Source organism: Mixophyes fleayi, chromosome 4 (assembly GCF_038048845.1).
Source record: "Mixophyes fleayi isolate aMixFle1 chromosome 4, aMixFle1.hap1, whole genome shotgun sequence".
Taxonomy (NCBI): domain Eukaryota; kingdom Metazoa; phylum Chordata; class Amphibia; order Anura; family Limnodynastidae; genus Mixophyes; species Mixophyes fleayi.
Window position 1 is genome coordinate 226,549,325 of NC_134405.1, and position 144,179 is coordinate 226,693,503.

Consider the following 144,179-nt stretch of genomic DNA (forward strand, 5'->3'; position numbering starts at 1 on the left):
GGTGAGAATCGGATAAAAACAACACTCAATAGACATTGGGGTATTTTATTAAGAGATCTGTTTTTGTCCCAAATCCTTCCAGCTAAACCATCTTTAATATTTCGAAAAAATCGCAACTTAAAGGATTTAATTGCTCCTAGTCTGCTTCTTAAGGATATCCCTCCATCAAAACCTTCAGGCTTGTTAATGAATAATATAGGTTCTGTGAAATGTACCCATTGCAATATTTGTCGATACATGAATACAACGAAAACTGTTTTTTCTAATCTTGACAATAGTAGACAATTTAGTGTGAAACAAAGAATTGACTGTTTAACAACATCAGTCATCTATATGTTAGAGTGTTCATGTAACCTAAAGTATGTGGGCAAAACAAAACGCCCACTAAAACTTAGGATTCAGGAACACATACGAAATATTAAGAATGGTGTGCAGAGTCATTCGGTGTCCAGGCATTTTGTATCTAAACATAATAGTGATCCAAAATATCTTAAATTTATGGCCCTGGAGAAAGTATCACTTAAGTCAAGAGGAGGTGACTTACAATGAAAACTTTCCCAGCGGGAAATGTTTTGGATTTTCCAATTGGGGACTCTAATACCCACTGGTTTAAATGAGATGTACGAAATAGCCCCTTTTCTTTAATAATCATCCCCTTGAATTTTATTATTTTATCATTTTAAGTCCTTACCAAATTTCAGCATAATGATTTGTATTAGATTTACATGAATTTTTGCTATTAGGCCATATGACCTTAGGGAATATAATTGGTCCACATACTTGGCTAACCTGTTTTATGTATACTTTGTATACTAATGCATATATATTATTGTTTGAGTTTACTGTATATTGGAAGGGAGACATTACAGTTGTTCTATATCCTTTAATAGTAATTTAGTCTATGGATATTGAATTTGTTTATTAATTGGATATGCTGCTATATTTATATGTATGAAGTTAGTATATCACTATGTATTTTTTATATATTATTGTTTTAATTTCTTTGTACTACTCCGTGTTTTCGGAGCTAATATGTCTAGATTGTGGGTTGATGATTGTGTTTTAAGTTAATTTCCCATATGGGATTCCAATAGAGCTTGTATTTTAAAAGTATAGAGCAAACTCTTTACTCCGTTTTTGCCCACTAGTGTGTTTGTTAATAAAGTTATTCTCGCGCTTGCGCGATACACGCTGGTTCTGCGCATGCACCAATATGGCGCGTCCGTCCGGTTAAAAAGCCGGTGCTTTTGACTGATTTAGTCATTATACATTTGCTCCTGAGGAAGTCCCACGGTGTTGGGACGAAACATGTTGAGCTATTGATTCTACTGGCATTCTACTGGCATCATTTCTGTACTTCATGTGAGTTTATACTACTCTTTTTATTAAATCGTTATTTTTTACTCTGACATGGCAAGTTTGTTTTTTGTCTGTATGCCTATGACATCTGTCTGATCGATTTTACTATGATGGACTGTTGATTTTGAGCATACTTACGTCGCTTACATAACAGGATTTCTGGTACGCAGACTGTTTGTTTCCATTTGGAGGTGTATACCTAATATTAAGTCATTTGGTTTTGGGCTTCCACTATTGATAGTGGTGGAGGATTCATCACAATTGGTGTTATGTTATACAACCATACCACACTATATGTGTTTTTTATATATCCACATTGTTGTCATCCTGTGGGCGAGGGGGAGGTATTACCTCTGAAGAGGAACTTCTACCATACTACATGATCCTGGAATCCTTACGGTACGCAGTTTATTGCATCGTCCCCATTTCTATCTGATATTACACATTGGGCGCCCTACTTGTTTTTTCTATCAACATATATATATATATATATATATATATATATATATATATATATAAATATGCAGATGAGAATTAGCCACGGCGGAGCGTGACAAGGTGATAAACACAATAGCAGTCTATTCACAGCACAGATGATAATATGCAGGTGTCTAATAGCCACGGCGGACCGTGACAAGGTGATAACCACAATAGCAGTCTAATAACAGCACTGGGGTCATGAGTTCAATTCCCGACCATGGCTTATCTGTGTGGAGTTTGTATGTTCTCCCCGTGTTTGCGTTGGTTTCCTCCGGGTGCTCCGGTTTCCTCCCACACTCCCAAAAACATACTGGTAGGTTTATTGGCTGCTAAGAAATTGACCCTAGTCTGTGTCTGTCTGTGTGTGTGTGTGTTAGAGAATTTAGACTGTAAGCCCCAATGGGGCAGTGACTGATGTGTGTGAGTTCTCTGTACAGTGCTGCGGAATTAGTGGCGCTATATAAATAAATGATGATGATAGATGATAATATGCAGGTGTCCAATAGCCATGGCGGAGCGTGACAAGGATAAACACAATAGCAGTCTATTCACAGCACAGATGATAATATGCAGGTGTCCAATAGCCACGGCGGAGCATGACAAGGATAAATACAATAACAGTCTTGTTATATTATTATTATTTTTTTTTTTATAAATTATTAATTTTTATTTATAGGGCGCCACTAGGTGCCCGCGGCGCCGTACAGGGACAGACGAGATTACAATACAAGGAGAGACAGCACAGAACAGTAAACAATAGTCACAGTAACTCAGTAAGCTCAAGGCACAGCTAGAGGGGCGGGGGAGGGGAGAGGGGAAGGTCAGCCAACAACGGCACCTAGGAGGGAGGACACGGATGAGAGGGAGACCCCCAGGAGGAAGAGGAGGGAGCGAGAGGGGGCAGGGGAAGAGGGTCCTTGAGGAGGAAGGCTGGGTAGCTGGCAAACAGAGTTAAAAATGGTGAAGACAGGAGGAGAGAAAGCCCTAATCAAAGAAGCGTACAATCTAAGGGGTGGGGTAGACTGACAGAGAGACATAGGGGAGAGAGGGAGAGACGGAGGAGCGGAGGATAAGGATAGGGGAAGGGGAGTGAAGGGGAAGAGTCCAAAGTAAAGGTAGGAAGTTAAGTGGGAGACTGGAAGGCTTTAAGAAAAAGGTGGGTTTTTAAACACCGTTTGAAACTGGACAGATTAGGGGAAGTTCTAATGGAGGGAGGGAGCTTGTTCCAGTGGAGGGGGCAGCGCGGGCGAAGTCTTGGATACGCGCGTGGGAGGAGGTGATCAGGGGGGAAGAGAGGTGACGGTCATTGGCCGATCGGAGAGGGCGGGATGGAGCATGAATAGAGAGGAGGGAGGAGATTTAGGGTGCAGTGGAGTTGGCGAGGGCCTTGTATGTGAGAGTAAGGAGCTTGAACAGGAATCTGTAGGGTAGGGGGAGCCAGTGAAGGGATTGGTAGAGGGGGCAGACAGAAGAGGAGCGGCGAGAAAGGAAGATAAGTCTAGCGGCAGCGTTAAGTATAGATCGAAGGGGAGCAAGTTGAGAGTGGGGGAGACCAGTAAGGAGGTTGCAGTAGTCCAAGCGGGAGATGATCAGAGAGTGAATAAGACATTTAGTGGCATCTTGGGAGAGGAAGGGCCGGATGCGAGAGATGTTGCGCAGCTGGAAGCGGCAGGATTTAGCAAGAGAGAGAATGTGGGGGCCAAAGGAGAGAGAGGAGTCGAGGATGACCCCGAGGCAGCGAAGTTGGGGGACGGGGAGATAGAGGTGTTGTCAACAGTGATAGAGAGGTCAGAAGGGGGCGAGGTGCGAGGGGGAGGGAAGACTATGAGTTCAGTTTTGGCGAGGTTAAGCTTGAGGAATCGAGAGGACATCCAGGAGAAGATGGCAGAGAGGCAGGCGGACACCCTAGAGAGGAGGGAGGGAGAGAGATCAGGAGAGGAGAGGTACAGTTGGGTGTTGTCAGCGTAGAGATGATAGTTAAGGCCGTAGGAGCCTTAACTATCTGTTCATATATGCACATGAACAGACTTGCAGCAGGCTGTGAATCAGTAGAGGCACAATAGAGAGAAAACAAAGTCTTTGTAATATGCACAAGATGATACTTGCAGCAGGGGAGTCACACTAGAAATACTCCAGCACTGGGTAGAGAACTGAAACTCATACACAGGAAAGACACAGGGTCAGGATACACAGGAGTCCAATGAATCAGGCTAGCAACAAGTTGCACTGACAGTGAGCAGATGTCAGTGCTGAGTTTAAATAGAGCAGGTTAGAGTGACCCGCCCTGAGGGTGAGTCATGTGATGCACAGAAAAACAGAGCAGACAGGGAAAGTAACAAAACCTGGTCAGGATTGTTACAAGTTCATTTTTAAAAGGATGAACTTAGCCATCTGCTCTGTATTCTACCTTGAGACAGACTGGCCAAATCTTACAGCTCCTGTTTTACTGGTCCAGGTTCCTACCCACCTTGCATACTAGTGAGCAATGTGACTTGGTGACAGAGATGGAACTCCTTAGTTTCAGGAACCTCACTTCGGGGAACTTGGTAACTATAGGTCCTTTAAGGTAGGATTAGCTAGATAGCTGCCCTGTGCCGTGAACTTTGTTAATTGTATATACCCTTATGGGATCTGTGAATATATCTGTTTTTTATGTAAAATAAAGTACACTTATACATTACCAGTGATCTGTCTAAGTGATTCTGAACCCAGAAGGTCACCAAGTGTTCTCAATTAGCACAAAAGGCTACCTATGGGCAAAACAGCTAGCCGAGCGGCAAAAGGACCTAAACTTAAGCAGGGTATTCTCACACATGTGATGTGTGATGGTTTCTAAAATCCCAATTTGCATGCTGAATGTAAACTCACAAAAGAAAGCACAGAAAAAAATTATTAAATTAATGTCACCTTTTAATAATATAGGCATTATTGAAAAAACATGAAAAAATAAAAAAAAAGTTCCTTCTAAAAATATTTTTTTTTCATGAACTACATTTATTGTTATGAATGTCTACTGTACATAAAATACATTTCCACAGTTGCTCCTAATTGCAAATATATGTTCTAGCATACATACACAGCCGTCATCACGAGTATTCAGAACTGAGAGAGGAGGTTGAGAGAGAACTGTCCAGAGGTTGAATTGGACGCTGCTGCATGTGCTTGAGTTTGGCACGACCCTTGCTGAACATTGCTACGCGCATCAGCCTCTTCCCTGCCCTGTTCTTTCCCTGAAATTTATGCTGTATTAAATGTCCTTTGCGTTTGATGATGAATTGTGGCATATTATTTGTTCTGGGCATGCACAGAGTAATTTTGCGTATGATACAAAATCGTCATCTACGTGCATTAATTAATCAGACCTAAAATTTCCAAAACAAAGTGCAGTTTGGCAAAACCTAAATTTCCTAAATAGTGTTTTAGCAGAGACGTTTTTATGAAAACTGTCAATCTTTTCACTGCCATTAGGGTTTTACATTTAGTATGAAATAATAAATAAAATTCATCTAGAAATATATATTCACATTCATATATACCCAGCAACATATCAATATAAGTCTAATGGGTTTATACTTGTATTATTTATAATCTCCCATGTGTTGTTGCAATCTTTTATTGTTAATGTCATTCTTAATGCCATTGGATGTAGTGTTATGTCAGTGATCAGTGATGTTTGAAATGTTCTATGAGATTTCATCAGCAACATCATTAAAATATGTCCTTTGTCATGTGATTTTATTAATTATGTCATTATCAAATCTTTGGTGATGGATTAATTACCTTGCACTCAAGGTTAAGCTTTGTTTGTAGGTTTGTCATGAACTTAAGAGTGCTTTCAACAAAGTTTGTATTTTCTTCAAATAACTTTTTTTTCCCCTCCAATTAAAACTAGAAAAATATAACAATATTATTTTATTTCCAACTTTTCTCATCTAAATCACACTGTATCAAACCCATATCATTGGTAATGTCAGCACTCTGGTTCCAGTCCGATTCGGCACTCTGGTTACAGTCCAATCCAACAATCTGGTCCAAGTCTGGTCTCTCCTGCTAAATCTGATCACCATCTTGCTATTCTTGACTTCTTCCCAGTCTCCAGAGCCATTCATATTCAGTAATCTCCTGAACTCAGCAACCACCACTTGCTCCAGTTCTTTCCCTCTCATGCAAAGGCGCCTAATCAAGCCACTCAGCTTTGTGAATCATTTCAGTAGGGTTAATAGCACAATTGTGAAAACATCATTATAATGGATTGGCACATTAATCTCAAAGCATTGTACATACATAAAAGTTTTTCCTTTCTTTTCCACTTGTTTGGACTTATCACAAGTGTCTGAAGCCAATGGAAATATCTTTGGTGGTTTTCAAGTACATTTTACTAAAACATTTTTCCCTAGATTTAGCTGTTCTATAAATATGAAAAATTTCAGTCATCTTACAATTTCTGGTAATTTCTTATTGGAAATTTTCAAAATGTTGATCTATAGGTTAATTTTCCTTTGTCACGGAAACTGGTGAATATTTAGTGAATCCCATGCAACTGCCAACTAGTGAGGCTCATTGAGGGGCGGGAGTCTAACGGTAGGTGGTGTTCACCAGTGACCCCCGCAAGAGGGTATGGAAATTGCTGCACCTATTCCGGAGGTCACGGTTCCCAGAAGGAGTAGTGGCAGAGCAATTGGCAAAGCCTGATACTGAGGAAGAATAACGGTAAATCATGGAAATACTGAAGGTATAAGCAGGAAGCAGGTCTAATCGTAATGCTGAGCTGAAGTGAGTAGCAGAGTAGAATAAAGAAAAACTGGGAACTACATGGATGGAAACTCAGGACATCACACGTGAATACTGGTACAGAGGTAGTACAATAGAGTCAATAGTAGAGTGGAAATACAGCTTATCCATAGATGGTAAGCAGATGAATACACTGTTACAGTGGCAGTTCAAGTAGGAGCAGTAGCAGTGTGGAACTTAGTTGATCAGTAGATGGTAACTCAGAGTAACCACAGGTGAATTCCTGGTACAGAGGCAGTTCAAGTAGGAGCAGTAGCGATGTGGAACTTAGCTGATCCCTAGATGGTAACTCAGAGTAACAGCAGGTGATTTACTGGTACAGCGGCAGTTCAAGTAGAATTAGTAGCTTTGAGGAACTTAGCTGATCCGTAGATGGTAACCAGGGCCGCCCAGAGGGGGGGTGCGGGTACTAATTACCCGGGCCCTCACTCTGGGTTTTTTTTTTTAGTATAGAAATACTCACATGATCGCGGCGCCGGCATCCCTCTTCCCCTCTCTGTTGAATGTCGGCCGTGACGTCATCACATCACGCCTGACATTCAGTGAAGAGCTGAGCACAGAAGAAGGCAGAAGACAGAAGAGAGAAGAAAAGAAAATAAAGATGAAAGAAAGCATTACAGAGGTGAAAGAGGAGAAACGCAGAGAGGCACAGGGGGTTAAAGAAAAGAGGGACAAAAGCAGCATGGCACAGGGGGTTAAAGAAAGGAGGGACAAAAGCAGCATGGCACAGGGGGTTAAAGAAAAGAGGAACAAAAGCAGCATGGCACAGGGGGTTAAAGAAAAGAGGAACAAAGGCAGCATGGCACAAGGGGATAAAGAAAAGAGGGACAAAAGCAGCATGGCACAAGGGGATAAAGAAAAGAGGGACAAAGGCAGCATGGCACAGGGGGATAAAGAAAAGAGGGACAAAGGCAGCTTGGCACAGGGGGATAAAGAAAAGAGGGACAAAGGCAGCATGGCACAGGGGAATGATGAAAGGAGGGGACAAAGGCAGCATGGCACAGAGGGATGAAGAAAGGGGCAAAGGCAGCATGGAGGGCGCAGTGTGATCATAAGGGGGCATAGCGTGGTGATGATGAAGGGGCACAGTAATGTGTGTGTGATGGCACAAGAAGCTTTAGGCAATGTAGTGTGTGTGAGGTAGATGGTGGCTAATTAACGGTTGCTATTTTGTTTGCGTGGTAATGGGAATACTATTTTAATGTTGGGGCTGGAGGAAGGCCTAATTATTAATCATGGGTGCTATTGATTTAATGGTGGGGTTGGTTGTAATTTTCTAAATGTAGCCATTTTTTTCAACATAGGGTCCCCCAATATTCCAGGACCCAGAGAAGCCGCAACTAAAGAAACCTGCGGCCACATGGGGTGAAAGTGAGAAGAACAGGTAGGAGAGAGCAGAAGAGTGTGTGAACTGTTGTGATTCTAGTGGGACAATGTCAATTATTGGTGAGTGTTGTGCCCAATGTAAGGTGCAGGCCAAGACTGAACTCTTTCTGTACACACTGCATTCTTTATGTACTACACTGTGGTGCTAGATGTGTTGAAAGTCAGGAGTGCTTGGACATATGTCACGCTCTGGCGAATGCAGGGCCTAGGCGCTTTTCAGCATGCCCCAATGATGCATAGCCATGCCCACAATTGTATGACCACACCTACCCACAACTTTGGGCCGCAGCGCAAAATTTTTCAACATGCGCACCTATAAGTGGGCCCCATGAAGTTGTTGTACCGGGGCCCTAAATTTCTCTTGGCAGCCCTAATGGTAACTCAGAGCGATAGCAGGTGAATTACTGTTACAACGGCAGTTCAGATAGAAACAGTAATGGTGTGGAACTTAACTGATCCGTAGATGGTAACTCAGAGCAATAGCAGGTGAATTACTGGCACAGCGGCAGTTCAAGTAGAAACAGTAGCGGTGTGGAACTTAGCTGATCCGTAGATGGTAACTCAGAGCAATAGCAGGTGAATTACTGGTACAACGGCAGTTCAGGTAGAGACAACGGAAAGAAGCTACAGCTGGTCCAAGAGTGGTAATGCAAAGCAACAGCAGGAGCATCAAACCGAAGGAAGTAAAATCCTTAGTGAGAGTGAGTAACTCGAAGAACAGGCATCGGATAGCAGGAAATGGGAGGTTTAAATAGCGCTCCAAAGTGCCATCACCAATGGGAACAGGTAGGAGGTCATAAGAGAGAGTGGTAGGTAACACATGTGCAGAACAGGAGACCAGATAGTGGCTGTTGAACCAAGACTGCCAATTCAGGATACCGTGATCACCGCTTATAGGAGAGAGGTAACAACGCCGGTGCCCGTCCACGGGGCCAGCTTGTGACAGCCTTTAATAGACTAGTTGTAAATTACTAAAAAAAAAACACTAAAAACTTTTATCAATACTCATACAAAATTACTTTTACTTGATCCTACCTAAATTATTTGAAATTTGATCTGATAGCGTAGCATAAAAAAGTTTATTATTGGCTACATTTTTGTCAGTGTCATTTAAATAATACAGCTTATGCTTTATATTTTTCTGGCACTGCAAACATGTTAAATGCCCTTTTCAGTCAAATAAATAGCTTAATAGGAGGTGCGAATTGTAAATGGAATATGACTTACATATTTACAGCAATTGCAACTGAAAATTGTTACGTCTCTTAACCAACTCTTAAAAGCACATTTTTTTAATATGTTATGCTAATTATTATAATATGCTGTATATCATCTATGACAGAAACATGTCTGTCTGTTAACAAAGTCTAAAAAAAATATCATATATATATATATATATATATATATATATATATATATATATATATATATATATATATATATATATATTGTATACCATTTTTAGTACATGTTCATATGCATAAAGGCATCAGAAATTACTGGTTCCCAATCTACAATTAATTCCAGAGGACCCCAGAGCTAAATCACTTTCAAAATGCTGCTATCTCCCATTCCCCACAGTATAGGAAAAAGTAGTTCCTAATACTACTTAAATATCATAAATAAAAGTCCAAATTGCATATAATATTTTTGTATTATTATTAATATTATTTATAAGGTGCCACAGGATTCTGCAGCGCTATACAGTGGGGATGTATAGCATAATTAACACAGGAAACATAGCACAAGATACATAACAAAGGTTAGAAAAATAGCTCAGGTATACATAACTCAAGTTGCATAACAGGGTGTAGACAACGAAAGCATAAAAGCTAGGGTGGATGAGATGGGAGGGGACTAAGAAACAGAGTCCTGCTCATGGGTCCTTACAATCTATAGGGGAGGGGCTGACACATGGATGGGGATATAGGGTAAGGGTTTGCAGTGAAAATGGAGGACCAGTGGAGGATGGTTAGGAGGAAGCCTGATAAGCTATTATAAATGGGTGAGTTTTTAGGGAATATTTAAAGCATTGGAGACTGATGGAGAGTCTGATTTGGCAAGAGAGTGCATTCCATGGGTGAGCAGAAGCACAGGAGAATTTTTAGAGGTGGCAATAAGACTTGGTTATAAGTGAGTAGGAGAGATGGCATTTATTAACACAACCAGGGGAGGAGCAGGGAGTTTAATTTGGAGATTTATGGGTTAGGGAGAGGGAGAGGGCTTTGAAGGTGTAAATTCTAAATTTACACCTAAATTCCCTAACATACACACATAGATAGACAGAGAAAGACTAGGGTCAATTTTGATAGCAGCCAATAAACCTATCAGTATGTTTATGGAGTGTGGGAGGAAACCGGAGGACCCGGAGGAAACACACGCAAACACGGGGAAAACATACAAACTCCACACAGATAAGGCCATGTGCGGGAATTGAACTCACGACCCCAGCGCTGTGAGGCAGAAGTGATAACCACTTAGTCACCGTGCTGCCCTAAAAGCAGAGTGATGAGACAGGAAGATTGGTCTTGCAGTGTTATTAAGCATGTACTGGTGATAGGTGCAGTTCTGCTTATATGGATATGTTACTTATTGGTTACTATGTATACTTGAAGGTTTGAAGACTAGAGGAAAGTCTTGTGGTGTGAGGGAGTGAATTTCATAAAGTGGGTGCAGCCCAAAATAAAGTCCTGCATCTAAGAATAGGAGTGATGAGATTGGAAGAGAGACGCAGATTTTGTCCAGAAAGGAGATGTCGAGTTGGGAGAAATTTTGAGACAAGTGAGGAGATGTATGTCAGTGCAATTTTGGTGATGGCCTTGTATGTTATTAGAATAATTTTATATTGGATTCTTTGAAAAACAGGCAACCAATATAGAGACTGACAGAGTGACTCAGCAGATGAAAAACAATTTGCATGGAAAATCAATCTAGTCATTGCGTGCAAAATAGAGGGACTCCAGTCTGATTTTGGGAAGACCAGTAAGGAGGGAATCACAATAATCGATACAGGAGATGATGATTGCATGAATTAAAGTTTTTGCAGTGTCTTGTGTCAGATATGTGCGTATTCTGGAAATGTTTTTTAGATGTATGCAGCATGATGTAATGATGTAAATATAGAGTTGATGTGGGGAACAAAGGATAGCTGCGAGTCAAGGATTACACTTAGGCAGCGAGCTTGCGGGGTGGGATTTATAGTCATGTTGTCCACAGAAATAGAAATGTCAGACAGGAAGCTTCTATTGTTGGTGGGAATATTATTAATTCTGTTATGAAAGATTGAGTTTGAGTTGGCAAGAGGACATCCAAGATGAAATGGCAGAAAGACAGTCAGTAACGCAAGACAAAACAGATGGTGAGAGATCAAGAGAGGATAGACAAATTTGTGTATCATCCACATAGAGTTGATACTGAATTCCAAAGCAGCTTATTAGTATTCCAAGAGAAGTGGTGTAGATAGAGAATATCAGGGGACCTAGGAATGAGCCTTGTTGTACTTCAACTGATAAAGGAAGTGGACTTGAAGTTGTTCCATAGAAATTAACACTGAAAGAGCTATTAGATAGATAGGATGAGAACCAAGATATGACAGTGTATTAAGACCAAAGGATTGTAGCGTTTGTATGAGGAGAGAGTGTCAACAGTGTCAAATGCAGCAGAGAGATCCAAGAGAATCAGAAAAGAGTAATCACCTTTAGTTTTAGCTGGGATCAGATCATTGACAACCTTGGTCAGCGCAATCTCTTTGGTGTGTTGAGAGCAAAAGCCTGATGGAAGAGGATCCAATAAATTGTTTGCAGAAAGGAAACGTATGAGACGAGTGTAGGCAGTGAAGTTTGGAGGGGCATGGGATCTGAAAGATGGGACGGTAATTTGAGAGAGAGTTTGGGTCAGAATTTTGTTTTTTTAGAATAGGAGTAATCACTGCATGCTTGTATATTGATGGAAACATTCCAATATAGAGAGATAGATTACAGATTTTAGTTATTTGTGGAATGAGCACACGAGACAAGGACCTACCAATTGGTGAGGGTATGGGATCAAGAGGACAGGAGGTAGAGTAGGAAGATAAGAAGAGAGTAGAAACTTCCTCTTCATTTATGGGACCAAATGAAGTGAGGCTGTCAGAGGATGCTGGGAAGGAATTGAGCTAATTGCTAGTCAAGTTAGATGATACCATTTCAAGTCGGATCAATATTGTCCTTGAAATAGGAGCCAAGATCTTGGACACTGATGGTAATCGGAGGGTTTGGGGCGGGAGGATTGAGAAGAGATTTAAATGTGTTAAAAAGGTGTTTGGGGTTAGAAGCCTGAGCATAAATGAGAGATTGGAAGGATGCTTGTCTAGCAGTGTCCAGAACATTTCAATAGTAGTGGTAGATAGCAGTATATGCACTGAAATAATTAGAGGTTTACACCAGTGATTTACACCAGTGACGTTCAGCTTTACAAGAACGTTTTTGTAGATTTCTTGTTACTTTAGTGTGCCAAGGTTGACAATGAAGTCTACGCGGAGTATGAAGAGTCTCTGGAGTCACTTGAGCAAGGGCAGTTGCTAGGGTATGGTGAAAATGAGGAACTGCCATACCAGGGGAAGAGAATGTAGAAATTGGAGAGAGAAGGTGTTGGAGAGAGGTGGATTCTTATACAGTAAAAAATAATTTGTAGGACAGTCCAAGGCACTATATTATTATTATTATTATTATTATTTCTTACTATTATTATTATTGGTTCAACATGTGCAAAATAAGTAAATATACTGTAATTCAATTTTCCAATTTGTGAGTTGGTATGTTATTTCATTAATGTTTGAGGCTTTAGAAAAGCAAGAAAGGGAAGCACTGACCATAATATATTTTTCATGGAATGTAAATCTGATTTAATTTTTTATTGTAATACATAATTTACTGTTTCCTGTTCAATGCTAACAAACACCCTCCCTAAGTCTTATCCACATGAGAAACACTAGAGAGACCAAAGTGGCTCTATGGATGAAGTAACCTAGAGAAAGTTTTAACCAATGGATCATCAAATTGATACACAGGCAAACAAATTTTGAGCAATTGACTGAATGTAGATACCTTCTCTATTGTGTTGTGTATTAATTAGGTATATATTAATTTGCAAAGTCATCTAATCTTAGCAATAATTCATATATTTTCATTGTTTGTTTTAGGAATATTCTGGAAAATATATTAATGGATAAGTCATTTCATACCTGTACACTTTACTTGTTTTAGAGAAATGAAAAAGTTAACATCACCAAAATCTTCAAATGTGTTCAACCGGTGGTTCAAAAAATGCGCCCTGCATAAAATATCCTTCATTAAGCTACTATTACATTGCATACCTTTCCAAAATTTATACATACAAAATTGTGACAAATTAAACCTCACTCCCATCTGCCTGAACCCTGTCCTGTATGTCAAAGCTCCGCACACTTTTGTGTAGGCTCAGTCCTTTCATGTAGCTAGTCTGGGAGAGTTGCTAAAAATGATCTGTGCATCCAAGATACTTGTTCTTGAAAACGTGGAATAGCTGCAGGAGTCACTGAAGCATTTAATAGAGCATACCTGCTCCAGCATACAGGATGAGTAGAAGCAATGGTGTTATAGGGGCTTCTGAGCTACAGAATTAGCAGTGACAGCAAATAATGCTGCTAGATGTCATTAGGAAGAACAAATTACAGGCTTGGGCAGTTGGGAAGGGCCTTTTAAGGTGGTTCAGAGACATGTAGTCTCTGAATTTGCTTTATACAGTCATGGGATCAAGAACATTAATCATGTGATGGCATTCCTGGAATGTGAGGTAGAACCATGGTAGTCTTTTAGACACCCATAAACAAGCCAGTGGCAGATCCCTTTTACCTGACCTGCTAGCTGAAGCTATGTAAGACATAGAGGAAGATTCAGGCCAGATAGAGACACAGCTATCTGATATACAGACCAGGCAGATGCATATAGTTGCCCACCATGTTCACACAGGGGAAACTAAGCCCAGTTAGCACCCAGCATACCGGATCATAGTGACTGATGCATTTCCCATGTCCCTCAGTGTTACTATCCAAGAAGTAATGTAACTGGACCAACCAGTTCTACTTGGAGTAGTATCCACTGCACTAGGTATTCACAATTCCAATTTTAATTATAACTGCAACAAATGGAGCAGTTCCCAAAATCAGGTGGTGCACCTTATACATGTATAATTAGTATAGATACTAAAGAAGAAAGAGAAAAGAACATGTCTTAAAGAGGCACTCTTTGATCTGTGTTAAGTCACATTTTATTAAAAGATTATCTTTATTATATCGATTAAAATGACTAGAGAAAGAGTGTTCCCAATATTATCCTGATTATTACTAGTAGCGAAATAATAAAAACAAAGTGGTGAAAATGTTGGACATTGTTAAAAAGTAGGTCATAAAATGGCAGCTCTGGCACCAGGCATTGCTGCATATATTTATTAAACAGTATTGTGGTTTATATAGGCACCAATGTGTAACTTATTAGTACCAATCTAATAACATCCTTAGGCTGTCTTCAACTTATTTCTCAAAAAAATAGTAACCACCTCAGTAGTCTCATGTCATTTATTTATTCAATTCACTAATTATAATAGGAGAACATCAAAATAAATGCTCCATATGCATATTTAGTCAGAAACATTCTCCTAAAAAGAAGGGGATGTTTGTGAACTGATTAATATCTCATAAGTAAACTTATATCTTAAGATCCTTTGGTGAACAAATTCCCACCTAGGCAGACATCAGTGGTGGTTATACAAAGGGTATTAGTACTGACTTATGTTCACTGAGAAGTTATAGGAACCGACTTTCATCATCTAATCCTGCCTGTAATAGAGATAAGTTACATAAGATAGTGACAGGCTCTCTAACTATGGTAGCTAACTATAGAAGGCAGTATTAAGCAATTGTTGCAAGGCATCGGATCCAATAAAAAAAATTCTAACCTCCTCTTATATATTATTAGTCAGACCCCCCATATTGTTGATAAATTAAATAATCTAAGGAGCAGCATAAATACGGGATTTCTATTACTAGACAGCGAGGCAAACGCCGACGCGCGTTTCGCTTACTCGCTTTATCCAGGCAAGTGTCTGCTGTACAATGTAGAATGGTTTGTAAAAAATAAAACAACAAGCCAGTGCCTCCTTAAATGAGCACCTTAACACCAGCAACCATAGTGTTGCTCTCAAAAATTATGTCATTTGGCCCAGACGGAATGTTCATTCAACGCATTTCTGTGAAGTGTGTTTTTCAAGAAGTTGACGTCAACATAATGTCGATAAGCAGATTATCACTGTTCTCATGTTGTGGAAATTCTTGTCGGGTTTTCTGTATTACCACAGATTATAACCCTGTTAGTTTAGGGTTGTGTGTAAGGCTTGGTCTGGTGAAATCACTCTGGCACTTGTTCATGTAAATTGAATTAATTGCTGTAGTGTGCTCTGGTATACAATAAAAGTAACCAGTTACTTACCTAGATGATTTCTATTTATCGAGCTACCGGGTCTGCCATAAGGTTGTCTTTGGCAACCGTAAATGTTAGAGTGAAGTCATTGTTGCTTAAGGGGGTCACACCAGATACTGAAATCAAATTCTAAAGGGTTTACAAACTTTCTAGCACTTCTGTATATTGTAGCTTTATAAAGTTTCTGGGGGTTTTTTTGACTAAATATGTGGAGGTCAGTTTTGCCACCATTTCTGCTTTTTAAAATCAGCTACCAATCATTCTTCCACCAAATTGTGGTAAACAAATTAAATGTACTCTGACACTTCTAAGCAGAAGAAGGAAAAATACAGATTAAACAACAATTCAACAAGACAACCAGCCTATTACTATGTTTAAAAAACTACCCCAGCTCAGGCCAGCTGCCAAATTCTTTGTGATTGTCTGACAAAATGTAAATGCATTATTAACTCTTGCAGGGCCCCCAACTTCATTTTTATTTTACCACAACCTGGGCACTTATATGACTATGGGCCAATTACCTGCCCTCTGTTATCCTAAACTGCTTAGCAGTTGATCTCACATGTGTTTGATGCAGCCAGGACCACTGCATCTATAAGTTGGACTAACCGATTACCATTACTGGGGTGCCTCTTATCCTCAACCAGTCTAGCCGCTTACGGCTTTGCTGACCATAAAATTATTAGTGACATCAGTGCTGCCTTGTAAATACCTGCCAATGGTCTAATCTTAGAGGCCTTGGACCTTCTTGAATAAAACTCATCACAGAGAAAGGATACAATTCACTGTTCATGTGTTTACCTAGGCGGCAACTCAAATTACTGAGCAACTCCCACTCTTGCCTGCCCTACCTATAACTCTTCAAAGTAGTGGGGACCAAAGCTTTCACGACCAAACCTTTATTATTGGCTTCATAATCTGTCAAACATAATTAAGGTTTCACAAATCAACATATTACGCTACCAGCGCCACTTTAATAAATCTAACCCAATCAAAGTACGATAAAGCATTAGCTATATAGTCATGCACCCCTGGAACACTTTGAACTCTTGCCTCTCAAACAATCCCCCCATAACTCTACCACCACAATTATTGGAAACAATTCTAATAGGAGCAATTTCTTTGTGAGCCCCTCCTCATGACAGTCAAGGAGCCAAGGCTTGGCGCACCAATCACCATCAAGGTGAGCCTTGAAGCCAGCAGACCCAGCATCGTCAGTAAATAGCTGGAGGTCACTGCTAGATGTGGGAGGAGGAACCCACAAATGAAAGCTAAATAAATGTTAAATGAAAATTCACCACATTTTCAAATCTTATTTTATTTCCCAGACAGCCTGATAAAATGATGACCCATGAAAACTCGTGGCCCTCTCAAGCTTCCTAATAAATATTCTGCTGATCGGTTTCAAGGGACATGAAAAATTCAGCAGGGAAGTAACTGTGGCCATATTGATTGATGGACTCAAAGAAGCCCTTAAGTTCAGAATCCAGACATCTTTTTCTAACTGAAAAGGAATCACTGTGGATTCCCTTAAAGAATCTGCACTTATTCATGACCAAAATATTATTAAGAGAAAATAGCAACAGAGTGCAAAACATATGGGGCCTAATTCATCAAGGCATGTATCTGATGTTTTTGAGCATATCGTACACAAAGCCACTCTACGCATGCCCAGAATCATCAGAAACATCCGTGAATGTATTGCTTTTCTGTGTACCTGTGACCGCAAAGGGCACTTACTACAGCCTATAATTTAGGGGAGTGGGCATTTTGCCATAGTGAATTTACAGTAGCAGTGTGCCAAACTCAAGTGCGCAGCCAAGTCTGAATCAAGCTTTAAGTGTCCGAAAGTTACTTAGTTTTCTGCCGTATCTCTTGCTCCAGCTAAAGGGCTAGTCTAAGCAGGGCACTCTTAACAACATTATGGGTCCCCGGGCAAAGCAGTGCACCGGGGCCTCTATATATATATAGATATACAAGTAAAGAAAAAAAAAAAGTAATTATATATATATATATATATATATATATATATATATATATCACTTGTTTTATGCACTGGTCAGCCGTCAGCATCCCTTGAAATAATTTAAAAGAAAAAAAAAACCTTAACTTACCTTATTCTCCGATGCGATCCTCTTCACTTTTTTTCCAAGTCACTGCTGCTGCCTGCTGATTTAAATTGTTTTCGCGCTGCAAAAAAAAAGAAGAAACTACTTACCTTGCGTCAGCTGGCGATCCGGCTCCCTCCCTGGTCTCCTCCTCCGTGCTGCGCTCTGCAATGGATGTCAGGCGTGACGTCATCACGTCCCAGGGAGTGAGCCGGATCACCAGCTGACCGCAAGGTAAGTGTTTTCTTTTTTTTTTTTGCAGGATTTTTTTTTTGCGCTGCCTCTGACGGGCCCCCTGGGCTGCAAGGCCCCTGGGCACCTGCCCATTGTGCCCTATGGGAGAGACGGCCCTGAGTCTAAGTCCTGATCAATTGCGATGATATGTTTGCAATCACAAGAAACTGTAAAAATGTATTTTATGCTCAGTAGACATTAACAACATTCTAATAAATGTATTATATGGAAAGAAAAAATAACAATAAACAAGCTTTTATTTTAACATTAAAGCATTTATTATTATTATAAGGCAACAATAATGCAAGATTTTTTTCTATTTTTTGGGGTATTCTTTTGCAAATTTATAATGCATATAGATATTTGACGCATTCTGCTGCTCCCGGAGTAGTAGAGCACAGCTGATCTGTCCCCAATTTCAAAAGCATGCACATTTTGAGATCCTTGCCTTGCTGAATTTGGGCACTTTCCGTTGGGTAACGCACCTCATAGCGCACATCTGCATGCACCCATAGGTGTATGCTACAAATGAAGAAAACTTGGACACAAAGCCATACAATCTGAGTATAATTGGACATCATATAGTCCAGATTTAGATGCATTTTGCGTACGTGAGCCAGCGACGTTGCACATGTACACGCAAATGACGCAGTTGAACAAGTGTGAGAGCACACTATGACTTATGGACACGCAGGATCAAGTGAGGTTTGTAGATACAGTTGTGGCCAGGCCTGTATTTAACGCTGCCTCGAACTTGTCTCTTACCAGGAACACTAATTAGGCTGTGGGGTTAACAGGCAAGGTAAATCATTACCCTTTGACTGCACCGACAAAAGTTACCATTGGGACACTCCAGACTAAACACTCTTTTCTCCTTGCAGCAGCATCTCCTACTAACCTACTAGTCTGGGATTTGCTGTGGAAATTGGAATACATTATATACTGGAGTGTTTTTATATATTCCAGAAAATAATGCTCAGGAAGTGCAAGACGTATTGATGATCCCAAAAGACTAATGGTACATCTCCCTGTTACAGACTCAGTTCCATCTAGGGTAGAACAAATGCTATCACAAATACTTCATTCCCTATAGACTAAGAATGGACAAGACACTGGATTAAGGGTATATGTAGCTTCCACAGTGGCACAATTAAAAGAAGGAAGGCAAGCGCCAAAATTACTGCAACATCCATTGAAACCTGAAGTCGAACTTGGGCCTTTTCCAGTTATTGAAAGGCTGTTACAACAAGGTATTTTAATACATACTACCAGTACTGCATATAGTCCCATTTTACCTGTCAACAAGAGTGGGTGGAGGGGCTATAGACTAATACAGAGTTTAAGGGGGTTTAACAAAGTAGTTGAGAGCCAATTCCTCATAGTACACAATCCAGCTGTCTTTCTGATGTAAATACTTCCTTCTGCTATCCATTTCACTGTAATTGACCTCTGTTCTGCTTTCATTTCTTTTCATCTACACCCTGACTGCCATTATCTTGTTGCTTTTAACTATTGGGGGGGGTACAATGTATTTAAATATGGTTAACTGAAGGGTTCACAGTCATCCCTAGTATATTTTCTAAAGCCTTGCATGACTGTTTTCAGCCTACCTGCGGTTCCGTTCTGTTACAGTATGTTGATGATTTATTTTTGTGTTCATACTCATTTGAATCTTCCCTATCCGACACTAATCTTCAGGTATTGCATCTTTCAGAAACAAGTCATAAGGTTGCTAAGGACAAATTACAGTCATGCCAGACGAGAGTGAAATACTTAGCACACTAACCCAGGAACTACAACACCTAACACCCAACAGAGTACAGACCATACTAAACATGACCCAGACACAAAAAGCAGCAAGTGCGAATATTTCTGGGGCTGTATTGGTTTTGTAGGCAATGGATTCCAGGTTTCGCAATTCTGGTGCCACCATTGCAGGAGCTAGTGTCCTCTACTAAGAATGATCGAGTGCAACACACTGAGGAAATAGAACAGGCTTTCCTAGCAAGTAAGGAAAGTCTTACACAATCTCCTGCTTTGGGAAAACCAGACTATGGAAAGCCATTTGACCTATTTTGAATGGAAAGGGCTGCTTGTGCTGCAGGAGGCCTCACACAGCAACATGGTGACGGTAACAGAACTGTAGTATTCTAAAGTGCACAATTAAATACTGTAGCTTGTTCCCTCTTTACCTATTTAAGGACAGTAGCAGCAGCTGCTCTTCTAGTAGAAAAATAACGAGATTGTAGTATTGAGTCATGATTTTACGCTCCACACACCTCATGCATTGTCTGCACTCTTAAATTTAGCTCAACAATGCATGTCTCATCTGCTAGATACATCAAGTGGGAACTTGCTCTTATGGCCCCACCAAACATCAAACATCACTATCAAAATGTAAGATGCTGAATCCCGCAAATTTACTACATATTTGCTTTGTAAAGCACAGAAGGTAGAGGGTGAGAAAGGAAATTTAGAAGAAATTAATTTTGACATTTGTACAGATATGCATGGTTGTATGGAAAATATTAATCAGACTTTCACAGGGAGACCTGACATCAATGGCATCCTTTTAGTTGACACAGACTTAACATTCTACACTGATGGGAGCTGTCACAGACAGACAGATACAGGAGATTTGTGCACTGAATATGCTGTAGTAGATTAAAGGGGCACCATAGAGGTCAATCCATTAGGACCGCCACATTCGGCACAAATCACAGAACTTTCAGCACTTAAAAGTGAGTTAGCGGAAGGGAAATCTGTAAACATCTACACTGATTCCAGGTAAGCCTTTGGGGTGGTTCATGACTTTAGGACTCTGTGGCACCCGAGAAACAGGCGCACCCATAGCACTTGCACAACACATACAAGGCAGCCATACAGTTACCACTGGCGGTAGCTGCCAACAACTGCCAGTCACACACAACAACATTGACCCTGTCTCTATGAGCAACAGAAGAGAAAATGACGCTTCAAAGAGAGCGGTACTTCACCTGTGATTCAAAACATAGAGGCTAACAATGACAGCGATTCAAATAAATTGCTGGAATTTCTCAGCACAAATAAAATGATCAGAATGCAAGGAATTTGTTTCTAAAAGGAAACGGTCCTCTGGAAGTTGAATGGATGTGGACAGGATGCGACAGACTTATGGAAAGGTAGAACGAGTTGGCCGGTAGCTGGGAAAGCATACTTTCCGAGCTTAACAAAAGCGACGCACAGGTTAACATATTTGGGTAAAGAAGGTATGTGTAGATTTGTTAATGTGTACAGGTATGCTCCTGGGTTTTCCTGCTATGCAGTTAAGAAAGCTGCTTCATGGCTTATATCTCTGAGAAAAGCACATGGAAAGCTATACCAACCGAACTGGCACACATCCCTCCCACAAATAGCCCTTTCCATGTAATTCAGATTTATTTCATACAGTTCATAGCTAAGAATGTAATGTATGTTTTTGTATGCATTGATGTGTTTTCTTGACTGGATAGAGGCCCATCTGGCCACAAGTAATACCGCTGTGTTTACTGCTAAGAAAATTGTGCAGTCATTTTTGTGCAGGTTTGGTAATCCCAGAGTTATTGAGAGTGATCAAGGTTCCCATTTCTTGGGTGATGTTTTTCAGATCATGTGTAAACTTAATGCTAGGAACAGCAAGTAATTGCTGTTTTCATTTTGCTGCTGCATTGTTGATGTCAGCCTGGGTGTGATCACATGAACTACACTCACCTGCCGCTCAATATAACACCTGCCCTGATTAGCTATCACTGCACTAAATACTTGCCAGACTGACTGAATCTTTGCCGGTCATAACGTTCACGTGCTGGCCTCTCTGTGCTCCTGTTCCTGAGAAAATTCTGCTCCTGTCTAATACTCGGTTTTGACCTTTGTCTGTGACCTGACTACTCCTGATTGCTGCCTAGATTAATCTTATTGCTTTTAACCAATGACTATGTTTATTGCTGCCTGGACTGACTCTTTGCCTGGAATTTGACTCTCCCAACTGTCTGTGACATCTCATCGCAGCCACAGAATTGTAGTGCCCGCTATCTGCTCCATTGAACCTTCCTATGTTAGCTGTGTTTTACTATACAGACTTACAGCAAGATCTTGCTTCTGCAAATTCCCTTGCACTGTGTGTTGCTCTCCAGCGCCATCCCCACACAGGCCACAACTTGCATTATATCCATCATCTACTCAACACTGCCAAGTTGTTATTCTGGTGGAGGTTGGTACTACACCTTTCTGCAACCCAGTATATCTGCTTATTCTTGTCCAGGTGCATCCTGTATTCCCATATCTCGGCTCAGAATCCCACTAATAAATCCAGTGTGTTGTGCTCATAAGTTACAACTACTCAAGATTAAGTCCTGGGGACAACCTAGTACCCTCAGCAACACAGTTTGGTGTCAAGTGTTGCACTTACATTACTAACAGTACTGATGACCCTAAGGAAATCATTGACTATGAATTGGATAAGTTCTTACAACTAAAATGGGAGTTTCGTAGAGCTCAAAATGCTTTTATGTCTGCAGTGGGGGAAAAGTTAGTAGGCTGGATCTCAGGGTCAAATCCGGAGACCCAACACGGCTGTGCCGTCACTTGTGATATAGATGAGCAGGATTTAAAAAGCCTGATTTTTAAGTTTGATCATTAGATCTGACTGTAACACCTCCCTCTGCAATGATTAGAGATCTAGAGACTTGATTGGAGGATTGACACACACTTAACTCCTATTGGTGCTTTATACTTTAAAATCACACCTCAGCGAGGGGCTTGTCACACTGCAAATCCCAAGAGAGATTAAGTGCTGGAGCTCCTGTGTATCTTTGCTCTCAGCTTGAGCTGGAATCTGTGTTTTATGAACACATATATTTGTCTTATCAAGTATGCACTTTGGGACTAATACAGAATAAATACTATACCAATTTGTGTAGAATATTTTGCATGAAATTGCTCTGCGGCATGGCCAGAAAGTGTCCACATAGAATCTTGAATGATTCTGGCACTTACACCAGTTTGCACCTGGAGAGCTGGGACAAGGGAGAGAAGGGGCGAAGGCTAAGAGGTGTAATGGTGTGAACACATGCAGACCAGAACACCAATGCAGATATATCTGTCCAAACAGTATTATTAGTGGGTGGTCAATAGCCTGTGCAAATAACAGATGATAATGATGATGGACGCAAACAGTATCGAATTGCTTCTGATTGGCTGTTTGTAAGTGCTCCTCTGATGCTCCTCATTGCATATATGATGCTTTTGTGTGTGTTTAAATGTAGTTTATTTCACATATGTGAATCGAGGAGTGGTTTTACCATTAATAGAGATGTTTTGGATGTTTTATTGTTGCCTAGTAGCAAATGCAAATTTTGCAGATAGAACAAATAGTTATAAACGTGGGCGTTGGTATGTGTAATGTATGCCTAGTGTAAACCAGACACATATGCAGTTAATGCAGACCTGTATACATCTAGTATGACGAAAGAGGCCCTATAGCCCCGCTTAAACGCAATATGCTTGTGTATGTTACAATGCACTTACCTATTAAGGGTTAAAGCTCTTGTTAATCTATTCGGCTTCATCCAATAGATTCTGTAGGTGAGGTCCCTAGGGGTTTCTATATAGGATTCCACATTGGTTAACCTGTTTCTTTTGTGGCACAATTCCAACCCCTTTTGCAATGTTAATGTGTGATTTGTTATATGCTTGTGATTAATGTTTTCATCTCCCTCATTTACAGACAAGGCACAGTTGGCAGGAAAGCATTGGGTTCAGCAGCTAGCACAAGGTGCTTTCGCTGACTGACTGCAGGTTACTCTCCCCTTCGTTGTACATATTGACTCTTGGTTGTTTTGTATGGGGGACCCCTTGACACGTTTTGTGTGGACACATCATTGTGAATCCAGATGGGGCGTTTATTTCTTTGACGCCAGACTAAGCACTGGCCATTCAATAAGGAATGATATCCTTGTTTTAGTGGATGCCGGGCCAGTTGGCCATCCACTCGTTTGGTTTCGTATTAGTCTGTTTAACTGAACTCACATTTTGCTTTCCGCCATTTCAATTAAAACAAATTTACATTGGTGTCCGTGTCTTTATTTCATATTAGAGTAATAAGCTAATTGGGTAAAATAGGTTAATTGTGCTGTGAAAAGAAACATCAACATTATGCAGTTTAATAGTTGCAGCTTTACATATGCCCATAATTGTTGCATTTCTGTAGATATGTGATCAGACACATTTTAAAAAGCACTGGTAAACAACAATAACTAATTCAAGTGATAGGGTATAACAGTCATGTATTCCTTTTGTAACAGATTTGGAATGCATAGGACTATGTGTGCATATATATATATATATATATATATAGAGAGAGAGAGAGAGAGAGAGAGAGAGAGAGAGAGAGAGATAGAGTGACAGAGACAGAGACACACAGACAGACAGATAGATATCCCCAGTTAGAGCTGAAACAACCTATTATATTTTTATTTGTTTTAATTATTTTTGTATACTGGAAGCTAATCTGGACCTTTATGACCCAAAAGTACTCTCTACTGCAAGAGGAAGTACCACACCCTGCAAACGCTACTGTTCTAGTCAATCCTGTGCAAACATGATCAAGTGGTTGGGAACTGTTCATAGCGGTTTCTGATCATCTCTCTGGAGACCTGGGCATTGATGGTGGAGATTTAGGCTTTCCTTTTACATTGTGTGCCGCTATTCCTATGTGCATGTAAAAACAAGGTGTGTAGGTTTAAGGATTATATCTGCTCACTGTAATAAAGCTAACTGTAAGGGACTGATGCTAATTGTAAGCAAATACAGCAATTTATTTATAAAAAAAAAAGCTCTAAATAGCTGCATGTAAAAATAATATATTTGCGCCCATATGCGGAGTAGGCATCTCACGATGCATCCAGTTGTGCACCAGTAGCATATGTACGAGGTTTACATCAGGCATACTTATATTGAGATTCACTCACAGTGCTGCCAAGAGGAATTTGGGGCTCAGGTACAGCAACATCCTTAATTTACACTTGTAAATTCAGGTTTGTGAATCACTAATGGATTCAGGTTCTGGCTGATCTAAATTCACTGTGCCCTAATAAGTATGTTGTAAGTGTCAATTATGACCAAATATTATGGATGTAGGTATTCTCCTCACAGTTAGTAAAATATGTGAGATTAGAACTTAAAAGTGGAAAATACTGTAGATGCATAAAAGGAGGGTGTAACTTTGTTCAGTGTCACTTATCTATCCGGCTGGCTGGGATCTCTACCAATGGCCTTAGTTGTCCCAATGTTCCGATGTGGAGTGGTATCCTGGATGTCTCATCCTGGAACTCCATCTGTTCCCTGGGATCTAGTTATCTAGTTGATGTCATAGCATATCTCTCTCTCTTTTCATTTGACCATTGTTGCAGTCTCCATTCTTTCTGTCTCTACTCTGATCTTTTGTTATACTAACTTTTCCTCTAAGATCTCCCTAATGGCCCATATATTATCCCAAGCACCCGTGGCTCCCTACTTCAGTGAGCCCCACTTATTTTGACCTCAGACTTCCCTCACTGCCGCTAACCCTCTTCATCATCATTAACATCATCATCAACATTTATTTATATAGCGCCAGCAGATTCCGTAGCGCTTTACATTTGGGAACAAACAGTAATAAGACAATACTGGGTAATACATACAGAGAGGTAAGAGGGCCCTGCTCGCAAGCTTGCAAGCATACATTTTCTCTGTATTATTCCCCCTTTTCTCCAAGTTTTCTTTTATCCTTATCTATCTCTATAAAGCATTATTAGCTTTTCTCAAAATAGTGGCTGCATGCTTAATGCTCCCCTTTTTAAGCTGTGTCCCCTCACACTTTACTTCTTACCTATCCTCCTCCACCATCTTCTCCCCTCTTATTCTTACCTATCTTATGCAGCATCTTCTCTCCTCTCCCTCTTTCCTAGCATACTTTTGTTTTCTTCCCATCACTCATTTATTTTCCTCCTTTTTTCCACTTCCCCGCTTAGGATAGTCAAACTAAAAATCACGTCTCTGCTGCTCTTCCTTTTCTCCATTCACTGTTCCTATATTCCTGTGTGCCTTACTCGGTGAGAGCGAGTGTAAGGCATGTGGAACGCACAGTTCCACTTTCCACTTCTGCTTCAGGTAGAGGAGCTGCAATGGTCAAAACAGTGCCAATGAAAGGTATTGGTAATGTGAATGTGCCGAATAGGAACATCTATGTAATGTGCGGTATTGCTAATGGAACTGGGAGCAACGAGATGAAAAAAAATTACTTAATAAAATTAAGAAAAAAAAGAATAAAGAAAAAAATTACAACAAAGAAAAAAATTACAGCACGCTTTGGAGGCCGGGGCCCCAGTGCTTTTTAACCCCATCCACTCCCTCGGATACCCCTGTACACTCACAACAAATCAGGTCATATGCACAAGAAAAAATTGTTAACATTTGTTTGGATAGCGAAAAACACATTTGCTATTAGGTTTTATTTACATAAAAAAGCCTTTGCAAAAGCAGATATAATATTCCTTAGAAGTGATCTGCTAGTGCTGGCGACTGTCATCATCAGCAGCATGTATTTGTGTATCCATGTGATTCTGCCTCAGTTCACAATTACACAAACACACTCTTACTGCACTCGTTACACGTCCCTTCCCTCTCCCATCCCCTCTTCAAGAGTAAAGCTAGGTACACACTGCAAAAACTTTCAACCAATTTGTTATCACTAACGATTTTACAAATGTCTGAAGTTACAATCAGTCTGATGATTCATGTGTACACACTACACATGATTTACCTTCAGAACTGTGCTTTTCATCTGGTCCAATAGCAGTGTAGTCGGTCATTCCTGTCACACAGATTATAACACACAAAAAAACCTTTGACTTTTCCACAATGTCATTATAAATACGAACAGACAAATTCATTAAACTACAGCACTGTCTACATTTAACAACACAGACACAGTGACAGGTTCCTACTCTGTCTCTTGGCCGACAGTCGTGTGAGTGCATACACACTGCAGGATCGGAAGGCGGTTGGATTTTTAAACAGAACTAGCAATTAAATGAAATGACTATTGGCACTTTGGAACGACTCTCGATCAGCATCCACGTTTACCCACTAATGCAATATCAGGCTAAATGGTAATTTCTCGGCTGTTTGGCCTGATAATTGGCTGAAAAACCTCTACCGTCTACCTAGCCTAAGGAAGCACAAGTCAGTGGCGCACGCAGGGGGGGTTTCTGGGTCTCCAGAAACCCCTCCCCTACGCTAACGAAGTGCCCCACATAGCGGCACTGTACTATACAGCAGCCGCGGCGCTGTCAAAGAAGCGTCCGCGGCGGTGCTGTATTGCATACAGCACCGCCGCGGACGCTTCTTTGACAGCGCCGCTGCTGCTGTATAGTACAATGCTGCCGAAACGGAGCTGCTGCGCATGCGCCCCTGCAAGTACCAAATCTGCATACGAATGTAGGCATACACTTATTTTTGCTTATTGTACGATAAGCAAATGGGTTTATGTTCACCTCAGTATAAGCCCCAAGGGGCTTAAATTAATTATAGCTTGTTTGTTTTTTAATTTGATTTAGGTTCATATTTAAAAGAAGGTGCTGTCCTCTAAAAAAAAATAAATTCTTTAAGATTTCTACTCCCAGAGATCTAATGGTGATTGTGAGCCCAGAGGGTACTTTTGCTCCTTTCCTGGCTGTGATTTCTATGGACAAAACAGAACTTGCATTTAACCATATAGAAATGCTGGTCAAACTCCTTAACCAGTTATACCTCACCCCGGACTGGCTCCACACCATTTGGCCAATCCAATCGAAATTTTGCTGGCGCCAATGTACCCAGGTGGTAGACGTTTTTCACGTCTTTTGGAAGTTACCGCTGCTTTAGCCACACTGGGGTGAAGTTTTTGCCTTGATCTACAGTGTTCTGGAAACCACAGTCACTCCAGATCCTGAATTAGCTCTTCTCCATGTATACCCGACTTCCATTCCTAAACATGACCGTTATCTTCTAGGTCATATGCTGATAGCTGCTATGGCAGCGATAGCCCAAAACTGGAAGTACCCTGCCCCCCAACCGTCACCTGAACTGTCTCAATGATTCAATATAGATTTCAAATGGAAACAATAGACATGCCCTGCTCCACATCTGCATCAGCACCCATCATGAAATGGTTTAGATGGCACGAATATGTCACAGACGGTCCTGGCGTGCCGCAAGGTGACTCCCTCCCCTTTTGATTTCTCCTGTTTTGACCCTTCCTTTTTTAATTTCTGTAGCCCTATATATTCTTGAAAATTTTCAATAAAAGCTATTGACATTAAAAACAGAACTTGCATGAACACAAGACACAATTTGTATGAACACAGTACTAACCAATGCATATTACATTTGTTTAATGCTGCAAAAACAAGCTTACAAGAGTGAATTCAAACAAAAGACTCAAAAAATACATACACTAATAATATCTTTGAAGAATTCCATTCTCTTTTACAATTTTAGAAATGTACAGAGCAACAATCTCACAAGTGTCACTGGCACCACAAAAGCATATTGAGGACTATGTGCCATTTTAATAGTTCTGCACATGGATTTTCACTATAAAATGTAAAGTGTGCAACTTTTGCACAGGATGTTGCCTGAGACTAGGTGGATAGGAAGGCATTCCCTCCAGTGTGGGATAGGCACCATGATGTGTTAGATTAAATTCTTAATCTGAAATAAATAAATATAATTTTACAGGACAAGATATTTGGGAGATCAGGAAGCAGTGGAGATTGTGCATATTGAAGGTTTTGCTCTTTTTTGTGAGATAATGCAGATTTTTTGCTGTGAAAATGAATTTACAACAACTCAGAGGTGGTAGAAAATAGTATTCTTTTCCAATAATTCAGCTAAGTCCCTTGCTCTCTTTACATCCAAGTACACTGCAAACAAACTTAATGGGCCTGAGTCATTAATGAGAGCAAAGCCCAAAAAAGTTGACTTTACTTTCATTAATTAATTGGCTGCTTAGTTAATGGCTGCTGTTGTCCAATCTTTATTCATAGACTATAAATTCAGCAAAATATAAAAATTAAAAATACAGGGCTTGATTCATTAAAGAAAGAAAACCAAAATTAAGGAGCAACTTTGCACTTTGGCAAAACCATGCTGCATTGAAGGTAGAGGTAAATTTAAAATGTGGGGACCAAACTATTGTTGGAGTAGGACATGTCCTAGATCAACTTTAAATTTCAGTGTAAAAATAAAGTTATCAAGTATTTGTGGCCTACATGACAAAAAATACAGTATTTTCATTATGTGCAAAATAATAAACTAATTTGCACCCCGAGTATTGTAACATGGTTTGTCCATGATCACATTTACTCCTTTTTTTAAATACTCTCCTAAATGACTCATGCCCAATGTGCTTAATTGTAGGCAAGCAAAGCAATTTATTTAAAATACTTGAATTTATGAAAGCCATAATGTCCTTTTAATTTCAATGGTTATATAAAATAAAATAAAATGAAAGTCAAATAGACAGTGTAGCACTGTCATCATTGGCAAAAGGTTTTGGGGAGACTTTGGTTAATGATAAGTTTGCTGAGTGTTTCTTAATAAACAGGGGTCTGTATCTTATCTCACCCAGGATAACACTGTATGTTATGATGATGACATAATGGAAATGTCATGCAAGCAGCTGTCATACATAGTTCAAAGGCATAGGAAACACTTGGCTGCAACATTTATCAAGATTATGTGACTCTCCCAAAAAATCCTGGGATGCTCTCTTAAGTCAAGTAAGCCTGGCTGCTGCCAAGGCCTCCTGCCAATCAAAACAAATATTACAATGCTGCTGAGGTTTCCCTCCTCTTTACAGCTTATACATTTAGCATTTTTAATCATACTTGCCAACTCTCCCGGAATGTCCGGGAGACTCCGGAAATTTGGGTAGGTCCCCCGGACTCCCGGGAGAGCAGGCAAATATCCCCCGCGGCAAAAACGTAATTTTGTTGCAGGGCCAAAATGACGCAATTTACACGTCCTGCCCCCTCCCGCCCTCCAACCACACCCCCTGCCCAGGATCTCCCGGAATTCACTTTTTAAAGGTTGGCAAGTATGTTTTTAATTAGGATTATTTATACTCGCTTCTATATTCCCGTTTCATTTTGTATATTCACTGAGAAAAATGGATGATGCTGATTAGTAATCTTTTCATTATTCTATGACTCAAAACCTCATCTTGAACCTGTGAAAAATATTCTTAGAGTAGAGTATTTCAATCTAGTTTGATATTTTAATATATAATAAGCTTTCAGTCAGCAATTAAACATGTGATAACAGCAAGGACACTTGCAGGCTAGAAGAAGAACATAACATAATGAGGAATATAAGTAGCTTAACAAAACAATAAATATAACAACATCTATGCAATTAATCAAAAAACTAATTTAAAAAAAAATAATTAATGGCTATGTTCAATTATTCATTTGACACACAATATGAAAAATAGATTTTTAGGCTCTCATATCAAGCGTTTTCACCTATATAGTACACATGCAGGGTAGTAAATTGTTACGCTGTCTTGCAGCCAAAAAATAATGTTCTAATGATATCATAGAATATGAATAACACCTAGCGAAAATAGCTTGTAAGGATACAATATTTTTTATTATAATGCTTTTATTTGTTTAATGATACTTCAAAAATTACAGTAGGGTATGTAAAAAATGTGTGTGCACATATGCTGAAACTAAAAGACTCCCTCCGACCACCACTCTTCTTTTTACATTTAATAAGCCAACTTTCTAGCTCGTGACTACATATCACGATCACATATGGACATAATAGGATTGGATGCCAGAGTCTCATTGATCTCTGTGGTTCGAGGTAAAGTTGTACGATAGCTTACATGCTTAGGAACATTGACTCAGTCCACAAAATAACAGCTTCAGCTTTTTGTAGGTAAAAATAGTGTCCAATTATTGGAGATTTGGAAAGTAGATACGGCCATGTCATCTCTAATAAGGGAATGTCACAGTGCCATACTGGGGGTGTGGTTGTGCCAAGTTTATTATTATTACGGTTCTCGTTAGAAATTTTACCAATTGTTTGTCATTATGTATTGGTGCATTTACCTTTTATTTCCCTCTATTATATATGACTAATGAAAACACTTATAAGAAATGCATGACGTTTTTACTCACGTTTTTTTACTGGCGCTATTAAATGCAAGTGTCATTGGGTACCTGGAATTAGTGAGTTAGTAGAGATGCAAAACCAAGTGTATATATTTACTAAGCTGCGGGTTTGAAAAAGTGGAGATGTTGCCTTTTGCAACCAATTAGATTCTAGCTGTCATTTTGTAGAATGTACTCAATAAATGATAACTAGAGTCTGATAGGTTGCTATAAGCAACATCTCCACTTTTTCAAACCCGCAGTTGAGTAAATATACACCCAAATGTTGAAGGTTAGTGTCATTTATTTATTTCTAAGATTTTACTAATTCTTCTGAATTTAAGATATATTGTTTAAGATATATTGTTATGTATTGAGCAAACTACATGTAATGTTACCCTTGATTTATGAATAAAAAGAATGTTTAGAAATACATATACCCAAATAAGAAGACACGTAGATCAGTTCTCAAATTGAACATAATTGATCTTTCTGACATTTTTAATGCACTTTACACATAGTTCCTTTTTTTAAAACAAAACATATTCCAGTCAAAAAATGTTATGTACTGTAGTTCATATATGTCTAGCAGACATGTATATTTGTATTGGACCAGAACATCACATCATATGTGCACTACGAACCAGTAAAACTGCCAGACAATTCATGGATTTAGTATGTGTTGATAGTAATTTCAATCCAAGAGTCCCATGGAGTGCTTCAAGATAGTTGTCATTGGTCCAACATATTGTTGATTTTGCATAGTAATAAAAAAATGACTTTTTTCAGTTGATATATATCCCTATTTGCAGTTTTAAATGAGAAGCCAACCATATGCCTACTAAACTATAATATTTTTAGTGAGAACAATAGCTAGCAAAGTTGTATGATCAGTACACAATATAAAAATATCCTTCTTCTGTACTCTGGGAAATAAACAATATTTATGCTATTAAAGTGTTTTAAAGTTACTGACAAACTAGGACTATATGTGTAAGTATGGTTTAAATTCTTTTGAACTGCATTTTATATTAAAGTATAGAGTAAGTATATAGACATGACAATGGGACACAAACATTGTAAATAAACGTTTTGTTTTATCTTCCATTTCCTAAACAGTTCTTGGTGGCTTATCTGTTGGTGCATTTAAGTATTACAATGTATTATCAATTTAATACTATTACTATTTCCTCATAAATATCACAAGTTTTTTTTTTTTCAATTAGAATCTTTTTTGAGTATACTAAGATAGAATATTCTGGGTTCTCTCCTTTAATATATCACTACAGTAAGTCAAACTAACTGAGAACTTCCTAATCATCACATCACTATTGTCCAAAAACACAATTACTTTAATATATAGAGTGTTGATAGATTGATATTTCACTGTATAATAAATGTGTGTTTTTATTACAAATGCCTTTCTTTCTGGAAATACAGGTGCAGCAGTAATTATCCTAATAGGAATGAAGGTAATATTAAGCCATTTAATCTAAATACACATAGGAATGCAGCTTAATAAATGATATCAGACATAACTGTCTGGGATAGACTGAAACATCACTTTGGGATCACTCTTAACTGCATCTCTATATTCTCAATAAATGGTCTTAATGTTTTAAAGTTCAGGAGAAAACTTTTAATTACTCAAACCAATTTGTTCATATTTAGCAAGAGTTTCACACTTGATTGACTGACACATGCAGTTTCCTTAGTGCTACATACTAAATTAGCAAACTGCTGAATACTTCACAACTCTAATATTCTATGTTTCATGAAGAGTAGATCAACTTTGTGAAATGGGAATGCATGATGCTACATGATGTATGTAACCAGCAACCTCCTTTTGCTTCAAGAAGCCACTGTTTCATGAAACATGGTCACAAAATATATTTTGGGGCCGATTTCCAGTATTTGACTTTTTTATTAGTTGCTAAGGCTTTTTGAAACAAATACGCAGAGAAACAAAGAAGACTTTATTTGAAATACAATATGAACCAATACTTTTACTTGTAGTTTCCAATTTGTATAGCAGAGCGTTCATACACACATCTGAATGTGGCTGGCTGGATTTCCCAGTACTGGACAGGATTGCTGAAGAGGCTGATTCCTGTATATGAGGCCTTCTTAGTGTTGTATCCGACTGGACAGAAATCATTTGTTGAAACAGCAGCAATTTTGTTGTTGTGGAGGTACACAACCTGAAAAATCACATTATAACTAGTGTTAGTAAAGGATTTTTATAAGCAGTTGGAACAACCTTAGTAATAATAAAACAAAAAAAAACAAACAAAAAATCAAGTATTGTCTCCATGCTGAATAACCTGTCTGTCTACTGCACTAAATAACCTGATAATGCAGATCAAGTTATTGACGGGACAGTGAAAGACAGTAATGGCAACGTCCAATATGAAGTAGGCCTTGGCTCTAGAAGATAGGGCTAGGGAAGCAGGATAAGAGGTACAGCTGGAGATGTAATAGTAGAAGGAAAACACAAGTGAAGAGGTCCTGGCTTGTGGGATCTTACATCCTAACGGGAGGGGGAAGACACAAGTCAGTTCCTACTGTGTGAGGGAGTGAAGGTGACAGCTGAGGAAAAGGAGGTAAGAGGAGGGGTGATAGGCTTGATTAAAGAAGTGAGCTTTAAGGGCATACTTAAAGCCTTGGAGAGTAGAGGCTAAATTGATAATGTATGGGAGTTTGAACCAGAGCTGGGGAGAAGACTGGGCAGAATTGGGAAGGTCAGGCCCGCCATCAGGGGGGTACAGGGGGTACTCTTGTAGCGGGCCCGGGCTTGCCAGGGGGCCCGGCAGCACACACTTACCAGGGGGCCCGCTGTCCTCCAGTCCCTGCATCTCTGCTGCTGTCTTCAGCCTGGCCGTCATGGTGACAGCCAGACTGAAGACAGCCAGGATGAACACAGCAGCGGAGACGGCGGGACTGGAGGACAGTGGGGCCCCCTGGTAAAGAAGAATGCAGAATGCGATCACAGGGGTGGAGGAATCATACCCCTGCGATCATGTAATCTTCCTGTGACAGCCAGGCAGCTGTCAATCGTGAACGCAGGGGAATGATTGCTCCTTCCTTGCGACCATGTGATCCTCCCTTCTTCCTGTCGGTGAGTGATGGTGTGACCTGACGTCACACTGATGTTCCCGCCACTGCTAAAGAAGGAGCAGCAGATGCAACATCTTGGTAAGTATATTTTAAAGAAATGTTATTATCACCTTTGTTTTTCAGATTTTTCTGTTTATTTCAACTACTAATATATATATATATATATATATATATATATATATATATATACATATATATGTAATATATACATATACCTATATATATATATATATATATATATATTTATTAGGGGCCCCCTTAACTTACCTTTCAATCGCCTAAGTCTGACCCCCTTCACGGAAGAGCCAGGGAGGGAGTCTAATCGTGACCACTAAAAGTAAGGGTTTTTTGGGGGGTTTTTTCTACAGGTTTTTATTCCACGTGGGGAAGGTAACCAGTGTTGTAGTATTGTGGCAGTTATAAGCTGAGTGGAGGACGTGGCAAGGAGTGTGGGTATAGATGAGGTCGGAAATGTAGTGGAAATGATTGATTGAGAGCTTTGTATGCGAGGATAAGGAGTTTAAATTTACTTCTGTAGGCCAGCGGGAGCCAATGTAGTGACTGGCAGAGAAGGACAACAGAGATAAAGTGGCAGAAGAGAAATATAAGGCAGATGGCAGCATTTAGGATAGATTTGAGAGGTGCAAGGTGGCAGTTAAAAAGGCCAGAGAGAAGGGGGTTACAATAATCAAGATGAGAGAGTATAAGGGAGTAAATAAGTTTGCTGGCTTCCATGATGAGAAAGGACTGGATATTTTTCGGAGGTGTAGGCGACAGTAATTGGAACTGAATGTGAGTTTTGAAAGAGAGGGAGGAGTTGAGGAAGACCTCCTAGGCAGCGGATTGAGGGACAGAATAGAGGGTAGTGTTATCAACAGAAAGAGAGAGGGTGGAAGGTAAGGGAGTCTAGAGTTGGGAAAGACAATTATTTCAGTCTTTGAAATATTGGGCCTGAGTCATTAAGGAGAGCAAAGCATAAAGAAGGAGTAACTTTGCACCTGAGCAAAACCATGTTTTATTGGAGGGGGAGGTAACTTTAAAACGTGGGGACAGATTTATAGATTTATAGGTTGGGTAGGGCATGTCGTAGATAAATTGTAAATTTCAGTGTAAAAATAAAGTTATCAAGCATTTGTGTGCTAGATGAAAAAACAACCAGTATTTAACTTATGTGCAAAATAATAAACTAATTTGCACTCTTTGCATTGTAACATGATTTGTCCCAGAGAACATTTGCTCCTTCTTTTCCCTTACTTTCCTTAATGCTTAGGCCCATTGAGTTTAAGACAGCACTGGGACAGCCAAGATGAGAAAACTGAGATACAGCAGGAGACATGACACTTAAGTGAAGGAGAAAGAACAGGGGAGGGAAGATACATTTGGGTGTCATCAGCATACAGATGGTACTGGTTGCCAAAAGAGCTGTTGAGGTCAGTGGGAGAAGGGGCCAAGAATGGATCCTTTGGAACTCTGATAGGTAAGGGAAGAGAGGGGTAGGTGGAGTCAGGTGTAGAGACTGAAAAGGAGCTGATGGAGAAATAAGAGGAATACCAAGAGAGGACAGTGTCACAGAGTCAACAGTATTGAAGGCAGCAGAGAGGTCGAGAAGGACAAGAAGGGAGACAAATCCCTTAGATTTGGTGAAAAGAAGGTCATTTTTACTAAAATACACTGAACAACAGCAAAAAAAATTCTAATGACGCTCCTCTCACTACCGGACAATATGACCCTATGTATACAGTGCTGCCTTTTACATGAACCTATATAAAAAGCCTTAAAAGCCTAAATTCATTTTTTTTGTCCATCTACCAACATCCTTATTCTTTATTACCCCTCACTATGGGGAAAAATATAAAAACTAACAGATATCTATAAATATTTGAAATCACTCTATTCAAAAGAAATCCTGATTTGTGGGGGTAACATTTCTGGGGTTTCACCAATTGCTTAATGGCATGTAAAACTGTATCTTTTATATATGAAAAGAAAAAGAATATAGAATAAAAGGTGGCCATATAGGTTAAAGTACACATACTGTAAATGTGATCAATAAATAAGTGAATGTGTGACTTCTATACGTACAGTGTCCCCTGATGAAGTCCCATTGGATGAAACATGTAAGAGAGGAGATTCACATCACACCTACTTTCTGAATCCCATGCTAGTTCAGCTGCTTGTTTTCTAGATTCCTATTACTCTCTATCTCCCATTGCAGAGTTATAGGCTGTTCAGATCTAGAGTTTGCAGAGTTATAGGCTGTTCAGATCTAGGAATGCTGGTTAATGGTCAGAGAAACTCATCAAATCAGAGGCTGTTCTAATTTACCTTTATTTGCAATTTTTACACTGTTGCTATATAAATATATACATTTTGTTGCAGTTTTACACTATGCTACTTTCTATATATTTCACATAACTTGTATAACTGCTGGGATTTAATTCAAGAACTAACACAACTGTGTGGGATCTAATGTGCAACCTCAGTATTTCACCTATATCGGCACTTTTTAATCCACATTCTTTTTCCACTAATGAAACACCTTAAAAATAACAGGTCAACAAGGAAGACAGCAATTTTGTTTAAAGAGCCGTAATCCCATATGTGAAACCCTATTGTATTATACTCCTCTACTAATTATTTACTTACCATAATTATAAAGTGACTGAAACATAAAAGACAAAAAAGGGAAACATTGTATAAAATAAAGGGGAATTTGAACAGGTACTTTATAGTGTATAGCATATCCATCCCCACCCATTTAAAAACATGTGTTTATTATTAGAATATTGCTTTAGAGAGACCTAGCACTGACCACCTTGTGTCTAATGTAAACAATTGAAGACATTTCTGAATTGCAATGTGGGGATTTCCACTATAATATAGCTTTACATACCTGTGCTGTGCAAGTGACACCAGACCTCCTATTCAGTATTTTACTAGGCAATAACATCTTGCAGAACTCCATCATCTTAGCCCCGCCCCCTGCTGTAATTGGCCAAAATTGTGACAATCGTTTAGGGGCGGTGCCAAAATGATGCGATTCTTCAAGCCCTGCCCTGCCCCCGCACGCCCACCTCCCCCGGGATCTCCCTGAAGCCAATGAGTAAAGGTTGGCAAATATGAGTTTTCCATAAAAATGTTCAAAAATATACTTATACATATATTGCTTTGCATACTGTACCTGGATGTACTTGTGCTCATTGAGTCCAGCAGGCACCTGAGTAAGGCTGTTGTGATCTAAATGTAGCTCCCTTAAGTGAGGTACATTTCCAATGGATCCATTTTCAAAATTAATTATGCTGTTAAGGCTCAAGCCTAATCTGAAAAAAAAAACAAAAAAACATTAAAATGACTGTATCAGGGGCATAACAATGTATCGCCAGGCCCAATAGCAAACTTTGGGTAGGGATACGGTGATGCCACTTTAGCACCCCCCCCTGTCTTTTATTTTGAAAGCAATTCAGCATATACCCAGAAGAGGCTCCCCTCTGCTCTTTTTATAGCAGAGGAGGGACGCTCAGAGAAGAGGGGGCCTGAAACTGAGTGGGGGCCTCTTCAGTATGAGCGGTGACTCAGCACCCACTGTAGTTCCGCCACTTGGTTGGATAGATGCATGTGCCTTTATTAAGGTGACATTCTAACAAAAACATATTCATTATATAGTAAACTTAAATTAAGTATTCCTAACACTTATTTGAAATTGTACATAGTATTATGTCATAATATTTGAGTACTTATCTGTGGAGTTCTCCTTGTGTTTATGTTTTCTTTCACCCCACACTCAAAAGACACACTCATAGGTTAATGACTTCTGAAGAAATGAATCCTATTGTGTGCGTGTTAAGGAATAGACATCGTAAGCTCTACTGGGGCAGAGACTGATGTGAATGATTAAATAGTCTCTGTAAATAACTTTTTAATATGTAGGTGCCACTAATACAGTAAAAATATTTCCAGTCTAAATATTTGTTTATGGTTGGTCCACACACTTGCAACTTAGTACTACTTTAATGTCTGGCTACAAGGAATTTTTCCTGCATTGTTTTTAATTAATGTTTATTTTCTTTACCCACTGCATTAAGGCACATGTTTTTATCCATAAAATATTATATAGGGAAGATAATATATTATGTAAAGCAGATTATAAGGATATCCAAAGCCACCAGAAGTCTAATGACCATTTAAAGACAGAAGACTAAAGGTTGAGCCTTTGCTCAAGTCACGCAATGGAAAGATGACTTCTAATGTCCATAGAATCAAAGCAGCACAGTATACTTAAAATAATAAGGCAAGGACATATATTGACCAGAATAGTAAAATTAGATGTGATGTGAGGTGAAGGAAGAGGTGGTAAAAAAAACTTAACCTACTACATGGTTCATGACTCAATGTGATATAAGAACATTGTGTACTGTGTGAAGGTGTTAGGGACTGTAGAAATAAAGAAGTGTATGGCACTTAATGTGAGTTCAGTAGGTCTTGTAGGTATATTATGTGATACCTACTTATCAATAAATACAATTAAGCAGAACAGTTGTCAATAAAGACAAAACACATTTCTATATAAATAGTATATATCAGTCCAGTACAGTGGGCAATGCAAAATACAGGCCCGGCGCTCCCATTAGGCAAGGTTAGGCACTTGCCTAGGGCGCCGGGCTCTGGAGGGCGCCTGGAGGGCACAGAACTGGAAATTAATTTTAAAACTGTGCGGCGACCGCTGACCATACCTGTCACGGCCGCCGCACAGCATGCAGATGCACGGGGGAGGGGGAGAGGCTACTGCTCACCACCGCCGCCTCTCTGCTCCGTCTCCTCCCCTCCACTCACTAGTGTCAGTGAGTGGAGGGGAGGAGACGGAGCAGAGAGGCGGCGGTGGTGAGACAAGGTAAGAAAAGACGGGGTGAGGGGGGAGGAGGGAGGAGGGAGGAGGGAGGAGGGAGGAAGGCGCCGATTTTTGCGGGGGGGGGGAAGAGGGCGCCGACTTTGCCTAGGGCGCCATGGACCCTAGCACCGGCCCTGGCAAAATACTTCACATGCTCAAAAATTTTGAACAGGTTCAAAAATCAATCAAATTTCATCAGTTCGATGGCCACAAACATATTCACGGTACAATCTTTAACATACCCTGAAATGATTTTGTGGCTCAAAATTTGCAACTCACACTCGCAAGTTTGTGTCTGAACTCCACCATTCGTTGAAGTCTGCCATTTGCATATAAACAGTTAAATTGTATCAATTTAAATCATTTAGCAAAACGCATTGGAGCAAGTTCAAAACATATATTGAAGTCTGTTCCTGACTGATTAAAGCTAATAAAGGGGAAGGCAGTCATTGTTTACAGCCTGTGGCTGTGATATGCATGTTCACTATTGATTGCCTGGCACTTTTGCATTTGAAAAGTTTTTAATAAAGAGTCAACAAAGTTCTGTACCATAGAAGTACCACCTGTTCGTGTTCTGTTTTAGATGCAGTTGTGTCCCTTAGAGACAAAGTAATGTGAAGGGGAAGTGGAGAATACATTCTACATGGAGCTTGAAAATCTATGTCCAAAGGGATACTGCTATTTATCACTTTAATTTCAAATATATGTGAGCCGGCTGGAATATGGTAGAATCTGTTCAGCTTTCTTGAATTTAGCTAAATGTTTAATATCCGACCTCATCTATACCCACACTCCTTGCCACGTCCTCCACTCAGCTTATGACTGCCACAATACTACAGCAGAGGATGGTTAGAAGGTTGAAGGAGATTTTAAACTAGGCTCCGGGGGGAGAGGCAAGCAAGTATTTATGGGATAGACATTGAGAGTAGTAAGGAGGAATTTAACAAGAGTCAAGGGGGTGGAGAGGGGGGAAAGGGAAGCATAGCCGATAAGGAGAGGCCCTTTTTAAAGCAAAAAGAAATACCTAAGGGAGGCAATAGACTTAAGTGTATGCTTAGAAGAAGCCTGACAGGTAAAATGGGGGGGTTAGAGTTAGAGCTAGTAGCAATGAATGAGCAGTATGATATTATAGGTTTTACGGAGACCTGATGGGATGATACACATGACTGGGCAGTCAACTTGGAAGGCTATTCTCTCTTCAGGAGGGATAGGGTAAATAAAAGGGGAGGAGGAGTATGTCTTTATATTAAGCCAAAATTTAAAACCAAGTATTCAAGAAGTTATATATGAGAATATTGGTGATAATATAGAGGCATTGTGGGTGGAAATATCCAGTGGAGGAAAAAGTTCAGAGAAGTTGCTGATAGGGATATGCTATAAACCGCTAGATATTAGTACGATTGAGGAAGCCCAACTTCTACAGCAAATTGAAAAGGCTACACAAGTAGGTCAAATTTTAATTATGGGGGATTTTAATTATCCGGACATTGATTGGAGTACTGAGACCTGTGGTTAAGCTGGGGGAAATAGATTTCTGAGCACGCTAAAAGACCATTACATGTCCCAATTAGTAGAGGAACCAACAAGGAACCGGACTACACTGGACCTAGTAATAACAAACAATGTAGACATAATATCAAATATTCAAGTAAGGGAGCACTTGGGAAACAGTGATCATAATATGGTCTCTTTTGAAATTAGTTTCCAGAAGCAACGGTATAAGGGATCAACTAGGACTTTAAACTTTAGAAAGGAAAATTTTAATATGCTAAAGGAGTCTATAAAGAGCATAGACTGGGACAAAGCCTTTGAAGGAAAAAATACGGAAGAAAAGTGGTCTGTCTTTAAAATGTTGTTGGAAACATACACGTATAAGTTCATTCCTATGGGAAATAAATTTTAAAGAAGTAAGTCTAAACCAATGTGGCTAAATAAAAAGGTAAGGGAAGAAATGCAAAGGAAGAAGCGTGCATTTAAATTGTTTAAGTCTGAAGGGTTAGAGGAGTCCTTCCGTAGGTTCAAGGAATGTAATAAAACATGCAAAAAGGAAATTAGATTGGCTAAATTAGAAAATGAAAGGCACGTTGCAAAAGAAAGTAAGACAAACCCCAAAAAGTTTTTTAAGTATATAAATGGCAAAAGGATTAAAAAAGATAATATAGAACCCCTAAGAAGTGAGATGGGTGAATTGATAAATGATACTAAAAAGAAAGCAGAGGTATTAAACACTTTCTTTTCTTCAGTATTTACTAGAGAGGAACAAATGGTAGAAGTAATACATAAAAATTGAAATGAAACCATGCCATTAATTAATACTTGGTTGTCAGAGGAAGAAGTCCAAAGGCGACTGAAAAATATTAAGATTAATAAAGCTCCAGGTCCAGGTGGCATACACCCAAGGGTCCTTATGGAGTTAAATTCGGAAATAGCTAGACCACTATTCTTAATTTTCAGAGATTCAATCTCATCAGGCTCAGTACCAAGGGATTGGCGAATAGCAGATGTGGTGCCGTTGTTTAAAAAGGGGACGAGATCACAACCAGGGAATTATAGACCTGTAAGCCTGACATCAATAGTGGGGAAACTACTGGAAGGTATTTTAAGGGATAATATTCAGGATTACTTGGTACGCCATAAAATTATAAGTGGGAATCAACATGGATTTGTGAGGGATAGGTCATGTCAAACTAATCTAATTAGTTTCTATGAGGAAGTTAGTGGAAACTTAGACCAGGGTAGCACAGTAGATGTGGTCTACTTAGATTTTGCAAAGGCCTTTGATACAGTGCCACACAAGAGGTTGGTTTACAAAATTAGGGAACTGGGTCTAGGAATCAACATTTGCACTTGGATCGAAAACTGGTTAGAGAATAGGGAACAGAGAGTTGTGATAAATGGAACATTTTCTAATTGGTCAAAAGTATTAAGTGGAGTACCTCAAGGTTCCGTGCTGGGGCCACTCCTTTTTAATATATTCATTAATGACCTTGATGATGGTTTAGAGAGTAAAGTTTCTACTTTTGCAGATGACACTAAACTCTGTAAGGTAATAAAATCAGAGCAAGATGTAGCTTCTCTACAGAGGGACTTTAATAAACTGGAGGATTGGGCGGCCAAATGGAATATGAGGTTTAACACAGATAAATGTAAGGTTATGCATTCAGGGATCAAAAACAAGAACGCAATCTATAAATTAAATGGAATTAATTTAGAAGAATCTGTAATGGAAAAGGATTTGGGAGTGCTCATAGACAGTAGACTTAGCAGTAGTGCTCAATGTCAAGCAGCAGCTGCAAGGGCAAACAAAGTATTGGCATGCATAAAAAGGGGCATAGATGCAAGGGAAGACAGTGTAATTTTGCCACTGTATAAATCGTTGGTAACACCTCATCTTGAATATGCAGTACAGTTCTGGGCACCACTCTATAAAAAAGATAATTTGGAACTAGAAAGGGTTCAGAGAAGTGCGACAAAATTGATAAAAGGTATGGAGTCATTAAGTTATGAGGAAAGGTTAGCCAGTTTAGGTATGTTTAATTTAGAAAAGAGGCGTCTAAGGGGAGATATGATTACTATGTACAAATACATTAGGGGTCAATACAGAGAACTTTCATGGTAACTTTTTACCCCAAGGACTATACAAAGGACACGTGGTCACCCTCTAAGGTTAGAGGAGAGGAAATTTCACAACCAGCAAAGGAAGGGGTTCTTTACAGTAAGGGCAGTCAAGATATGGAATTCATTGCCAGGGAAGGTTGTGATGGCAGATTCAATAGATATGTTTAAGAAAGGGTTAGACAAATTTTTAGCGGAAAGGTGTATCCAGGGATACGACCGTTAATTAAAATGTAGGATAGTAGTGGATATATGGTAAAAATAGGACTGCAATATTGAGTCTGGGGGGATTTTCACAATTGAAACAGGTTGGCGGTTGCTTACTCTGGATCAATTTCAAATATAAGTGCAGGATCGCAGGAGATCCAAAATAGGTTGAACTTGATGGACTGGTGTCTTTTTTCAACCTCATCAACTATGTTACTATGTTACTATGCTACTATGTAAATCTTAAATTTGAGAAATTACAACAAAATTTTTAATTTTTGTAGAGGTTCAACTAACCTTTTCGAGAAACAGTTTGTGGCCACTTCAATCACCTCATTTTATAACTTTATGATCAAAGATGTTACTTGTTGTCAAAGACAACAATATGATTTACTATGATGTCCATTTTAGGATATACCTCATTCGTTCCAGAGAGACAATGTACTTAACAGTTGTTAAGTCCCTGCTGCAGGTCATAATTACCTCCATTAGATATTAGACTGACCATTATATACCTAGCAAATGCCTGTAACTGTCCCATTGAGGTCCCCCCTATACAGATGCCTGTAACAAACAGAATTACTTTTTAAAACACAGCTGTGTAACAGCTTTCCTATCTCTCAGAAGAAAAAAGTTATTAAAAGTAATGTTTACCAAAACTTTATTCAATTAAAGGGCAATTAGAATACTGACGTATTTTACTTCTTTGTAATTCTGCAATGTCTTCTACAATTTTTATTGTTAACTGCATCTTCCCCAAGGTGTGCAATATTTTCTCTGTGCTTTATACAGAGACATGAAAAAGCACAGACTAAAGCACATTTCTGGAATGTGTCACCTGAGAACCTGTGTGGTATGTAGACTGTGCACTGTGTGTCTGTGCTTGTTATCCAAGTATTGTTGCCGCTAGGGTTTGTACATGTTTCAACATAGTTATTGTAATCATTTATCAGGCTAGATCTAAATTAACTTTTAATGCAATAAATTTAGGCGCACATAAAATATCACTACTTACCATTTTTTTTAAATAAAATATTATGTAGTGTCATTATAGATATATATATGTATATATATATATATATATATATATATATATATATATATATATAAAACAACAATTAAGATACAAAAAGGCGCGTGACTAAATATTAGTAATTAAAGTCTAATAAAATCACAGTCCAATGTACAAAATCCTTATAGACACTTCCCATGTACAGGCTGTTGCCAGTCCTCCAAGAAACCAATCAGTGTGTCATGGAAATAAATCTGGGAATAAAGACAGAAGGACAAGGTGCACAGTAGTGTAGTATTTTGATAGTAAATCATTTAAAAGTACATAACAAACTAAAGTGATCTATAAATGCCCCAAAACCTCATCACCAAAGAGAGGTATAGATAGATAAACCAGTGAAACTGTGCAATATGGTGATATGTCAATCAGTGTAACACCATCCACTCTTGGTGTGTGACTGCATATCAAATATACATTCTTTGAGACTTATATTTTTGGGACCTGAAAATCATCTGGGGGTAAATGTATCAAAGTCCGGTTTCTTCATCTCATGGGAGATCGGCGTCTTTGCCTTTACAAGCCATCGCCCCTTTAAATTTTAGCTGCAAATACGTTGATCTCCCGGACTTTGATACATTTACCCCCAGATGATTTTCAGGTCCCAAAAATATAAGTCTCAAAGAATGTATATTTGATATGCAGTCACACACCAAGAGTGGATGGTGTTACACTGATTGACATATCACCATATTGCACAGTTTCACTGGTTTATCTATCTATACCTCTCTTTCGTGATGAGGTTTTGATGCATTTATAGATCACTTTAGTTAAATTATTCACTATCAAAATACTACACTATTGTGCGCCTTGTCTTTCTGTCTTTATTCCAATATATATATATATATATATATATATATATATATATATATAGTGCAAATATCCTTTTAAAGATATATAAAGGTGCCAGTCTGTGGATACTAAGCACAAATGTCATATTTGAAGGTATTTTAAAACATTGAGTCAATGAGCCTCTTTTTGTGCCTATTTGTAAAGGAAATCATATTGTTTAATGCATTTGGATGATATAGTCTGTGGGGGTGCAAATCTTTGCTCTTTCTTATGAAAGAAGTTGAGTGGATCAAGATATTCCCTGCTGAATGCAGGCTAGTCATAGTAATACACCTGATACGTCGCCTAAATGCAAAAACTAAGATTAGAGGTGGGACATTAGCATTTAGCATGTCATTTATTTAAGGCCATTTGGAGAGTTTTCATAATGCATTGTATTATTGCAATAGAGAGCTCTAGGTAAAAGACAGAATGCCTGAAATAGATCAAATTAAGATATATAAATATAACCAGTTATGGTACATTCATAAACAGATGGATCCCACTGACTGCAGGATAACAACTTGTTATGTTTCCATAATGGATTAGGATTCCATCTTACATACTACATATTACAATGAATAATACAAGTCAGTGATAGGATAGATCAAGCACATGGAGTATTTATTGAAGTGGATAAAAACAGCTTATGCATTTTTAGTTAGAGGAGTTGTAATATGTAACATGGGATCCTACTCTACTATAAAAACTGGATGTGCCCTCATTATACAGGAGTAGTAGTGCACCTCTCGCTGCTTTTGCAGTAGACTAACGTTTTGTGACTTATTGTGTACGTATAGTGGTAAGTATTAGGCATACTTTTGTCCTGGTATCATGCTGGCAATGTGTCACCACTTAAGAGGCTCCTTATCTTCTCCATTTTTAAACTTTGCAAAACCAATTTCTGAGGGAAACCAATTTTTTTAATAATTGTATCAAATACACCTGTATCTCATGTGCAGGAATGTAAAATGTTATGCTATAATAACAATTACCTAGGTAAAGAATACATCCCTTATATAGCAGTAGATTACTTAAATTCCACATATTACAGTGGTAGCTAGATATGCTGGATAAACTGGTAGATTTCATTGGCAGTCTAAGCCGCACTTGTGTGCCTGATGTCTACATCTCCTTTAGCGCCTTCATCTGTGCTAGCTGTGTCTATGTTCCTGGACACATGCTCACTTCATGCTGATATGTTTCCTGGTCTGTCCCCTTCTGTCCAATGCAACTTGTTCTGTTTGTTCTTTGTGTCATTGGCAGTTGTTCTGTCCCACTACTTTATTCATTATTGTTCTGTTCTGCCCTACTATGTAACTCACTTGCTATCTGCACAGTTTGTAATATTGAGTAGTTCTTTGTTCCAACTCAGTTGTACAGTGCTACAGACCTCTTGTGGCTCTTTATAAATAAAGGATAATAATAATAATAATAATAATAATAATAATAATAATACATTTAAGGAAATGTTATTCCTGGCGATATACACAGTTGCAAATTTATCTCATAATTGGGTCATAATAAATTATAACAGTTTGGATTATTTTGTGAAGAAAATAGCAATAAAATAAATGGCTCTTTAATTGAGGCGGGTTGTGAATTGTTTATTTAAGTTTTTTTTATATATACGGTAACTGCACCTTTGGGGATCTCAATCATTAATCTACGGCCGCAGGACAGTTAAATAGAGGATGGTGGACCTTTTTTTTTAGTTATCATCTCATATAAAAGCAATCACCTTCGCATTGACCAGATATGAATTGGGTAATATGAATTGGGTATTTTCAAAATCATGCTGGGCAGCCTAGTGAAGGGCTGTTGTGTAATTTTGTAAACCCACTGTTCATTACAAATGACCTTAGAGGAATGGCATAGTTGGAGGTTGTCACACTAATTCTCCTAGTCACCACTTGCACCAGTGAATGTTTTAGTGCGTGGTTTAGAATATCGCATTGAAAACATATCAGAATTAGAACAATTTTTTTTTTCAAACTGTTGTTTTCTTACAAAATTATCTTTCAACGTTTTATTTTTAACGACAAAATAAAAATGTATAAAAATTACCAAAAATAAAAACGAATTATTTATGTACACAACAAACATCTTAGTTTTTTTTTTTTTTTAAGATATGGGAACTTGGACATTTATATTTGTGAATGCTATTATTAGCTATTTTATACTATGTAATTTGTATTGTTGATTTAATGGTCCTTTAAATGATCTTCAAAGTGTGGGTAGTACATTTAAAAGTCCAAGTTTAGTGGTTGGCCACAGTGACTTTGTCTCTCCACAAAACAACTTAATGTTTACACATTTTCAGAGGTAATAGAGACTGAAAGACTCTGTATACTTTCAATTGGATGTTTTCTTCACCATTCATATACATTTTACACAAGAAACTACATTGTAGGTGCACAAATACGGATATTATAAAAAAATATTACAATATATAAATAGAACACATGAAATAAAGGACAACCCTGATGTCCTCCTATGATGTACTTAAGACATAAATGTGGCTCAAAGAAGCAGTATTTTGGGAGAAGAATGTATAAGTTTAAATTAATTAAGGTCTGGTACAAAAGTTACAGACAGCAGTTTGTAAATGCCAGATGTTTGATTCTTTTTGTCATACCGCTTCAGTTCTGCTAAATTCCTGTGTATTTCTCAGGGTAACTGTACTGTTGAGCATAACGCTAATAAATTTTGCATTTTTGCAGCTGAGACAGGACAGAACAACGAGGCCTTAATGGCTGCCTTCTGACATAGACTTTCTGAAAATTTTAAAGATGAGATGAAATATTGAGATTTACATACAAAACTGGAACAGCTTTTTAGCCTTGTAAAATGTTGGATATTTGCATATAAGCTAGAGAAGATCTAGAAGAATATCTAACATATGTCTGGTTCCAAAGTTACAAGTTCCAAAGTCTAAACCCTTCTCTGTATCCAGAGAGCATATGCCCTTTTTTATGAAGAAAGACAGCCAATATGCACTCCTTGACTTTGCTTATACAGTGGAACCAAGGGACATCTAATCTCCACCTGCCATGTCAGACATACTTACCAGCAAGGAATTTCTGGTAATAAAAGCATATTCAATGTTATACTCTACTATAACACTCCCTATCTCCTGTCTTTGTTTACTCAAATACAAATATTTAAAATATTTCATTATGAATCTTAACCCCAAACCAGCTTCTTCGCATGTTTTATTTTTTTTAATGTTCAATCCAGGTTAAAACAAATGTTATCTCTAAGCAATTTTTTTCACTAGAATCTTCTTCAGTAGACGTAGGATCCATTATCTACTCAACTTTCTTTTAATTTTCCAGAAATATGGACCCACATTTCTTAAGCTCAAATTCATTCTCTACTTTCTCCTGAAAGTAGAATGTTTGTTTTACTGGTGCTTCATTCCAAAATACTCCAGTGAGCTCACAAGTAAAGGTCACTCCGGGTGTAAATATATCGTAGACCTCATTCAGAGTACTTTCTGTTAAGTATTATGTAGATACTCACAACATTGTTGCTGTGCCAGGAGCAAAGTGCATCATTTTTTTTTTTACCCATTCTTTACAACACTTACCCATAACTTACAAACCATGGTCACGAATTGTGATGAATTTCATTACGAAACTCCTTCCCTAGAAAGGTATGACTACCATCCTGGTCATCATGGATCACTTCTCTAAGTAATATTGCCATCAACTGCATAATTAGCTGAAATTTTTATAATTATTTATTTTATTTTTCGCCTCCATGGAGTAATTTTCATTATTGTCTCTCCAATTTGCCTCTAAATGTTTAAGGCATTTTGTCTTAGAATCGGCAGCTCCCTTTAGTTATTGTCGCCCTATCACCTACAGACAAATGTTGTTACTGAGAACTCTAACCAAACTGTAGACCAGTTTTTGGGATTGCTTTCCTTTGACTACCAGGATAACAAGGCACATCTCCATTTGTTGAATTTATACCCACCATCCTCAACTCTTTTTCACATCTTCCTCTGGTTTTTTTAGGCACTAACCTAGGAATTTAGCAAATACATAACACTTGGAGTAAAATGTCTTAAAAGAAAAATATTATGCTGCAATATATATTTTGACTGCAAGCCATTAATACTATTTTCTCATGAAGACCAATTGTGGCTCTCCACAAAAAACCTCATCTAACAAGGTGGAACCTAAATGCATTGGTCCCTACAAGATTCTAGAGAGACTGTCAACTCTTACAATATACCTGGAACTCCCTCACTCTTTCAAAATCCTTCCAACATTCAGCATGTCCCCCTCCTCAAGATAGACATTGCAAATTCTTGTCAACTCTCCTTCTCCTATTCTAGTGGAAGATCGAGATAGTCTAGAGTATAAAATCCAGCATATATTGGACTATATCATCTCTAGGAGATAACTTCAATTGTTGATACACTGACAATGCTATGGCCCAGAAGACAAGTCTTGAGTTTCCTGTTGTTACTTTGTTACTTAACTTTTGACCAACCCTTGACCATAGCTAATGACCTCAACAATTTTGCTATCTCCAATCTGGACTTCGGCTTGTCAGCTTCATTATCCTACCTTCTCCAGTCCCTGACCTTCACCATTGTATTCAACTCGTCTGCTGCCTGCATCAATTTATTGGATATTTATTTTAGTCCCTACCTGTGCCTGGCAGGTCCTACTCATGTCCAAAATGAGCAGTAAGTTTATTATTAATTATTAATTATTAATTATTTAAGAAGGTCATGCAGGGTTAACAATACAGAACCAGTTTACAGAAATGTCTAAAAGATTGCTAAAAGTCAGGTTTTATAGGCCATTGTTGATGAAGTGACACTGTAATATAACATATAACATTTATGATATGAGCCGCGGCGGCTCCGGGCACACTCTGCCCTCACGTCCCGGCCGTCGTCATGACGACCGGGACGTCACTTCCAGGTTGTCCCGGCCATTGCCAAGGAATTCACTATGTTGCGCCGCGCTCCGGCATTCAGTACAGCCGGGCACGGGCGCCAAGGCAAGAGAAGCCAGCTGGCTGATTGTGCATCCTGGGGCTGCCTTTTTCCCATTGGACCATGCAGGTATTTAAGGCAGGAAGGGGCAAAGCCTTCCTGCCGGTTATAGTTCCTGCTTTGCTGCTGACTAGCCTGCTTTGTTCCTGGTTGCTGTTACCATTGGATAGATTTCTTATTGCCAGCCTCGACCCTTGCCTGGACCTCACTCTGCTATTGCTCCTATCCTCTATCGCTGGGTTCTCCCCAGTCCGCGCACAATTCACGACCCTCAGCTGTCTGCGGCCAAGTCTGTCCCCACCACTAGGGGCTCCAGCGAAAACCAGACTTCTGAGTAGACTTCGGGTTTTGTGTTGCTGGCGGAGGGGGTTCCTAACACATTAATGTATTTTTGTTGGAGCATGCACGACTATCTCTTAACAGACCTCACCAATGTTTCTATTTGCTTAGCATCCACAGACTGGCACTTTCTTTTAGTACAGCTTTAATCTGAACCCAAAAGCTATTCAATGAAGTAATATGGCCTCCCAATTGCAAAGTCCCATTATTCTTAAGTATTTGATTACAGGCAAATTTATGTATAGTGTGTTAATCATGTATCATTTATCCTCCCCATTTACCAATGAACAAAGTAAAGGTGTAAAATTTAGAACTAAAAGCTCTACCTTCACTGTACAATGAAAATTATATTGAGTTGACACATTACATACAATAGTTAGTGAGTCCCCCATCAATTTATACTAAATCTTTTTTAGATTATATTGCGAAGTATCTTAACAGCTGCCAGTTTATTCCTAGGGTAGCAGCCGTTCCTCCCTGGTCTCATTTATGACAATCAGATACATTTTCTGGATTTCACCTCAAGGCATACAATTTATTTTTGAAATCCAGTTAGTGAATTGGCCTACACTCTTTCTCTGGGTAGCTGCCTACCATATAACAAAGAACTTATTTCTCTGATGATGATAAAATGCAATCTTGCATTCTTTTGCTACAATTTTTAGTTCACGTGCGCCCAGCAGCCAGGTTGATATTATGCTTAGCAGGTAGGCCAGTGGCAGCATCTGTACTTATTATGAAATTAGAAATATGTGTTTTAGCAAAGGTGGCAATCTATAATATTCTCTTTTTCTCTAACTGGTGGACATTTTATGGATTTTTTTTCGTTTTCGTTTGTTTTAAATGCGATTGTTTTTTATTATATCTTTACAGTGGTAATATGGCAAATAAACAGTATGATATCTGCAGAACCGAACTGCTGCCCAGAACTTTACCTACTGACCATCTGAAGACTCTGCTCTCTACAGAATAGTCACCCACTGGGATGTGATGACCTAACCTCCTTCTTTCCCCTTCTTTATCTCTAATTTTTCCTACTTTAATTTTTTCCCTCCCCTCCTTTTTTTTCCTTCCAGCTCTCTTTTTTTTTCCTCACCCCTCTCATATTCTCTTCTTACATCTTTACTAGTACACGTTGTTAGGGCTGGCCTGTAGCCATGCAGCCATGCCCAGTTTTGTTCTTACAGTATTTTCAGCCATTATTCTTGGAAAACCAATAAAAAATATTGAAATTGAAATATCAGAATGAATTCAGTATGTGTTCATTATACTGAGCCCCAAACCTTGTCCCTACCCAAATCTATGTTGTATACACACACTGACATATAATTTAATGGGCAACTTATACAAACTAAAATTGTGGGTGGTACAATTTACAAATGAAATGGAGCTTGGCATTGTTCAGTGGGCCTTTTTATAAGGGATTTGAGATATGTAAATGAAACACAGATTGGTTTAACATTGGAATTGCTGATTATGCTCATCTGTATGTATGTTTGTATTTATTTGTATTAGAAGACGGCTTTGTTAGATTGTCTATCTGCAATGTTTTTATGGATATTTTTCTATGTGCATTTGTGTGGTTGTCTGATTCAATATTACAATGCTTCTGGTATCAATATGATATTTTTATTCCTCCTGCATTACATTCACTGTTCACTTGATCCCTCTTTGACCTAGAAACACCCTCCAACCATCTAGTGTTAGGTATTTTCATCACCAGTTTCCTGCAAGCAATGACATTTCTTCTTGATTTCTTATCTCATGTTATTTATCAGCATTAGTCACATGGGTGCATTCCTTGTTGAGCAGTACAGTCTCTTGTCCTATCCAGCTACATGTTACTGGGATAAAATGTAGTAACATAAAATAATAAGCCTACTGTAAATTAAACTATTCTGCACATGCATTCTCAAGTGCAAAAATATTCTGAAAATATATTGGAAGAGTTGTAGCGTCACACTGTTTTATGCAATTTTGTTTTTTTTATTTTTTCTTTATTTGTTTGCAGCATGTTGTGCTCTATCTTTGCTGTTTTATTACGTGTTTAATAATTGTTTGACTCATTGCATGTGAACTGTCGTTTTTCTGCTTTTTGTATAGTCAAAGCTTTCCTAACATTTCTGTTTGTTCTAGTTTTACATTCAGACCAGCAGAATATCCAAGGGTGTCCTACTACTGCCCCCTTGGATGCCCCCTCCTTGGGTGCTGCACTCCTACCTTCCTGCCAACTGTCTCTTACCTTAGAAGGTGATTTCTCTGATCCCTTTAGACCGGGGATGTGGCACTGGGTTGTTACATCATAGACCAATGCCAAATTTCATAGTTAGTTAGCTGCCAACTTGTGCCCCCACATGTCAGCAGGTTGGCGCTCAGTATGGGAATGCCATGGGAACTTAAAAAATACTAAATAAGTGATAATATGGCATTTGTTTAATGTTTAAGTCGCCTAATGGTATCCTGGCATTATGTGTATATTACATTTGAAATGTTTATTGTATGTTTGGAGATTAAGGGCCTGAGTCATTAAGGAGAGCACGCAAAAAAGGAGTAAATTTGAACCTGGACAAACCATGTTACAATGCAAGGGGTGCAAATTAGTTTATTATTTTGCACATAAAGAAAGTACTGGCATTTTTGTCATGTAGCACACAAATACTTGATCACTTTATCTTTTAAACTGAAATTTAAAGTTGATCTAGGACATGCCCTACCCCAACTATAAATATGTCCCCACATTTTAAATTTACCTCCCCCTCCAACGCAACATGGCTTTGCCAAGGTGCAAAGTTAATCTTTTTTTTGCTTTACTTTCCTTAATGACTTTTATTCTGAATTGTGTCAATTATTTGCTAGGACAGTGTTCGTGTAAGTGTTGGTGCTTTATGTGTGTGTAGTTGGTAGATCCTGACATTACCAATACGAGAGGAAAGGAAGGGGTTTCACTCTGTCATTGGCTAGTTGGGTTGCAATTAATGTAAGCTCATGGCCACGAGCAGGGTCCTCACTGGCATTCAAGCACCATCTATTTCTCTCTCGTGGGCTGCAGTCGTGTTCAGCAGAGTATTATCTTATGGCATATATGGACAAGTCCTAATTAGTATTCACTTAGAACTCCTAATTTCTGTACTTACTTTGCTAGGTTGTTCAGTCCACTTAGACTGTCAGCATCAACTTTAGCAATTTTGTTACCATCAAGATGAAGCTCAGTTAGTGAAGGTGGCAGACCTTAAATAAAAAGCATAATAAAGCATAATTATTTTAATGTAATTAAAATGTACATGTTCATATTTTAAAATCACTGTACATAAGGAAATACTGCAGTAGATTCACCAAAGAGAATTTGTTTTTTTTTAAGGATGAGAATAGGAGCAGAAGAGTAATTTAATTCACTTTACTTATGTTTGCATATTTATGCTAAACAGTTTTTCACTTACAGTGCCAGACAATTTTGCAAGATTGTGATATATATTACTTTAAGCATAAATTATGTTAACACATATTTCTGTATACACTAAGGGTCTAATGTAGAGTTGGACACATTTGCGTGGTGCAAAATGGTACATTTATGTGGTTAAGTTGAGTTGCACATATCTTTTGTGCAACTCAGCATAGTGTGTTGGATGCATCTGCATGAATATACTAGAGACGCCAGTCATTATCATCAAATACATAGTATATATATCATTTATACATTTATTTTTTTATGTTAGGACACATAGGTTAGATGTTTAAACATGCACAAAAAAGAATTCACATTAAGATGGTGCCAAACTGACAAAATATTGCAATTTCTGATGTGTGTTCAGCAGGGCTGTAACTAGGGGTGTGCGACAGGTGCGACCGCCCAGGGCGCAACGCTGAAAGTGGGCGCAATTTAGGAATATTTGGTTAAAATTGAGGGCTAGGAGGGCGGCATTTCTCTTTCTCGCCCAGGGCACTAGAATTCTAAGTTATGGCTCTGGTGTTCACTACTCTGCCAACTGGGAATGATCAGTTTTCGAAGATGGTAAATATTTGGTGGATTACAATAAGCACAATGTTACATATGATTGGTTATGCATTGCATGGACACATCACATCCAGATATGTTTATAGAAACTTCCTTTATTCTTGTCTTCTAAACAAACAGACCAGACAGCTTCAGAGTTCAAAACATAAAGGACAGGATGATTAACTAGGAGTCAGTCCAAACATGATCACATAAGTGCATCCTCAAAAGACCTTGTAGCTAACAATTAAAGGACTAAGTTCAAAATATTTTACATAATTTTTAAAGTCATTTAGCAAATTGAAAATTCAGGTTAATCTAATACAACATCACACTTTAATAATAGGAAAATCCACTATTTTAAGTTAGTTGGTTAAAGGGAGGAAAAAAGCTGATTGCTGTATTTTTACAGGAATCTAGTTAGGACACTTCAGCAGACCAATCTTGACTAAGAAGGTGGCTAGTGTTTGGCTAACAATTGGCAAATGCATCATATGATCAGCTCACACCCAATCATTTGCTGTTCTAGCAGTTTTAAGACTGAAGTGGCTCTTGACAGATTGCCAGATATTATAGTCAGAGTTGTAACTAGGACTGGGGAGGGGGGAATAAATATTTAAAGTTAATTTGGTTAAAGTTTAGGGCTTAAGAATGTCAGTTTCCTTTCTTTTCCCAGTGGCTAAAATTTTTACTTATGTTTTTAACTATAGGGCCTGATTCCTTAAGGAAAGTTAAGCAAAAAAAATTTGAGTAAGTCTCCTGGACAAAACCATGTTACAATGCAAGGGGTGCAAATTAGTTTTCTATTTTGCACATAAGATAAATACTGACAGTTTTTTCATGTAGCACACACTAGTAATAGTAGAGCTCTATTAAAGAAGTATGGCAACACTACAGATGAGCACATTTGCAGTGAAGCTTCAAGCAAATCCGGTGTTATGGTAAAAAGGCTGTTTCACAGAGGTGCAAACACAATACAATCTTCAAGATACACTTTTGCTTCACCATTCAGCAAAATGTTGTTCCGCACTGTGGGCTTGATTCATTATTGAGTGTAACCCAAGAAAGGAGTACATTTTCTCATGGACAAACCATGTGGCAGCACAGTGGCCTAGTGGTTAGCACTTGTGCTTCGCAGCACTGGGGTCATGAGTTCAATTCCCAACCATGGCCTTATCTGTGTGGAGTTTGTATGTTCTCCCTGTGTTCGTGTGGGTTTCCTCCAGGTGCTCTGGTTTCCTCCCACACTCCAAAAACATACTGGTAGGTTAATTGGCTGCTATCAAAAATTGACCCTACCTCTCTGTGAGTGTGTGTCTATTTTAGGGAATTTAAACTGTAAGCTCCAATGGGGCAGGGACTGATGTGAATGAGTTCACTGTACAGCGCTGCAGAATTAGTGGCGCTATATAAATGATGATGATGATGTTACAATGCAAGGGGTGCAAATTAGTTTATTATTTTACACATAAGTTAAATACTGGCTGTTTTTCCATGTAGCAAACAAATATTTGATATCTTTATTTTTACACTGCAATTTAAAGTTGATCTAGGACATGCCCTACCCCAACTATAAATCTGCCATCGCATTTTAAATTTACCTCCCCTTCCAATGCAACATGGTTTTGCCAAGGTGCAAAGATACTCCTTAATTTTGCTTTTCTTTCTTTAATAAATCAAACCCTGTATTTTAAACTTTTGTATTTTGCTGAATTTATGGTCTATGAACAAAGATTGAACTACAGCAGCCAATTAACTAATATGTTGTGTGTTGTAATTGGGATAGGTCTGAGACCACTTAAGGCCAAATTCCACATACAAAACATGCCTATTTCAGGGGCACACGCAGGATTCCTCCCCACCCAAAGAAAAAAAAAAGAAAAGTGAGAGAGCTGCAGCAGCTCTGTTTCGGCAGCACTGTACTATACAGCAGCAGCAGCGCTGTCATAGAAGCGTCCGCGACGGTACAGCACCGCCGTGAACGCTTCTTTGACAGCGCCGCAGCTGCTATATAGTACAGAGCCGCTATGTGGGGCACTTTGTCAGTGGAGGACCCAGAAACCCCCCCTGCGTGCGCCCCTGTATTTGTGGCTCAAATGCAGAATGCAGCAAATGGTTCACTCAAGAAAGAAGGCAGGTAATGCATGGTAAGTTTAAACCTTGTGGTGCTTTGTGATGAGCAGATCTCGTATGGTTTGGCTGATGCTAAAAAAGTTGGTTAAAATCAGCCAGTCTAGTTCAGGAACCCAAAATGATAAATTCATGACAGTAACAAGCTGGTTAGTTCAACTCTAAGTGGTATCATTTTTAAAGTGCACTTTTTTGGTGAATTTGTGTGCAGTTTGGAAAATGTTAAATTTACTAAAGGCCAAACCGGATTTAAAACATGTTTTAAAACCGCATAATATCTTATCTTGAAAATATAAATTATCCATGATCCAGGTTTTTTGGTTGTTTGACAAGATAAGAAACTGCTCCTGATTGGCTGCCCGGCTATTAACTAACCGGACTTGCAGGACCTTAATTCATTTTGCATCTGGTGCTCCTCCCTCACAGCTGTATTTTTATTTATTTTTCCTCCATGACTAAGACACAATGAAGATTTTAGGTAGGACTTTACTATAGGCGCATATTTATTTCTTTTTGAAAGGTGGGCAAAATTAAATTAAAATTCTTGGGATATTATTATTTCACACATTATGAGGGCACTACTATTTTCATTAATCTGAATGGAGGCACTACTATTAATACTACTCTGGTACCTAGCGGCCAGGGATACCAGTGCTATTCAGCATTGTGCAGATCATTTCTAGGTTCAGGGCTCAATTAATATTTTTCCCCAAAATCCTTCCCCTAGTCTCCCCGGATGCTGAGTAGCACTGGTCTTTATAAAACGGAAGGGAGGGGTTTCTACTCTTTTACGTTTCAACAGACAATAAAAGCGCACATAAATATCATGTTTAATTAACATGCTGTTTGAGTCATCACACCTGTCAGATTCACGTATAAAAAACCTGTTATTTTCTGGTGGTTTTGCACATCACAAAGTCATAAATCGCACGGTTTGTATACCTACCATGTTACAAAATCAGAATGATGGTTTCAAACTGTGCAGTTTAAAAGTATGCTATTTTATGTGTGGGTTGGCCTTTATTAATTCTAATGTTTTCCAAAATACACATAGAATCGCCAAAAAATGTGTGGTTTTGCAAAACTGCACTTTACTAAATTTACCCGTAAGTGGTTAGCATTACTAAGGAATCAAGATGGCAGCTGTTAAAAACATTCTAAGTAAAGTAAAGGAAGCTATAATCAAGGCGGATGAATGGGCTAGTAAGAAATGGCCAAGAGTGGGCCACTGGGCTTTGAACAAGCACTGTCATTGGGAAGCTGTTTCTGAGCACTTCCTCCACTATTGGTCATGTGGGCCTATTACAGTGCACAACATTGTCACAGCTGAAGCCCAGCCAATACATGAAGTGTGGGGAAGGGGATAAGTGCTCAGGTGCTGTGAACCCTGTTGACCAATAGAGAAGTAGTGTAGGTGAGGTCAGAAGCACACATGTGCAAAGAAAGAGGCTGCACCTCCCATGTAAACTAAGAGTCAGTGGACAGCTTCACTATAGCAATAGGCAGGGAATGACCCATAATGCAGAGGGAGGGGAGCCTGCCACAAGCCAGTTCCAATAGGCGTCATCCTTGATTAAGAGCTGTCCTTTGTTTACCAAATGCAATCTGTTTCCAAATCCTGTAAAATGCATCTAAGAAAAACCTCCCTTCTTACTTTTTACCAAATTAAATAATACTCTTCCCTTTACCAAATTTTCACCCTCGCAATCCATTTTGACCACAGTGGGTAGACTAATGTTACTCACCAAATTGTCTTCTACTGCATCTCAACTTTGCCAGTCCCTACACTGGTTGGCTCTACTTTAAAGAACTCTATATAAATAATTTTGTTAACATGCAAAGCTAGTTACAAAACTGCAAAAATATAATCTCTTCACTTGTCTCAAAATATCCCTCAACTTGATCCCTCTACTCTCCCCATGATCTGTCCCTCTCATCATCATTTATTACTTGCTGCCTTTACTAGTTAAAGGGCTTTTCCATTGAACAAAAGTTCCTCCAAGCATTATCCAAAATACACCTCTTTAGGCAAGCTTATTAAATTCCTTAACCTCCTTAAAATATGCTACTCTTCATAGTTCAAGCAAAACTTACATTTATTTTCTCTCTATTCTCAAACAACTTACTGACTTCAGGACCAAGCACTTTCTTCCATTACAATATGGTTGTACCTAATATATCAAACTCCTCTATTCCTATAGATTGTACACTTAGAAGCAGGGCTCTCTTGCCTCCTTACTCTTAGTTTGTTAATATCTAATCTTGTTTTATTACCATGTTTGTTCCCAATATATATAAATGTAAGTAATATTAACGGTTACAATAAATTACTCGTTATACAACATATTGTTTTTAAGGACTATTTTCTCTGAACCAATAGTACCATGAGTTTTGTGAATTGATTTGCTGAAGAAAGAACATTTCATATAATTTTGTAAAGTGAGCGCACCAGAACTTACAAAATATGTACCATTACCAAAAATTCAAACATTGTCATTTATGTACCAATGTCGTAGCCTTATCCATTTGCGAAATAATCTCTGTGAGTATGGAACCATAATTACCACAACATAGCAACAGTTTCATAATTGTTTAAAAATGTTGTGCATGATGTCATAATATAACTTTAAAAAACTAAAATCGAATCTGCAACAGCTTTAAGTATTTTAGATGTCTTACCTTTGGGAACACTAGTTATGTTTGTATCTGCAACTCGGAGGTAGGACAGTTTTTTCATTCCTTGAAAAGCTCCTTTTTCAATTCCAGAACTATCTATAGGATTTGTGCCCAGTTCTGCAAAACAAACAGTACACATCAGAAACTCAGGACATCGTTTTTAACCATTTGGATATCTTATATATTCAATATATTTTTAATATATAATTTTGATCTTAAAAAGTAGATTTACAAGACAATTACATAACGATTAGTAAAAAATAGATAGGAAGTACATTTTAGACATGAAGAAGAGTGGGAGGAAAATAAGACATGGATAAAGCAAAGGTCTATATAAGGTGCTCATCCATTTTCACTAATGGATTGATGAATCATATATAAGTTGAAGAACTAGGCTATATCATTCTATTTCATTAGTTTTCCTTTTATAATGTAGACTAACATATCCCCAAGAAGCACTCTTATTTTATTTACAGTAAACTACACAGTGTAAAGAACATATGTGAGCTTTTATAATTAGCTATATACTGAATTAATTTGACTTAACAGTTGGTCTAAACCTCATTTAAGTGCTTATAATAAATGAAATAAGCAAGTTAAACAATAACAATAGAAAATAAATGCATTTATAACATTACATTTTTAAGTCTTTATTAAACTCATTGATCCAACATTTAATGTCTTTGTTGGAAATTTTAGTAACTTGTAACACCTCATAACAGCAATGAGTTCAGTCAAATGTTTTCTTTACCTGCTGATCAATTTTGCAAACTAGATTGAAGCAACTTTGACACTTGCTTCTTTAAAGAATTGTTACAACTCATTGAGTCCAGCTGTCACGTAGCATATCTGACATCCGGTGCTCTTCTCTCACGTTCTCTGCTATAGCGGCTGTCACGCAGAACTTCCTCCTGTTTGTAGTTGCAGTCACATGACTGCCTATTTCAAATGTGACAGAGCCTATTTAGGCAGCTCTCAGGGAACTATTCAATGTCAGAGTATTTGTTTCACTTCTGCTCCTAGCTCCAGTGTGCTTCCTGTAGCTTGAACCTTTGGTGTACCAGATCCAGCTTGCTACTATATTCTTTATTCCATGAATTGGTACTGCATTGGATCACTGTCATTTGCCTCACCTTGGCTTGTCCCACCTTCTTCTCTGGTTCTTCATTTCGCGCTTCACCATCTATTTATGTACGAGACCCTTACTCAGCTTACCCACCTTCTTCATATTGACTCAGGGACACTCATCCAGCAGTTACTAACTTCAGGGGACAGTACAGTGGGCCGTGACTTTTGGATCTCCCAGCACAGAAACCGCTTTGTGGGGTTTCCTGGTGAATACTGGGGGTTCATTAGACTATGCTCCTATTTTCTGGTAATGCTAACTTTGAATGACAATAAGGACTCAGCTCTGTCCAAATCTGTTCCCATTTCATGATATAGCAATTAAAACTAGAATACCATAAGTAACTGTGTCCAGGTTTTTTTTAGTCAATTCTTCTATTATCTATGTGACTGGATATAATTTTGCCCCCCCCCCCCCTCCCATATGATCAAGCACTCAAAGATGGCAGTGCTTAAAGGTTATGCCTTTTTCTGATAATCCCACTGCTAATTCTTCCTATAGCCTTCTGGATCATTTATGTATATTTAGCAAACTTTGTCAATTTTATGACTACTCCTGGGTAGAGTAACAAACAGTTTAATTGTGCACATCTGTATCATGAAGAGATTCATTAATCTGAAGATCTCATTGTGGCACTAAGTTATATTTTTGTCCTCATACTAATCCCATATTAGCATTTCATTGACTGGAACAATAATCCTTAATAAAAATTCATATAATTTTAATTACATTAATACAATAATAAATCATCCTAGAAGATCACATGTTATTTCCGGCAAAGATAGTGAATGATTGGTCAATGAGTTCAATAAAGTTATGAATAAGTAAATTATGTGAGTATAACTTGCTTGGTTAGATTCTTCTTATCGACTATTAGCACTTAAAGGAAGATCAGACTAAATTTTATGTAAGGTGGGCAATTATAAAGAGTTAACACCATTTCACTCACCATCACATAAGTCCAGACTTTTGGACATTTAATTCCCACTAGCAAAAAATGGGGCATCAATGCACATGCATCAGCTCTCTGCTTAACCTACATCTCCACCCTCGAATTTGCTATGGGTCCGAGTAATGGAGTGTTGCACTCTTGTATGTATGTATCTATCTATCTATCTATCTATCTATCTATCATAAAGATCTATATCTAAATTTTAACAAAAGTATTGGGTGCTAGTAATCTGATAAATGATTAATCCAATTACAAATTTAGGTGGTGGTTTTAGATTAAGCCAGGGTGTGTGCAGCCACCGGTAATACAAAAGCAAGATAGTGGTATTGCCCATCTCTTTCCTAATAAATTCATAGTATTAGACATTTAAAAGTCATAATTACCAAGATTAAAATTAAGCACACTTGTACACAAACATCTTCTAAGCAATCGTCTGGAAAAGGATAGATTGAAGATATGAAAGCACAATTTCTATGTTTTAAACAAGCTTACTAAAAAAGTCTTATTGAAATACAACTGACATTGCAAATGCATGATTTGAACTTACCGATCACAATCATGTTATTTAATCCATCAAACACAGACTTTTTTACTTTGGATATCATGTTCTCATGCACACGTAGCTCTTGAAGGGACTTGGGCATGTTGGTTGGAAGGTCCTTTAAGTTATTTTTCGATAGGTAAAGGCGTTCCAGTTTTGTGAGAGAACCAAAAGCTCCGGGACTAATCGATTTGATTTTATTGTTAACAAGAATTAATGCCTATAAAACAAAATATGACATTATTATAACTAGGACTTAAAAGTTTAATTCTGGAAAACATGCAGTTTAGAAATGGTATTATGATTATGTTGTCATGGGTAGAAGAAATCTCTTGAGGACAGAATATTAGATCACATTATGCCAAGAAAAATATAAGCAGATGCAAAATTAACTGAGAGGGCAGTACGTGTGACAGAGAAGCAGATTTAATTCTTACATGTTCTGTAGTTAAATTAATTAGCATTTTCAAACAGGACTATATTCACAAGTGGGCATTGTCTGGGAATTGTGTTTTATGCAATTTGCCCTTCTGCCTCTTGCTGAGTAGCAAAGGGCTATTAAAAAAATCAATGTTTAGTGAGATAAATAACCCTTCCCTTCCCATTTACTTTGACATAGCCCACCAAACCACCCTCTTGGTTTTATGTATAATTTATGTATAGTTTAGCGATCATGGATAGCATTGGCTAAGGATGACCACTGCCACAATTAAGAAACTAAAGATCATAGAGAGAATAATAAAACAAAGAGGTTTGGGGGCAAGAGAGGAGGAGGAATTCATGAGGGAGGATTAAATGGAATACCGATGAATGTGCACACAAGACAAACAAGAGGAAGGAGCTCCCATGACTTCATATTTCATATTGTGACAATGAAATACTGCTGCCCAGTTTAATTACAGTATATTTGTATGGAAATATGCGTTTTCAGTGTTTTACAAACCTGCTACATGTACAGATATGAAAAACAAGAACAATGTGAAAAGTTGGCATATATATCAATGCCATATGAATACCTATGATAGACTTTGTTGTGTGATATGGTTATTGCGGAACATAGTTGCTGTGCATTTTTTGTACAGTTTTTTTCCTTGTTTTAACCTTTTGAAGTAACTGTTCTAACAGATGTTTTCTATAACCATCAGTAACCCATCCAGTCTTATAATATTCTTGTTGGCCTGATTCTGGAACATTACTGGGCTTCCAAACAACTCTTGGAGATGACCTCTAAAAGCTATGTATTTTGAAATTAATTTTAATCCCTGGTTGGATTTATAACACACATCTTACAGCCTTCATCCAGTACTTCCAGCACATTCCATATGAGTAAGATTTGAAAAATGTGGAGAAAATATTGAAATATATATTGCTATAGAAGCACATTTGTAAAGCTGGTCTGAACATATTGGGTGGATTGAATTGGTTAAACCATAAATGTAAGCAATATATGAATAGTCTGTTAAAAGTAGAGATAAGTGAATACTATGAAGATTTATGAAGCACAAAATGGCAGTTCTGTAGTACAAACGCACCCTTTGACCTGCTGTGTGCAACAATTTGCGGGAGTACACCTAGACTTCCAGTGAGGCGAATAGGTTTGTGAAGCAGGATGGTCACATTTGTGGAGGGCGGGAATTTTAATGGGCTGAGGAGAATTGACCGATGTGAAGGGCTGGTAGAGCATCTGGGGGAGGGCACGCTTCTCATGTTTAAGCAATTCACTGTATAGCAAATAGGTGTTATAGGTGGTAAGTATGTTTGTAAATGTGCTTCCCCACCAAACAGGTCCGATTAAAGTGATAAGTCTGCAGCATAGAAGTGCATTTCTAGGCTCACTCCAAACAATGTAATACAAAGCGTCACAGAGACACACAAGTGACATGTAATAAAACAGCCCTGATGTCATTCTCATAATTTAGTTAAATCATAAAAAGTCTAACTGACCAAAAAAGTGAGTTTATTGAATGTATGGTAATAAAGAATAGGAGATTGGCCTTTGGTGTATTTCCACCTATAAATTTTCCCCCTCTCCGGACTTTAAAGTTTACGCAACGGTATATTGCAGTGCACCAGGGTGAGCTTCATAAACAAACTCCTTTGTTTCAAGTTAGATCCAAATAACCTTCCATATTGAATATCTCTATAACAAGTATTAGATTGGCATGATTTGCAGAACATTTTTGTAGTGCACTTTCCAAATGTTCCCAAAAAGTGACAAAAGCAATGTACATATGAAGCTGAAAACAGGGTAAATTCACAAAATCCAAAAAACATTTGATTCATAGTAACATATATGGAAATATGTGGCATTACATCAAACAGATGTACAGAGAAGCAAAAATAGACATTTTGAGAAACAATGTGTGGTACGTGCCATGGTGGTCACTGGTCTGTCTTTTCTGCTGTTTACTAACATGTAGAGTTACTGAAAGTGCAGATATTCCTTTGAATCGTACAAAATGTGATTGAGTTAAGGTAATCAGCCCATTCAAAGCTAGATTTAACAGAATTTTAGGAACTTCAGATTTGCTTGTGAAACCTTTTATGTTACATTTTTAATTTTAGGTGATCCAAATATGTGCACAATGAACCAATTCATTAGTTGTAACAAGTTTGGACAAGTTAGTTTGCAAGTTTCTGTTCATTACAGTTTCCTGACTATGACAGTCAGGTTGTCTAAAGCACTGATGTAATCATGATATGTGCTAATGATTATATTAGTAAACATTTATACATATAAATGAACAGCCAATAACTGCCTACCACGTGCATAAATGTTTGCTCATGACTTAGACTACATTATGTACACTAGGTAAGTAAGTCCCTGGTGTTAATAAGCCTTATGTCATTTATTGGTAATAATAAAATGGGAAAATGCTTAAAAAGTGCCAAATCTCAATGTGTCACAAAACATTTGCACAGTTCTAATGTGTACTACAGCAGGGTAACAATAACATCCAGAATTATGGGTTACTCCTATCTGTGCTTTGATATTAATAAAGTTTTATGTACAGAAACATTTTCTTTTCTGTTGCATAAAATGCACTAAAAACTTCTCACATTAGTGGTTATGAAAGGCCAGAATGTGAACAAGTAAAGTATAATAAACACAGAAAAAAGGACATGACTGCATGCACAATTTTTAGTATGCACTCTTAGTGCATATTTTCTTGTAGTACTTTGTGCTGTTTTGGGGTAGGGATGGGTTGTATTGTTATTATGTGCTTTGATTCTTGTAATAGCCTAAATCTCACAACAGACTTATGTTTCTACCATGCAATTTTGATAAGTGATACTAAGTATGTCAGTGTTCGTGAAATAGTTAAGCATAGGCTCACTGCCCTAACACTGTTGCTCAGTTTGTTGCATGCTTTCAAACTGTAGTTTCAAGATGTTTGTAAACTGTTTCAAGATGTCCAAATTTACTATAATCCAACAAATCTTGAAGTGTGCCAAATCTATTTGCATATCTAATTGGGACCTATTAAGTAAATGACATATTAACACTGTGTACACATATTCCATTTAAAGTGTATTGTTTAGTTTCCAGTTTCCTCATGGCCATCTCTTTGCAAATGCATTCAACTCAGTCCCTTAAAAAACAGTAAACCTAACATAGCAGTCGCTATATAGTAACAACATTCAAAACTACACATAATAAAGATATATATTCCTATGCACGTTAGACCTTCTGTAATGTTATAGCAGGATGCTACAAGGGGCATCTTGTTGCACAAAATGGTTAAGATCACACTTGCCAACTCTCCCGGAATGTTCTGGAGACTCTCAGACTCCCGGGAGAGTATGTCAATCCCCGACATCTGCCTACTTCACTTGGAAGTTTAGATCCAAAATGACATTTGGCCCTGGCAAGGGGGGGGTATGGTGCAACATGGCGTGATTTGCATAGCCCCACCCCAGAAACGCCCACCTCCCCAGGCAGCTCCAAGATGCCAACTTGAGAAAATTGGTAAGTATGGTTAAGAATATAAGAATATAGTCTGCAGTGAGGAAGATTAAAGGGTAATTAATAATATGAAGCATCTTCCATTCTTAGTATGGTAAATTTTAGACATTCATTAGTGAATGTTGCAAAATGTCTTTTAATTTAAAAGCAACTTGTAGTTTGCTTGAAATGAATTTATTCTGAAAGGCCATCAGCAAGTCATACAGATAACATAAAATAAACCCATCTATTTGCATCACTGTATAAAATAAGCCTGCTTATTAATATGCTTTATGATACACCTGAAACTAGTGAAGTGTTGATATGTAACTAAACCTGTCTAGAGTTCTATTTGTCCTGTCCCTTTGCTTACCAGCTGGCATGTTTCTATCTTTCTGTAGGGGACTATTTATTCATTAACAGGGATTTTTTCCCCATTAGTTTCCATCTGTCATCGCAATGCTCTCCCCATAGGATTCAATGACTAACGCCATCTTCAGATGGTGTTAGACATTACAGACAAGTTCCAAAAAGCTATGCCATTTGGAACTATTATGGGGACTGCGGTTTAGAGGTCTATTTATGAAGGGACAGCCTCCTATCAGACGCGCTGTCCTGGGATGATTTTTTAATAAATGATTAAGAAAAGTCATCTGCCAATGCTGCGATGACGGATAATTAATGGGGAAAACCCTGTTAATTAATAAATGGGTACCTAATGCAGGAAAGAAACATCCTGTCCCTTTGTGTGTAAGCAAAGGGACAGGACAAATAGCACTTCTAATGTGTAAATTTTCCTAATGCAGGAGATATCTCCGATATTTTCTGCATTAGGCTTTTCTCACATAAAAATTTTACTTAAAAATGCCTAAACCATGCGAAAAAAGCCCTTTAGTCTGGAATGAAGAAAGTAGGCAGAGTGCACAGAAGATAAAAGCTGTGTATGTCTAAACAACTGGCTTGCAGTATCTTGCAAATGGTGTTGGTATGGTTTAATACAAATGGTATTATTGTGGATTCATGATCAACAATGCTGCTGCAATTTTCAAGTTCAGGCAATTTTTTGTTTAAATACATTTTAGTTACTTCATGAACATTGTTGTTGTCATTAAAAAAAAAAGCTTCACTTTAACCGTACTTAGGTGCAAAATTTGTATTGAACCAAAACAAAGAAGCAATTAGCTTTTATTTGTCTAGTGCAATTTGAAAGCAAGTGTCTTATTGGTTGCTGTGGTTTACTGTTAATTTTAACTACTGCATATGAGATGTGAATTTCTATTTGTTGTAATGGAAGGGAGAGAAAAAAACTAAATTACACATTGTTTTTTAATAAGGTTGTATTGTACACATGAACAACATTAAAAGTCAGCTTCTTGATTTTACAGAATTCAGCCAAAATTGCTCGAGAGAGAAGGGAGTGTTGAGTGGCATAGATGCTGAAATCTTATGGGTTGTAAGATGCGTATATGCTGATTTCTATAGCATTTAGAGTCACAACCCCTTTAACATAGTTTCTGTGAAAATTCAGGTTGAAACTAAACAGTTTTCTTTTGCCTCGGGCTCCATACTTTATATACTGTTTGAAAATTTCACACTTTAATTTAATAAAAGTTTAATTTTACTTTTGTAAATCTGCTGTATCCACATAACAGTTTAATAATTATTAAAAAAAACAGTAGTGTAATGTAAGAAACTATGAAAATGTTGATTATTGTACCAGAACAAGGGCACAACCAAAACCAAAGATACAACCAATAAAGTGATAGTGTAGAACTTGCTAGGGAAAGGTAGTGGCTAGAGAAGGATTATAATAGAGATAATAGAGATAACAAGAGTTTTATTTTAAGTCAATGGGGATAGAAAGCTAAGAAATTTCTTGAAACCATGGGAACCTTTCTAGATCGAAATTGTAAGATTTTTAAGGAGGTAAAAGCAAATATTTTCTCATACTACAATGTCTACAAATCTCTTTCAGAAGAGTCAGAGTTTATCAATTAGCTTCTAAAAATTACCTTACAGTTTTTATAGCACAAATTTTCAGTCAAAATTAGGGGCGAATGTAAAGAGCTTCATACTTAGAAGAAATGTGCTTTAAGATATTAAGGGGATGATATAATTGAGCCTGATTTGCCTACATATTTACATGCCAAATGCCAGGGATCTATTCAGTTCCGGGACCCCCGATGATCATTGTGCCAGGAAATAAGGATGGAATACACTCATTATTGCTGACACCTCCTGGTGCTAAATTGAATTCCCTCCTAAGCATGAGATTCACGGGTACTTCAGAATCTGTCACCAAACACTAATAAAAGTAAACAGATTCAGAGTAGTTCCAAAAGAAAACCGGAGCAGCCAAAAGGAAAAGTACTGGGTAGATTATAATTCTATAAGAACAACATTTTCTATTCTTACTCCTAAGACATATGAATGTCCTAGAAGGAGCATCAAATTACTTTTTTTTTCTCTGAGGTTCATTGATATGGGATGGTTAGCAATGTTTTATTACAAGCACAGGGACCACATGGGTCTTTCACAACATAGCTAATTGTTTTATTCTTCAGCCTGTGTAGAAATGCAGTGTTTAAACCTTTGTACCCATTGTACTAAAGTAGCTTAGAAAATTTTCTCATTGTGATATTTCTGGTTTGCTTGTTTTGACTTATGTTGACAACAAGGACTCCGAGGGTAGGGCTGTCAAGACATATAAACAGCTGTGAGGACCACTGCTGCCCACCAATGGGTCTTTGATTGAAGGGTTCATAAGAACTCTCTTGGCAAAGTTCACATTACTAACTTGGCAATCATCAGCACCCATTTTGAAAAGCATGCTTGTTCATTTATTAAATGCAAATTGCAATTTAATTAAATAAATTGTAAATGACAAGCCCTCCAAGCATACACTTTCTGGTCATGTTCTTTGGATGTTAATAATGGTTATGTCCACTCCCATGGCCGTTCATATTGGTGACATCCACGTGAAGTCACTAAAGGACTATCTGATTCTGTCTGACCCTAAACCGGCTCCTGTTTTAGACATCAATGTTTCATACTGATATTACTCTTAGGGGCAGATTCAATTCGGTCACGTTAGTCTGGGATTAACGCGGCATTAGTACTATTACCTTTAACATGGTAACATTAACCCGGATTTTTACTCACAGCCCTGAGAGATGCGAGCAAAAATCAGTGTTAAAATTACTGTACTAATGATAATACTGTGCACTTTTACCGTACTAACTGTAACAGTGCACAGGGGGTGATATTCCTAGAATAACGCGTCCGAATTTTATTGGCACCTTAATGTCTACCTGTTTCACAAGACTGGAACATTAAGTTCTTGTCCTGAGTCAAGGAATAGTTAATAGATTGTGTGTCTCATGGCAGGTTGTGGTTAAAAGATTCCTAGGGGAAGATGAGATAATAAGACTGAGCCTTGTTTCATGCAAGGTATAAACATAGTGTATAAATATATGATATATACAGATTATAAATCTACCTGAGGAAGACAAAATATATTTTTGGCTCTTTCCACCTAAAGGCATGCAGCTGCATGTTGACGAGCCAGATTGTTGGTGAATGTGAAAATCCCACATTAAGGATTTTCACAAAATCATGTTAACCATCTCAAGCTGACATATTGTTTGAATTTCAGACTTGCATTTGGTACCATTCATTCGGTGTGGGCCATTTATTATTAAAAATACAAAATAATACAGTCATTCAAAGCCCACTCTCTCTCTCTTAACCATTTTGCCTCTATTTTTTTTTATCACATAACTACTGCTTTATTTTCTTTTCAACTGTAAATCACTTCCCCAGTCTGTACTATCTACTGTTTTACTACAGGACATTCTGTAAAACTATCAGAATACTGCTTATTTAGAGTCTAAAGTTTAAGGTCTGTCCCTGAAATCAGTTATGGTAATGTCAGCTACTGATCCAGAGAGAAGAGCTGAACATGTTGATTAATGAAGCTTACATTACTATCCTGTCACACATAAAACTGATGTTGTGATGTGCTACCTACATTTAATTGCATTTGCTAATGCATTTTATTTTTTAGGAAAGTAGTGAAATGAGCAAGAGAGTAAACATATGAATTGGCCTAGATAACTGGCATGAGGGGTCACTCAAGCTTAAGTAGGGAGTGAGGGTGCAGGGGGATGTCTACTTCTGACTACTACATGAAGGAATAATATGAATAATAGGAAAGTACAGGGGCATGGGAATATGACATGAAAAGAAATAACACCCCAAAAAAATGTAGTTATAAACTAACTGCACCTGTAGAAGATGAGCCATAAGCACATTCTGTAGTTAACATTCCTAATTAGAGGAACAAAAGGTTAGAAATCTGTGAATTCAAAAACAATGAAATAACCAGTGTCATCTGTGTATGATACTGTATCCTGTTATCTTTATACCTTTAGACTTATAACAACTGTCCTTTAGTCATTGACTGTAATCTGATAAGTCTGTGATGGTGGGAAGGGGAAATTCTTTGCTACATTGTATTTTTTAACAGGTCTCTTTAAATAAAGGGGCAAAAATATAATTTGCTCTGTGCCCATCAGAAATGCACCCTTGGTAGGAAAGGGCCATAGGCAAACTGAGGGGGGGGGGTTCCTAGTGCCTACAAGCCTGGGGCACTGTATAATTGAGGTGGCTGGACCCTGCTCCTGCTTAACACAGCTCCGCTTGAAAAGGGAGAGCTGCGTGCACCTAACAGTAGTTCACGGAGCATTGCCCATGTACATTATGGGGATAGGAAGAGTTGGAGAGCAGTCAAGCACTGTCTAAAATTATAGCCACGCCCCCATGCATGCTGGTCACGCCCACTGGCGGCGTGGTATGGAATTCCCCTCTACAAATCCTGCTTTTGCCCCTGAGGGCCTACATAAACTTTTGTCTCAACCCTATGTCATAGGTCTAAATTATTTTAAACTTCCACATAAAAATTAGCCCAAGTTCTAGTCTTAGTCTAGACCCTAATCTTAAAACACAAGCTCTAATATTATACAGAACCCTAACAGATCTCTAAGCTAACCTTCCCAAATTCTAAAACACATTAGAAACCCTTATATCACATAATTTGCACTAGTGATTATAGGGAAAATAATGTAAACCTAAAATTTCCTTTTGGATACAGTTTCAAGTTACCCCTCATGTTTTATAAATGGGTATCGCTAATGTGATTTTTGCCATGGGTCCAATATTGTCTGCAAATGTCCCAATATTGCAGTTGACAATCATTGCATATTTTACAGTATCGTTGCAATTCATTTATGCTTTATTATACAACATTTATTGTTGTATAATTCACTTCAAATGCTTGTCACATAGTAGTAATGATTATGTTTCCATGCTCAGAAACGATTACACTTTTTTTGCAAAAAATCTTTTTGTTATACAAGTTAAAATATTACGTTATCTTACATGAAGATGTTTTAGCTGCTTGAAATCATCATCCTTAATCTCCGCAATCTTGTTGTTCTGTAAATCTAGTAAAGTTGTGTCTGGAGGAATGTTTTTCGGCACTTGCTCCAATCCTGAAATCAAGTTAAATCATCAATATATATTACTATTAGTTATATTATTATGTATTATTTATTATGCTTAAACAAGTATTATTCAATCTGTATTTCAAAGAAAAGATTGTACTCTGTAAAATGCACATGTGTATTTTCACTGAAATAGCAGTAATGTCTAGTTTTTTCGTAGATCAATCCATCAATTAGGATTATCACTGAAGCCAGCAAACTTATTGGCGGAGATTGCATATATGAAAACTGGTGCACAGAAAAAAGGTGCTATAACCCTCATCAGTCAGTCAGATTATTCATGTTATGTTTTCTAATGAAACCAATTATAATTTGTTGGATTAGAGTTACAGGATGCTTTCCCTGTGCACCTATTTTAAAAATGCCTACAATTATGAAATATGAATTTAGGCTATGAAACAAAGAAATGTGCATGCGCTTGCACCCCCACAAAAATTTCTCCAATATATTTACATATAATATTGACATGTAGAGATGTCTCCATTGCTTTCACACACAAGGGTAAGATGGTTGTTAAGAAGAAAAAAACAAACACATTGGAGAACAATTATGAAATGTAGTAGGCATAAAACTGCAAAAAAGGTGATGTGACAATAACAACCAATCAGAACAACTAGAAAATGGCTGCAACCGATTTGATGGATTTATAGACTCACACGTCCACTCTCTTGACTGTCTATTGCACGGTTATTAGCTACGATATATATACGCACTTATAGGTAAGTGTAAAGTAAAATACATTGAGGACGTATATGTATTAATAATACCATGGGTTGGTGTGACCAGTCCAATGATGAGATTTTCATCACCTGACCCATGACTCCCTTTGTTTAGTTCAACATAAAGTAACATTAATGGCAAACAAAATTTTAGGTTTATACCTCAAATTTTGTATAATTTTTATTTGGTGATTAAAGCAATTGTACTATATAAAAAGCAGAGCAAGTCAACAAACCTACTGATGTTTTAGGTGCGTTTTCCAACTCTACTAAAAAGCATTTTAAAAATGCAAACATGCTTGATACGTTTTTGATATGCATTTTTTGTTCTAGCATTTGTGTGCTCTTCAATGCTTTGGAACACAGCAAAGACACAAAGAGAACAATTAGTGTACTGAAAAATGCTGAAGAATTATAGTGTCAGATACATTTACATGTGTTTTACATTTGTCATAAACCAATTTAAAACACATTTATTTTTAGAAAAAAAGCGGGTCTGTACCCTTAAGCTCACATCTACAATCTGTAGTTGTTGTTTGCTGCAAGGATTTTTGGAGGGTTCATAAAAAGACAGAAACATTTGGTTCCTGTTCTTTATTCTTTCTTACTCCACTGTTCATTTTGCTTTCAAAAGTCAAAAAATTGTGAGTGATTCTTTTTTTTTCTAAACTCCCTTTCCTTTCCTTTCTCCTTCCAGTAAATTGTTCACCTCAGCAATTTGGATATGAAGTGAATAGAGTGGGAGTTGACCGTTTTATGACTCTTATACAGAAATTCCAAATTAAGCTTAGAACTGGTATATGTATCCAAGGGGTCTGGAGAACAGATTTCACATTTTCACACTGAATGCCAAAAGAACATCAGATAGTTTAAATTAAAAACTGTCAGCGGGACAGTTTTATAAAAAAAAAAAAAACAGTTATATGTAACACAGCTGAAGTAATGGAAATTAAACATCTAAGAGCAAGAGTATAGCAGTTTAACCCTTACTGTGCATATTTGGTATATAATACGCTATTTGCACCTCTGCAGTATGCTATAACATTACATTTAAGTGAAGAATGAACAACATACTTTTCTTGACAATTTTGACTCTAGCCTGGTCTGCCAATGTATCAAATTTATAATAGTTTAAATTCATCCAATATTTAAAATAATGGTCACAATAATGTAGGTGCTATTTTATGTGACACTGGGGATAATTTAGTAACACAGCAAATTGTGAATGTGCATGTCATATGACATGTAATACTTTTATGAGTGCCCTCATGTCAAGTATGTTCAGAGGGTGTCTATTGCAAGGGGGAGCTAAGCATACTTGTGCGGATTGAGATGTTCCGTTCGAAATGAGGGCTAACCAAAGTAACACACAAGACATTATCCAATTAATAAATGTGATGAAATAATAAGTTTACATATGTGCCTTATTATGAGTTAGGAGCAAAGCAAAGAAAATGAGCAAATTTGCACCTGGACAACCCATGTTACAATGCGAGGGGTACAAACTTGACTACTTTTTTTGGAAACAACAAAAATACAGGCTGTTTTTTTATGCAGCACACAAATACTTGATAGCTTTATTATTAACACTGAAATTAAAGTTGATCAATGACATGCCGTACCCCAACTATAAATCTGTCCCTACATTTTAAATTTACCTCTCCCTTTAAGGCAACATGGTTTTGCCAAGGTGCAAAGTTACTCCTTTTCTTTACTTAATCAGGCCCATAGTCCCTAAAACCATTGCTCATCCAGTTCTCCAACTCTCAATTCCCCTGTAAAGCCGTCAAGATTATACACTAAAAATGTGTTGTTATTATAAAATATGAAATAAATGACACTGGGATTATAATAAACATAAATGTTTGCACTGAACCACAGCAATCAATTAGCAGTTAGCTTTTGTTTGTTCGGTGGAAATTAGATAACGACAAGAAGTGTCTGGTTGGTTGTTATAGTTTAGTGCCAAATTTTCACCTAAATTTAATGTTAGTAAGTGAACCCTCCAGATGAGTTTAGAGAGAAAATAAATTAGATTAAGAGTAAGGCAATAATAGCCCTTATCATAATAATTATGTATTAGAGACATACATACATACATACATACATACATACATACATACATACATACACAAACGATGAAATAACTATCACTGGTTAAAACCTATCAACAATTGTGAAGCAAAAGTTGGTCACAGGAAAAAAAACAATATTGAAAAACTGGATTAGTTTTACTTTTGCCAATTCAGTACCTACTATTCATCAATTCTCAAAATAATGTACTTTTTATATTAATTACAAGTTATCATCATCTTATTTTATTTATATGGCACCTCGTAATCCGCAACAACTTAAATTGTATTCTGAAGTTAATGGGGAGCCAATGGAGGGCATTGCAGAGAAGCACAGCAGAAGATGAACATTGGGAGAGGAAGTCACAATGCTGCATTCAGGACAACTTTCAGGGGGGGCAGATGTTTGTCAGGCAAACCAGAGTGGATCGGTTTTGCAATAATCAATGTGGGAGATGACAGCATGGATGAGGGTCTTGGTGGCATCTATTGAATGGAAAGGACAAATCATGCCAATGTTGTGAAGTTGGAGGAGACAGGACTTGGCAAGAGACTTGATGTGGAGAGGGAACTTGAGGGCGGAGTCAATGTTGAACCCCAGCCAGCGTGCATGTGGCCAACCTTATTGGAGGTAGGAGGAGAGGAAGGGACATTATGTAGTGGAAAAATGATAACCAGTTTGGGGTATGTTGAGCTTTAAGTAGTGTCCAGCCATCCAGTTGGAGATGGCAGAGTCAGTTGGACACATGGAAAGAAGGAGAGAGATCAGGGAGGAAAGATAAATTAGAGTGTCTATAAGAGGTATAAACTGATTTTTAAGGGCTAAAACAAAGTTTATAGAAATAATTCCTCTGTAAAAGACAGTTATGTACTATGCAATACATTCATAATTGTAAATAATAGCACACATTATCTAACATTGAGAAATACTTCTCACATTTTAAATACCAAGACACCTCACCACACATGATTTATTTTTGTATATATCCTATTAGTATTGGATTACCAGAATACTAGAGCTATAAAAGTTTAGGACTTTATATTTATGTATATTTACAGTAAAGGAAAAATACCACTCATTCATGGTATTATTAATTTTCTCAAAATGCTCACTTTGCTATTCAACTGTGTCAACGTCTTCCATTGACTTTTTTTTATGGGGGGAATTCAATTATCTCCCCAGATTAGAATCGCGATAACTCTGTTACCGTTATTACTGTAAAATCAACCCAGCTTTCTGCTCGCAGCTCAGGGAGTCACAAGCAAAAAGCAGGTATTGAAATTACCGTAATAATGGTATTTAAGCACACTATTACCGTAATAACTTTGATAGTGCGCAGGCCACGTCACTTTTTACAGTAACGTGGCCAATTGAATTCCCCCCTATTTCTCTCCACACTGTGTCATACCCTCTCCTCTCTCCTATCCTACCTTACTTCTCCTGTCCCCTTCATCCCCATTCTCCCTACCCAATTACCTTTACCCCTTACATCCTACCCTATCAACACTTCAACACACCCTTTTGTAGCTTTAACTGTTTAGCCTCCAACTCCTCTGCTACCTGCCTGACCAATAAGCTTCATGTCCACTTTGCACCTATTGTCTCTCACTACCCCTACCCTTTGGAATGTAAGCTCAAGAGGCAGAGCCCTCTACCATATGTCTCATGTCTGGCCACTCTCTGAATTTATCACTACGGAATCTGTGGCACCATATAAATAAGCAATGATGATAGTGGATGTGTGGAATTGACTATTAGAGGGGCTGAGGGCTTTCCATCAACCCTTGGAAATTTCAATAGCATAACACAATATGTAACAGTTTTACAATCAAAACTAGTCATGCAAAATAATTTTACAATGAATGTCAAGTAGGCCTACAGCCCATAAGTATAACACATAAGTAGGCCTACAACCTATAACACACTTTGTTAATGGAAACGCATCAATTTGAGCACTGGTTAAATTCAGAAAGCAGTAACGATTGTGTTTTCTTGTATCAGTATTTATAATGCACACAATAAGAAACTCCTATGAATACATTGTAAAAATATAAAATAAACTTTCTTAGACTATACATATTATAATACGTGTAATAAGGTTTATTAATTTACCATGTATTTCATTTATTTTCACAAGAAATGTTATTTGCCATTGTTCCATGATAGAGGCCATACTGTTTATTATGACTTCGGGTATATTATGAGAACTTCTCAGCTAACTTCAAGTGCAGGCTAGTCCAGTGGCAGGGTGGCATATGTCCTCTAGGCCAGTTCCACAGTGGATTGCATGAACTAGCCTTACCAAGGCAGGAACCTGGCATGGGCAAATTAAGCTGCCACCCCAAAGATGCCAGGAAGTGCATTGCTGCACTTTCTGGCATCTGGCCCGTCCCTCAGGAACAGCTAACCTGACAGTACATCTTCTTTCTTTTCTCCCTTTCTCCTTCTTCTTTGAGGGAGGTGGAAAGAATAAACCAGTATCTACTGACAGCTTGTTACTAACATGAGTAAAAAAGGATCATTTTTGAAAGCACAAAAATGTGGGCCTGCAGTGCAAATGATGTTTTTTGTTCTCATGTACTTTTTTTAAATGAATGCGCTTTAGTTTGCTTAATGCACATATAAAAATGACACGGTCAGCAGGGGTGCAGCCTTCATCCATATTCCAATTGTAGGAGCTGGTCAGATCAGATTGTTGAAGATTAAATGCTGGCTGGGCACACTTGTTATATCCACATGCAAGAAATAATTGAAATTATATTTACAGGTGAACAATGTGTATTTATGAGACATTGTGAGGCTTTTTATAAAGATGCAAAGCACTTTTCTATAGTAAAATGGGAGGGAGTTTGAGAGCAGTCTAGTGCTAGGCACTTTCCCTCCTCCTCCTCCATATATTTGTCATTCGCCCTTTGGTGACACATAGTAGGCCACTTGGTTGGATTATTCCAACAGACTACAATTTACCAGCCAACCCCTGGCTAACACTGTAAAGCAGACTATTTTCGAACTGTAATATTAAGCTAAATTCTTAATACATGTATTTTAAAGATAGTCATAAGTATTATATTTTATACTTAAAGGTGTTTTTCCACAAGAGAAGCCTCCACTCCCTTTTGGGTTAAAACCCAGTGGTTGTCCATTCCCTACCCCAACCATTACCTCAAGGTTGCTGTTGGAACCATAACAGGCACCATAGATTCTAAACACAGTAGACAATTTAAGAGTGAATTCACCAGGAAAGACCAAAGCAATTGTCAATTGGGATTGGATTTCTGTGACACCAAGTACAATCGAATGCTGTTTTCAGCACACATTCATTATTGAAAAATGTTTGAATTTTACCCAGTACCTCCATTCATCCAGTCCATGAATAGGCCAGGAAACTGAGGCATCTGTGGCTTTTCCAGTACCTTTTAGTGACAGAAGGACTCCATCAAACTGTAACTAGCAGGCCCCCCTAAAGGCAAAACACCCTTGATCCATTATGTTTCACTGGCTGTGAGTCTGTCATATATCAATTTGTGGAACCTCCCTTGCTACAGTGTATACTGATTTGAATGTGTGCTAGTATAGCTATACAAACATTCCACACTGACGGACCCCCTTTCACAATGTTATTCTTTTTACTATGATAGAACTTACCAATATCAGAACACTGCACAACACGAAGGTGGCACTGACAGCGGAATGGGCATGTAGGTCCAACTGGTTCCAGTTCTTTTACTTCAAAACCAGATCCCTCATCTTCTAGCATAAAATCAAACAAGCCTTTTTGGTGGAATGGTTTCGAGTAGCAGACTGTAGTAAGCAAAGTGAGGATGATAACTGCTCTCATGGTGTCAGATCATCTATCGCTAACTGCAATAATCTGAAAATCAAATAAAGTTTTATAAAAAAAAATATTCAGTTGACATATAACATTTTAAGTAAATATGTGTACTCTAAACATAAACGCTACACAACAGAACAATATCCTCTAATAAAAAATTAAAGGACGCATGAAAATAACACATCATAGTTTTAACACAGCACCCTTATGTAGCATCTGGCATTAAAAATATGTTAGATGTACAGTCATTCAACATTTCATCAGTTTTACAAATCTGGATTTGGCAACTGAGCCCACCAATTAAACTAAAATGATATTGGTAATTACATGAGCATAAACGAGGAACTGATGTGACTGATGATCATTTGTAAATGCAAACCATAACATTGCTAAGTGGTTTTCAGTTCTGTCAAACGCTTTATCAGAAAATGATTTATACAACAGATGGCATACACAAGTGAGAGCATGGCTGATTGTGTCATATCTAATATACTAAGATCTTATACAGTGTGTATGCTGCCATACTGCTTGTTAAGCCACCAGTCAACCATACACACCAATTAAACAGTGCCAGAATGATCAAACTATTATAAAAAAGGATAATATTTATCTCTTTTTAACAAATCATCTTTTAGGCATATTAAAGGTAATTTACGAAAGTGCAATTCAGGCATCTACACAGAGCTTTTTTTAATTGTGCCAATGTCCCTATTTTTGTGCCCAGGACATTCATAGATGCTCATCCACATCCCAGTTTTTGAAAGTGGAATTATTGATCCGACTGGAAATGTGCTTGATTGAAGAAGTAAAACCATCACTTTAAAGGCCATACTACTTATACTTAAGGTTCATATACTTTATTAATTTAATCATTGTCTTTTTTTGGTAAAATACTACTTAATGTAACCTCATTTATGCCTTAATTTGCTCAAAAGAGTAAATCCTTATTAAGACTGTCATTGTTTTATTTATCTCTTGTATGTGAATGATTTTATTGCATTGCTCAAAATGCCCCTAGAAATTCTCTTTACTGTAAAAATGCACACACATTACAAGTATTAGATGCCCCCTCATTACTGACACTTCCTGAGTACCCATAAATATCAAGTACTTTTGTGGTAAGGACAATGATGTGCCTACCCTACAATTTCCATCTTTTAATGTGCTTTCTACCAACAGAAGATGTAAAATGTTGCACCCCCGCAAATGCTGCCATGTGGGCCAGTAAGTTTAGATGATTTCCTGTAAAAATGGCCACAGTTACAAAAATAGACACATGACTAGTGATTCTTGAACTATTCAAGCCAGTTCGAAATTTTCCCAGCTCGACGACCTCAAATTTTTAGTCGAACCAATTTCAAAAATATTGAAAAACATTTTTGTCAACCACAATGGTGCGTATTTTAGAACTACTATGTTAGCTCAAATTTGAAGTTCAAGTTTCAAGTTTGCGTAGCAGCTCACAGTTAAAATAAACTATGAAATGTTGCGTTTTCAGCTTAAATGGCTCATTTTATAGTCTTTTCCTGAAATTTCAGTTCAATAGCAAACATTACCGCGTTTGAGGTCTAAAATTGGTCTACATGCTTTACAATGTAGCCATTTAAGATCAACTACAATAAAAAAGACCCGAACATGATGTTTTTAGTGTATCTAAAGTTTGTGAATTTACTGTGGATTTTAAAACTTTCAAGATTTAATTTTAATTTAGAATGCTTTATATTTTAATTGAGGTTCACTATATATATCTGAAGTATTTAATATTAGTTTGAGAGCTTTATATTAATATTTTTAGAGGTAGAGCAAAATTATGACTCTTTTAAAACGGCATATCGTGTGCGTAATATACTAATTCACTGTAAAAGCTTGTTCAGTTAAAATTTTATGATGAAAATATTACTAAACTAGCAAATGGAGCACAACTGTTTTAGACAAATGACCCATTTCAGAACCACTCAACGTGTAGAGGGTGTACAGGATTGTGATATATACACCTTTCCATTAATTAGTTTTGGAGAGAGGCAAGGGAATAAGTGAACAATACCATCCATTGGTTGAGTGACAGGTGCCCAGTGTCGGAGTGCGGCATGATCGGCCAAATAAAAATAGTGTGTGCCCACAAAATAGAACCCCACTGGAATGGTGTGGCCAACCCACAGAAAGGGGGCTTAACTAAGCTGTCCACCGAATACCTCTTTCCCCCTACATTACTGCACTGCCCCATACTGTATGTGTCCAGTGGACACGCACGGTATGGGACAGTGCCCCATGTGGTAGGGTCAACTGCGCGTTTCCCTGTTATACCGGGTTCCAATTAAACAAATTATGTACCTTTGGTATATTCTTTATTGATGTTACTACTTGCAAAATATGTTTTGCTGTTTATTTTTTTTATACTAGATAACCTGTTAAGTTTGAAAATATTTCATCATGTCATTACTGTAGTATTATAATACCTTGAATACCATATGTTTTCTTTACCATATATCACAGTAATATGTTATTATATTTATAGTTCATTATATTTTATGTATTTAAACAACAAATATAACTTGAATTATTTAATGCATACACGTTAAAAAGACGTAAGCTACAATATTGATGTTGAAATTCATGGCTCCTTTTCAAGGGTTCTAAAATGTTCAAAGTTTTACAAATCTGTTTGAAGCTACACAAATCTGATGTATTCATAGTGAATCTATTGACATTAAAATATTATCTATTTAGTATTTTTTTTTATCACATACACAGGAAAAACTAGTATAATTTTGAGCACTAATTCAAACACAAAATGTGCACATTAACCTGTGACAATTTTTTTTTCTTAAGTGTGTATAATATTGCCCAAGGGTGGCTGGGGTAAAGATACATACAATATGTTCATATGGAACCTGTTGAAGTCAAACAGCACATATAAGTAATATATTCTAATCTTAGACAAACAGGAAGTTCTATTACCACTTCCTTACCTCTGAACAGCCAGTAATCAAAATGCATTCATTTGCCTATGGCCAAATAAAAAACAGATTTGCAATAACCTTCCATAATGGTATACTAAATACAGTACTAAACTTAGTTAAAAATAGTACTTGGAAGTACTGCTAGATAAAAAGAACAAACATTAGAATGTATATTAGAAATTCAAATGTAAATAGATTTAGAAATTAAACTAACGTTCAATCTCGCATGAATAATAATGTAGAATATTGTATCGCAATTTCTCGAAAATTATCTTGTTTATTATTTTGTTTTATAACAAATGTGTGAATGCTGTAAAAAGAGAAAAAATGTGATATAAATACGCTTAGAAACTACAATGATTAATTTACAGGAATTTTCTGCATAAAAAAATACTGGTTGAACTGAAAGGGTCTTACTTGCCAAATCTGACTAAGATTACTTTGGAATTTAAACTCAGAAAATGTTGTAATGTAAATGTTTTACCAACTTCTTGCCATTCTAGTTTAAATGAAAAAGATGCATCTTTTAATTAGTTCAAACATTTTGCAAATTTTTGTTTACTTAGCATAACTCATAATTGTTGAAGGCTACTAACTACCACTCTAATTAGTGAATATACATTAAACTTTAAATTATTAATAGAATTATTTTAAAGTACATGCCTATTTGTTTGTTTTTTGGGAGGGGGGAGGGGTTTGCTCTAATAATGAGGATTTGTTCTTATACCAAAATGTCTTCTCACTGTGATTACCATTATACTATTCAGAGCTGACTACCTACTTGGCAAAATGATGCTGATTTAAATTAAAAGCACATAATTATAGAATGTCACAAGACCTTACATACATATACATATATACATCAAAGAATTAGAATACCCTAGGTACTTAAAATGTATTGTAAAATGGATGGGTGATTTGGAATGTGGTTAAAAGGGGCGGGGGTATAATTCCTAATCTATACATACATGAACTTTTGCCAGTTATAATTATCTACCTATGTGTGTACACATATACCTGCATAGCAAACTAAATGAACAATAATATTTATATATAAAACAATATCTATTTATCTATCTATCTATCTATCTATCTATCTATCTATCTATCTATCTATCTATCTGTCTGTATATCAGTACATAAGCACAGACTTTAGTCAGATAAATGATGCAACACTTCATTTATTCAACAAGCTCTACAAAGTATGCATCTATGTATGTTTTCCTGTTACTCATAATGCCACAATAGTTTCCCAAATTAGATAGTAACAAAGCAACAAACCACAGCCATGCACAATTACTTCACTTATGAGTTGAATGTCCTTATATTGTATTTAAACAATTAAGTTAGGTACAACCTATAATTACATTTAAGCATACTACTGTAGCTGACATTTCTGAAACGTCTAGCTTGTAATATGCTAAGTTACTTAATCGGCAGAATTGTACAGTAACATAGGTATAGAGCACTACATGTGGTGTAACTTATAGGTACAACACATGATAACAATATCAACACTTCAGTGATATTCTGACATACTGCACAATGCTATTGTGGCAATACAATTACTTCTGATACAAAATGAATATTTTCATTTTCCTTAACTTAATAAAAAAGACACAAATTAGCACTCAATTAAATAAAGTATTACTTTCATTCTTAAAGCAGCTGACCCATGCAGAATACTTAAACTGTTAAAATTACAGCACATTGCAAAGATTACAACTTTACCATAATAATGATCTTTTTGTTTTTAGTTCAAACTGAATTGAGATTTCTCAGTTATGTCCAAACTGCACATTTAATATCGTTCATACCTTGTAATCCTAGGATTTTCCAGAAGAACTTTCAAAGAAGAGATGTAATTTAAATATTCAGTCCAGACAAAGAAGCTTACAGGTGTGTAGAGGAGGAGGGGGTAGACCCAGTGCTGAACGACTGTCACTTTGTGAAAACCCTCCTGCTCCTATTCCCAAGCACTGTTAGAGAATAGTTTCCTTCAATGAACACAATCCAGGCTGACACCCACATTAGATCATATGATAATTATATGTCTCCAACGTCTTTAGCCAGAATTTTATCAGCCTTTTCTTTCACTTTTCATAGTTATCTCCACACTGCATTGTAATTTTTTGTAAGTATTATTTGTTTGCCATGAGTAACTAAATTGGCACTTTAGGGAGGGAGGGAGGGAATGAGAGTATTTTCTCTTTTAACATTCCTACACTAAGCATTTAAGAAAGGGAAGAAAAATCATCACAAATCTTTCTAACTACATTTCCTATATTTCCCAGTATAGTTATTGAGTTAGTTGTCAACATATAGAAAAAGAACAGATAATAGTTAAAATAATCTTTGGTGCCTCATAGGTTAAGTATTTCATGGACTGCTTCCTCTATGTTCCACAATCTCTGGTGAATTCTACAAAAGTTTCATTTGGAAAAAAAATATTTTATGAATCTACTATAAACACATATTTTTGGGGATTTTAAATTCATAGCTGGAAAAACTAGGCAACTAATCTATGCTTTTTTGACTCTCCCTTCTTCTTTTCAAATTAGAAAGTTATATGTTTTTGGGCCCAACGTTATTCAGCAAATACTGTAAGTTTTAATACATGTCCTTATATAATGAAAGTAATGCAGTATATCTGTGTATGTATGCGTGTGTGTGTATATATATATATATATATATATATATATATATATATATATATATATATATATAAAAAGAGAGAGAGAGAGAGAGAGAGGGAAAAAGTGTGAAAGCATGATTAAAATAGTCCCAGCATTAATTTGAATTATGTTATGAAAGCAAATTAAACATATATATACCTATACGGAACAAATATGCATATGGTTCAGAGATTAGACATGTACCACCATGCCTGCCCCAAGGCTACGACCAGGTGTGCAAATATGTCTGTATAAAAAGGACGATAAAAGGTTTACCCTTCTTTGCAATGTTATTAATGTTAATTAACATAATATTCTCTTATTTGTTATAGTGCAACATGAATAGAACATTTTACACACAAACGCATAAATGTGTTTGTGTGTAAAATGGTTTAATACATGTTTAAAAATATATTCCTAGAAGGCTTTCACTGTCCAGGACAATTGGGTCTCAAGCTCTGAAAATGTTCTAAGACTGTGAATGACAACTCCAATGCCCAGTAACACGTGAGGAAAAAGCACAAGAAAATTAAATTTTTAAAAGAATAATAGTAGTTATCTGCTGCCCGTCACCTTTTTGCGGTTATACTTGGCAGTGTCAACAGAATGTATAATACGAGTATTTCTGGATCAGCACTAAGGCAGGAGCTTGAAATGAAAAAAAAAATAATAATGTTAATTAGGGTGCCCCCTTCGCAAAATCTGACCTGTCACCTCCCTAACGTTCCTGCAACCCCTCAATTCCTTAGCATAGGATACTGTATTATATATTGGACAATGGAAGCTTTCTTACATGGGCTTAATTGCACAGAGGCTTCCAGAAATGTCAACCATATTGCACAGAGGCACTATGACTTCCAGTCCATTGCACAGAGACTTTCAGCCACTGCAAATCATTTGGTTCCAGGATTGCAGTTTGGTGTCCTTCACTTCTAACCAGGACCTCCACCTGACATTTGCTCTCTCTGGAGGTTTCAGGGCCTTTGGAGTCTCTGCCATCATGCGGGTACTCATAGAGCTATGGGCTTATCTTTAATTAAAGACACTGATAGCAGTTATAAATAGGTACTGCAGCTCTAGACATTGCACATCACTTGGAATTTACAGGTGAACGTGGAGGACATCTCACCGCATTCCGCTTATGATCAAATCCTTGGTGGCCTCACTCTAGGGTGTGAAGTATATGCAATCCTCTACTTTATATGTCAAGTAAACCACAACAGATGGAGTCTCTTCTCTTTTTGTGGGTCCACATGATGAAGAGTTTCCTTGGTTCCCTGAGGTTAAGCTGCCGAGATGCTTAACTGAGGCATTACCAGCCCAGTTTGTATCCCTTTTTCAGCGAGCCCACACTGGTGCAAAAAAACAGATATGTATCGACTGTACCTTAGAATAAGCAATTCCAAATTTCTCTTCCATAGCAGTCCAGGTCAGTTAGAAATATTATCCTTAGCTTATTCCTGTCCAGCAATAACCCCTACATGGTACAGATCAAGAATCTTATTCCCTCCCTGTTTTCCATGCTAAGGCCATTCATCAAATATTATTTGCCTTCTCCAACAATTGCTAAATAGTTTTCTCTGACCTATTGATTCATTGACCTTTTTGTAGTTAAAACATACTGGTAGGTTAATAGGCTGCTATCAAAAATTGACCCTAGTGTCTGTCTGTCTGTGTGTGAGTGTGTGTCTATATTAGGGAATTTAGACTGTAAGCTCCAATGGGGCAGGGATTGATGTGAATGGGTTCTCTGTACAGCGCTGCAGAATTAGTAGCGCTTTATAAATAAATGAATGATGATGATGATGATGAGTTACATTGACAGACTACTTTCTCAGGGTCCGTAAGCTCAGTGCCAATACCAACTACTAATGAATATTTTTAACATAAACACAGAGCACTTTTCAATAATATTATAATGAATTTTTGATTGCCACAATAAAGTTTATAGAGGCCCAATAATTTGAGAGGCGTCTGTGCTCCAGAGATCAGTGTCAGACTCCTTTCTCAATTTACACTCGTCCCTTTAGCATACTAGTCAGCACTTTTGGATTTCAGACGACTCATCTTTGATTTCTTCGCCCTTAACCTGCTAAAGACTGAACTCTTGGGAGAAAATTTACTAAAGCTTCTAAAATGGAAAAGTGGAGGTGTTGTCTATAGCAACCAATGAGATTCTATCTATCATTTATCTAGTGTAGTGATGGGCAGCTTGATACACTTTAGGGGCCACAGAGTGCACCCCCCCTGAACTTCAAAAGGGATGCACAGTACACTTAATCTCAGTAATAAGTTAAAATAATAGATTTAATCAAATAAAGATATGTAAAATCTGTAATAAGATATCAGCTTTCATTTTAAATATGTGTTACCTTTTATAAAAAACAAATCTGACAATAAAGCAGGACGGAGCTGCAGACCACAGGTGAAGGCTCAGACAGTGGCATGAGGCCCCAGGGTCATTTATTATTATCACCTATCACTGATCTAGTGCTTTCAAAAAATGGAAGTTATAATCTGGTTGGTTGCTATGGACAACTTTTCCTTTTTAGAAGCTTTAGTAAATCTACCACCTGGTGTTCTCACATTCCACTAAAATACCTTTGTAAATACATTATCAAAATACTAAAACAATTACTCATACAATCACACATCATCATTCGTGCACATTATTGTAGCCCTTTATGAACAAGCCTACCAACCACTAACTGACCATGCCACAATTTATTTGGATTATAGCTGTTAACTATTATATTATATTATAACTATTCAGTTTACTAATGGTGCAACACTTTGCAGTTGGCGCTGGTTGTATGACTTTTTTTTATTACATTGCAAATCATTATCTATTAAACCTTGAAGAATTCTGCAAAATGCTTCACCTACATATCTTCCATTATAGTCTAAATACATCTCACTAATTGTGCTCTCCAATCTGACTTCTACTTGTAGTCATTCCATACATCAAAGACTTTCTTTGTGCAGCAATTATATTCTAGAATTGTGTTCTTTCAGACTGTCTACTAACTTGGCTCCTGGAAAAACAACATCTTAAGGGAGAAACATCAATTTTCCTAATTGTCCAATCATATAGTCTAGTTTTAACTTCATGCATGTCTCTCTCCCTCACATAGTGCCTCCATTACATTTCTCCTAGTGTATTTTCCAGTGACAACTGCTTCTAAAGCACTCTATTGCTATGTTCAGAAAGACCTCAGCTGGTTGGTTAGTCCATTAAATATACAGTTTATAATGTTACAACCACACATAGAACACTGACTAAAGCATGTCCTTGTATCAATGTTAATGATGTCTTCTTAATTTATTACATCACAAACACACTTTGAAATCAGACTGATTTTGTGCCAGACTTCTTGAGAAGATGCACGTTATGAAGGACAGTCTCATCTGACTTGCATCGATTCATGGGGCACTTGAGTCTAGATAATAAGCATCTTCTGTAATGGAAAAATTGAGAGAGAAGACATTCATGAACTAGTTGCAAGACTAATCTGTTTGAGCATTTTTTACTGATGGATATCCCATGCATTTAGCACCTTGGTTCTGTGAAATCTAAAGCAAGGTACACACTACAGGTTTTTCGTCCAATTATCGCCTCAACCAGCCGACATACAACTACTTGTTTCGAAAGTAGGGTCAGTAAGTGTAGTGACACTGTGGTCGAAAGTCTTCCCAAATGGTCGATTGTTGCTTCAATTAGTTGGTCTTACAGTTCAATATTTTCATTCCAATCACCTTTCCATTGTGAGTGTGTATAAATTTACGATCGATCCACGAGAATCCTTTGATACTTCCTCGAACTGGGGCTCCGTTGGGGGCGTGTGTATGTAAATTTAGGATGCCTGTACCTGTCCCACGTGGTGCGGTGTCCGCACATCACTGACTTGTTAATTAGATGATTGTAATGGAATAGCAATAGAAGTAGTCTATTGCATTGATGCGTCTAGCATATGGCAGCCAGTTTACTAAAGTGTAGTGTTATACCAACCCTTTACATCTATATTGGCAACCTGTTCATATTTACCCTCTCTAAACTTATACCTGTATAAAAGATTAAAGTTATAAACTTTATAAACTAATATTAACCTTTAGTAACCTTTATTAACCAATATATGTAACATACCCAGAATAAACCAAACAGTGTTAATGCAACAGTTTTATTGCAGAAAATTTTTCAAACATATTTAACGTAGAATATTAAAAGTTATAAAAAATAGTAATACACTTTAAAAGCACTAGTGGGTTGTGGCAGAACCGTTCAAAATAGCATAGACATTTCAACAAAATTCTTCACAATCTTTTTTATTTTTTCTTGACGTCATTTATAATCTCTGTTATTTCTTTAAAATAATCATTGAGCTTTACAACTTTTTTTCCTCCCTAAGAACTTTCATTGGATATGACGATGGTATCTAGGAAACAAGAAAATAAGAAATGTTTAGCATTGAAATTCTATATCTGTAATAAAGATAACAAAAGGCTTTATCTAACACCAGAAATAGTTCCATTTGCTCACCTTGCACACTGCTCGAGATCAGTTTATGTTGTGGCCCCTCTAGTACAATCGCAATAATAGCGGGCTTAACCTCCATAAGTTCTGTAAAAGAACACCATTTTGGTTATTATAACAGTACAGGTGTTGCCTACAAATAAATAAATACTTTCTTGTCTAACTTCTTTCCTATGTCCGTATTCGACATCAATGTTTTCTTGTTTGATAACAGGTGTGTGAAGAATATTCGAGAATTTTAGCTGAATTATGTTGTCTTCTGTTTTTTATGTGTTATGTTTTTGGGTGTTAACTATAGTGAAACCTCTGCCCCTTTATGCCAATGTCTTTGGTATATCGTTACATGACCCGCAAATATCGCTTCAGTGCGTATGAACTTTAAATCATTGTTCAGGACAACATGGCTGTAAGAGTCGCTACCAGTATGGTGGCTCTTCCATTTATCTTCTAAAACGAGGCTAGTGTGTATGCAGTCTATAGACCGAGCAATCGGAACATCGATCGGATGTTAAATCGATTGGCATAAAAAGTTGTTGTAAAATTAGACAGTGTGTACCCAACTTAAGATCATTTCCAGCTCCTCCTGGTACCTAATAGCAGCTGTTAATTTACATTGATCTCTGAGTATTTGGTGGTTCAAACGTTGCAAGTTAAAAAAATTGTATTATCTTCTCTAAAACAACATACTGCTTACTGGGAATTTTGTTAAAACGGCCCTAAAAATGTAAACAGTTTATTTCCTCCAATTTGCGTAAAAAAATCTTTAGCAATTTCCCCATAAGTATTTAACAAATATTTTTTTACCCTAAAAATATAATACTCTTTTATTTTCTCTCTTAGTTATGTCATTATTCCTTTTTGTTACACTGGTATTTCTCAGATTATATTAATGTAGAGACCATTTACTGTTTATGATAATCACGGGTGAATTCCCGTATATTTCACAAAGGGGGTGCACTTCCAACAGATAAAGTTAAATTGTAGAGACAAAAGGTTGGAACCCAACCCTTCCAATATTTGTCTCTACAATTTATTTCTCAGATTAATAAAGGTTTATAAAAGTTTAGATAACATATGCATTTTCCTGCTTTTTCTTGATTCATCCTGTAAACCATAATAAAACAAATAACGTATTCTGAACTTCAAGCTATCCCACCATTCTAGCATTGACTGGGTCTTAACTTGACCTTCATAGCTTGTATGGAGTCATAATGTCCATTCTAACTTGCTCATGTTCTAATAAAAGCAAATTTAGCTTTCATAAGATTCACTTTGATTTTGTTTCTCTGGAACCTTCAGAACCTTCAGAAAACCAGTCCCATATGGACCATATGATTTAGGATTAAAATCAGTAGTCACAAACACCGACCCAATCAGCCAGATGTACTCAGCAGGAAGCATACTCTTCCATACAACTACAATATTAAAATAATTTAAAATATTTAAGTTGGCATATGGTTTTATGAGGTTTAGCACTGACATTTCGCCGCCCCTGCCACATATGTGATTAAAAATAGCAGGACATTCAGTCTTATTAGTATATATATATATATATGACCATTTGCAAATATTGTCTGCTCAGACTGTTTTCAGTCAATAACAGATCTGTAACTATACAGGAAACCTGTCTTTATATATTATGTTTAAAACACTTTGAGGCTTATATTTCTTGTTTTGGAGTGGGATACAGGCTTACAGCCTGCTCAAAAACTATTCCATTCTCTGACAGTTCTAAGGAATAATCATCCTATCCTTCCCCATCTTTATCAAGGTGTTCCCAATAAAGCTTAAGGTGTTTATCTCCCTCTCTTTTGCCCTGCCCTTTACCCCATCACATCCATTAAGCCATCTTTCAAAATGTTGCTGATTTCAGTGATGTCTGAATAATACAGTTCTTGATTTAATAGGTTAAATTTACTAAACATGTAGGTCTTGATGCTAAACTGGATCTGTGCATTTCTTTTTGCATAAAATATGCATTTCTGTACTATACCTGCACAAAAAATGCATATACATTTGTCCAAATGCAGAGAGATGTGACAGGGTAGAAAGGGGGAGGCAAGTATAGGCTGAGTACAGTAAAGGTGTGTTCAGTTAATTACCATATAATCAGAGGTGTGCGTAGTTGCAGTTACACATATCTCTATGAATCATCATCATCATCTATTTATTTGTATAGTGCCAATAATTCTGCAGTGCTGTACAGAGAACTCATTCACATCAGTCCCTGCCCCATTGGAGCTTACAATCTAAATCCCTAACATACACACATACAGACCGAGAATGCTCATAATGGGACACAGTCCCAGCCTGTTCAGCTTGGGCTGATTTCCTTAGAGTGTAGGGCCATGTTAAAGTGTATAGGTGAGTGTAGGAACTGCATATAATGAAGTGCCCTTGACACTGGGATGCAGGCTTAAATATTTTGATCAAAATATGAACTAATACCTCATGTTTTCATTTTGCTAGATGCACACAGATATGCAGTGTTAATGATAAGTACTGACAACAACTATTTTTGTCTTTTTGTTTTGTATACATTTATGGGCATTTATATTGCCACACAGCTGGTATAATAAACAATATGGGATATACAGAGCGCAGGCTTATTACCATGCAGCCGGTACCATATATAATATGGGATATGCTGAGAGCGGGCTTATTTTTTCTCTGTTTTTATCTCAAAATATTGCCTTATGTTATCATAGTATCTGTCCATGAAGCCTATTTAAGGCACATTTGGGTGTGTCTCACAAGCGAGCCCTTGCTATATGTATGCTCCTATACCTGGGAAGTGAGTGCATCTGATTTTAACTGCTTTTAAATTGTGTTTAAAGCATATAGGTCAGTGTAGGACTTGCATACAATGAGGTGCCCTTGACGCTAGGATGCAGGCTTAAATGTTTTGATCAAAATATGAACTAATACCTCATGATGTAATTTTGCTAACTACACACAGATATGCAGTGTTAAGGATAAACGTTGACAACAACTGTCTTTTTGCCCTGTGCTGAAGGCACTGGTGGCTATCCCCCAGCACCCCTATCAGTGGGGTTGGGGCAACAGTCTGAAATAGTAAAAAAATAGCATTTTTGTGGTTGGTCCAAACCATAAACTGCTTAGGGATGCTTCTAAAGCCAGCATACCCATAGCATCCATAGCCCTCTGGGGCTGGTAGTGTCACATAAAAAAATATTTAAAAAAAACGAGAAATAAGATAATTTACTTAAATAAAGACCAAAATCCCCCACAAAAGTCCACTGGGATCCTTTTCTTTCTTCAGGCTTTTAATACACAGTGAACAAATGTGGACAACGCTAACTAGCTTCTTGTGAAGCTACAATGTGCCTTCAGCTAACCAATACAGAGTGGTTTTCCTCTAATTGGGGCTCGGATCCCCAGTGGGATCTAACTGCAATTAACATAATTAATACATATGAGGTTCATTGATACATTTTATCAATGAATCTCACTGTATCAATGAAGCTCATTGCAGCTAGTCCCCACATGGTATCTAGCTAATTCTAAACAAGCTTTTTAGCTAATACTAGCTAATACTAAACAAGCTTTCTAAACATAGCTTTCTAGTGCTCTGATCAATCAGTTGGTTAGTTGCTGACAAACTTCCTGGTCTAACTATAGTTATGGACTTTCCAACATTCCAACATGTTTTTTTTATTATAAAACATGTATTACATCCATTTATTCTTTGCTCCCAATGTTATGAGCCACTGCTCCCCGAAGGGCCGCCGCGACTCACTTCTGGCGGTCCCAGGCGTCCCGGCCGTCTCTATGACGACCAGGGCGTCACTTCCGCCTCCTGTGTCCCGGTTGCCTAGGCAACAGCCGGGACGCTCTGACCCGCCTGCCACAACGCCCGGCCGGCTGTCATACAGCCGGGCACAGGCGAGCAGGAGGAGATTATGAATCGCAGCTGCCAGGGACTCTGGAGGACGGTAGGCGGTATGCTTCTTCTCTCTATTTTGTATTACAGTGCTTTAGGAACTATTATGCTGTCAGGGATGGGCTACATGTATGGGAGGAGATTCTGCACGTTGCCTGATTGGTTCCTCTCACTATTTAAGGCAAGTGAGGACATAGCCTCATTGCCAGTTATAGCTTCCTGTTTAGCTAGGCTCCTGTTCCTGTTTCCCTGCTCCTGTGCTTCTTCTATTATTGGATTCCCGTGTATGACCCCTGGCTTGTTCTTGGACTTCGTTGTATTGCCTGTGACCCCTGACTTCGGCTCGTTTTCTGTTATTCCTGTCTGCTGCCGGCCCTTGACCTTTGCCTGGATCTCACATCGCTGTGTTCTACTACGCTGCCTCAGGGTTCTCCCCAGTCAGTGCACACTACACGACCCTCCGTTCGTCTGCTGCCAAGTCTGTCCCCACCACTAGGGGCTCCAGTGAACACCAGACAGCGGAGCAGATTCCGGGTTCTGTCGTGCTGACTGAAGGAGTTCCTAACATTATAACTGGCCCAAAAATAAAGACGATCCTATTTTCCACCGATGGAACCCAGTCCGGCTCAAGTCCTGGCAGGGCAGATCCAAGTTGTGTCGCAGATGGTTCAGGATCTCTCACACAGGCTTTCTGCTCAGGAAGAAGCCGCCAAGGCCTCCCAAGCAACTCCTGCACCTGAGCCAAAGTTAAATCTTCCGGACCGGTTCTCTGGAGACAGGGCCTTATTCCGAAATTTTAAGGAGGGCTGCAAGCTGTATTTCCGTCTCAGGCCCCGCTCCTCGGGCTCGGAGCAACAGAGGGTCGGTATTATCATCTCCTTACTCCAAGGCGATCCCCAATCCTGGGCGTTCAGTCTGACTCCTGTTAATCCAGCTCTGCAGTCTGTAGACGCCTTCTTCAACGCACTCGGTCTCTTATATGATGACCCAGATAGGGTGGCCTCGGCCGAGTCCCACCTAAGAGCGCTGAAACAGGGACGGCGGACAGCGGAAGAATATTGTGCCGAGTTCCGACGTTGGTCGGTCGACAGTCAGTGGAATGACCCCGCACTACGGAGTCAGTTCCGGCTTGGGCTCTCGGAGCAGATAAAGGACTCCTTAGTCCAATATCCTTCATCACCTTCCTTGGAGGCCTTAATGCAACTAGTTATTAAAATTGACCGTAGGATCAAGGAAAGAAGCTCCGAGAAGGAGGCCGCCTCACCATCCTGGTCCTCTCCAGCCGTCTACCCAGTTCCTCAGGATTTACCAGAGGCCATGCAGTTAGGGGCTTATCGCCTGTCCCCCGAGGAAAGATCCAGGAGACGATCGCTGGGACTATGTCTATACTGCGGCAATAAGGGTCATCTCTTGCGCACCTGTCCTAACAAGGCGGGAAAAGACCAGGCCTAGGAGTAAAGGAAGGGGTACGCCTAGGTCTCCAAATGGTCTCTTCCAAGAATTCTGTTCTCATACCTGCCCGGCTCATGTATGGAAATCGGTCTGTTTCCATCCCTGCTTTCATAGATAGCGGTGCAGCTGGGAATTTTCTGGATGTAAAATTCGCCCAAGTACTGGGGATTCCTTCTGTAAACTTAGACTCGGAGATCACGGTCTGCGGATTGGACGGTAAACCGTTGACAGATGGAAGGATCTCATTCAAAACTCCGCCTCTGCATCTTACCGTGGGAGCTCTCCACTCTGAAGTCCTCTCATTTTTCCTGATTCCCTGTTCCTCCGTGCCATTGATTTTAGGGCATCCTTGGCTCCAACTCCACAATCCTCACCTCGATTGGGGCACCGGGGAGATCCTACGATGGGGTAAGACCTGTTCATCAACCTGTCTCACCCTTCCCCTTCGGGTGGTTCTGCCTAGTCCGGAAACTCTACCTTCATCATACCAGGAGTTCCACGATGTGTTCTCCAAGAAGGAGGCTGATTCTCTTCCCCCGCATCGTAGCTACGATTGCTCCATTGATCTGGTTCCAGGTGCCAAGCTTCCTAAGGGAAGGTTATATGCTCTGTCCATTCCTGAGACCAAGGCTATGGATGACTATGTGGAGGAGAACCTACGTAAGGGATTCATTCGGCCGTCTAAATCCCCCATAGGAGCCGGTTTCTTCTTTGTGGCCAAGAAAGACGGGACCCTTCGACCATGCATCGACTATCGGGGCTTGAATGGGATTACCGTGAAGAATACTTACCCTTTGCCTCTCATCTCTGTGCTCTTTGATCAGCTCAAACAGGCCACGATCTTCTCCAAGATTGATCTGAGAGGAGCATATAATTTGATCCGGATCAGAGAAGGGGATGAGTGGAAGACGGCTTTCAACACCCATTCAGGCCATTACGAATATCGGGTCATGCCCTTTGGCCTATGTAATGCCCCCGCGGTGTTTCAAGATTTTATCAATGATGTCCTACGAGAATTTCTGGGAAAATTCGTGGTGGTCTACCTTGACGACATCCTGATATATTCCAAGTCATTGGAGCAGCACCGTATACAAGTTAAAAAGGTCCTCCTCAAACTGCGCCAACACTGCCTTTTTGCCAAACTCGAGAAATGCGAGTTCGAGGTCACCCAGGTCACATTCCTCGGATATGTCATCTCTCCTTGTGGCTTCTCTATGGACCCCAGTAAGGTCCAGGCAATTCTTAATTGGGTCCGGCCTAGCAATCTAAAGGCCATTCAGAGGTTTTTAGGATTCGCTAACTACTATAGACGATTCATCCAAGCATTCTCAGTGTTAGTGGCGCCTATCACTGCCCTGACCCGAAAAGGGGCCGATACTGCTAATTGGCCTTCCATTGCGGTGACATCCTTCCTGGCTCTCAAGGATGCTTTCGTCTCGGCACCCGTCCTCAGACATCCCAATCCAAAACTACCATTTGTTATCGAAGTAGACACCTCGGACATCGGGGCTGGGGCCATCCTCTCTCAGAAGGATATTGAGGACCACAGGCTGCACCCCTGTGCATTCTTTTCTAAGAAATTTTCTTCTGCTGAGACTCACTACGATGTGGGTAATCGGGAATTGCTAGCAGTTAAATGGGCATTCGAAGAATGGCGACACTGGTTAGAAGGGGCTAACCATGTTATCACAGTGTATACCGACCATAAAAATTTGCAATATATTCAATCCGCTAAGATTGTGAATTCCCGACAAGCCCGGTGGGTCCTCTTCTTTTCACGTTTCAAATTCACTATTACATTCCGGCCAGGATCCAAAAACACGAAAGCTGATGCCTTATCTCGCAGCTTCGTTGCCTCACATCCTCCTTCCACAGAACCCTCTTTTATTGTTCCCGCGTCCAAGATTATTCTTGGTCTGACTCAGGATCTCAGTACGATTCTCCATGACCTTCAACATTTGGCGCCTCCGGCTACGCCTAAAGGTAAATTATTCGTACCTGACCATTTGAGGAAAACGGTTCTAGTCGAATGTCATGATAACAAGACTTCGGGTCATCCTGGAGTATCCAAAACGGTGGAACTTTTGTCTCGTTCAGTCTGGTGGCCTTCGTTATCTGCGGACACCAAGGAATTTGTCTTATCCTGTGAATCCTGTGCCAGGAATAAATCCTCCCGCAAACTTCCTGCAGGTTCCCTGATGCCTCTGTCTGTTCCGGTAAGACCCTGGACACACATATCCATGGACTTCATCGTGGAACTGCCTCGATCATCCAGTTTTAACACCATCTGGGTTATAGTAGACAGATTTAGTAAGATGGCTCACTTCGTTCCCCTTGCAGGACTACCGTGTGCCAGAACATTGGCTTCCCTATTCATTCAGCATGTTTTCAGGCTCCATGGACTGCCCATTAACATTGTTTCAGACCGTGGCTCCCAATTTGTTGCTACTTTCTGGAAAACGTTCTGTACTCAATTGGGGATCAAGGTTTGTCTGTCATCAGGGTATCACCCACAGTCCAACGGACAAACGGAAAGGGTTAACCAATCCCTTGAGCAATTTCTCCGTCTTTATGTAACCAAATGCCATAGCGACTGGGCTGCTCTGCTTCCTTGGGCAGAGTTTGCCTATAACAACTCGTGCCATTCTTCTACTCTGGTATCCCCATTTTTCTGTAACCTGGGATTCCATCCTCGGTCCAACTCACTGGAAGTTCCGAATCAAGCTAAACCTACTTCTTCGATTTCTCATCTAGGCCGGATATGGAGAAAGGTTCACATTGCCCTCAAACAAGCTTCATTCAAGTCTAAACATTATGCTGATCGGCATCGTGGACCATGTTCTTTCAAGGTTGGGGACAAGGTGTGGCTCTCCACCCGCAACATTAAACTTAAGCAACCTTGTAGGAAGTTAGGTCCCAGGTTTATTGGACCCTTCTCCATTATTAAACGGATTAACCCTGTGGCTTTTAAGTTAAGACTTCCTTCTTCACTCAAGATTCCTAATACCTTTCACTGTTCTTTGCTAAAAGCAGTCGAATGGTCACATAAGTTCAGACCACATCAATTGCACAGACCTCGTCCTGTCTCAGTCAGAGGGCACCAGGAGTTCATCGTTGAAAGAATTCTAGACTCCAAAAAGGTACAAAGCCAGATCCACTTTTTGGTCCACTGGAAGGGCTACGGCCCGGAGGAACGGTCTTGGGTGCCGCGGAAACATCTCCACGCTGACCAGCTCATTAAAGACTTCTTCAAAAAGTATCCTGGGAAACCTGGAAGTCGGGGTGCCTTGACCCCTCCTCAAGGGGGGGGTACTGTTATGAGCCACTGCTCCCCGAAGGGCCGCCGCGACTCACTTCTGGCGGTCCCAGGCGTCCCGGCCGTCTCTATGACGACCAGGGCGTCACTTCCGCCTCCTGTGTCCCGGTTGCCTAGGCAACAGCCGGGACGCTCTGACCCGCCTGCCACAACGCCCGGCCGGCTGTCATACAGCCGGGCACAGGCGAGCAGGAGGAGATTATGAATCGCAGCTGCCAGGGACTCTGGAGGACGGTAGGCGGTATGCTTCTTCTCTCTATTTTGTATTACAGTGCTTTAGGAACTATTATGCTGTCAGGGATGGGCTACATGTATGGGAGGAGATTCTGCACGTTGCCTGATTGGTTCCTCTCACTATTTAAGGCAAGTGAGGACATAGCCTCATTGCCAGTTATAGCTTCCTGTTTAGCTAGGCTCCTGTTCCTGTTTCCCTGCTCCTGTGCTTCTTCTATTATTGGATTCCCGTGTATGACCCCTGGCTTGTTCTTGGACTTCGTTGTATTGCCTGTGACCCCTGACTTCGGCTCGTTTTCTGTTATTCCTGTCTGCTGCCGGCCCTTGACCTTTGCCTGGATCTCACATCGCTGTGTTCTACTACGCTGCCTCAGGGTTCTCCCCAGTCAGTGCACACTACACGACCCTCCGTTCGTCTGCTGCCAAGTCTGTCCCCACCACTAGGGGCTCCAGTGAACACCAGACAGCGGAGCAGATTCCGGGTTCTGTCGTGCTGACTGAAGGAGTTCCTAACACCCAAATCAAATGATGTAATCATTTGAAATAAGATCTACATTTACAACAGACACAACAGTACTTGTGTTTACTGCACCACTTTATTTCTACATGCTTGAGGACCTGCTAAGGCCTACAAAATTATTTACATAACAAAAAATATGCTTTTCAGAGATATCATGGTACTGTACTAGAGTATAACTGTATTTTTGTTAACTAATCATAACATAAGGTAAATCCTCATAGACTTTATATAGCAAGGATATTTAAAAGTCTATGCACCCATAATTATGACTGATTCATGTGGTAATGCTTTGTTAAAGACAGATTCCTTTTTTTTCCCCTGGAATACGTCTAGATGTATGCCACGTTTCACATCAGATTCCTTTTCTGCAACATCTACAGAGTTTTTCCATTTCTGATAAAGTGCTGAAAGTTTTATTAGACAGACAGTCTGCAAAAGTACTTGATTATCTACAGTATAGCAGGTACAAAGCCCATACACATAGTGTGCATACTTTGCAAAACCTGAGAAAAGTATGTACATGACCTTAATATATGGGTAAAAAGCAATAGTTACCTTGTTATTCCCTGGTGTCTTTGCCAGGCACCTTGAATAAAGGTAATTGCTACTCACATTGCATGGAGCCCACTATCATCCATATTTCCACAGCCCATTGTCAGCTATAATACATATAAACCATTGTCATTACATTAAACAGAGCCCAATGTCATTTAAACTGGATACAGTTTACTGCCAGCCACATTGTACTGGGCTCACTGTCAGTAACATTGCACAGAACTGGTTTCACAGATAATTCTGGCAGGAAAATTACATATTCCCCATTGCCAGATACATTGCCCAGAGCCCACATCTGTGTCAGACACAAAGCATAATCTGCATCACTTGAACCACATGTCTAAGTACCCCCCCCCCCCCCACCAAGAGCTGTCCCTTAAAACTGTTAGCGTTGTTTCTGGCTTTCTCTTTACACAGTAGCTGTGAGGTGCATGGGCAGTCATACTACCTAAAATCTCCAGTCAACACTAAGTCCTCTATGTGCACATACATCAGTGCCCAGTACTACAGATTTCTACATATCAAGCATGGGTACTCCTTTACAACCATTGCCACTATTTACACAATGTCTTTGACCAGTACATTAACATTGTTTCCTTCTATTGTGATGCAAATAATTGCTCTGGCTCAGAAGGCAAATGTAGGAACAGATATTGTGCACACAATGAGTGTCTATAGAGCAGTCAGTTTTCTATATTAATAGCATCAGGAAGTGGTATGAAGGGTTGAAGGGGTGCCATTTCAAAGCCAGGTAACAGACAGTGCAGTCATGGAGCTACACTAGAGCCTCCACACAACAGGGGCTCTATGAGTTCTGCGTTGTCTTTGCCATAGTCACAAAACTGTGGTAACAAAATGGGAGAGAGGGAATGAGTGCCTGGACCAATAGAAAGCCCCAGGCAGAGATAAACTTTTAATAGAGTCCTATTCATATTACATTCTGAGTAAAGACAAGTGAATTTTTAAAAATTTAATTTGTGACTGATTATCCAAGTGTGCAGAAGTGTGCAAACTGAACAGTGTACAGTACACACCAATATATGTGAGTGAAAGTGTTTAATGGGAGAGATGTATATGAGACAAGATTTACTAAACACAGAGGGCCTGATGTAGAGTGGGACCTACATCTGTTTGTGCAGTGTAAAATACGTACATTTGTACTGTCTTGTTTTTGCTTGCATTTGACACTTGCACCTCCTTATGCTTGGAGAGGAGGAATGGGGAAGGAAGAGATAGGTTAACACAGGCGGAGTACAGCAAGAGCATATTTGCATAATTGTGACTGAGGCAGAGCAGCACAGAGACACATATACATCTAACAATAGCCATATCTCTTGTGGCTGTTAGAGGTCAGGTCAAACACATGCTGATTTTTTATTGAAAAATGTATACTTTATTGGCATACAAAAAAAAAGTATACTGCATTGCAACACAGCTGAAACTCACAATACAACATGAAACATAAACCATTCATACATTACAGTACAATATAGGGCATCAGGGCCGGTGATAGAATGTTCGGCGCCCCTGTGCAAAAAAGAATTTTGTGCCCTTATAAATTATTTGTTCATTCAATAATTCTTTTTCTTTCAATACAAATCAAATAATACACTTACTAAAGAAAGTAATACAAATAAATACATTAAACAGCAAACATGAGTTACTATATGAATAATATAAATTAAGAATATGCATGTAATACATTTTTTGGCAAATCAGTTTGGTTCTGCCCCCTCCTTCATCACACTGTGCACCCTCTTCATTACACTGTGCCCCCTTTTGATCCGACTGTGCCCCTTCATCATCACACTGTGAACCTTTATCCCACTGTGTCCTCTCCTCATACCACTGCTGATGACTTCTCATCCACACTGCTGCCTCCCTCTTTCATCAGCATTGCTGCCCCCTCTTTCATCAACGTTGCTGTCCCCTCTTTTTTACACATTAAAATCCACCTCCTTCTAGAAGATTACTGTCTCCCTCCTTCAGTAAAATTACTGTCCCCCTCCTTCTTGAACATTACTATCCCCCTACTTCTTGAACATTACTGTCCCCCCTCCTTTTTCCACATACTGCCCCCCTCCTATTTCCTAATTACTGTCCCCCTCCTTCTTGAACATTACTCTCCCTCCCCATTTTCCACATACTGCCCCCCTCCTTTACCCACATTAGTGTCCCCCTCCTTTTTCCACGTACTGTCCCCCTCCTTCTTGAACATTACTGTTCCCCTCCTTTTTCCACATACTGTCCCACTCCATTTTTCTACATTAGTGCCCCCCTCCTTTTTCCACATACTGTGCTCCTCCTTCTTGAACATTACTGTCCCTCTCCTTCTTGAACATTGCTGTTCCCCTCCTTTTCCACATACTGTCCCCCTTCTTTTTCCACATACTGTCCCCCTCCTTCTTGAACATTACTGTTCCCCTCCTTTTTCCACATACTGTCCCCTTCCTTCTTGAACATTACTGTTCCCCTCCTTTATCCACATACTGTCCCACTCCTTTTTCTACATTAATGCCCCCTCTCCTTTTTCCACATACTTTCCCCCTCCTTTTTCCACATACTGTCCTCCTCCTTCTTGAACATTACTGTCCCCATCCTTCTTCCATATACTTTCCCCCTCCTTTTTCTACATACTGTCCCCCTACTTCTTGAACATTACTGCCCCCCCCTCCTTCTTGGACATTACTGTCCCACTCCTTTTTCCACATACTGTCCCCCTCCTTTTTCCACATCCTGTCCCCCTCCTCCCTGAACATTATTGTCCCCCTCCTTTTTCCACATTAGTGTCCCCTTCCTTTCTCCACATACTTTCCCCCTCCTTTTTCCATATACTGTCCCCATCCTTCTTGAACATTACTGTCCCCCTCCTTTTTCCACATACTGTCCTCCTCCTTTTACCCCACATACTACCCCCTTTTTTACCCCACATACCGTCCCCTACTTTTTCCCCACATACTGTCCCCGTCCTTTTCTACCTCATACTGCCCCCTTCCTTTTTCCACATAAGTGTCCCCCTCTTTTTTTACATTAGTGTCCCCCTCTTTTTCCACATGCTGTTCCCCTCCTTCTGGAACATTACTGTCCCCCTCCTTCTGGAGCATTACTGTCCACTTCCTTTTTCCACATTAGTGCTCCCCTCCTTTTTCCATCTACTGTCCCCCTCCTTTTTCCACATTAGTGTCCCCCTTCTTTTTCCACATACTGTTCCCCTCCTTTTTCCACATTAGTGCTCCCCTCCTTCTTCCACATACTGTCCCCCTCCTTTTTCCACATACTGTCCCCCTCCTTCTTGAACATTACTGGTCCCCTCCTTTTTCCACATTAGTGTACCTCTCCTTTTTCCACATTAATGTCCCCCTCCTTTTACCCCACATACTGTCCCCCTCCTTTTTCCCCACATACTGTCCCCTCCTTTTCCCCCACACACTGTCCTCCTTCTTTTTCCCCACATACTGTCTCCTTCCGTTATTTACTTACCTTTCTATGACCTTCTTTCCTTCTCTTCTTCTGTCTTCTTCTCGTCTTGCTGACTCGGTGTGCTGCTCCTCTCTACTCTTCACTGCCAGTGCCGGGACGTGATGACGTCACGCCCGACACTGTCAGTGAGAAGGGAGCAGAGGGGATGGGGAGTAGGGTGCCGGCACCGCCAGGTTTGTTTTTTCCCAGGTGCAGGGAGCACCCCTCAGTTTTAGCGTCCCCCACCTTGCTTACCCCACTTAACACTTTCCGCTGGCCCTGTAGGGCATATTGCATACTATCTGGTATCCTACATCATGCACTGCACTATTCATTCATCATACGTATAGGACAACATTTTTGCCAAAGAGCAAGTAGTATGATGGGGGGGTCAGGAAGTGGAATCACAGGCCCAAACCTTTATGACAGACAGACGCATATAAGGGGGAGAAGGAGAGGTGAGTTTATTTATTTTCTTCCTCAGGACAAATATGGAATAGTCTCTAAGCAGGGTGTGGTTCAGTTTGCAAAGTCCTGAACTGACATCTCTCCCTTTTCAGTTTGAGGTAACATCTGGGAAGCCACAAAGTGTCCTTAACACAGTTCATAAGACACCAGGCCTCCTGGATTACCCCATAGGTATGAGTGCCAGGAAATAGTCCATAAGATACCAAATGGTACAAAAGTTTGTTCATGGGCAGTGTGCTGGTACAGGATAGCACATATGCCAGTTTGTGTAGCATATCTTGCGTGAAATCATTCTGCACATGAGTGGGCACATGCATACGTGCTTATGCAGACATTTTCGTTTTTTGGCACTTTACACCATCCTGCACCAGGCATGACAGGTGAGGGAAGGGACATTTTAATATTGACTGAGTAAAGTAAAGATATGTTTACGGAAATGCAGCTCACACAGACATGCTGATGTTGGTATATAGGAGCGCTTTCACTCCGTCTCCCCTGCTGCGTTGTTATGGCAACCGCAGCATGACCCCCTGTGGTCTAGTGAGGAAACAGGAAGTGGGGGGCACTTCCTGTTTGACCAGTAAAAATAACGGACGCAGTACTGTTATCTACGCTCTGTATGTATATATATAAGTCCCCCAAACACACATAGAAGGTGACCGGAAGCTCTCCACTAATGCTGTTGCAAGCTTAATGTTTGCAAGTATTGAGACTCAACCAGACCTCACATATGATGTGAATCGTGTGAGTCAATCTACAATCAATCTTGAGAAAAGACATTGGACTAAAATCAAAAGAATTCCAACGCTTGTTTTCTTGCTACAGGAAAAAGAGTCTTTACTGAAAAATGTGATGTCTGATAAAGTTAAATTATTTTTTCTTTGTGACAGAAGATGTTGCTAAGCGAAGGGAGGTGTTGGTATATAGGAGCGCTTTCAATCCATCTCTCCTATGGAAACTGCAGCATGACCCCCTGTGGTGTAGTGAGGAAAAAGGAAGTGAGCACAGTACTGTTAGCTGCACTCTGTATGTATATATATAAGTCCCCCAAACGCACATAGAAGGTGACAGGAGGCACCCCACTACTTATATATATATATATAAGAGAGGAATCTGTATGCCCACAACAACCAGATAGAGAACCACCAAGTGCATTACCAACCTGCCTGCATCTGTATACTATATATAATACTGTTACTGCATGCTGTACTACAAGGTACCAACTGTGAGTAGCTGCATTTTGTTGTTATCCTCTTTAATAAACAGAAACCTGCTTAAGTTACAGAAGCATTGTGGCTTAACATTCACATTAACATTCACATTAACACCACTGAACACCTTAAACAACATGAAAAGGTTGTTTGTACAGGTTCAGGGAGTGCATGATTGTCCTGAGGAGCAGAAACCCCTGGATAGCCATCCAAGTCTTTGTGTCTGCTAGTGAGCCTGGCAGAGGACACAGTCTTCGTTAAAGGTTGTGCTGTGGAATAAGGGAATCGACTCCTCATGTTCTTAGCACTGATAAGCTTGTTGATAATCTTTGGTTTCCACAAGTTTGACTTAACTACTTCCATTTGGTGCACCCTCACAAACTTTTCCACGTCCAGGTAAAACCAGGGAGTGTCCCAGTTGTAAGGTAGTGAGCTGTCCCCTTTGTCCCAGCTGAGACCCCTCCAGAGGGGCAGGAGGAAAAAACGAGACATGGAGTTGCCCGCAGGGCCATTGTTACTCTCAATCACAGTCCTGTGGATATAGTTATAAATGAAGAAGGTTTGCAGCATGGTGGGGATATCTGGGATTCCTTTGCCATCTTTGAGAACAGCTTGTATATAACTGCCTGCTTTACTCTGTCCATCATGGAGTTCCAGATGAAGTAAAATACTGTCCTTTGATGACTCTGCAGACCATGACCAGAGTTGACCGTCTACTGGGTTAAATTCTACAGAATGGGAAGAATGCACAGCATACATGCTTTAGACGGTCTCTGAGGTTCCATTGTCCAGTTTTCTAAAAAAACTTCCAAACCAGACTCCCAGGATTGTGAAGGGAAAGGGAGTGGAGTAGAACAGGTGCCATTGTTACAGTGATGTCATTCATGGACTGTCAACACTTGGTCTCATGTCTGTCTTGTCCCAATGTGGTGATCCCTCAAAACACTGGAGTTTGCCTGATGCACACAGCAAAAACAAGAGGTGAAAAGGGGTATCCGTGTCAGACCATAGAAACAGAACCAAAAAGGGGTCATGCACTTGGGTCTCAAAAACCCAAAGGCTAAATATAGTATTAATGGCACTACAATAGAAACTACTTAGGAGGAAAGGGATCTAGGAGTCACTATTTCAGATGACTTAAAGGCAGGTAAGCAATGTAATAAAGCAAAGAGAAAGGCACGTCAGATGCTTGGTTGCATAGGGAGAAGAATCAGTAGCAGAAAAAAGTAATCATGCCACTGTATAGATCATTGGTACGGCCTCATCTAGAATATTGTGTTCATTTCTGGAGGTCATATCTCCAGAAGGCTATAAATACATTAGAAACTGTACAAAGAAGTACAGCTAAAATGGTGCATGACCTACAGCACAAAAATTACCCGGAAACACTAAAAGATCTTAATATGTATAGTGTGGAGCAGAGAAGGGAAAGGGGGACACGATAGAAACTTTCAAATATATCAAGGGTTTGAACAAGGTACAGGAGGGAAACATTCTTCAAAGGAAGAGAAGTACATGAACATGAGGACATGCACGGGAGGGAAGTAGGTTCAGAGAAAATTAGAGGAAAAGGTATTTCACAGAAAGGGCAGTGGATATGTGGAATAGCCTCCCATCAGAGGTGAGAGAGGCTAATACAGTAGAGCAGTTTAAACACACTTGGGATAGACATAATAATATCCTTACAAAAAATAAAGGATCAAATAGGGTTTGAGGTTACCATAGGTTAATTTAACAATGGGCAGACTAGATGGGCAAAGCAGTTCTTATCTGCCGTCAAATTCTATAATTTATTGTTTCTAAAATTTATAAAGGGGTCAGTCTTCCAGCAGGTCACCAGCTCACAAACATATATGTCAAGGTACATCAGGTTAACATACAGAAAAACATTTCCTCAGCCCAAATGTCTGTAGCGCCATGCTAATAAACCCATGTGAGACATGATAAAAGTCTTGTCATGGCTAACAAATGTCAAATGCATGCAGCAGTTGATGTAATGTTTCTGAGTAGGGCGAAGCTGTCTGCAGTTCTACTGTCTGGAAATAAAAACAGAATAAAACCTTTGATGATGGCGCCCTAAAAGAATCAATATAACACTTCTCTTCTATGGCCAAATGGTCAAGCAGCTGCAATATACAAGGTGGCTGCAAACCACCTGTGAGGAACACCCAGTGTCGGACTGGGACATGAAGGGCCCACCGGGGGAAATGCAGCGGTAGGGGCCCACTACAATGGGGTGTGGCCAACTGTAAGAGGGGTTGTGGTCAGTCATTAAAGGGGATGGGGTCATCCCATGGAGGACAACGTATAGCACCATAGTATGGTCCATAAAGAAAAAGAGGACATTTGCAGTGAGGAGCCGCGAAGGAAAGGCAGAAGAGAAGAAAGAAGTCAATAGGAAGGTAAGTGAAGGGGAGCAAATGCAGCATGGAAGGCACTGTGTGAGACAGGGGAAGGGGAGGGATGAATTGAATACAATCAATCGTCATCAGCTATTTGTGTGCTGTCCATTCTTTGTGGTTAGTGTTCTCTCCCCTCATAGTGTACACAGAAAACAAATGCTATAATACAGTACTAGAGATCAACCATTCATCATATGAAAACCACAATATAAGGGTATAGACTAAAAATTAATATATCCATGAAGCACTATGGAGACCACAAAATTATTAGCATAAAAATATATGCACATTTAAAATATTACATAAATCTAATTACACTCTAGACACTGGCAAATAAAAACAGGACTCTAAAAAATGATCTACCCACAAAATGTACACTCAATAATAATCCAATGCCACTACAAAGGACAAAAGCAAAACATTAATATTAAAGCATATAGCAGATGCAATCCTATAAGGACCTAACTGTCTCAATGTGTTTTATTCTGATTAAGATATGCTTCTATAGGGAATAAAGTCCCAAAATTGATTGAAAACAAATAAACATGGAACATGATATAAACAGTGAATTTGGTTACTAGTTTATTAGGAATCCATTCATTGGTCAGCTGCAATAGGATCCTTTTATAGAGGCACTGAAGACGTATATTGCCATGAAGCCATTCTAATTTATCTCCCTCCCTCCGAGGTCACACAGTGGAGAGCTCTAGAGAAGTTTGCACGATTTATTACACTTACTGATTACACGGACTCACACTGCAGTTAGGACGGCAACTTTATGACTACAGGACGCCTGCAACTACAGCAGAAGGAGTAATCTGAGATCTGTGTCACTGTGAAGCATTTCTGCCTCTCTCTGTCTCAGGAGCAGGAAGTGTTCTCACGTGCTGGCTGTAGGCAGGGATTTATTAGTTTAACAGTCTCCGTTTCATATGTAGACTGACCGCAGCTCAGTAATTCTCTGCTCCGCCCCACCAACAAAGAGGGCGGGGTTATCAGGCAACAGGGCCTCCCGGGGAATACCCCGACTCCCCGGCAGGCCAGTCCGACACTGGGAACACCAGAAAAACCTAATGATATGTTGAGTGCTAATAAGAACTAAATAGTCATGATTCGTGACAAGTTTTTCATTTTATGTATGGATATACGAATATATGAATCGCTTAATCTGACAGCACCTAATGTGTTTAATATGGTCACTCTACACCCCGCACTACGTTTATGTATTGACATGTGCATGGCAAGGTCTGTCATAATATCTATTTGAAATGCCACCACTGTCTATGTATACCATGGACATCTCTTTAGTTCTGTCTCCTACATCGCAGTGAGATAGGAGAATTAAGGACCGTCCAAATTGACTTCACTGCAATGTCAATCATCTAAAAGGACCAATCCTTTCTCCTATATGCTAATAAGGTTTCTCCTTATATTGAAGGAACTACACTCCATACTCAATTCTGATCCAGCAATCCCTGACAAAGCCTGCAAGGGCGAAACGTGTAGGTTTACAAATGACTTTTCAGCTCATGAGCTCACCAACATCGTGTACATTTCCACTGAATTACAATGCAGTACTGGAGCTTTTTGGCACATGCACGAAGGACCTGGCACAGAGAAGGGGCGCGCAGCCGCCACAACATCTGTGCGATACCCAGCAGTGTAAAGGAAGGATGGCGAAATGGACCAGACGCTCCGGGGAATCATCCAATTACAACCCCCATCCTGCTACCCACCAGCCATCATTGTTACTACCTATAAATGGAGCTGCTACCCCCCATCTACACTTAACATCACTTTACACTTGATGAACTAGACTATGGACTTTCCTTTGCTACTAGACTCTTTGCTCATTCAGCCACTTAGCAGGATTGAACTTTTTAGTCTTTATCACTGTATGACCTGTTAAGGACATTAAATGGACTGGATATTTCTGCATGTCCCAGAAAGGACATTTGTATTTCAGGACATTTATATTTAGTCGGTAACTGGGACCCATTTAAAATATACGGCTGGACTACTCACTACGATATATTTTTTGTGACCCACTGTAGGTCAGTATTTGTAGTTAGGTGCTATTACATTTGCTCATTTATGCTTGTCTTAAGTGATTGAGACCATTCAAACCAATATCTTGTATGTATTATTTTAAATGTACCCAGTGCACTTGGAACTTATTTGTCGAATACAGATTTGTTATTTATCATTATCTGCTGTGCATCTTGTCACTTGAGACTACACCACATAACAGCACTCATCAATACTGAGGTCCATCCCACATATCCATATTGCGCCTGGGATTTCATTATATTGTACGCTTATCTAATTTGGGGTTTGGGACCACTCCCCCTTTCTCTTCCCTATGGCAGCATATTCACTATCATACCAATAGGGAAGCAAGGATTCCTAACTAGAGTTTTACATAATTCTTCACCAGCCTTGTTGCCTCTCTCTCAGTAGTCTTGGCCTATCTCTCTTGGAACATCTATATGGAACTTGGAACTTTCTCCTCTCTCTCATTCTGATACAACTCTTGAATACTTAATGTTGCTTCCACTCCAGTAAGTCACACACACTTTCGTCATGAGGGGGCGTTACACAGATATACAGATAGTGTTGTCTAACAATAAACCTGGTAACCATATTTTCCCTTGCTGTAAGCTCTAGTACACAATGGATCCTCCATTGATGTGAAACAAGAAAAGTTTTCATTACTTCACTACAGGCAAACAAACTACAAATGAGATCCACTGTGTCTGTGCTACAGTAGTGATAAATCAGTGTTTGCATTTGTGCGATAAGAAATTTAAACTGTAAGCTCCAAGGGATTGATGTGAATGACCCAGTATGCATTATACAGTGCTGCATAATATGGTGGTGCTCAGTGGCAGACTGGGCTGGGGGGCAGGGGGGCATCTGGCCCCCGGGCCGGTCCCATAGTGGGCTACCTTGGGCTGGATCACTGAGCCACCTGCATTCTTTTTTCCTTTAAAATATTCTTAATAGGCTGCTGAGTCGACTCCTCCCCCAGGCTAAAATTTGCCAGCCCTCCCCTGGTGGTGCTAAATAAATGATAATAGAAATAGAGGTGCCCGCACAGACTACTAGTGGGATTGAGCTACAGTGCTTGCATGATCAAAAGGGAATATGAGTTAACATTTGGGATTGTATCAGTAAGCTGTTCCATGTAAAGTAGGTGTTAATTATGTCTGGAGAAGGACAACTGAATGCCCACTTTTACAGTGTGCACAGGAATGTTGTGTTACACCCTGCATGACTTGCTCAGGAATAAAATAAATCTATCTTAATAGCTATGTATTACTTTGCCATGTCATTTATCTCATTTTATGTAAAAAGGCTTTATTCAGTTTGCTACAAGTAGCATAATATTATTAACTACTATACATCTCAGTTTAAAAATCATTTTAAAGCAACAAAATATTTTCACATTTTTGTGTCTATACAGAAAATAATAAATTCATTGTTTTAAAAGGGCTCTAAGACTTTATTTTTCTAAACATGTTATTAGCATCAGAAAATGAAAATGAATGCATAAATTATTCTTATTACAACACTATCTAAGATGGTGATAATTAGACTATACACAAAACAAAAGGAAGCTGTTCACAATGTAACAAACGAAATGTGGAGTTTTGTTCAGCCCTCAAGTGCCCATGGTAGATCTCTAATGTGCAGGAAGAACCTATAAACAGAGCAAAAGGGATATAATGAGAGGTATAGGGATACCATGGGCCAAGTGCTGCCTATTACCATAGAGAAGGCAGTACGTGGCCATTTACTTTAAACAGAACATATCCCGCCCTCACCTCTACACAGGTGAAGGGTACATCACTTACACTTTTTTTCCTAGCCCATTTCTGACTGCTGTCTCCCCCCCAAGTTTGTGTGTCTCCTGTGTCTGTGTGTCTTACCCCCTTCTCCTGTGTTTCTGTCTGTAGCATCTATTTTTAGCTCTGTTTCCCCTTTGTATTGTCTTTCATTCTCTAATTTTTGTATGTATATCTCTCTCTCTTTATCTCCATGTGTGCCCCCCTCCCTTGGAGTGTGTGTGTGTGTGTGTGTGTGTGTGTGTGTGTGTGTGTGTGTGTGTGTGTGTGTGTGTGTGTGTGTGTGAAATCGCTTTGTTTGCTTTGTGTGCCCCTTTCTTTCTTCCCCTCCTTGTGCCTGTGTCCCTCCCACTGTCTTCCCATGTGTGTTTCAATCTGCCCCACCTTATGATTTGTGTTTCTATCTCTATATTGTAGGTGCCTGTGCCTTTTTATCTCCCCTTTGTGTGTTAGATAAGCTTCTATAACAGTAGAAGCAAGGTCTTCACCTTTAGCAGCCGTCTTTCCCGTAGAGCTTTATGTGGCCACAGGTACTTGGAGGCCCTCAGGTGTTAAAATTGTGTAGCAAAAACTCATCTAAGGTGGCCAAAGCACGGTTGGAACAATAGGCGAAAGCCCAGGCTGAAGCCGAATGATCCGAGACAGACTGGGGTCAGAGGCGTGTAGCAGACAGGGTAGTCAGAATAAAGACAAAGGATCAGGTCCAGCAGCAAGCAAACAACTATAATTTCCAAGCAGAGGTCAGGACCACAAACAAATTAGCGGAATCCAGAGTTCTGGCAAAGGTCAGGGTAACATGCGATCAGGCAAGGTCCAAGGTACAGGCAAGGGTCACAGCAGACGGTCAATCAGGGTTAGGAGACAAACAGAAAATCAGCAAACAATACAGATAGTGAACACTATACCCACTGTAACCAACAGGGAGGCTAAGACCTCTCTGCCTTATATACTAAATGCAGCCAATCAGTGACAAGGACTGGGCTCACATGAGTAGCCCCCAGGGGTTGTCTAATAAATATAATTAACCCTAATTAGCCCGCAGGCTTTGTGCACCTAATGCACACATGCCCCGCTGCCCTGTGTTGCCAGGACGCGGCGCTGACAGAATGCGTCCCGGACATTGTCATGGTGACGACCGGGACTAGAGAGGGGAAGTGATGTCCCAGCTGTTGTTATGACAGCCGGGATGCCGAAAGAGGAAGCGAGACGCGGATTGCCATCCCATCTATGCCGAACGTATGCATATAGAGGAGTTTCTCAGCAAGGTTTCATCCAGCATGTTTTCTATACCTCTGTATACATAATCGTGCCAAATTTTAATCCAAAATTAGCATAGTTTAGGTTATCAATTTTAAGATTTTTCAGTTACAAAGAGAATGTGTGAAAATACACATCATCTGTGTTTCAAAATATGTATCATTAATTTGCACTTGCAACCAAAGTATTGATTGATTACAATATTGAAACCTGTTTTTCTTCCATCTGTGAAGGTTCCAGATCATAATTTTCTCCACAACTATCTCCAGCTTCTCCTCAAAAGGCACCTCATTCTTAATGGTGATATTATGGAAAATGGCAGACAGACAAATAATGTTGCACACAACATCTGGCACATACATGAGGGTTCCTCCATATCGGTCAAGAACAGGCTTTGAGAAGGCCAAACATTGGTAGAGGCATATGCAGAATTATATGCAACTTGTTGGTCTGTGGCTGAATTTAAAATAGGAGTGAGGAGCCATGGTTGTAAAGGGTAAGTTTTATATAGTAAAAGTAGAACAAACAATGGTTAATAAAAAAGTTATATGTGGTTCAATGGTATTTTACTACAGACATTTTAAAGTCTGAGAAATGTGCAGCTGTAGAGGGGCACAAATTAGCTATGATATACATTACCAAAATCATGTTCACTAATTTCTAATAAAAATAATTTTTTTGAACCTAATAGCCATCCATGCTCACCTTGCCTCTGTGATAATCAGTACCATATTACTGATTATCTGGTAATGAAGCCATGGGCACTGGTTTGCTTCTTTCTTTTTTTTTGCAATAGGGGCATGAGAGCAATGATCCAGGTGTCAATATCCATGATATTGAATAATAGCCAAATAAGTAAATAAATAAAAATAAGTATGTTCTGACTTGTCTGATTTTTGACTAAGATCAAGCGTTATCTTTTATTATAAGAGCAGCAGAATGCTGCTGACCTTTTAAGGAAGGCAAAGGAAGCTAGAAGTCCACCAGGAGGCTGAGCTTTATGAGGAAACAATGCTCTGCTCAGCTATACCAGTGGGAGATGATTTGCATAGCTTCATCCACCATATGAGAATCTGCATAGCTCGCCTACCAAGAAGCAACATTCCAAGACTACCTTTAATCTCCCTCAGAAACCGGGACAAAGAGCCAAGATGATGGTGACTCTTATTTATATATAAAATAACATTTGTTTCCACTATTTTTTGAGTGTGGCATGTTTTGCGTCACTTTTATTTCTCTTTTTCTTCTAATGTATTTATTATTTTTTTGTTCTTTTCTTATAAAACCAATATGGGTGATAAACAATCTTTTGAAAGACATTTTGAGTAATCTGAATAGCATTAACTTTAATGCACATCTAACACATGAAATTAGCAAAATTTCCATTGCTTAGGAATATAGTAAAGGAAAATGCAAATCTGGATATTAATCTCTTCTGAAAAGTAACAGCTATTAATAATGTACTGTCCAATGTCAGCACATACTTACAATCTTTTATAAAATGAACACTCAATGGAGAATTAATGTACATTAAGGCAGCTTTCACTGGTTCAGAATAAATTGAACTAAGATTAAAAGGGCTGAATGATGAAATGAAAACCCCTGAGAATCAGATACATGATTGCCAAAAACTTGATTGTCAGACGGTAGAGATTTTACTGACACTAAATTATAATATTGGGCCATACATCTAGCACAGACTGCCCCAACCTCCTCCCCCCCTACCTATATACTATGGCCTAGGTCAATATAGAAACCAAATTCTTAGTTCTCATATCTCTCTTGTCCCTCTGGGGATTTCCCAAAGTGTTCAGATGCATCAACTTAAATTGGATACCAAATCTCAAATTTCGACTGCTTCAGCATTTCAATTCAATACAACCTCTCCCCTGTCACCTTGCTTATTACTCTGGATTCCTCCCAGGGTCACACTTAGGCTCTTGGAGTTCTGGATTCACATGGGAGTTAGTTAGCTAACTCACCTCTTTGATAGAGGACATTTTGCAACACTGGATGTTATCTAGCAAAAATACCCCTTGTTGAATCTGAGATTCTTGTAATTATTTATATCATGCACTTTGCCCTCTCGCCTCCACCTCAGGATACCTCCGGTGTCTTTTTTCCCTTTAAGACAATATGCTTGCAAACTCCTTTGAGGAGAAGCACAATCCCCATAATTTGGAATATATTATAGCAATTACTGGAATCCAAGCACAGACATGAGTGCCAATGGGAGGCTTATCTTGGACCCCTTTTGAGTAGTACTTTTCGGAGGAGATCAGGGACAAAATAGTCCATATCTAAATATCAACTCTGATTGAGGAAAAGGCATGCAAACTATATTACAGGTGACTCTACATCTCCCCATTAACAAAAAGTATCTTTCAACTGTCAAGTCGCATGCATGGGAAACCATATGCAATTAACTCTCATCAAACTTAAATTGCCATTGACAAAAACACAATTTCAATTATCTAGAGATTTCTCTGACACCAGTTACCAGACATTATTTAAAAATATTATATCTGACATAGAAAAATGGAACTTGCTCTGTATGTCTTGCACGAGCTGGACGATTGAGGTCAAAATGATTGTTCTACCGAGGCTGATGCATATATTCCAAGCAAAAATTTTTCTTTCTCCAGCGCACATTTTCTCCATTTATCTTGGCTAACAGGCACCCAAGGATAAAAATGCTGACTTACATAAATCTACCGTCTCATCTTTAACATCACTAGACTATGGATCTCCTGCTCTTTTTTATACTCCCTTCCCCTGTGCTCCTTTCATGATACTCCTAAGCACACTCAGAATTTCATATACCATATACTTAAGACAATCAGTTTTCTATTTATACCCCATTCATACTGCACCAAAATCCTGGGTTTTTGCCGGGGCGAGCTCAAACGACCCGGGTCTTGGTGCAGTATGAATGGTACAATTCAAAAATTCCGGGTCTAAAAACCCGGGTCTTCAACCCGGGATTTATCGAGGGGTAATTCACGGGTCAGACCCGGGTTGCCTGCACTATGAATGGTGCAACTCGGGTTTTTCAACCCGGGTTGCACAGAAAACAAGCTGATTGGCTGTCTGCCTGTCTCTGGAGGATGATGTCATCGGTGGGAGCCCCTGGAAGATTCTAGAAGGAGTTTAGGAGAAATGGTGGATGGTGGAGTTCTCTGAAAAAGTGTGTATTAACAGCAATTATGACACACTGGATGGAGGAAGAGGTGCGTGAGCTGCTGAATGTCAGAGGGGAGGAAGAAATTCGAAGGCAAGTGACTGGGACTGTGAAGGATGCCACAGTGTACTACAACATCGCCAAAATACTCACACAACGTGGCATAAAGAGGACAAAGCAACAAGTCCTGAACAAATTGAAGTCCCTGAAGAAGCAGTACACTAAAGTCCATGACCACAACAGGCGCAAAAGTGGCGCTGCAAGAATGGACTGGCCCTTTTATGACCAGTGCAATATGGTCTTTGGACATTCTCCTCTGACAAATCCAATTGCACTGTCATCTTCTAGCAATGTGGATGCGGCTATACCAACACCACCAGAGAGCACACAGACAAGCGAGGCCGCAACGGTAATAATAGAAGATTCTACAACAGATGAAACCAACATTTCTTTGGACGAACTGAACGATTCACAGCCATTCCCTGCTGCGCAAGTCAGATACTTCGCAAGAAACGCAGCCAGAACCAGTGCCGGTGTCAGAGTCTACGCCAGGTCCCAGTTTACGCTCCAACAGTAAGTATCTTTAATAATCTCACATAATAACCAACTATATATACATACCAATATATCTACATAATTGGCAAAAAAAAAATTAACTGTATAAACATAACTGCCAAAAACAGAGAACTATATCAACAGAAATGCAAGCCAAATACCAATATATCTACATAACTTAAAAAAGAGAACTATATCAACAAAAAGCCCAAAAGACAAATATAATACACTCCAAAGTATTAAAACATTAATACGCATATGTTGCAGTGCAAAACTACTGGGCAAGAGGGAGGAGGCCTCAAGCACATATCAGCTTACAACACTGCTTTTTTTGTTCTGCCACATTATATATTCTAATGTATGTTTTACTGTGTTTTTTTCTACGTACAGTTTACAGCGTTCCTAAAAAACGGAAAAGGCCCAACAATATGGAGCAAGCAACTAAAACAATGACAACTGTCATGATGGATCAACTGCGGGAGATGGAAAGCACAATGAGGGAACACGAGAATACACAACTGCAGCGTTTCATGGACAATGAGCGGGATCTCCAGGACTCTTTCCTTATGCAAATCATGAACATGCAGGAACGCCTGTTACGTGAAAATCGTGAGTGTATGATGGGATTCATGGACAGACTCCTCTCACGGGTGCAGGCACTTCCTCCAAATCCTTACTATTATGACGGACATTATCCTATGTACCAGCAGGGGCAAACCATAGGCAACAATAACCCTCCAAACCCGGTACATTATACACAACATGCTTAACCTATGGGTAACCCCAACATAGAATACCCACCTGGTAACCAAACCACTCCACAACCAGAAATGCCACAATATCGGCAATTGTAATAATCATGTTTTATGGACAAATGTTTAACAGTTAATTTTTATCATGTATGTTACGTGTGATCTGGAAACACGCCGTTAGCTTGACATATTACATAAAAAGTAAATTTGCACTTACTGTTTGCGCACATTTTTATTTACTTTTACATTTGTGTGGTACATTCAAACAAGTGAGGTCAAATTTTCAGCCAATGAAAACTGCTCTGGTGATGACTCCCACACATTGCCAGGGCACAGACTTGTGCAGTATGAATGGGGTCAACCCGGGAAATTCCTGGGTCCAAGGTTCAGTAGGAATGGTGTTTCTGAGCTGGGACGCTCCGAGCCCCGGCAAAAACCCGGGTTGAGAAACCCGGGATATTGCCGGGGCGGCAGTATGAAAGCGGTATAAGTCACACTAGAAAAAGCCAGATCCCCTACTCTTTCTGCTATCATATACATTGTTTAGTTTGTCTAGAGCAGTGTTTCTCAACTCCAGTCCTCAGGACCCCTTAACAGTACATGTTTTCCATATCTCCTTGCTGGAGCACAGGTGTATTCATTACTGACTGACACAGTGTAGCAGGTGGTATAATTATTTCACTGGTCACCTGGCAATCCTGCACTGTTAGTGGGTCCTGAAGACTGGAGTTAAGAAACACTGGTCTAGAGGATGGAGCACATAACTTTGTATAATTTCAAATTAACTAGTGAAATTCAGTATGGTCTCCATGACTATACCATTATAGAGCCTCTCCATCTCTATCCCATGTTATTTGAATATATGGGTATTTGAGCCCGGAGCCTAAGCTGCACAATCTGAATTGAATTACACCCCATGCTAGCATTGATCGTTGCATTCTAAACATAATGTTTTCTATGAAGTTGCTGCTCTCTTTTTAATGTTCTGTGTCCTATAAATGATCAGATGTTTGCACTATTCCCACTCCCCCTGCCTACTTTTCCTTTCTGTGTCCCTCCCCCAACCCGTTTGCTGAAGCACATTAAAAAACATTTCTCAAAACAAAAAGAAAAAAATCACATACTATAATCATGACAGATTGGATCTCTTTAACAAATTTGGGCTCCATGTGTTTATTGGAAATGGCAAACATCATCGCTGAGATACTTATGTTTTCCCTCTCAACAGCTACTCCAATTGTACCAACTTCTCTTCACCACAACAGACTACCTGGCCTACTTCAATTATCATCCCTCGCACAATATTTTCTGTCCTGTAAAAACCCTTTTTTCTCCCCCATTCAATTTACCACAAAAACGCCTTTTGTTTTCATAATCTTCTATTGTTGATTAAACACAATCATAAGACTGAAGCAGTAGTGATATTCTAATCTCATCTAAAACATAATAAATCACTTTGATCCTTACCAAATAAAATGGATAAAAAAATAACAACTTGATATCCACATTTTCATAAATAAATCAAAACATAAGAGTTATAAAGAAGGAATAAAATATAAAAAAAAACAACAATATAGTTTAGTAGATAAAATATAAAGGAAGTGATAATTGTGACCAGGTAGGGGGCCCAGGTTTCATTTCCTGGAGTAGATGGTGTTTATAGCAGCCGAGAGATTTCACACCAGTCCAAAGGTTTTGTGTAACTGGCCTCAGCCAGTTTCAGTAAGAAAACAAAAGAAATCTACAAAATAAATACCTAGCCATCCGAATCTAACTAAACACTGGTCACTGCTGACTAAGACTGGGAGCACAGTAACTTACAGGCAGATATCAGGCTTTCTCTCACAGAGATTCTGCAGCCCCTGTCCCTAGGCAGTGAGAGACTGACTGAGCTGCCTTGCAGTCTTTTACTAGCACCACTCAGGTATAACTCCTGTTTATCAGCAGTCCACTGGTAACTTGGAAGTCCCGGTTAATCGGCATAATGGATGAAGCCCACCACTCTCTTCATCCATAAACCCCAGGACAATTTTCTGGCTTTTCAACAGACCTATAGCCCTTCAGCAGCTCACAGACAATAACTTTTACTTGGAGTTTTTAAACAATTAGGGGGTAAATGTATTAACCTGCGGATTCTTCAACACCCGCGAGTTCGGCGTCTTCGGCGCTTAAATTTAAAGCGGCGCTGCCTTGTAAAGGGGAAATCTCCCTTTACAAGGCAGCGCTGCTTTAAATTTAAACGCCGAAGACGCTGAACTCGCGGGTGTTGAAGAACCCGCAGGTTAATACATTTACCCCTAGGTTAGGAACCTAGATGAAATATACCTGCCATCATACATTAATACAGGAACTTTGCCACAAAATGAATTAAATGAATTAATTACAATAGTAAAAAAAATATATATATTTTCATTAAAAAACAGCATTAATTTAGATTTGAATATGAATTTAATGACTATACCAATATAGGTAATTATGCAAAAAAATATTTAAAAAAAAAAAAATAATAATAATAATTTGGGTGTATTCTCCTTGGGGAGAAATTTAGTGAAGGTGGGCCTGAGCTACCTGGCCCCCTAAGGAGACTTATAGCTACAAGGGTTTAGGGTCAAATGGGCCTCCCTAACTTCAGCAAAGGAAAGCCTTAAGGCCATATGTTTCTAAAGGGCCTTATAGCTGGAGAGGTTGGGGAGCAATGAGACCCTTCTCCTTTTGGAAAGGATCGGAAGTCCTGAGAGCAAATGTGCACTGACTCATAGAGCACTGGGTGAATGGAGCACCACACCTTGGGCTTCAATAAAGGATAAAGTGACATAAACCAGAGAGTTCTCTTCGCCCAGCACTGAAGACAATAATTTGATTCATCTTCACCAAACCACACTGCTGAATCAATGTTAATTGCTGCATTCCATTACAAGGCTTGACCTTATGAGGAAGTCAGTTGGACCAGTGATAAGTAAAATACAATTTTAAATGTCCATCTTCACTTTGGGCCAGATTTTTACAAAATGCTGTTGTGGGCAGGAAACATGATAGGGCCACCAAAAAGGTAAATGCTGGAACAGAGGTTAACACTTTCACATACTTCAAGGACATATAGCACAAACTACCGATCCTCTGCATTCACCTTGGACATGATTGCTATTTCTATTTACTTCAAGCTATACTCTATATTAAAAAAAGTGGAATGCTAATTCTACATATTGAAATACATGTTAAGCTCGCCAGCTCACACCAAACTCTCCTTCTGGGCAGTCCAACGCTAATTATAAACATGAATTCAATCTAAATTTTAACAAGATAATTGCTTTGCTTTTTTAAACTGGGTTGAGTCTTACCTACTTACGCTTTTAAAAGCAAGAATTCCCCAAGCAATAATAGTTACAAAAAAGTACTTCAAACTATGTAAGTTAAATCCCATTCTACACTATTATATTGTTATACATATGTCCTCTACCTGTGCATTTTTGAATTAGGTGCTCTGCGGTATAAGTGTGTAATGTGAACTGAATACCTTATTCCTCTCTTAGTGGCCTGTGGAAAACCACTCCCTACGTCACTATGTATGTGAGTGTGTGTGTGTGTGTGTGTGTGTGTGTGTGTATGTGTGTGTGTGTGTGTGTGTGTGTGTGTGTGACAGGCTGCACTGTGGAAGACATCCATACATAGGCATACACAGGGGGTAAACTTGTTCGGGTGGAAGTCCAATGACTAATGGGCGATTAGAGTAATGCTTGCATTGAAGTTACATTTGTAAGTGTGCCTAACTAGTGGGCCAGTGACTAGACAGTGTTGCTGTGTTAGTCACTGCTAGGGTTGCAAGTTTGTTTTGTCTTTTATGAAAAAAGGTTACTATTTTCTGCTATCCTTTCAAAACAAAAGAATAGTGAACCAAATGAGCTGTGTCCTGTCAACTACTTGGTTTCTTTCACACAATATACAGTGGTCAGTGTGGACTGCTATTAAGTAATATGTCATACTGCCACTTCTCCTGCTGCCTTCATTGTAAAAGTATTAAATTCCATTAACTTACATTTTCAAATTTATGGGATATACTGAGTGCGGGCTTATTTTTTCTCTGCTTTTGTTTCAAAATGTTGCCTTATTGTCACAGCAGCTGTCCATCAAGCCTATTTATGGCACATTTGGGTGTGGCTCACAAGCTAGCCCTTGCTACATGTAAACACCTATACCTGTGAGGTGAGTGCTTCTGATTTTTAACTGCATTTTAACGGTGTTTAAAGCATATAGGTCAGTGTAGTACCTGCATATAATGAAGTGCCCTTGACACTGGGATGCAGGCTTAAATGTTTTGAGCAAAATATGAATTAATACCTCATGTTTTCATTTTGCTAGATACAGATGTAGGGCCTGATTCATTAAGGATCTTAAATTAAGAAGTTTCTTATTTAAGTCTCCTGGACAAAACCATGTTACAATGCAAGGGGTGCAAATGAGTTTTCTGTTTTGCACATAAGTTAAATATTGATTGTTTTTTTATTTTAACGAATAAAAAATATTGATTGTTTTTTCATGTAGCACACAAATACTTGATAGCTTATTTGTACACTGAAATTTAAAGTTGATATTTGTGTGCTACATGAAAAAACAGTCAGTATTTATCTTATGTGCAAAACAGAAAACTCATTTGCACTCCTTGCAATGTAACATGGTTTTGTCCGGGAGACCTAAATAACAAACTTCTTATTTTAAGATCCTTAATGAATCAGGCCGATACAGTGTAAACGATAAGCGCTGACAACTGTCTTTTTGTTTTCTATTTTCTATTTAAAAAACCTCTCTGCTTACTGGAACAAACAGGAGTCTCTTATTTTTACTATTGCTAAATTGTATTTATATAACTGCAGCAATTCCCCTAATGTATACATAAGATACATAAGCAGTGCTGGCATGTATGCAGGAAAGTAAATATAGAATTTAAAAGCTGTTCCAATGAATTTTAATATTTGTTTCAAATTCAATTGCTTTCAGCATTTATATTCAGTATTAGTAAATCTGTTCTGAAAATTTTACAGATCGGATGTGATATTTCAATGTATCTGACTTGAATTGATGTTCTTTTTAATTAGTATGTATCGAAGAAAATGCCAATATTACATGTATTCTTTGTCAACTGTAAACAATTTCTCCAAAGTTCCTTTCTGGATGCTCAGATGATCTATGGAACATACACAAATATCTGCTGTAACTGCTGAACTTCAAAGCAGTCTGGAGTTTTTCCCTTCAGGAAGCTCTTGAAGGGCCAAAATGAAGTCACTAGTCTGCTGCAGAGTTTGCTATTTAAAGTTACATATTGTATGCCTGGTAGACTGTTCTAAGCCACAGAGCAAATTCATTTTCTTCTCTGCCTCACCATGCCTCATTTTCTTTACTTGCAACAAACCTATCAAAGTATACTACATGTGGAATACATTGATATTCTCTATATATGGAGCATTTAAGCATTAAAATAATACTGTATGCTCTTGCATAAGCAACAACTTAAATGCATATTGCTTACATATGAAATAACTTTAATCTATAAATATAACACATTTGAATATTTCTATAACAGAAAACATGAACTATGCATGCTGTGCAAACCTGGGTCTGATTCAAGTCCAAACTCAACCTGCACATAAGCTGCATTTGAAAATAAATTGCGGAACCTGTGCGTAGTTCCAACCGTATTCACATCAAAGCATATCTTGGATATCATTTGAACCTGGTTGTAAGTACCCTCTGCCTACACAGTACTTGCGTAATTGCAGAGGGCCTGATTCATCAAGGCACGTAATTGCAGATTTTGAGCGTATGGTATGCAAAATCACTCTGCACATGCCCTGAACCGGACTATATGCAAGTAAATGCAGCCATGCCCGCTCCGTCTTCATATACAAAGGACACTTACTACAGGCTACAATTTCGGCGAGTGAACGAAGCCGGGAAGGGGTGTTTGGCCGTAGTCAATTTACAGTAAGGGCGTGCCAAACTCAAGCGCATGCAGCCAAATTCAAATCAAGCACTGGGCATCTCAAAGTTACTTCTCTGCCGTATCCCTTGGTCCATCTACACGGCTAGTCTAAGTCCTGAGTACTAGTGATGACAGTCTCATGTGCATACTATAACATGTGTTTGCAAACAGGAGCAACTGTAAAAATGTATTTTATGATCAGTAAATATTAAATGTATTTCATGGGGGGGAATAAATAAATAAAAACCTTTTACTGTTTTTATATTAATTAAAGGTGGTGATTTGACTGTGATTTAGTTTCTGGGCAACTGGGGCACAGATGGGATGAGAGGACAAAAGGAGGCAGACATGCACACAAAAGGGGCGACAGACAGGGTCAAACAGCCACAATTTGGAAATAGATACACACAAATACAATCAGGGCAGAGAGAAATACACATAAAGACAGGGAGAGAAAGTCATGACATTGCAGATGTTAGGCAAGAAAAAAACAGCTAAGTTTCTACTTGAGCATTTATGGCTACTGTATATATGAAGCCTTCAAACATAGAGTAATTTTATTAATTTTGCAATTGAAAATGCTTTCTTATTTCATATTGTCAGTAAAGTCTAAATTGCCATGGACAGTTCTGTGCTGCAAAATAATATATCTTGGAATAGATGTGCCCTATATATATAGCTTGCATACTAACTGCAATATGGCAAGGAGTCAATTGTGATTTCCAAGCTCAAAAATACAACCTTGTTCTAGGACAAGAACATCTGGCACTCACCTGAGGAATGATCCATGTTGTTTAGCCTAAATGGCAGCGAGCTGCCTTTAATGTAATAGGTAGCATGTGATGCAGAAGAAGTGGGGGGCATCCCTTTTAGTAGGTGAAACTACCAGAGAAGAGATAAGGGACTGTGTGCTGCAGTAGGGCTTCACAACCCCTGCCAGTCCCAAGACATCACTGGGGCCAACTACAGCAAAATCAGTCTATCTTACTTGCTTTGTTCTGTGCTAGCTAGTTGCACACATACAGTATGTGTACTTTTTAAGACTAAGCCATGACAGTAATCACTATCAGCCAACATTTACATGAACCCTGTAGCAGATGCAAATGATACAACTGTAAATAAGCACACTTAGGAGACAACAAGGACTTGAATTAGCTGCATCTGCATCTGAATGCCCTTACTATACATTACGAATGTTAGTCCACCCCTTCCCTCCCCTGTTCCTCTTCTCAAATCATGGGCAGTCATAAGTGTCATTTGCATGCAATTGTGTTCGTTGGAGTAAGGGTTGTTTATGAGCATTTTTTTGCAAAATACGCTATGCTAGATGTATATTCGAAGATGAATCAGGCCCTCTGTAGAGATTTCAAGTAAAATAAGTATGAAACTTCTTAGTGCTAAATCAATATATATGTAGAACAGTATAGTATACAAATAAGGTGAAACATTACAAAAAATATCAGGATAAAATATAAAAACAAAGGGCAGCACGGTGGCTAAGTGGTTAGAACTTCTGCCTCACAGCACTGGGTCTTGAGTTCAATTCTCGACCATGTCCTTATCTGTGTGGAGTTTGTATGTTCTCCCCGTGTGTGCGTGGGTTTCTTCCGGGTGCTCCGGTTTCCTTCCACACGCCAAAAATATACTAGTAGGTTAATTGGCCGCTATCAAAATTGACCCTAGTGTCTGTCTGTTGGTCTGTGTGTGTGTGTGTGTATGTTAGGGAATTTAGACTGTAAGCTCCAATGGGGCAGAGACTGATGTGAGTGAGTTCTCTGTACAGCGCTGCAGAATCAGTGGAATGTTGAAATTAAAATAGATCTGCAAATATGTTACAAATGTATGCAAAACTACAAATTTTATCAATAAATTGTTGTCTCACCAAGCACTTAAATCTATTCCAAGTGCACCAAAATTCTATGTATTTGATATACTGTAGATAGGTGTAAAAGTGATCCATCTTTAATTAAATGTGCACATTTATAGCTAGTAAAACCATTGGTGCCATGAAACCTTTTTGGTAGGTTCCCACTCTGCATATCGGTACTCATGCAGAGTGGGACGTACACAGGTTTGCATAGCATATCTTGCTCTGCAGATGTCAGAAAGCAAACAAACGCAAATGCGAGCATGCAGAGTTATGCATATCTAACACTTACAAATTCCCATGACTGGAGAGACAGAACAAGGAAAGGAAGGGGCAGTCTATTGTAGACGGAGAAGAGAAATGGCATGTCTTGGCAAATGTGGCTGACATACACCAGTAGTTTTATGCATATGCATCTATTAGTAGGTGTAACCTTTGCACCAGCTACAGGGCTTGTTTAAATACACTATGATAATGATGACGAATGCTACCATGACCTTAATGCTTCTGATTGGATGATTATCGAAGTCCCTCCTAAGGCGCTCCACTACCAACTGGTATCAATTGAATCATACACAAATATAACACATTAGAAATATAGTAACAAGAATTAGAAACCACTCAAGCACTGTCAATATTTCTTATTAGATCTCATATGGAAATAAAATAGAATATACTTACATTTTCTCTGCGTTGTTTTCGAATCTAGTTGTCGCTCTGGTAAATATTTTCCATTCGAAATGCACATGGAAATAGAAATTCACAATAGTATAGCACTATTTGCACAAATGATTTTGTGACAAAAAAAATCCATAAAATAATGGTTCAAATGGTGTTTTAGAGACAATCAGAATTTTCGAACCAAAGTGCTTCCTTAAAGAAAAAAGAGATCACTTGAAAGGTGGCAATCTTGATGAAGAACACTCTCCCAGCGTGCTGCACCCTAGTATCAAAGCACTTACTAGAAGTTCTCTTAAACAGGCATTTCAATGTAAAACTCTATTTTCCTTGGGCCTTTTCTTAAAAGATCAATTCTTCCTTTTATATACCATTATGTGAAAAAATATGTAGAAAGAAAAATATTTAGCTAATACATTTTTAAAAACCATGAACATGCTTAAATCACAAGCTTAATACACTCACATTAAATCTAACAATAAAATACATATAAAATAATTTATGCAGACACTCCTACCAAACAAAATACAAAGCAGTGTACAGATCTTCTTCCAAAAGCATCCTGAGGTAGTCAAGACACTGAAGATGTTCCCAATTTTTGATGACACCCAGGAAGGAGGTCCATACAAAGACCAAAAAAATGTATACAATGGTACTCAGCTTTATTGCTCCATCATGTTTCAACTAATACTTATCTATTTCAGGGTGCACTAGACTGAATACCCACAATCAAATTTAATAAACTCCCTACCAATCATGGGGGAAACTTCAGTTGATTTACATTACAACGTCAATACCATAGATTTAGTATATATAGTATGAAAATATCAACAGACGTGAAGTCTATTAATAATGTAATTTCATTCTGCGGTGAGTGATCTTCCATAGAAAATCATAATGCATTCATTCTAAATGGTTTCTTGTTTTACCAAGCGGATCCTGTGGAATATTTTGGGGTCATTATGACTGAAAAAAAAAAGATTTTTCTCAAGGACATTTGGAATATTGTTGGGGGGGGTTATATTTTTTGAGACTACTGCAGGACCTGGAATGTGATTTTTTTGGACAGCAACAGGACCTTTGGAATAGTATGTTTTTTTTATGGTTGTGTGCAAGGATAATGGAGTAAAAGCTTACAAGACTGGATCGTTTACAGACGAAGATATCAGATGGTAAGTATATTTTATTCTTTTTAATAACTATGTGTAGTTTTAAAGAGGTGACTGATTTATATTAGGGGTTTTATAATTTTTATTAAACTAATGTGGTTTTAACAAGGCTTATGTGATTTATTTAAATTTTACTTTGGGGAACTACATGGCTCAGTGAGCCCTGAGTGTCAGGGCATGTTGGCACTTGTGGTTCTCCAAGTTCTAGTATGCCCTGGCTGCCATGGGTATGTTGGTGCTTGTAGTGCTACAATTTATTTAATGTCAAGAACATGGGGGAAACATGTCTATTTATTCATATAATGTCGGGACCAGTTGTGGGAAAATATGTCTACTTACTAATATAAATACTATTAATTTAATGTCAGGGCTCATTGTGTGAGAGAAATAGGTCAATTCATAAAACATGGGTGCTACTGATTTAATGTTGAGGTCAGAGAGGCTTAGAGTGTTCATAGTTCTTGGACTTTACAAATTTCATGTGCCAATCCTATTTCAAACAGTTCCTCAGCATTATAGGATACCGACAAGCAGGAACTGAGCTTACGATATTACCGACAGCAGGTATTGAAAGCTGAAAGAACAGGTAGGCAGGAGCTGGACAGTCTACAAACTGTCCTGGTGGTGGGTCAGTCCAGATTTTGGGTGAATTTGTCCCAACTGTAAGGACATTTGAAAGATATGTCCCACTTCACATTGATTCACTGCTTGTGAAGTGGGAGCTGCATGTTCATAACAGTAGTGTACGTATCATTTTCCAAGTGTTTGAAGGGGATGGGGAGGTTATAGTGCAGACTAGCACTGTCTATATTGATAGCTATGTCCCTGGCATGCTGGTCATGCCCACTTTATCTGCGTGGCATGGAAACCCTCTTCTAGAAATCCTGCCTTTTCACCTATTAACACCGACAGAAACTATAAAACCTATCCTCCGAATGTAGTGCTAACTCACTTCTCCACCACTCTCTATCAAGTAGGCAGCTAAGCTGCTTACCTCTTCCACTGTAGTTGGTTTACCCAACAATACAAAGTCCTTCTGCTGAGGTACCCTCCTCAGACAGTCACTGTGATCACTTGGTGTGGTTTCAGCTATTCAAGTACAGAAACCCCTCCTGTCTCCAAGTGGTCACTGCAGCAGACTGGGATCTCTCTCAGAAACACAGGATTCTCTAAACTCCTGTCGTTAACATGTCAGCTGTCTTTATCTTATGTGACATATATTTGAATTCACTTTCTTTTCTTTTAAATAAATTGCAATAAATACTACTCACTCAAGTATACTTAGACAAATTACCCGGTCCCCTCTCTGAGCCACACTCGCTCCACTTGTCCTAGTTGCTACCTTTACTCACTGGAACATAAGTTTCCTTAAGCAGGTCACTCCCAAACCATTGTTTTCATGCCTGTATTTATTTTATCTATCTTGTGTGTTCTTGTTTTATGCATATACTTTTCTCCCTTTCTGTTTAACACCAGGGACTGTAGATTCATGCAAGTCAACAAGAACATAAAATAGAACAGTTATTTTTAGAAAAAAACTGTATTTCATATTTAATAGAAAAAAAAAAGTACAACTGAAAAAAATTACGTTTTTTTTCTCCTAACCATTTATTTTAACATCACTATTTTCAAAATCTGTAAAAAGTTAAATTTAGCCACTAAATTCATGTTGTTTTTCATACAATGAGTGTAATAAAAATAGGCACATTACCAAGCAGATATATATCTACAAGTTTACATTCTAGTGTTGAGAACTTTGAATTTCAGTTTTATTTAATTTTGCACAATATGGTAATCTATTTAATGGCACCTTAGTGTTTCTCCTTGTGGTGCATCTTTTAATGTTGACATATAAGTGCAACACAATCATTAACTGTTGTTCTGGTTATACTTCATTGCAGTTAAACAACTGTATATTATCAATTTGTTTGTTTAATTGTGGTTGAAACATAGATGATATATTATGTGGTTTGTGTTGTGTCTTCCAGTGACGCTACATGTATTGTTTAGGCAATTTTTTGCCAACCTTTTTACGTAACTTTTAATGTAGATCTGTTGCGAAAATTATTAAAGCTATAATGCATTATATACATTCATGTATTAAATATTATATCTGGAAGCATAGTTACTAAAAGACAAAGTAATTCCATGCCCTTACATGGCAGATTACTAAATCAAATACCAACATCAATGGTGCATAAAACTGCAGTGGGTGTGGTCTCTATGTGGCAGTGACAATATCCACTACAGCTTTGAACCAAAGAAAAATATCAATAAAAATAAAAACGTTGATTGTAGATCTATCCTAAGAATATTTTTCTCTTTCAATACTAAATAAAATAACATTGACTATGCCTGCTTGCTTTAAATAAATATAGTGATGTGCATGGCTATGGGGTGACTTTGCAAGCTTCAACTCGTTTAGAGTATAAATTTGGTAGGGTTCCCTGTATAGGGATAAGGTGTAGTGATTATTACGTTGCTGGTTATGTGGGGAGGAAGTGGTGTCTCTTAAGGAGAAATTGATGAATACCTAAGGGGAGTATTGGGAGTTTATGTGGTGTATGGGCTTATAATACGTGTAAGTGGGTGGATCTTATCAGGTAGTAATAGCGTTATTTGCTTCTTGCTCTAAAAAGGGCAGTTATTGTATTAACCTTGGTCCTTTGCCGTGAGTGGGCGGGTGGATGATGTAGTAGGTGTTGAACCGTAGCGTAGGACGAGCGGTCGGGGTGGCTGCGGCCCAGCGACTCTCTTCCTGTGTCCTTACTTCCGGTTTGTAGGTTTGGAACGCACAGGCACCTGTGCGTTCCACTGCAGAGCTGAGTTCTCCGCTCGTGCTTCTTCTCGATTGCTGTCAGGTATGCCTGTTTTCGGTGAGCTTAGTACTTTGTTTGGCTTTTCCGAGTGTAGGCAGTTCTCTTGAAATGTTCAATTCCAACGCGTTTCGTCCAGGCGGACTTCGTCAGGGATGTTGCTTGTCTGTGTAAGTGGGTCTTCTTATACATGTGTTTCCATGTTTCATCCAATGGGAAGCGTGAGGAGAGGGGGAAGGGGAGGGGGGTGTGACTTAAGGGTTAAAGGGTGGAATTATGGTGTGCTTGTATTATGATTATTTGATTATTGATTATATGAAATAATGGTATTTCCGCTTTGGTGATGTGTGGGACAATGCACTGGACGGGTGGTGCTTGTTAAACTGGGCTGTTGGTTGGGAGGGGGGGGGGGGGTGTTTGTCTATAACTGCATTAATGGATATTTTGCTCTAAGCAAGTAGCAAACTTAAAAGGAGTCTTTCGTCTTAACGGCGTTGATGGCGGTTGCGTGGGCACTATTGTTACTCGTATGTTTACTTTTATTTTGGTTTTTATCTTTATTTTGTTTTTAATTTTTATTTTGATTTACAAACTTTTATATTTGGCTTTGGTTTATGTTGGGCAATTAGCTTTGGTGGGGGGGGGAATTGTTATAAGTGAGATTGACAGTATTGTATTTAAGGTAGGGATTGAATAGAAGGGGTTTGTATTGTGTGAACTTATTGGTGTGTGGCTGGGCGATGAGGGATGTTTGCGGGGCAATGTTTGCGGAGATGAGGAGGCGGGGTTTAAAGGGATAGGTCTAGGCTCTTATGCTGCCAAATTGGCAGGATGACATAGCCAGATATGTGGCTAATGGTTTTTTTGGGGGGGTGAATTTGAACTGTCGGGTGGGATTTCTAACCTTTTTAGGGGGGGGGGGAAGGGGGAAGGGGGATTTTTTAGTTTAAATTTAGAGTGTAGATATTTAGGATTGATTTGTGGAGTTTAAGGTATGGACGATATGGGGTATGTGGTGTGGACGTTCTTGCGTTATATTATATTATGCCACAACTATGTATAATATTATCTTATATTTTATATTTTGCATAGTGCTAGTATTATAATAGGTGGGTATTGGGTCAGAGAGGCTATTTTAGGGTACTAGCTTATCTTATCAAAATATTATGAATTTATTAGGTACATAGCAATTGGTCCGGGGGTGGGAGGGGAAGGGGGGAGGGTGAAATAAGTATACTTACAGGAAGCTTCCCAGGTCGAAGTCAATGTTGAGTCCTCTCGGCGTTATGGTTCCTAGTTTATGAATCCATTTTGCTTCTTCCTGTGAGATGAGTTTGATGTAGTCTCCTCCTCTCCATGGTTTGGGGATTTGTTTTATGCCAGTGAACTTTAAGCCTGAGGGGTCTTGATCGTGGGTAACTCTGAAATGTTCAGATACGCTGTGGTTCTGTATTCCTTTTCTTATGTTCCTTATGTGTTCTGGGATCCGTGTTTTCAGGTTTCGGATAGTTCTTCCTACATATTGGAGTCCACAGGGGCATTCTAGGAGATAAATTATTCCAGTGGAGTCACATGTCATTTTGTCTTCAATCTTGTGTTTGCTGCCGTTTGAGATTGAGGTGAAGTTGGTCGATGGTTCTGTGGAGCTGTGTCTTGTGGTTTTGCATGCCGTGCATCGGTTGCAGTGATAGAAACCTTTTTTGCCTTCTTTGATCCAGGTTTCTTTGTTTCTCTTTTCTTTGTTGTTTGTTGGAATGAAGCTGGCCGTTAGTATGTTCTTTAGATTTTTTGCTTTCCTGTATATTATCCGTGGTTTTTCCGGTAGATATTCTTTTATTTGATCGTCTTCTAGGAGGATGTGCCAGTGTTTTTTCAGGACGTTTTCTAGTTTGCTGTGGTAGTTTGTGATGAACAGTGGTGTGTTATCTTCTTTTGTTTCTTTCTTTTTGTAGGTAAGCAGTTCTTCTCTATCCAGGTTCTCCATCTTTTCGATTTCTTGGTTAAGATGTGTTTGGTCGTATTTCCTCTCCAGGAACTTTTGCTTCATAGTGTCTGCTTGTTCTTTGAAAGCTTCCAAACAGGGGCAGTTTCTTCTTAGTCTCCTAAATTGGCCTCCTGGGATGTTTTTCAGCCAGGTCCTGTGGTGGTTACTGCTGATAGGAATGTAACTGTTGCAATCTATTGGCTTCATGTAGGTCCTTGTTTTTATTTTGTTGTTTTCCATGTAAATCATGAGGTCCAGGAATTCGACTTGGGTTTTGCTTGAGTTGGAGGTGAACTTCAAGTTGAGGTTGTTTGTGTTGATGTGTTGCAGGAAGGAAAGAAGATCTGTGTCGTTTCCTCTCCATATGAACAGGATATCGTCTATGTATCTTTTCCAGGTAACCAGGTCTTGTTGGTGGGGGTTGTTGTTCCAGATGTTATCGTCTTCCCATTTTGCCATGTATAGGTTTGCGTAACTTTGTGCGAATTTCGTCCCCATCGCGGTGCCTGTGATTTGCTTGTAGTATGTGTCTTCGAACCAGAAATAGTTGTGGTCTAGGATGAAAGATATGGCTTCTATGATGAAGTTGGACTGGGTGGTGGGTATGTCCGGGTTCTTTCCTAGATAGTGGTTGCTGTGTTCGCACCCTTTGTTGTGGTCTATGATGGTGTAAAGGGAGGTCACGTCGCATGTGACTAAAGTGTAGTTACTTTCCCATTCAATTTCGTTCAGGACCTTCAGAATCTGTGTCATGTCTTTGAGATGGCTTCTTTGTGTGTTCACTAGTGGTTGTAGGAATTTGTCGATGTATTCTGAGAGGTTGCTTGTGAGGGATTCGATGCCTGATACTATTGGTCTTCCAGGTGGTTTTTCTGCACTCTTGTGAATCTTTGGTAGATAGTAGAATACTGGTATTCTAGGGTGTGTTCTGTAGATGTAGTTGTGTTCTTTTTTATTTAGGATTTCTTCTTTTAGGCCTCTGTTGAGTAGTTTCTGAAGTTCTTTTTGGTATTTGCTAGTGGGGTCATTTTCCACTCTGTTGTACGTTGTTTTGTCGTTGAGGAGTCTTTTGGCTTCTTCTAGGTAGTCTGCCTTGTCCAGGATGACTATTCCTCCACCCTTATCAGCTGGTTTAAGTATGATGTCCTTGTTATCTTTAAGATTTTTGAGAGCTTGTTTTTCCTGTGGAGAGAGGTTAGGTAGTCTTACCTTGTTTTTCTTTTAGCTTGTTGAGGTCTTTCTCGACTAGGGTTTCAAAGGTTTTGATGTATGATCCTTTCATGTGTTGTGGGCAGAAGTTAGACTTGGTGGTGAGGTTTGTGTGGACGCATGCTGGAGTATTTTCTGGGTCTCCACTTGTTTTTGTGTCCTCTTTGCCTTCCTTGTTACATCTGTTGAAGAATTTCTTCAGACAGAGTTTTCTCGTGAATCTGTGAAGATCGACGTAGGTGTCAAAGATGTCTATTCTGTTTTTTGGTGCGAACTTGAGGCCTTTGTTCAGGAGTGTGGTCATGTGGTTGGTCAGGATTAGGCTGCTTAGGTTGAAAATTTCTTCTGGTTTTATCTTTTCTTTTTCTGTACGTTTCCTGATTCTCCTTTTTGCGAGTAGTCCTCCTCTCTTTCCTCTTCTGAGTCTGTGGATACTGGTTTTTCTCTTTGTTGTTTGTGTCTGGTGTGGATGGTCTGGTGGGTCTGGATGCTTCTGGAGAAACTCTAAAAAATGTTCCAGGGATTCTTCTACTTCTTGGGTTTGGATTATGTGGGTTGTGATGTTTAGGTCCTGGATTGTGTTCATTATCCTCTCTTGTTCTGATCTTTCTGTGTCTACGTGGGTTCTCTTTCCTTCCTTGTATTGCTGTCTTGCCATATCTCTGTATTGGGTTCCGTAAGTGAAATTCTTTGCGTTTGGTGGTTGGTAGAATCTTCTCTGGTTGTTGAACTTTGGTAGTGTTGTGATTAGTGGTGGTCTTTGGTTTCTTTGTGGTTTCTCTGTTTTCTGATGAGTCAGGTAAGGTGTTGTGGTTGGTGGTGTTTTCCTTCTTTTGGTGTATGGCGCTTGGTGGTGTGGAGGTTGGTTGTGGGTTTGACCTTCTTCGTAGTCTTTGTAATCTCTGTAGAATTTTTTCTGTTTTGTCATGATGACACTGTCTTCTAGTTTGTTGAGTTTGTTCTGGGTAAGTGTCTGAAGTTGTTTGTAGTCTTCTAGATTTGCTAGAGGTGTAAATTCTTCTTGTAGTGTTGTTATCTCTTTTTCTATTCCTTCTAGTGACTCTTTTCTGTCTTGTATGATCAGCTTTATAAGCTTCTTTGAGCATGTGTCTAGAGTGTTGTTCCATTCTGTTTCGAAGTGGTTTCCGCAAGGTGTGAAAGTGTTTTTTTTCTGAATTCGTAGACCTCTTGGTATTCTGTCCTGTCCTAGATATTTGCTTAGGGTTGATTGGTCCCACCATAGTTTGATTTCGATTGATAGTTTCTCTAGTCTCAGGAATTTTTTGCAGAAACTTTCTTCTATCGGGATGTCTAGGGGGGTAGGCAAGTAGGCAAAGTCAAAATTAGCAGAATTTCTGCAAAGCTTTAACCACAAGCTTTAGACAGGGCAATTTAATCCCCTTGCCCGCCCCAGCCCTAAAACCCCTAGTATCCCTACAGTATACACGACACTAGAGCTATAAACAAGGCAAAGGAGCTATAGACCAACACTGCAAAAGGATACTAAAATATTGCCTCGCCTGTTCTCTCTGTCTCCCCTCCCCCTCCCCTATTTTTCTCCTCACAGGTCACGCCACGGAAGCAACAAGGAGAAAACTCCTTGGGCATCCATCTCTCCCAGGCCCACGCCTTCATTCCTCTTTATTTCTTTTTCCCATACACATGGGCGCAAGGCCCTGGCATTATAGAAGGGTGCAAGGCCCTGGCATTATGGTAGGGCACAAGGCCTTGGCACCAGTAGGAGGGCACAAGGCCCTGGTACTGAAGAATTAATAAACAGGGAGTGACCAGGTACAAAGGGCACAAGGCCCGAGGCATACTGGGCACTAGACTTGTAGTGTAGTAGAGGGTCACAAGGCCACAGGGCCCTTAGGGCTTATTAGAAGCATCTAGAGTCTTTCTATTGGGGGTGCAGTAGTTTGGGCTATAAGCCTGAGGCCTCACATCTTTGTCAGGCTTCAAGCCTGAAGCCGAAAATCCAGGACTGCCTGTGGAGCACCATAATAACAGGCTTAGCCTGCGGCCCTGTGTAATTGTTAAGAGCTACTGGTTAGCAATACTGCGCCCGATCTGTTTCATTGTTTGGTTTGTAAGGGGCCATTTGTGTGGTGGTCCCTTTAAGGTTTTGTACCATAGGGTACCATATGGTATTGTGTGTATTGCCATCAAGTAATTTCTTTCCAGGATCTAGGAGTCAGGCTTCCGGTATCTTAAATCCCCCTTGTCCCTTAGGTTCCAGAGGCACGAACAGTGGTTCAAGTTCAGTGAACAGATTCCGCACTAGTTGTGCAGCACTGCCCTTTTGAGCCTTCCCTTGGGATCAGGTGAGTACCTGTTGTGTTAGAGCGGGAGTGTGTTGATGGATCCTCCCCTAGGTACCCCTACACACTCTAATAGGCCTCTTCTATTGTCAGCACTAAAAGAACCAATGAAAACTGGATCCACTAGTAACTAATAAGCCAGTTACTGTTAGATTCATTTTTCATGGATCTATTGGTGTTGTCTTCCTCAATTAAGCTGAATCAGTTTTCCCTTGCACCAGCCTGGGGTTTTCTCCTTTAATGTATTGTTTAGTATGGCCAGCAATCAATTGGCCCTAATACTAGACTTTTAGGTTATCACTAAGTTGAAGGAAGAGACATGGGTCGCTAGAGTCCTGTACCTCAATGACTCAGGGATATTTACACTACTGCCACCCTACTTTTAAATATTGAGGTCGCAGATCTCAGTACTCTAATATATATCCTCAAATTACACATACTTGAACTCAGCTATACATATACACATTTACATACATTTACACAAGTCAGATATACATACATAGATTATCTCCTATGGTGAGTAGTAAAATTTTATCCTTTCTCAATATTATGTATGTAAAATAATAACCATAAAATGTAGCATCCAACTGTCCAGCAGATTATCAAGCTCCATAGGCTAGGCTTACCACCCCATGGCGACTCCTCGTTGGCTTTTTTGCTGCCACATGCACATCAAGCCTAGCACTCTGAATACACAAGCAGGTACTAGCAAACTACCCTCTTTTAGATAAAAAATCATGCTATGTCTTCTTTTTCAAGATCAGGTGAAGTGGTCACTAGAAGACAAGCAACCATAGTGTGATAATTATCCAATAAAAGCACAGTTTCAGAGTATCTGCTACAAAGTCTCCATGCTGGCAAAAAACAATACCACCAATAGCTCATACCAACATCAATGGCACTGTGGTGGTTTTATGATGCCCCCTTCACTCTGAAGGGTGAGATACCTCAGAGCTGAATAAATTGTCCATCTCTTTTGAGATTGAACTCATCCTTTTTTTCACAGCTATTGGTGTGCAAAATATAAGCCCAGCCATCCTTAATAACACCTACTAGCTTATTTTATGTTATACACATAAATGTATTTCATATTTAAATACAATGTATTTACATTTCAATATCCATGACCAGTATGTGTAAAATTGGCAATATATAATATACAATCAATCGCCAAAAATATAATACATCTTCACACTTAATACATAGCACAATTATCATGCCCACAGTATTATCAGGATCTACCTCCGCCTGCACTGCAACATCGCCCCAGAAAGCTGTTTTGCCACTGCAGGTCCTGTCTGCTGGGCTAATGCTGAACTCTGGTCTGCAGTACCTCTGGTTTACCAGAGGTGCTGCTGTTGTTCTACTGCCTTTTGTTTTTGCCAACTCCAAACCCAATCATGACTTATAGCCTCATTAACTATTACAATGGAGTTGGTCAAATCCCTACCCTTCATGCCAAAGTGTACATATCCAAGCCAAAGCATCAATGATTGTAGGTCTCTCTTAAGGTCATACCCTCTATTAAATGCTAGTAATCTCAGGATTAAAGGCTTACCTAGCAATGTTGGAGGTAAAGAGTACAAGAGCTTTTCAAAGAAATGGAAGTAGTATCTTCTTATCTATAAGTGTTTACAATAAAAATGAATTTTCATAATGTTATTAGGTGACACTCTACATTACCATGTCCACAACATGACAGTTGCTTCCTTAGAATATAGACTACAGCCAGCTAATTCCTTAGCCAATATGACCACTACCATTACTTACAGGAAAGCTCGGCCTACAAAAATATCCTACAAAATCTCACAAAATGTACTTTCTAAAATGTCCATTTCCATTTCCATCTGTGAACATTTGCAAATGTGCTTAATGTAGAACAAATGTTTATTTAATCAAACTTTCCACCATAAGTAGGATTACTTAATACTTTGAAAAAAGTGTGCCACAACATTGTGGTCTGTTCTCTTTCAAATTTTCCTTTTAGACTGTCTTTGGTTTACAACCTTTAACCAAACTTAAAATGAGAGAACCTCAAAATTACATTATGCTAGGATAATTCAAAAATTGTTTGATAGTCATACTTGAAATGTGAACCTGCAAGCAGTCATAATCTATTTTCAATAGATAGATTGTTAGTCTGTTAGTTACTGTCATGGTCTGAATATGTTGATATAGATGATGTATTAGTTGTCAATTTTAAATTTTATTTTACATTTTTAGCTATATTACAGAAACAGAAAAAAGTAAATTGTGAAATGGAAAAGGAATGACAGGGAGAATAATAGAAGTTAAAGAGTACACCATTAGCAATGTGACATGGGGTATAATCACACCATGGAGTAAATGTATCAAGCTGAGAGTTTTCCGGCGGGTTTGAAAAGTGGAGATATTGCCCATAGCAACCAGTCAGATTCTAGCTATCATTTTGTAGAATGTACTAAATAAATGACAGCTAGAATCTGATTGGTTATTCAAGCACGCTGGAAAACTTGATACATTTAACCCCATGTGTTAAAATGACCAAATCAACACTTTCTACTACAAATTTCTGTTCCTATGCAAAATAACATCCAATGAGCCCTCATTGCTTTTCTACATGGTCTTCCTACCTTTAATTTACATGAAGTAGGGATTCCTATATCCATTTCCTACTCAGTAAATGCATTTTTTGACACTGAAGTTTAGTTTCCACACTCTTGACTATATATCTAATATACCTAGATCATTAATTATTTTGGTCACTTCACCTCCTTCATACTTCACCTCCTTCACACAAACTCCATCACACCCCACCGCATAGATATATCCTGTTATACAACTTTGTATCATCTCTAATGTCACCAATAGAGATATTAAACTGGACTGGTCAAATACAGTCCCTTGGAGTACTCCACTGGCAACTTTGTCCTTTAGAATTTCTCCTAGATATCACCATTGACTTGTCTACTTTCAGTTTTGAGAGTTGTGCCAGGATCTTCTCCTCTGTAAACTCTGTCTCATGTCTGCTGTTCACAGTAATATGAGAAGATGTTGTAGTAAAAACAATATAGAGTTTACTGCAATTAACTGCATACAATGATGGTCTGAGTACAAGCACACTGGATAGTGCAGTAATCAAAGAAGACAGGTGCAAATGTAATACCCTGCAAATCACAGGTATGTTATTGCATGTATTCATTCAGAAAACTACTTCTCACTAGATTCCCAGACTGTACTAGACACATGCAGAGACCTTTAGACACTGCAATAAGTTAGAAAGAGCCAATAAAAATAGGCATTTTGGTGTCAGATTGTAATAGAAGGCTTCATGAGATTCCTGGGTAGGGAGGGGAGGTGAGGAGCCAAAAACAGGCTGGTGGAAGCTAATGAGTTGTGCTGTGTGACTGCTGGTTGGTATAATGAAGGATCTTCCCCCAAAGAGCCATTGAAAGCTGTTGCTAAACTGTTGCCTGAGAGATGTTTACAGCAAAAGTATGTAAAAAACAAATATAAAAGCCTGCCCAGAAGGAAGCATCTTTGGAGTACAGGAACAGACCTAGCTTGCCACAAACCATGAGATGTCAGCAGGACTCATATAAGGACATATAAGTTTGTGGTTTATATTGCTTTGCTATGTTCAAGGTATTTAAGTAAAACAAGTGAGACATCAATATGTGTTATTAAAACATCTGACCGGGACTGTAACATTGCTATTGAGAGGTTATGGTGCTGTCTGAAGGGAGAGATTATTCCAGCCATATTTGCTGTATTTAAAGTTATCTCCTAGCTGATGCAGTGTGCAAGGAACATAGAAAATAGAAATAATTTGTCACAAGAATTTGCCTAAATTGCATCAGAAATTTAATCTTATTGTAAAACTGCCGAAAATTGTTGCTAATTAGACAATTGTAAGTTATTTACCTCTATAGTTGCTGAGAGAGATTTGCTTATTCTATTAGACAGATTACTAAGTGAATATTGTGTTCCTTAAATTGGAACTCATTTAGTGCGCAGAATTACTATTGCTTACATGAAGCTCAGGAGTCACTCATTGCATCATGTTGATTACTGATTTCATCTTGTTCAAGTAAATAAGCTTTATGTGTCCAGCTGAAACTTTGCTTTAACCTGTGGATTACAATTTACCCCTGTGGGTTTTGTCTATTATAAAGTAACCCTAATCTACAGTTATTTCTTATAAAGCATCTAACCTGAAAAACATGAATAAATCCTAGTTGCATTTCAACTGATTTTGTGTGATAACTATTGTATAATTACACTAAAAGTCTATCGTAATCGATTTGTCTAGATAATGTCTAGACATTTAGTATAATTGTCTATTTAACATGTTAACAGCCAGTTGTCTCTCATTTCACTGAAGCACAGTGCCTAGCTTCAAAGTGAGCTATATCTATTCAATGACCTATGCCTTGTAGTGATTTATGGTTGCATATTGCTGATATTTTTGAACCAAGATTACTAAAATGTTATTTATTATGTTATATGCTGAATAACATTGCATATTGAAGGTATGTGGTATTACTTCCCTACTCTACCGTTACTTATCTGCCACTGTGGTAAAAACTTACGCCACAAGCATGAGAATAAATCCATAAGTTTATGCAATTTTAGCTCTGTGTTCCTTGTTTCATTCCAAAACTACTGGGTGGACCTCTGCCTCTCTACTATTCCACTGAACCTTTAGAATCCTTCCATGCACCACTTCTGGGGTGTCAACCATTACACAAATACAGGCTCTGAGGTAATTCAGGAATATAGCAGTCTTTGTGGCAATGCAGGAATATAAAAATCATTGTGACAATGTAGGTATATAATAATCTTTACTGAGAGTGCCCTGCAGTGTGCAATGATAGTTACCACAGTCTGTGACTGGGAATACTGGGTAGATCTATATAATATCATGCAGATGCAAAGCCAGGTATCAGGAGCCTGCAGACTATACATTGTAATGCCATTTATCAGAAACCAGGAGACTATAAGTTGAAGGAACCAGGTGAATCCTGAATGCAGAGCTAGTAACTGCTTGATGTAAGGTCAGAAGCACACAGGACACATATACACAAACAGGAAATATAACGCTGTCACTGGCAATGAGTGCAGGACAGGTGAGAGCTTATTTCTGCAACTGAGGCCCCTGTCCTTCTCCTTCCACTAAAAATTATGAACAGAAATATTTTTTTAGATAATCTGTAACTTTGTCTCCCTCCACCAGTACTTCTTCCTCAGTCTTTAGTCTTACTATTCCTCCTTTTGTTTACCTCCCCTGACTTATATATCTATTGAAAAATGTCCCCTTTAATCACTAACTGTGTGGTTGCACATCTGATTTCTTTTGAAGCCTCCTTCTGCTTAACCAAATTTACTACTTTATCTTTGTTCTTCTGAGTCTGCTTATATTTTGTTAGAGAAATCTCCTTTGCTTTTACAAGGCTTCCTACCTCCTTTGATAATCAGATTGATATTGCTCATTTTGATTCATCAAAGGCACGTATTCTGAGCATAACCCAGGCCACGTTCAGTATTATACGAATGTATTTAAACTTTGCGTAGCAGTAAGTCTGCTGTGCTCAGCTACTCAAGACTGCAGGATATGTCCAATCCCTATGTAGATTAAATATTCGCAAAAGAACACACAGGAAAATAAAAAAGTAATGAATTAATATCACTTGGTAATAATAAACACATTAATAATGATTTATTATTTTTTTTAAAAAAGTTTTTTATTCCCCCCCCATGAAATACATTTATTAGAATGTTATTTATGTCTACTGAACATAAAATACATTTTTACAGTTGCTCGTAATTGCAAAACATGTTATAGCATGCATAGAAGATTGTCATTGCTACTGATCAGAACTTAGATTAGCCCTATAGTAACATTGATGTGCATAGCGTGTGCTTCAGTTTGGCACGCCCCTATTGCACATTGACTACAGCAAAACACTGCATCCTTGTCTAGGTCACTTGTAAGCTGTAGTAATTGTCTTGTGCCCTTGCAGGTGTACGGAACAGTGCTGCAGTCATGGATGTTTCTGCCGATTCTGGGCATGCGCAGAGTGATCTTACAGACAATGCACACAAAATTTGCACATCTGTAACTTCATGTATGAGGCCCCTTGTGTTTTTTCTCACCTAAATGACACAACAGTCTGCTTTTAGAATCTTACTCTTTAAGGCTAGGTACACAATGAAGAATTTCCCAACCGACGTGTTATCTACAACGATTTTACTGATGGCTGAAGGTGCGATAGCTCGGGTGATTCATGCATACACACTTGACATGTTTTAAAGGATTAACGAAAGACCCACTGGCCGGGCAGCGACTTTTAACAGCCATATTGTCATGTTAAAAGATTTGGATTTCGTACAAACTGAAACGACATATGTGGTCCCTGTAGCGATATCCCCAAGAAATTTAAATAATGGGCCGAGCATGTTCATTGAAAACCATCCAAAAACTCTTAAAAGGAGAAGGAAACATGTCTTCTTCATTCAGTCTGTAACACATTGTAAAAGGATTTTTATTGTGTTTATGGGGTTTTAATCTCCTTAATAATCTGGCAAATGTATGGATGACCATTTAATACTGTTAATTCTGCAACCAACTCCTCGCAAAGGTACTTCTGATTTAACCTGAGAAATATAATTCTTATTTTTCTTTAAACCCAAGGGACCAATATTCATATAACAGCTTATGCTCATATCTTCAAGAAAAACTGCACAAAATATAGTTTCATTTAAAACGTGTTGTATTATTAACGTTCTAATTATACAACTTATGTATATATTATAAAACAGTATACAGTGTAACAATATTTTACACAAAGTATAGATTTTGGTGCAATACATTACATTCATTATCTGTTATATAAATATACAAGTCCCTGTGTCTGTGTAAGTGTATGTGTGTGAGTCAAGCTTGCCTATTGTTCCAGGAGTGTGAATACATTGTGTGTGTGTGTAGGGGGAGGAGGGGGAAGACCTCTGGGGGAGGGAGAACACACAGACAATCAAGCACACATTTTAACCTTCTAAATATTTTCACATTATCTCAAAACTTCTACCATTTATCCATCTATCCATCTATCATTTCACTTATGTCAATGTCCAACAGGCATTATTCACTATCCACATTCCCTTCACATGAAATCTTCTAGATGGCAGCCATTTTGCATGCTAGCCAGCTTCTAGATCTATTTTCTCTATTGTCTGAATCAGCCTGCTCTGAACACATGGTATTTCACCTTGCTGCCATATTAACTACATCAGCATTTCCAGCAATAAACCATATTATTTCAGATGTTCAGAGTTACAAACTACCCTTTAAACCAACAGTCTAACAAAACGTTATATTTAACAATCTGACCACTTCCTGAACAATCCAATCACTTGCTATGCATCTAAATCCTAATTTCAGCCACACTTTTCAACAGCAGCATAGTAGACTTTCCAATACCACCTACACGGTTTCTTCACTTTCCCATGAAATACTTTTCCAACACCACCTTTCTATCAAACAAGCAAACTATGCACAACCATTTCCATACACTTCTATTACACAGCATTTGCAATATTATTACAAGGCATGCATTTATGTAACACTATCCACACAAAACCAAAGTCTTCACTAAGTCCATTTTATCTGAACTCAGACAATTCCATTAAAATAACCTAACAAAACTCCATTGCAACATTAGTCAACCATCTTCCATTCAAACACACATTAAACTATGTTTCCCGACTCACTCACCTTTCATTCATTCCATTCAAAATGCCATAATAAAATTTTTCCTGCTAGCCAGGTTCTAATATAAATGGCCTCTCCAGGCCCCTATATACAGACATCCATGGAACTAAGCTTGCAATCCTCAATCAGCTAAGTCCTCTGACCTTGGGAACAGGGCAGGAAAAGGAAGTTTCTTCCTTGTGTAACGTGTATCAAAAACCTTTCTTCTGGGGGAAGTTTACCTTACCACCGGAGGTAGATCACAGCATTCATATAGTAATTTGACCAACTGCTCAAAACTTGTTTCTCTGGTATTCATGTTCCAGAGAACATGTGGGGGAAGGAATTGTATGTGCACAGTCACTGTGCTCATTCAAATATGTCTGAATTCTGATATATATTATAAAATGAGATATAAAATAATATACTATTTATATACTCTTCATCACACATACTTGTTTACAGTGCATGTTCGTTTGCAACCGCATAGCAGCAAATTATTTTACTATTATGAATATAGTTGAAGAGCCGCAAGCCATTGCTCTTTTCCTACTCACTATGGCAATAAGACTGCAAGTACAGACCCGAAGGGAAAGAAGGAGAAAGAATCAGTTTTGTTGGACCAAAGAGTGATTTCAGAGGAAAAACTCTTTTTCTGATATTCCCCTGCTACAGGAGATACGTGACACAACCCTAATTACTTCAGGAATTTCCTGCGAATGAATGAACTCACATTCCAGGAACTGTCCAACTAATCAACCCCCTGATCCAGTTGGAGAGCACCCATTTAAGGAGACCCATATCTGCAGAGCAGAGACTGGTTGTTACCCTGCAATTTTTGGCCACAGGAAGGACACTGGCAGATCTCAAATACAGCACATCAATTTCACCTCAAGCTTTGGGCTTGATAATACCTGAAACCTGTGATTCTATCAATGATGTTCTGCATGAACATAGACAAACTATACATTATATTGAAAAAAGTGTAATGCAATAAATACAAGCAAACAAGGGGTTCACAGTTGTTCACAGTGCAACTCTTCACTGTTATCATGGAGATGTTTCATGTGTCACTCCAAGCTAATACTATGAATTACTTCACAAACAGATATTTGCAGTTTTATATGACTAGTAATGAGCCTGTACATGACAAAATAGTGTTAAAATCAATATTGCTCACATTTTTTGAGGATATGTAGATTTATACTTTGTTGTGATTCAGAAGTAGAGGATATCACATTTTCAAAGAGAGAACTTTTAAAGTAGAAGACAAAATATTGCATTCCGTACTTTTCCACTTATAAAATTTACAGTGTGAGATATAGGCTATTTACTAGTCATATAAAACTGGACTGTCATGTCCATAACGTGACAGTTGTTTCCTGAGAATATTGAGAACAGTCAGTTAACCACTATGTTAGCCTCTTTTTTTAAAAAAAAGTAATTTTCCACTTCCATCTGTGAACATTTGCAAATGTATTTAACGTAGAACCAACATTTATTTTATCTAATATTCCACCATAAATAGGAGTACTTAATTATTTGAAATAAATGTGCCACAACATTGTGGTCTGTTATTTTCCTTATTCTTCTATTATTATTCCTTATGATATTTTCCTTCTGTCTTTTGTTTACAACCTTTAACCAAATGTAAGATGGAAAACCCTCAAAATAACTCTATGCCAGGATAATTTAAAAGTTGTACAATAGTTATACTCAGGATTTAAAAGTGTGAACCTGGAAGCATTCATAATCTATTTTCAATTAAAAAAGATTGGGTTATGAGTTGCATAATTTTAGAAGGTCAAATCAACATATAAATAGATTGTTAGGGGCTGATGCAGAGCATGGAAAATAACAGTTTAATAAGTGAATCATGTGTTAAATCACTCAGAAAGTGGACACACACATATGCTCCTATGCAGACTTGGGCAATTCTGGCACTTACGTCAATCTGTGCATGGAGAGTCGGGCCATGAGGGGGAAGGGACATTCTAGTGTTGGTCAAGTACATTAAAGTTGTGTTTACACAAATATGGCTGATGTAGACCTATAGACACAAACATATATGCCCATTAGGAGATGTATTTTTCGCACCTGCTATAGGGAAATTGCAAAAACTTGCTGAAGATCATTATCATTTATTTATATAGTGTCACTAATTCCACAGCGCTTTACAGAGAACTCACATCAGTCTCTGCCCCATTGGGGCTTACAGTCTAAATTCCCTAACACACGCACACACACACACACAGACAGATTAGGGTCAATTTGTTAGCAGACAATTAACCTACCAGTATGTTTTTGGAGTGTGGGAGGAAACTGGAGCACCCGGAGGAAACCCACGCAAAAATGGGGAGAACATACAAACTCCTCACACATAAGGACATGGTCGGGAATTGAACTCATGACCCCAGTACTGTAAGGCAGAAGTGCTAACCACTTAGTCACCGTGCTGTCCTGATGCCTTGACGCAAACCAGGCGCATACCCTGCTGATGTGGAGGCGGACGCATGTGTAGTGAAATTTACTTCCATTGTGCTGTCAACTGTGCATCAACCTTAGCGCTAACATTGGCAGAATATATAGATGGTTTATTAATTGTTATTACCATCATTATCAATTTTTATTTATGAGGTGCCACCAATGAGTTCCAATGGTGAGGAGAATTCCAGTAGGCATGAGTTTAAGGTGGTAATGGGGGGGGGAAAGGTGACGGTCGTCAGCAGAATGGGGAAGCAGGGAAGTATTTTGTGACAAAGTCGCTCTGTCACCATTTGTACATACTACATTGAGAATAGCTTTAATGCAAGTGGGCTCCCTTACCAATTGCTTGAGATGGCCTTTTGCAATTAACTCTGGATGCCCCTACTTCTGATTGTCCCTGCAGCAGACTCACTCCATTCCTCATCAGGCAGATTAAATCTCTCATAATTATTACTTCTCCTTTCATTGCCATTTTTGGGAAATCGTCTATTAGAAAATTCCTTCTCATTATGCCCATTAGTTCTGCAGTTTTATTTCTTAAACAATGAGAATTTGTATACTTAGCTGAAGATTGTTACTGCTGCTTTTCCTAGTCCTTCCTTTATTCTTCATATTTGTTATGTCCGTATTGTCGCTACCAATAAATATTGTCTGGTGTGATTAATGTGGTCTCAAAGCACAAAAGAGGTGTAATAGTAAAATTTAGCAGACCCCAATAATAATACAGAGTACAACCAATACAAACGCTGTGCAGCCCTGGATTTAGGAACAGTATGTCAATCCTAATGTTTGTTGGTAAGGAGAGATTGTTCCTTAATCAGGCGCTGCTTATATGCAGTTAAGTTTAGAAAAAACACTGATGATGCCACAATATATACACAGATAACACTAAGAGAGTTCTTCATTGGTTCAGGGTTTACAATGTTCCAGTAGACTGCTGGTCATAGGTCAGTTCATTTGATTTTCTTACAAAGGAGGGGGC

General features: G+C 38.8%; 1 protein-coding gene across 2 annotated transcripts; it reads right to left on the bottom strand.

The window, feature by feature from the left end:
- Positions 1-31,515: 31,515 nt before the first annotated feature.
- Positions 31,516-82,685, bottom strand: DCN (decorin). Of its 2 annotated transcripts, none has more exons than XM_075209390.1 (8): positions 82,461-82,685; positions 77,497-77,722; positions 70,935-71,047; positions 61,556-61,769; positions 58,934-59,047; positions 53,268-53,361; positions 37,349-37,487; positions 31,516-33,251 (listed from the first exon to the last, which is right to left on the bottom strand). In XM_075209390.1, exons 2-8 carry the CDS (start codon positions 77,687-77,689, stop codon positions 33,057-33,059), a joined length of 1,062 nt encoding a protein of 353 aa, XP_075065491.1. In that variant the 5' UTR covers positions 77,690-77,722; positions 82,461-82,685; the 3' UTR covers positions 31,516-33,056. The 2 variants fall into 2 exon arrangements, with proteins under 2 accessions (XP_075065491.1, XP_075065492.1); XM_075209391.1 differs by having other exon boundaries at positions 77,497-77,708; positions 82,443-82,685.
- Between the last annotated feature and the right edge of the window lie 61,494 nt (positions 82,686-144,179).

Coding starts and splice junctions, on each gene's coding strand:
- DCN (XM_075209390.1), bottom strand. CDS start 77,689: ATGAGAGCAGTTATCATCCTCACTTTGCTTACTACAGTCTGCTACTCG. Junction 71,048..77,496: donor TGTGCAGTGTTCTGATATTG/GTAAGTTCTATC, acceptor ACTTGATTTCAG/GATTGGAGCAAGTGCCGAAA. Junction 53,362..58,933: donor CATAACTAGTGTTCCCAAAG/GTAAGACATCTA, acceptor TTTTTATTTAAG/GTCTGCCACCTTCACTAACT.